Here is a 129984-nt window from a genome sequence, read left to right as displayed (position 1 = left end):
AGCTCATTTCAAACACTACCATCTATAAGAGGTGGAAGAAGTACCCAGTGTAGGATTTGGCTGTAACAAAAATACACAAATCCCAGTCAGTAGCTGCTGCTGGAGGACGTTTTTTAAATTCACTTAGTGAGTACTTTTTTTGTGTTTAGGTTTGTAAAATCTCTCTGGTTTCTGTATGTGGCCAGAGTCACTCTGCTCAGGGCACTTCCCACAGCCCTTGCTGGGCTGGACCACGGCAGAACCAGGGTTTGTCTCAGAGCCTTCTGCTCTTGCCCTCAAAAATTAGAGCCCTGCAAAAATTTCATCTGATGTCAAATGCGGGGACAGGAGAAGGCTCTAAGAATTCTCTGGGACAAAAGGGTGCAAAAACCAGAGATGTGTTGAAAGCCCAGTGTTCAGAGCACTCAGTGTGGGAAAGACCTGCATTTTTTCAAGATTGTCTCCACTTCACAGCTAATATAGTTCAATGCCAAGTTACAGAATCAAATCAGGAAGCTAGCACTAAAGCTGGACTGTGTGCCAAAGCCACTGCCCCATGGCATCCCTGCCTCATTCAGGTGCATCCCACAGAGACTGGGATGTCCAGGTTAGGGTTAGGGTGTGCAGAAGCTGGCAAATAGGGCACAGTAAGTGCATGTATGGCGAAAAAGGGATTTAGATTTGAATTGTTCTAGACCTCCAGCTGCTTGGATGGGTACTTTAACCATGAGTCTCTTGGGGATGTGGCTGAATCATGGCTCTGTGAGACGAGCTGCTTCACTGGGCTGATGTTTGTTGGCATTGCTGCAGAGCTGCAGTTTAGTTCATCCCCCGAGTAAGGTGTCTGCTCAGGAGTGAGAATGTAAAGTTAAAAATACACAGTGTAAACCTAAAGGCTGTTCAAAGCATTATGTAACTGTGGAAGATATCAACTGTGAAAGTGAAAAAGTTATATTATAGCCAGGCAAGTAAAGCAGGTACTTTCTATCACAAATGTTTAAAGACTTCAGGAGTGGTGATTATTTCTGCTTCTGATACTCTCTCTTGCTGAAGTTCTGAGCTGTCATCAGCCTCCTACTAGATGTTGCTGGAAAAAGGAAGGAAACCTTTAATTCCCAGCCTAAGCTTGCATGTCAAATATTTCAGTAGTTACATAAAGCTTTCAATAGTTGTTAGATCTACAACTTTTATTTTTAACTCTACACTCTCACTGCTCATTTTGCTTTTTCACCTTCTTCTGGCTCACCCTTCATCTGTTCCCAGAAGCCTTCTGCCTCAGTCCTTACCAGTCAAGCCACTTGCACAAGTACTGTCATTAACAATAGATAAAGATCTTTTAAATAAATTATGATCTTTACTTCGAAATATCCAGATGACCAGATGTGCTAATGCAAGAGATCTGTTTGCCTGGGGGAGCCTGTGTTCTTGTTAAAGCCAAGTTTGGACTAGATTAGCGTCACACCAATTGCAGTTGACACACACACAAATGCCATTTACCTCTTGTTTCATCCGCTGTAGCACTGTGTTCTGAAGGTGCACCTACAGAAATGTGTTAGATTGGCTGCAGGTGGAGAGTTTGTGTAACATCAGTCACTGAGCCCTGGCAGTGAACTGAACCAAGGTGAGCCCTGGTGGGCAGGCTTGTCAAGAAAGCTTGTGAAGTTTAAGAAATGCCACTCAAATATTTATCCAAAAGCCTCCTCTTCAAACCAAACTCTTTATCTTGAAGTATTCAAAGAGAGAAAAATCATGTAGCATGCCAAGCTCCATGTAGATACAGAAGAGCGACACGGCATGTGGAGAATTCTGCCCAAATTTGGACCCATTGAAGTGCAGCTGGAGTATGGAAAAATCATTGCAAATATCTGTTCTTGCATGTGCTTGCACTAGTTTAGTTGTAGACTTACCTGTCAAGGAGTTATCAGTAAAACTGAGATGTGGGGCTGAATTCCACCACAAATTCCGTATTTCTGATCTGAACGGTTGAACTCAATAATCTTAAAGGTCTCTTCCAACCTAAATATTCCAATGGTTGTATGAATCGTGGTCATCAATACAAAGAGGACTCCAACCCTGTAAACAGGTTCCCCATGTGATTAACTATCTCCATCATGATCACTGTTCTTATATTCTGCTTCAGACACAAAGTTTTGCAGAGAGCCACAGATAGCAAGGATGCAGTTATATTTAATTCAAAGGTATAAAAATAGGAAGTGAGCATTCACTTCATGATGTTTCTAATGAATTATAAAATGTATATCATCAAAATAAATATTCTTGAAATTGCTTCCTAATGAATCACTTACACAATGTGCCTACTCAGTTGTGTCAATGATTAATTACATTCTTGCCTCCTTCCTGGAATACAAATGCTTTTATTAAAGCAACCCAGCGTCAGTAAGACAACAGACTCATTCTTTATGGTCGTTCATTTGGTTGTGGATTGATAGAGTATTCCTTTCAGCATCTTTAGAGTGCATCTGAACAGCTGCAAGTGGCTGTGACATAAATGAAAGTTCATGTCACCTTAAGCAGAATGAGATGAAAGACAGTCTATTCATCCAGTTTCAGCTTATCAGTGCACAGTCATTAAATACTAATATTATCTGGAGCACTGTGATAAATACAGAGCGTACCGTGCCAGCTGCGAGCGTCATCAGATGAGAGCCTTTTTACAACATTCTGATGCACAGAGGTGAATTATTCCAGATTATTAAACATTTCATTAGCTCTCAGCTTCAAGATACAGCTTTAGAAGTGGCCAATCTCACAGGAAAAATCATTATCACGGAATGCAATACTTACAAATTGGTATTTGTGAAGTTCAGCAACTGCCACTATGAAAGAGCCTCAGAAACCTTTGTGTAGGTGAGTGACATCGTTCTGCAAGGCTGAAAAGCAGTTGCTTATTTGCATAATGGCATTCACATCATTGTTGAAAGATTAGGATTCATTTAATGAAAGTGGTCATGGGCAGAGAAAAATGCTTTTGTACTGAATTTAAATAAGCCACTCCTGAGCTTAGGTATTCCTCTTTGGCTTCCTAGCACAAGTCACATGGAAAACCTTGACTGCCAGCTGTCCTTGACACTGATGGGCTTCATGTCAGTGAAGACAGTTAATAATGTTGTTTCTTATGCCCAACTTAGATGTCAGTAAGCAGGTTACTTTTATCTAGCAAGTCAACATCTGCAGTTACATGGAAAGAAAGGAGCACTGGAGAATTCATTTAGTACAGTCTGTCTTGCACAGTGCAAAGCGACCAATTTACAATGACAGGAAATGAGCAAGGGTGGTATTAACAGGAATATACCATGTGGCTGTGGGGTGCAATACTTTCAAGGTATATGCTTTAGCTAAAATTGATGAAAGTTAAAAGAGAAACCAAAATACAATTAGGCCAATTTGAAGAATACCCAGACATAAAGAATCCATCTTTTATGTACTCTCTGTATTAAAAACATTTGATTCAAGTGAAATTTTAGTAAAAAATTGCTCAGAGTTACCTTGTACATAGGCTGCAGCAAAACAAAATTGGTAACTTACAGAAGAAGTAAGCAAAGGTTTTTAAAATGTGAGGATTTTGTAAATGCTTTGGATGATAAAGAAAAGGCAGAGTGCCTCAACCACAGCTGCCTGCATTTGATAGTGCTCTTTTTCTTCAAAGTGCAACAATTACATGTAGGGAAAATGACATTTAAGAGAAAAAATCCACAGCAAAGAAGAACACAATTTCTTTCACCTATTAACATTCCTCTTTCTTGGTTCAGTCCCGCCCTTGCTTTTGCACATGAATCTCACCGAATTTAGTTAGCAGCCCTCTGGATGACCCCTCTCCAAATCCATTATGGAGAAGGAGACTCTTGCTGAGCTCAGGGGAGTTTAGGGGTAGCTGTGGATGAGGAAGGATTAGGGGTAGGTCCTACTGCTGAAAATCACAGGTGGCAGAACCATGTCCTGTTTGCTCTGACATGTCCCTTTCAGCAGGGAGGTCCCGTAGCCTGGCCAGCCTGGACAAGGCAGGCTCTCACCATGGGGGTGGCAGGACAGTGGTGCCTCCCAGGACTGTGCATGGTGAGGAGCAAGTCCTGCAGCATGTGTGGCAGGAGGAAAGGAAAAGCCAGGTAAAGGCTCTGTCCTTGCAGTCTGCTGGGGGTGTCCTGTCTGGGCAGAGCTGCAGCCAGTGCCTCCGTACTGTGTATGGAGCCACGAGAGGGAGGAGAGAGGTGCTGAATGCAGGGGAGCAGCCTTCTCCTGGTGTCACGCCCTGACTTGGTACCATTTCCCCAGTTTGCTGGGGCAGAGAAACCCTTGCAAGAGCTACTCAGCTATTTCTGGCAAAATCTATTTTTCCCTGATACTGCCAGGAAGCGCCTGGCTAGCCAGGCTCATTGGCCTGAAGTAGCATCTGTGACCATCTTCCTGACACATGAATTCACTCATAGCTTCCTCATTAATTCAGGTACAGATGAAGAAAGATAGAAGCGCTGGGGAGCCAGCCCATTGTCTGTGTGGTGTGGCATCAGGACAGCTGCTGTTTCCTCAGGAAAACTCACCCGGGGCTTCCGTGGCACCAGAGAGCATCTGGCTCTGGACCATTCCCACAGATCACTGCCTCCTCCTCACCTCCAGATGCTCGCCCAGACTCTGCCCAAGTGCAGGACCAGACTGGCCACAGGAAGCAGCCAGAGGCAATTACTGGGTTAATGATCTCTGTTGTGACTACAGAAGCAGATTTCTGTGCCCTGGAAATCAGCAGGAAGGTACAAGTGCAACAGGACATGAAAATTAGTGAGTACTGGTATGCCAAGGCTTGGGGACTTCTTTTCCTCAAACAGGAAGGTGCTGCTGTTCTCACTGAGCAGCATGTCTGTGAAGCAGCTCTGCTGGCTGTGTATTAGCTGTACAAATATATTACTGAGACAGCCCAGTGGGGGAGAAAATGGAGGCATTAAGGGAGGATGACGCTCAGAATATATATACTCATACCAGGCACACATACACAGACTTAGATAAGAAAATGGATAACAATTGAAATTCAATTAGGGACTTCATGGCTTATTTTTTCTGGAAAGTGTCATCCACTTCAACATATTCCTTTATCTTGTTCTCCCTTAATAAGGATATTGTCTTTCAATTGAGGTAACTCTCCTTGTTGCTTAATTGCTTTAAAAGAGGATCTCAATTACTCTTTTCATGATCTGTTGTCAGACATGTTTGCCTGCACTTATTTATAGCAACTGAGAAATTTTTTTCTTTAGTCTTTGCTGGTGTTATCTTTACAATTTGTTGTGTATGCTTTGGCTAAACACATTCGGCCAAAAGAGTAACACAGATAGATCTGATTGCAGACATATAGGCTAAAATGTAGATTCATTGGGATTGCTCTCAGAAAATGAAGCTGTTCAGAACTATTTATGAAAGTGGCAACTGACTTGTGTTCTTGAAGGCTGGAAATTTGGGAAGGTCATTCTGCTTACTAATGTGGATTGTCTTCCATAATGCCAACAAGCTGTGTATCACTGCACACATAAAATTAATAAATGCTACTAAAACCTGTACTGTGCTTTTCTGCTACGTGCACAGAAAACTATATCTGTAAGAGTATCTGGCCATGGATTACATGCTCAAATGCTATAGTGATTGGCTGGATATGAAAATCAAAGGGGAATAAAGAAAAATTACTGTACTATACTTTTTTGTTTTCCTGCTTCAGAGCTTTACTTTCTGAAGTAAACATGTGTGGACAGATACGTATCAGAGATTTATCCAAGTTAATTTTCAAATCACAGCCCTCTGAGCATGCTAATTTACTGTGCTACACTATTTCTGTGCAACAGCTGTAAAGCAGATGTACCTGGTTTAGTGCAAAGCCAGCTCAGAGCTGTCTGTGCTTGCTTAGTCCTGCAGGCACATAGATGCACTACAAATCGTGTCCAGCAGTTTTCCAGAAGCAAGATGAAATCTAGGGGGTTAATATTTTACTTTTGTTTTTGTTATTATTTGCACTGGTTACAAAGTGTTACATGGGAAAAAATAAGAATTGGAAACACAATTTACTATACTGCATTTTACCAAATGGGCTATGGAGTAAAGCAACAACAAACTAAAAAACAACCTCGAGAGACTGATATGGCTGCAGAACTCCAAAATATTTCCCAGTGTGCTGATCAGCTCATGTTTATCATTGAACAATACTGTGGCACTAACTGTAATACAATGAATAACACAAGATTCAGCTTGAACACTGTGAGAATCTCATCCTGCTGCAAATTGCTAGGAAGGGAAGAGAAAGGAAGGGAAGAGCAAACTAATGTGAAAAACATGCAAAGCACAAACATTAGGCTGGATTTAGAGAGCTGCAAGTTATTTTATGAGCACTATAAACTGGGTATTTTGTCATTTAAATGAAGATTGTGAGATCTCAGCTAGCTTACGTTATAACCCAAGCATCGGCATTAAAACGAAGATCAATAAGCAGCTGAAAACATTTGCAGATAATCTAGTCTCAGTCTTTACCCTCCTGTGTGGGCCAAGTGCTGCAGCAGTGATCAGCAGCAGGAAGGAATTCCTCTGCTTGGCTCCATAGCCTGCAGCTCCGTGCCCGGGGAGTGGCCAGCGCTCCTGCTAACGCACCCTGGAAGCTTTGAACTCCTCTTTGTCACATGAGGCTCCAATGGAGGAGCATCCAGAAATAACAGGATCCCATACTACGTTAGATTTCATCCTGATCTTTTATACAGAGATAATAATTTAATGTCTCATTCATGAGTTTTGATATCCCTTCCTATATGAGTGGAAAACAAGCAGAAGAACTTCAGTTGTGGTTGCCAAACCTTCTTTGGAATCTTGCTGACTTCTTGATGCGGGTGATTTGCTCTGGAAATGAGTTCTGGACAATAAGTCATGTGGAAAATCTTCCATTTCCTCAGTGATAATTCCCTGCATTGTCATTTCACCAAGGAAATTTTCTTGGCTGGAATAGCATCGCAATCCCTTTTGCTAGAGAATAATTGTTATAGCTTTTATAGATGAACATCACCTTCTCAGACCTTCCGTTCTTTGAAAATGTCAACAACAATTGAATAAGAAAAGGCTGGCTGTGCTGTCTACTGTAATTTCCAAAAGGCTTTCAGCAAGGACTTTCACCAGAAGCTTTTAAGGAAGCAACGCAGCTGTGGGGCAAAAGGGAAAGTTCATGTGTGAATAAATAATTTATTAGAAGAAAGAAACCAAATAGTGGGAGGAAATGGTCATTCTTCATGGTGAAGTGAGATTGTAAGGGGAGTTCTGCAAGAAATTCTTACTGGCACTTGTGCTTTTCAACACCGTCATACAGGACATGGAAGCAGAGCGAGAAGCAGGATTTGCTGAGAATATGAAGTTAATAATTTATTCTGAACAGCAAAGATAATTATGCAGACTTGCAGAAGGAGCCTGCTAGATTGAGTGGGCAATAAAATGACAGATGAAATTTGATGTAGACAAATATGAAGGTGGGGGAAAACCAATCCTGTTTTCAAATATAAAAAGATGGGTTGACTGCTTCCCTAGATAGCAAAAGCTCTGGGCTATGGCACATAATGCCACTAAAACTATTCATGCTTGTTATCAGTATGCAATCTAAGGAAAAGCAAATATTAACAACTGACAGAAAAGAAAGAAAGAGAAAACTGGACATCATCATGCCATTTCATATGTCCATGATTTCTCATTCCTTCTGTTCTGCTTGCAGTCCTGGTGTTTCTTCCTCAAAAGGGTGTAGAGATGCTGAAAAATCTTCAGAAAAGAGCAACAAGGATGATCAAAAGTATGAAGCTGCTTCTGCATGAGGAACAACAAGAGGAAGGGAGCAAAACAATCCAAAAAAGAGTCAATGAAATAGCATGGAAGGGAGCCAACTCAGAAGTTAATGAAGTCATGAAAAGCATTGAAAGAGAGGATCAACAGAGCGCTCCTGGTAGAGGAATGGGGCACTGGCAGATGGAAGTATTGGGAAACAGGTTTAGCTGACAGCACCAGAGGTTGTTCCATGCAGGGTGTCCCTGGGCTGTGAGCTCCTGCTCACAGACAGGGATGTCCAAAGTTTGCATGTACTCAAGGGGCACAGGACAAACTCATAGAAAAGAGCTTTTCTGAAGATTACAGTGTGTTGTGGCTCACTTGCAGTCACTGCTGGAGACAAGGCACCACCTTAAGAACCTTTCTGGTCTTATGTTGCAATCAGCAGCTTTAAATGTTGAAAGAACAAAAAAGAAAAACAGAACTTTTTTTTTTTTTTTTTTTTTTTTTTTTTTTTTGCCTAGGAGAAGTGATTCCTGATCTGAAATTTGGAAACAGAAACCTACAGTGAAAGGACAAATGCTGTTTGACCCTTAACATCTGAGCCTGCTGTTGCACCCTTCCAACTTATTTTCCTTCCTTGTCTGCACCGATGTGAGCACTCATGGGGAATCCCTTATTTGAGTAAAAGCCATTTTTGTGGCCACTGTGGTCCCTGAACTTGTTTCTACCACTTGACTGTAGTACAATGCAATGTTACTAAAAGCATTCAGTTTTTCAATAAAGGTGGTATTCTTTTGGCCAAAACCACATTAAACATGACACTGAATCAGCTTGGGAGCTATCAAAATATCCCTATAAATTCAGCACCCCTGCCCAGCTCAGCGCACAGTGCTACCTATCCTTAAGAAATTAGCCAAGAAAATACAATTGTGTAAAAACTACTGAGCATGATTTCAAGCTGCACGGGAAAACAGATAACACTATGAATCAGAGTAAAGCCATGAATTGGAGTAAAGCCATGCTTTTACTTAGAGCTAAAGGCAACCTAAGGCTAACCATGAGTTGGTTAGACTAAGTGCTAGGCTGTGTTTAACATCGTGTTTTAGCTGCCATTTGTTAGCCCACTACATTTCCTCTGCAAAGGAGAAACTTCGGTCTGATCAATTCCTTTGCTGCTGACAATGGGCGAGGGATTTTAGAAAGCATCCCCAGGGTACAGAGAGCCCTGCTGGGCTGTTTGCCTTCCTCCCAGAGGTTTCCTGTGGAAGGGTACAGTATAATTCTTTGGTTTTAGCAGTTAATTTACATCTGTTGCTGTCTCTCATTTGTTATTCCTACTCCCCAGCCTGAGACTGTCTTACTTTTTCCTTGGCATAATGGGTTTCAGTGAGTATGAAGTGTATGAAGTCATGAAGGGGATTATTAGCTTCTAAATTATGACAAGTGGGAGCAAATGAAGACTTAAAGCAAAGTTATCAGTTCTCTGAAAAAAATACTAGAATGAAATTAAATCAGATAAGAAATTACAGAAATTTGGAATAGGAGATAGAGACAAAATTGTTTATAATTAGCTCGTTGGGTTTTTTCTGCATAGACAACATGTGCTTTGCACTATTTATTAAATAGACTAATGACTCTCCTGTGAAACAATCTCTTTGAAAACAGAAAGCCTTCTTTGGGATCACTGTTGTATACACCAGGCTGGGAATCCTGGCATGCTGCCTGGGAAGCTGCCTTCATCCATTTTACACCTGGGATGGGGCAGGTGTCCTCTCTGGTAGCACATCCCAGGTGTGTTTTCATGCAAGGGTTTGTGTGTCAGGCTTGTAAGACACAGCTGTTTAGGTATGGGCTAAACTCAGAACCTGCATTTGGATGTCCAAAAAATGACATTTAAGAAATGTGTGCATTTAAATCTAGATGCTTGCATGATAGAATTGGAAATAATCCAAGTGAAGATTTCCAGTCTATCTAAGCATTGCACCTGGGGGGTCTGCAGAGACAAAGCTTGGTGCCCAAATCCCTTTTGTGTATCGCTGGGGCACATCAAAGTAGGTGTGGAGTACACAAGGCTTTTAACCAGGTGTAGGATGATATCTCTAGTTCTGACCTAGTGAAATATATTTTCTTTATTCAACAGATGAATGCAGAAAAGACGAGTTCAAAAACTTGAGCCACTTACCACTTGGAAGCCAATGTATAGCAACTTCAGTTTTCAGGTCTTCAAAGCATTTGTGGATGGTTTGTACTGAAAAATGAGCATATGAAACAAACTCTGACAGCAGGGGCAGCATCTGAATGGTTGAACTAAGCTGCCAATCTTTGAAGTAACTCCTAAACCACCATGAAGTCCATACCCACACCAGAAAGCAGAAAGCTTTGCCCCATGCAAAGCTTCAGATGCTGAGTACCTTGCCCTTAAAAAGAGTTAAGTCAGTATCCCACTTTAATTCATTGTCATCCCAGGAGAAAAAACATTTGAAAATAACAAAATGCCACCTGATAAAGATTGTATTCATATTTGTAGTTGCTGGACAGTTTATATTTTTGAAGCCAAAGGAGTGAGTAGAGTGTAAATTGTGTATTTGTGGCAGCACAGTAGTACCAAAACCTATTTAAACTCTTGGACTGTAAAGTTGTGAGTAATCTCCTGAGAACAGGGATATTGGTGTCAGAGATGTGACTGGGCATTCTCTTTCTGCCTTGCTGTGGCAGAGAAGGTAAAAATAACCAAGCTTTTTTTTGGAGGGTAGCTAATTCGTGGGTGACTCAAGACTTTCCTTGAGAAGTGTATCAGCCTTACTGTCCGTGTAGTGGACATGTAGTGCTCTTAGATGAGCTTAGATGAGGCTCCCATTACGGTCCCAATGGAAGAAGGTTGTTCAGTTTGGGATGCCCAAGGGCTGTCTGTGGTGTCTCAGCAGGGCTGGCACCCATTTCCCAAGTCCTGGGAAATCTGTCCCCTTTGGGAGAGCCCCTGGAGGCTGAGGGAATGCTCAGGAGAATCTGAAGTGTCACCAGACATGTGTGGGCAAGTGAATGGCTCTGCTGGTGACACACCATTGATCAGGCACTTGTTAGCAATCCCACATGAGCTCATCTGACACAAGGGCTATGCCAGACTTCATAGGTTACTTTTCTAACGATCTTTTAAAGATGTGCATTTGTGGAGTTTTTTGTTGTTTTCTCTTTTTCTTTCTTTGTGCATCACAGAACTATAAAGCACACACACTTGCTAGCTGAATTACATTTAACAGGGTTCCCTAGCAGACTTCATGAAGTCTCCATTCCCTGATTTGTTTATCCATAATCCTACCTTTTACTATTCCCATTCCCCCTGTTCTATTTATGAAAGAAAGTGTGCTGAAAACACTCTGGAGAAGTGTAAATCATTGTAGCTTGCTTGAATTTAATGAAGTTGGAAGAATTTTTATTAGGGAAGGATTTTGCCTTTTCATCTTCAGTTGTCATGGGTTTCTCCAGCTATCTCTGCTGTTAAACCCAAGTGGTGCAAACTTATATGATGAAACAGTATTGTGTAGTTCATTCAGATGGTTATGATTTATCTGTTCATTATAAATCACAGCTTTCTGTTCAGAATTGATTATGTTTAAAGATTTTGAGAAAAAGAAATTCTTTGTGATATTTTGATTAATTCTGCTGTGATATGAAAGTCATCACCTGTCTTCCATAGAACACACTCCCATATTAGATGAAATAAAGACTTGGAGGGCAGTAATGGATGTGTGGTCCAAGAGTAACTGTACTGAAGTGGAAAAATATCCTTTGTGTAACAGAGGCATCACAGCCTTTAAGACATCATTTATTTGGGTACGTAAAATTGAAAAAACTTTTTCCTTTCAGCCTAATGGAATCTTGTCAGGAATTATGAAGCACAATTTTTCTTTTTCAGGTTTTAACACATTGCTAAAGAAATGGAATTTTTTGCTTTTGACAGAGACAATGGGTAATAATTCACTGTGCATGAAAATAATACCAAGACTGGACAAATCTGCAAAATACATTGTTGACAGAGCTGACAATAGCCGTTAATCTTCTTTTTTTTTTTTTCTTCTCTCTCTCTTTTTTTTTTTTTTTTTTTTTTTTTTTTTAAGCTGGCAAACTAAAAGATATTTTCCATTTCCCTCTGAAGATGAGTCTATGAGATTCGTTGTAGCACTATGATAAGTGGGCAAGAAGAAACTGAAAATGGGATGGTATAACCTGAATCGTCTGAAGGGCTTAAGATAAACCTTCCAGTAAGCTCCTCATAACTTTCTCTTGAGCATCTTTAAACTGAGCTCAGTGCATGTATGGCTCCCAGTAAAGTTACTGGGAAGCACAGCATGCCAGTAAGAGCATCCCGTAGTCCATTTTACTGCTGGAATCATTCCTGCCTTTCATGGCACCTGCAGCATCCCCAGAGCTCCTGGCAGGAAAGGCAGCCCCTGCTTGATGAGGTCGGGTGGCCGCTGTCGGGAAGCGAAGGGAGGCACCCGGGCCCGGACGGTGCCTGGGCAGGCGGGGCTCATCTGCCGCGGGTACCACGGAGCCCAGGGGAGGCTGGTGGCTCCTGCCTCTCTGCTGCTGTGTCGCAGTGAGCCAGGCTTCGTTTCCTGAAAAATGGAAGCTATGAAGGAGGCTGAAACTCACAACTTCTCACTAGTGTTGCAGACTTGTCCTCGAGGATCAGATTTTTCCCCGCTGCCTCTGTCTAAGACTGTAAGAGAAAGAGAAACCAAAGCACGCAGAAAGGGGAAAAGAAGAAAGCCCTTTCACTGGGCAGAAGCATTTAAAGATGAGACTTAAAACAGGGCATAATCTTGCACCCAAATATGAATTTAGGAATACTAGAATGTAACTGCTACAAATCCAACGGAGCACACGTGGGGAAGTCTCTCCATCCAGCAGAACTGTCACTGCAGTTAAAATAATAAGCAAGAGGTCATTGATTTTGAATCAAGGCTGAGAAATAATCCCCCAAGTGCTGTTTTGAACTGGCAAGAATTTGGCAGGAGGCACTGATTAATGCTATTGTACTCTAGCTCCTGTTGAGAGCTTATATGTTTTCAGCAACAATCTGGCAGAAAAGAACAGAGGAGCAGCAGCAAGCCTGTTCTTTGAAGAAACCTTATAAAAGTAAAGGTGGAACCACACCAAACATCTCTCCCAGGCATATAACTGCTTTGGGAACAGCATGGGGGTCTTATGGTAATGTAGGATTATTCAGAGCCTGAAGGACAGTGAACAACAATATGCTCAAACAGGACTCCATATTTTAGGACCACACAGTGATGTGTTCATGACATTCAGTGAAGTGTTGGAAAAGAGTCTCACAAAATGTTGGCAAAATCAAGTAATTTCATTTTCAAATTTCCTCCCTTTTGTGATAGATGTGCGTAATTTTTTTTTTTTCCTGGAAAAATGACAATTTTTCTGGAAGTAAATAAGAATTTTAGGACATGCATTTCAGTGAGGAAAAAAACCAAACAGCAAGACATCGAACCCATTATTTGTGAGTTTGACCAGAAAACTGAAAACCCCATTTTGCACAAACAGCAGTGGTGGAAAATGGAAGTGAAAAGGCAGAGACTGCTGGCATCAATGTCAGTATCTACAGCACAGTCAGTTAAGTTAGAAGAGAGAAGAAAAAAGAATGAAAGGATCTCAGCTTAATTGTCAGTTGTCAAGCCAGTTTAAAATTAAGTGTGAGTAGAGCAAAGGATGTGTAGGTATTTAAAGGCATTTCTAGTAACGAGCTGGCGCCAGAAGCTTGGTTTTGTTTGAATCAGAAAGCAAAGAGCTCAGGAAACTCCTTGATCACCCTTGCATGAATGCAAGTATTAAGGGAGTAGTAGTAATGAACAGGTACATAGATATTCCTTTGCATAAAACCATCTCTGAGCATTTTACCTGTGTCTCTCTTTAAAAACACTCTGCTGCTCAACCTTCCTATGGGCCAGCAAAGTCACCTCAGACCATCACAGGGGATGAAGACACTCAAGGACTAAGTACAGAAGTGCATTCCCTTGGCTGAAAAATCCCAGCAGTGGTAGGGTGTCACATTCAGAGAACGTGATCTTAGTCTTTATAATCTTATTCCTTTTTAAATCTTAAATGGCTTCAGACTGCAAGAGCTGGAAAGGGCTTAAGAATGAAGGGAAACATTTCCTTTTTACAACCATTTCCTCACTTGTCTCCCACCATCTTTCTAGTGTGAACAATCTTCAGGATGTGTCATGGAGACTTGATAACCATGATGTTTGGAGGTGTTTCTCCCTTTGATTTCAACAGTAAATTGTACATAAAAATGATTTGCTCCAGTTCAGAGGGGATTGTCCACTTTTGTGGTAAGGTTCAGACTTTCCAGGGCTTGAAGTGAGCAGGTGCAGCAGGGTCTCAGGCTGCCACCTCTCTGCTGCTCTCAGCAGGGCTGAGAGGAGATGCTGTTAGGAATGCCTGCAGGGCTCCCCAGAGTGAGCTGCTGGCTTGGAGCCAGGTGAGGAGCTTCCTGGGGATAGGGCACAGCTCCCTGGCCTCATCCCTTTGCCTCGTCCCTAACATGTGTTCTCACCCGCCCTGTCACTGAGGGTGGCTGTGATAATTAATGACCTGCAGCTCCCAGATTGTTCAAGGACTCAGTTAAATATAGGCACAAAATTAGCAGTGGCAGAACTACCCTAGTAAGGTATGCTGAAATATCTCAACAGGTATTTGAGGGCTCTTTCGTACCATCTATGCTGCAACTTCACAATTACACGACTGTGAAAATCTCCCTGCTGTTTTTGGATCTGATCTGAAAGTTCATTGCCAAAATGGGAAAGATTCACACGGATTGTTGTGCTTTGAATGAGGACTGCCTTCTGCTGCCAGTCATTTTTCAGCTTCCAGTACTGAAAACCTTGTGTTGGGGGGGATGGTGTTTCACTTTGAGGAATCTCCAAACTCCTCCGTTTGATTTAGACCTTGCTGGCTGTGTTTTCCTGAAACGAGAGTAGGGAAATGCCAGACATACTATTTGTGTGTGAGATGCACAGAGAGATGCTGGAGGAGATGCTGTAATGAAAACAGCACGGAATTTGCAGGAGGAGAAGCCCACATTGTCTTGGGGGCCCTGTGTCTCTGAGAGACAATTACTGGCACAAGTGGCTGCTGTAGAGTGAAATCACCATCAGGGCTGAAATCTCTGCAAACTGTCCATCTTCCAATGTGGAAAGCATGCATAGGCAACATCTTCTCATTAGCAATTTCAAGGAATGAGATGGAGGAGATGCACAAGAGGTGGCAGCAGTCTGTGGGGACAGCTTGCCCTGGTGATATAATGAGGGAAAGGAAAAAACAACAGAAGCTAAACCACAGCTAGTTCCAGCTAGAGGAGCTGATTAAACAGACCAGGAAGAAGTTCAGAGCAGCAGTATGTCTTGGGCATTACTTGTCTGTTAAGTAAGGACATCCAATTATCACAGAAGCAACCGGAGAGAAGATTTTTCAGAGCCACAACTTATGTTCCAAAAGTGTTTCTTTAAAAATCAACAGCTGGAGTTTGCAACAGATGGTGAAAGCACAGTGAAAGCAGGGATTACGACCAGAGGGCAAAATGGGAATTTTAATGCTAGTACCAAACATTCCTGACGGGAGAGATTCAGTTGTCTGTGGATAATAAGCATGCTGTCACAGTCCCTGCTGCATCCCAGAACTACCATTTGAGTGAAACAGTCCTCAGGAGGGCCACGTTTGTGGCAACCATATGTCACCCAAGGAGAACAGCTAGTCTTCAGAAACTGGCTCAAGGGATTTCTGAATTTCCAAAAAGTGATCTGGAACAGAAAGAAGAGAGAAAATGAAGAAAAACCCCAAGGAAAGGTCTCTCTCTGCACATGTGTGTGTGTTAGCCTGCAGTTGTTTGTTTTGCCATAAGCTTTGTAGACATTCTCACATGCTGAGGCTCTGGGTAATTCAAAGAATAGACAAAGTTAAAAAGCAAGAAGGTAGAAGAATGAAAAATTATCAGGTGTGACGTGATTAGGAAAGATGAGAACACCTTTTGGAGCTCAAAGAAAATTAGGTATTCCTGTAACATGCAAAACAGTGTAGAGCGAATGGGATGAGAGAAAGAGAAGGACAAAGCTGTTGCTGTAAGATATGGGCTCAGAGTCAATAGGAGCATCTGTGTCAGACAGACTTTAGGTTTTTAAGTCTAAAGCTGTCATTCAGAAAACCCTGTCAGTTCATTGCTTCCCTCCAAAAATATCTCTCCTGCAGGCCAGAAATCTCTCTTGGTAGCTGGAGGTCTCTACTGTGCCAAAGGCCTGACCTGAGCAGGACTTCTCCTCTGCCCCGAATGACAGGCCAGGCTTAGTTTCCTGCCAGCTTCATGCTTTACAGGACAGCAGGACAGCTGAAACAAATGAGCCAGTGGTAGAATTTTGGTAAGCCCTGTAGAAACTGGGGCTCCCCAACTTTCCATGCCTTGGCTGCTCTTGCTGGTCCAAGGGGTCTCCTTGCTTGTGGCCTCTCCCTTATCTACAGGTCTCTGTGGGTCCTGGGTTGGCAAGCAAGGAGATCAGCTCCATGCTTCTGTTGCAGGGAGAAAAATCCCTGGGAAGCTGGCTTCTAAGCTAAACTGGTATTTGCATCAAAATCTGTGCTGGAGATAAAGATGACATGTTCTCCCAAAAGGCTTGTGCAGCCTTCGAGGGCTTGACAGAAGAGTAATTAGCTTCCCTAGATGTCTGCTGTCATCCTGAACAGTGGAGAAAACCCACAAATGAGATGAGCAGGCTAAAAAATTTGGAAAAAAATAGCTTTGAGTGCAGATGTTTAAAGGAAGAGAAAGGTAGCCTCTGTAATTTGGCAGCATTCAGGCCCTCTGCTGAGGCAGGGCAGGTGGTCCTGGAGACCTCAAATTCCAAATTTATTTCCCGAGTTCCTGTGTAAGCCAATTTTTCTCCACAGACAAGACCCAGGTCACAGAATCAAGCATCCAGAAGAATTTAGGTTGGAAATGACCTCTAACCTTTGACCGTTCACTACCTTGACAACTACACCATAGCACTGGGTCCAGCTGTTTCTTGAACACCTCCAGGGATGGTGATTCCAACACTCCCCTGGGCAGTCCATTCCAATGCTTAACAACCCTTTTTGTTAAGAAATTATTTCCCATGTCCAATTTGAACCTCCCCTGGCACAGACTGAGGTAACAACCTCTGAACTTTACCATGGCAGGCAGGCAAAAATGATTAACACCAGACTTCTTTCTTGAACCTTAATTCAGGAGAGGCATCTCCCACTAATCAGATTCTAACAGGGAACAAGTAACAAAAATAATGAAAGCAATCCAAAATCTCCAGTGAAATGTTCTCAATAACTGTCTAACTCATTAGCTGGGAGCAATTTTGTAAATTTGGTACCCCTCCCCCTCATTTGACTTCCTCTGGCAATCACAGTGCCTGGAAGGCTCCACCAGGCAGGAAGAATGGGCAGCAGGCCCATGGCAGCCAACTATTTAATGACTGGGTTGTTGTGTGAGTGACTGTCATCTGTGAGAGGAGGATGTTTTCCAGTTTGTCCTTGGCAGCCGAAGCTTTGCTGAAGGATTACCGCATTGCAAAGACAGGGAATTTCAAGAACTGCTTTTGCTTTTAGGCATTTTGAGTGATGTGTGCTCTTATGAAGTTCAGATTTGGAGCCATATTTCCTTGAAGCTCAAGGTTAGCTGAGCATCTCTAATTAGGAAAAGTAATCCCTTTAATTTCAAGTAACAGCTGGAGGCTTGTTTACATACAGTCAATCATAGAGGTTTCTCAAGATCTTCAATTTCCAGGCAGTGATCATATACTTTCACTCATTTCACTGTTTTACTGTTATGTGAAGTTTTTCTAGTTCAGTCTGGAAAAGAGCAGCTTTGGGCTGACCTAATTGTGGCCTTTCAGTTCCCTACAGGTAGGAAGCCTACAAGAAAGATGGAGAGGCACTTTTTACAAGGGCATGTAGTGAGAGGACAAAGGGGAATGGTTTCAAACCAAAAGAGGGTAGGTTTAGATTAGGTATTAGGAATAAACTCTTCACTATGAGGGTGGTGAGGCACTGGAACAGGTCATCCAGAGAAGCTGTGAATGCCTCATTCTTTAAGTGTTCAAGATCATGTTGGATGGGATCCTGAGCACCCTGGTCTAGAGTAGAAAGTGTCCCTGCCCAGAGCAGGGTAGCTGGAACTGGATGATCCGTAAGGTCCCTTCCAAACAAAACCATTTTATGATTCTGCCTGTGTCTACTCAGTGAAACACAAAATGAAACGTAACCCATTCAGGAGCTGAAGCTTGGGTCCCCTGTCAATGCTCTTATGTCTTCAGCTTTACACCACTTATGCTGAAAACATGGTTTTAATGCTGAGAAGCTTTGAACTAAACCAAAAAGCAGTTTCAGCAGCAGAATGTTAATTATGGACACTAAATATATAAAGTATTTAACAGCTTGGCTTAGCTACTGAAAGAAATATCTGCACATACCTAGATCACAAAGCTTGTTCTACTACAGCTGAGCTTCCTCTGAAACAGCAGTACTACCAGAAAACAACATATTTTGTTGTTTTGAAATGACCCTGTTTCATTTGAAACAATCAGAAGACAATAAGTATTGTTTATCTGCTTCTGTTACTGTTCCAAAGGATTCTGAAGAGTGAAATGCCCAAGCTCTTTATTCAGTTTCTTCCTCAGGAAGGAAACAACAGTCCAAGTCACAGCATTTTGTCACTTGCTGCCACAATGACATGCTCTTATTGCACACTAGAAATGCCCTAAAATAATAAATCAGCATGGGTAACAGTTTTTCACCAGCTAAGCACTCCCCAAACTTCTAAAAATTTGCCTTAACTGGTGTAAAACTAACTAATTAATAAACTCCTCTGTTATTTAGGATGTTCATGGTAGTTAGCACTACCACATACCTACCTAGGACACATCTTGCTTAAAACAGCATGTGTTCCCCCACCTTAGGGGCTTCAAGAATAGTAGCTTCTTCCTTTTTGCACACAGAAGGCCTGGGAGGCATTGAAAGCAGTGCACAAGCACTAATAACAGTTTTCTGAGCAGCATGTGACCAGCTGGAAATGTTTAGTGAAGTCACCACACACTGACTCTTGCTATTCAGACTTTCACCATTAAACTTGCACTGCAGTGGGTAAGGGCATGAGCACCAAGTTTGTTCCTTGCCTCTCTTACTCCTGGTAACAAGGCAGAGGGATGTCGACAGAAAAGAGATTCTCACTAACACATTATTGCTTAGCTTTGGCTTTAAATGTTGAGTTTTCAATTATTCTTATGGAAAATTAGGAGGAACATTCAAACCACAGTCCTCCTAGTCCAGAATTTCAGTAAATTTCTGTGCCAGTAGCTAGTCCAGCTTCCACTGAGGGACTCTGTCACTAGGATTGCTCTCCTATGAATAAACTGAAGACATGGGCATATTCAGAATTTTCTATTCATGGATAATGTTATCTTGAGGACACACTATAGTTATCTTCAGGGACATGAGAACTGGAAGGCCACCCCACATCACTCTTCTGCAAGAGCAAGCTAAAAAAAGCCCAAGCAATGCTTTTTTTTTTTTTTCCCTCTCCTGGCATGCCATATCTGAAGGCAGTAGTAATTAACACAAGGAAAAATGAACAAAGTTGCCAAACCTGGCTGTTCAAACCAGTAGGACCTATCCACATTCTGAGAGGTCTGGACAAAGAGACAATTACACAAAAGTGGTCTACTAAAGATTTTCAAAGTAGAAAAGCTTGGCAGAAAATTGTGTGGTTGTTTATTAGCCTGGCTTCCAACTCCCTCCCTTGGCCTTCCCCCTAAGTCCTACTCAGCTTGGAAAACCCCTTTCACAGGAGAGACCGTCAGGAAGTCTATAAGCAGATCTTTAGGCAATCCTGAGGGGCAACCTCAGGCTAAAAATAAATAAATGACCTGGCAACATTGATCTTTGAAAGCTGCTCTTGCCGTACTGAATCCAGAAGTACTGCTGCTCATGTTTCTGCCTTCCTACAGGCAGATGGCAAAGCAGAGCCAAGTCAAGAAAATCCTGGTCCAGAAGCTCTAGGTGCCAGGGACAGATATCTGTCTCCAAACTCTCTCTTGAGCACCCTTTATTCTTACATACCCATAGGTCAGCTGCCCTCTTCCATCCCTAGACTATAGAGTGCAGCTCCCAGCTGAAATCAGTACATACATACACACACATAAATATATCTATACATACACATCTATCTTTTTTGCAGCTCCCAAAATGTAAGTCAACTCCAATGCAAAGGAATTCAAATCTCTCTGTAAAGAATATGAAGACTCTCAGCTTTTAAAAATACTTCTGATTTTTTTTTCACATAAATCAACACTAATGCAAATGTACATTCATGGGAGGAAAGACAACTAAGATATCTTTACACCAGTTGTGAAGACCATTAGGAGAATTATGTAAAAAGTTCATTTATTTCCACAAAAAACCAGATTTTTCTTCTGTAACATAAGCCTCATTCAGGGCTTTTTTGGGGAGGGCTGGATCTTGGTGCAAAACATCAGTATTTTTTTTTTCTAAGGTGGTTTTGAAAAAGCAGATATTTGGAAGGTTACCTTGCCCAGCTTGTGAATTTTGCTTCACAAACTGGAAACGGACACCATAAAACAAGATACAAGAGTATCTTCATAAAATAGCTTTTCCACTATAGAGAAAATAACCTTGAAACTAGAATAACAGAAATTTCATTATGTTTTATATAGCAGGAATGGTTTGACTCCAGGTCTATTTAATCAAAACCCCGAAGATTTAAATCCCACTATATTACAAGAGCATTACTCGCTCAGACTTAATTACAGATTCCAGTTGGAGTATGACCCTGTCTGCCTCAAAAGCAGCAACTCAGATAACAGGACAGCTTTGCAACATCTTTTTTTTGGCACCTGAATCCTGAATGTGGCACAGCTGATTAAGATCAAATAAATGTTGACATGATGACCCTGTTACAGAAACACAATGCCTTTCCAATACTCTGGAACATTTCCTTTGTGAGTGGTGTCTCCAGCAAGTAGCTCCACTTTCAGTACCACTGATTGCCAGTCAGAGAAATGTTTGTTTCCAAAGTCCTCAGATTATGGGTCATCTGTCATGACACTGAATCATTCACGGAACTCAGCTTCAACAGAAAGCTTCAGAAGGAAAAGGAGTTACTTTTAACCTGTGCCAGAAGTTCTGTGCTTGAGCAACTAGAGAACAAGGAAAAGCCTTTTCAGGAACAGACCTAGAGATGACTGAGCTGGCTGTACTCAGGCATCTGCAATTCAACGCACCGACACAGTTCAGCTCTATTTCTCAAACGTCTGAGGACCATGTTTCCACACACCCTATCCTGCAAAGCTCTGTATCAGAGGTGAACTGGGTACTGCCCCCTTGACAGAAACTATACTTTCAATAGAAAGCTACATGCCACAGCTATGAATATTTCAAATGGAGATGGCACAGCTTTATGTGCTTTGTTTATGCCACATGGGAAAGCTGTTGAAAATTTCTAGATGATCAAAGAAGGCAATTAATACACCTTTGGGAAGAGTGGGTGCTGAATCTGTACCCTGTTTTCACAGCCTGGAAGGAAAAAAAATTAACCCTCCCTCAACTCTCTACTCTGATCTCTGATTGTTTAATTCAATGCTGTGATCAGAATGCAAAAGCTCACAGAGTATTTTGTAAACAACTCTAATGCCCGTGGATCCCAAATAAATCCCAGATCACATACGTGTTTTAGGTGTGGTATTTCATATGAAAGCAAAAATAATTTTTTATTTTCTCCTAAAATCAAATTAGCCATACTTAATAAGGGCTTGGAGAGGATGATCTTCCATGGACTCCAGAGAGAATGAAAAGAAGTCCAGATCATGAGGGAAACACAGAGTGACTCTGGTACAAATTTATTTTAATTTTGCTTCTCTTTAGAGCATCACCCTCTCTTTTAAATACTTCTTCCTCTTCCTGCACCAAGACATTGTTTGTTTAGAGATAAAACTCCTGAGCCCAGAGTAAAAATACTGTCCATAGGGTCTAAGTATGAACACAATGACAAGCATGATTCTGGAAGATTACATCAGTTCATCCAAAAATGAGAAACACTTGTGTTTTGTGGAGGGGCAGCAAGACTAATAATAGTGGATCGAATACTTTTTTTCTCTGCAAAATCAAACTGTAATTCCTGCAGTGCATCCGAGATTAAACAGTAGGCAAATACTCACATCTGCTTTTACAGCTCTACAGCCTAGATGGGAAAATGGCAGTTCAAATAAAGTGCCTTTGTCAAATCACAGGGGAGTCTGACTATGAGCTCTTGCTGTTTTGCACCCAAAACTAGGTTATATATGCATGTTCAGATTTTGCCTGGTTAGAAAATGTCCTGTGAGAAGCATCAGGAAAAAACTGAATCTGAATATTCTGGACAAAGCTATGGCTTTGGGTTGGAGTGGGATTTTTTATTTTGTTTTGTGTTAGTTTATATTTTGTTCATTTATTTAAACCTGTGCCTGGTCTACTCTTCAGAAACAGTTAAAGAAATAATTTCACATGGGTTGTTGGTGAGTATCTGTATAGCTTGACTGAGATTACAGTAAGAATGTAAGATTTCATCAAGTTTTTCAGCCTCCAGTCTTCTCTTCTGTCGGAAATAAATGGCAGAAGAGAAGACTGGTGACATTTTGAAGTCTCTTTGGAAAGAAAGAAAGATTTAGCAAAATCATTATTATAGACTGTAACACGTTTATGAACAGAATGTAATATAAGCTTTTTAATAATATTTGATGCAACTGGATTACTGTCTCTTCAGTTTTTCATGGTTATCACTGAACACCTTCAATTTACATTCTTAAATAAATTACTGTGTAAATAAAATATGCTCAGAGATCTTGTATGTGAACAGTACTTACATTTAATTACAAATGATCTGGATATGTTTATAGGTGAAATACATTAAAACTGTTTACAGGAAGTAAGTTCAAATAGCACTAATTTTGAAATCTAAATTTTCACAACAGTACTGAGAGTAGCTCAGCTATTTTTTTGAACATGCTTTTCAAAATGGAATTTGGAATGCAGTAGAAAAAAAAAAATCAAAGAAATGCCAAAAAGAGGGAAGCACAGAAGATGAAAACTCCATAGCAGGTTGGATCAATAAAATATTAAACTGTAGTTCTTAAATGTAAGTACTACACCATGTTGTAGTGTGGCTGTTCTTAAATGTTAAAGCCCTTGTTTTCTAAAGGAGACAGTAATAAGCATTTTTCCTACTCAATCCACTCAAGATTTAGACACCGTGCTACAAAAGCGAACATATCTGACACTTCTTCTATAACTTTAGCAGTTGGCTTTCCTGCTCCATGCCCAGCCTTGGTGTCAACATGGATGAGAAGTGGATTGGTTTGTTTACTGCTTCGGCCCACAATGTACTGCAGGGTAGCGATGAACTTCAGAGAATGCAGAGGGACCACACGGTCATCGTGGTCTGCTGTGAGAAGCAGCGTGGAGGGATACTGGATGCCATCTTCTTCTGGTAGTTTGACATTGTGAAGTGGAGAGTACCTGAGAAAAACACACAAATGTTTCCATATCTTTTTCCTCAAGACGCAACAAGAAGGTCCTTTCCTACTGAAACCATCACAGTGGCATTTGTTAGCACTCAGAATAGAACAGTTCTCAGTTACATTAACCAGAATTGTGCTAATGGCAACTGACATGCAATAGTGGCCACAGATCTCTGGCTCTGAAATGTGAAGAAGCAAGTACATTTCTTTATTTTCAAGAGAGACACATGTGTACATCTCGCAGGAATGTCCAAAATATCAGGAGAAGCCAGCAGGGGAACTGCAGCAAAACCTGTCAAGTCCATAGCAGGATCCATCCTGCTGGAAACAGGGAAATTGAGACTCTCAACAGAAGCTGGGAAATTAATTAAGATCCCATTATGGTCTAGTGCCATTCAATTCTTACAAGTAAATCCAACCCACATATAATATAATTCACAAGGGTGACTGTCTCTCCCTCATGGTAAAAAAACCAATTTATGTAGTGGTCCACTTGAGAATATTCTGTTGTAATAGCCTAAAAGAGTCATTATTCAGAAAGAAAACCTTAGGAACTGTTAAAAGCTGCTAGGAGAACAAGGTCTTTGAAAACAGGACCACTTAATTCAACAGGACTTTGAAGATAGTCTTTGATGCAAAACTGACTTGTAAGGAAATGCTGAGCTCCCCAAATTCCATGTGGGAAATGAAGTAATCACTAGAATAGATATTGATCATGACAACTGGAAACTGTTGAGCAGACTGTGTGTTTTAACAACCACAGAAAGGATTTAAAGGCACTTACTTGCGCAGCCATTCGAACTGCTCCTTACAGTCAGAGCAACCATAGTCAGTGGTCCAAGCATGGCCGATGGTGTACTTGTGGAATTTGAGCATGTCCATCACTCCCACTTGGGCAATAGCACAACCAAACAGGTCAGGGCGCTGATTAGCACAGGCAGCTTCAGCAGGAGAACAATTCCATTAGTATTCAGGTCTTAAAGAATTAAGTTCAATAGTAAAAGGTTCACTACCAAGTCGTACTGGGAGTAGGCTGTCAGTGAATATGAAGTCAAATAGAGTTTCAAGCAAAACTAAGCAAACACACAAATGGATAAAAAATGTAACTCTGAAAAATGGCACGTTCAAAAGAACTTAAGAGCCATTTCTGTGCTCTTCGGACACCACAAATGCTCTATGAAAACTGCCTTTCAAACCACCAAATTAGGACTGAAGGAGAAATAAACTTTTAAAGCACGTGAGATTTTGAACTACTAAACTGAAGGTACCTAAACCATTTGCTGTTTAAACTTTTAATATTAGTTTCAAGAAAGAAAAGGGCATTAAGGATCAAAAGCCCTCCATTTACTGATAAAAGTTGTCTTCCATAATTACTATGTAAACCCATAAGAAAAGAGTTTTGATAAAAGCAGACGGTTACAAAACCAGTGGAATTACTTCAAATTAATGAAGTGAATTGCTGCTGTATTTTCTTGTTTTACGATTTTTATCTTCTTACAACTGGAAGGGACAATTTCTTTAAGAATAATGCTTGCCTCACATATTTTAAAAACAACTGCAATAGGCCCATCAAGCTGAGTGGTCAAGGTATAAGACTGGCAAGTGGGAGACCCCTCCTGTAAATTATTATCTGATGAACTAGTTATTTCAGTTTTCTCTGAGCTGGAGTTATCTTCAGCCATACTATAAAAAAGCCATCAAAACACACATCCCCTGTAAATACAACTGTTTTCTCTCTTACTGTTTATTCATTCAGTGTTTATCAGAGCCTGTAAGTAAGTTCTTTAATTTTGATTCCTGTTTCTTGATTTAAACCTTTTCCCTGGTGATTTTACAAATTCCCCTGCCTTTTTGAATTTTAAGAAACAAGAGCACTGAAATTTTCACTACTACAATGGATCCCAGAATCCCTTAATTAATTCAGAACTATTCACTGTGCATCCACGTGTAGGTATAATCTTTCCCAAATTATTCTTATCTCCTTGTTTCTGTCCATTGTTAAAATGGATTGATTATCACCACTCTTTGCCTCCTGCCAACCATGACATTGCTATGACATGACTTTGCTTCCAGCTCAGCAAGGACTTTCTTTCACAGCTTTTGAAAATCCAAGAATAGCTCCTCACCTAGATCACTGTTACAAGCCCCATATGCAGCCCAACTCCTTCAGATACCTCGAATACATTCGAAAGCTGCAACTTCAGCCTGCAGAATTCTTTCTTTTGTGTCAGCTATTATTTATTGGTTTCAACCAGCTTACCCATTAGAGAAGTCAGATTTACTCATCTGCAGCTTGTGGATCACTATGAACCACTTAAAACTTGGCATTACACTTGCCCCCTTCTGTTCCTCAGATATTCAGGCTTAGTAGTCTACAATTTCATATCAGAGTTCACTTAGGATCCTGCATGTGCACCATCTGGTCCTGGCAACACCCTACTTTTCATTGGATTGATTCATTCCAAAACCTTTCCTGCTGATGCTTCAACTGGAGTCAGCTCCCCAGAATATTCCCCATGAAGACAGACCCCTGCAGGGAACCCCCCACCCTCTCCTCAGGAGGGAACATCAAAACAAACAGACCATTTAGTTGTTCTGCTTTGCAATTAATGTCCTTTAATGCTCCTTTTACATCTCACTAACCTGCAAGTCCCACAGATCGTCTGGCCAGCTTCCTGCCCCTGATGAGCATAGAAAAATGTCATTGCTAATTTTAATATTGGAAGCAATTTGCTCATCAGTCTCCTGTGGTCTGTCTGTCCCTGCCAAGAGTTTACACTACACCCTATTTTCTTCATTTAAACATGATTTTTACTTTCTGAAAAATGAAATTTTACCTCTGGTCATCTCTGATATGTAACTATGCGAGGTCTTCCTTATTTATGAGTAATTTCCATAAGGTACATACAGTGCCTTAAAGAGATGCTATGTATGCTATGCCTTTTAACCTAAAGAGCAGATCTCTTCTCTTCAAGTTATCTTCTTTTATGAACATAAATTGTATTGTGGTAGGAACAAAAGCCAAAACAACTAGCATAACATTTTATTTTAATACTCTTTATTTCAGAGTGTCTCTTGAAGCACTGTGTCTTGCTCAGGATTTTGGAAGAAACTGCTCCTTGCTAGTTCTTTAAGTAGTTACTTCAGTGAAAAATCACTTATGGAGACACTCATGCATGCACATTACATCTTTTCAATTAGTCGTAATAATTATATGCATTAATAAAGTGTAATCTGGAACAACAATTTATTTGTGAATTTTATGCCCCTGTACATAGCTCTGAGCTTTGAAATTCAGTATGAAAATAAGCCCTCAAAATGTCGGAACTGGTTTTGTCTAGGCAAACATGAGAGGTCAAACACTGCATTTGCAGGGAGGTTTTCAGCTCACAGCTGTGCTGCTCTGCTCAGCTTGGGGATCACACTGCAGGACAAGGAAGTCTTGTTTTGCAGTTGAATGGGGCAAGACGAGCTCAGGGCTCTGCAGTCCTCAGGGTCACCTCCTGTTAGTCGGACTGAAAGGAAACAGTATTTTGGAAGAGTGACAATACTCTTCCTTGTCAGCTTTTTCTTCAATAAATAAGAATGAAGAGAATCTGGCAGTGGGTCTTTGAACCTACAGGATGAATTATGATCTCTAATGCTGCATAAATAACTATTGCAAAATTTATTTAGCTTTGATAAAAAACATCTTATAAGAACTTCCTGAATTCACCTATTCTACTCAGTCAAGAAAAATCCCTATCTGGCTCATCAAGAGCATGGAAATCCTGCTTGACTGTAATCTACCAGTAAATTCAAGGGAAGGATTCTAACAAGATTTTTTAGAGCAGGGGGGGTCTAGATTCCTAACACCTGTCTCCTACCAGAATGATGCATTTACTGTAGTTGTCACTTGCTTCCCCTGATTGACACAAGGAGCCCAGCTGAATAGTTCACCCAGTAACCTAGGGAGTTTTATGACTGAAGCTGGGTAGGATGTATCTCATCCTGACTGAAGCTGAAGTCCACATAACGACAAAGAAGTATTTTCAGATGTTATGCAATATATTCAAAGTTTAACTGCACTTCCAACTGTATATTTAGGCCCAACATAAAACTGACTTGTGCAATGCCTGCATTCCCAAATGGAGTACAAAGCCTTTAATCCTTTACCATATTCATCCATTTCTATTTTAAATGCACAAACACCTTCTGCCACTTGTTATTAAGAAGCATATAAGCAAAAACCAAAATATAGCTTTACAAGTACTTGTTAATCGATCTTTAAAACAATTGTTTTTAAAAATAATAATGCAGGTCTAGCCAAGATGGCTTAGACCAAAGATCCGTATAATTCCAAATTCTGTTTCTCATGCTGGATGCTAATTCAATGAAAAATAGAATAAAATCAATAGAGTCAGTATACAGGAGCTAATAAATACAAAAAGAAGAGCAAGCAGAGTGGGCCTAGGAAAACTGCTCATTTTCTATAATTCAGTGGTTTATGAACCTTTTTTACCTCTTTCTCACATAAGTAGCTCAAATCTGTCATATGGTCACCTTTCATACTGCTAAGAAAAAGGCAAACAGACCCTGATACTATTACTTTGAGTCTCATTTTCCTTTCAAAATTGCACAAAAAATCACCTTCTTCTTTCTCCTGTTACTTTCAGATAAGGATCTTATCAGAAATAGATTTTGTAGCTCTTAGACTGCTCAGAATATGAGATCTTTCTGTGACAAGACTTCTGTTTAAGAGGAGACTATTAATTTTCTTGAATTTAAGAACACAGCAGTGAATTTTAAGTGAACCAGATGCATTTGTAACAGACCACACACAGTTTCCCAATGCTACATAAATTAATAGTTCAGCGGCTATTTTGTAATGGTTAACCTGAAGAAGGAAAAATAAAAGAACCCCATGTTTTTTAAACCATTCTTACTTTCTGTGTGATTCTACCACAGGGTTAGCTCTTAACACACAAAACTGTGGGGCTTTTAACAGTCAGCCTTTGCCAGAGACTGCAGAATTCCAATGTCCTATGCAAACAGCAAATGAAGTACTACTGTACATATTTAACACCTGATATACACTAATGCATTGACACTCTGACAACTTTTGAGAAGAAGATCTCATCAATTTTTGTCTGATTACTTTAATAAGGCCAGCACCAAATCTGGGAAATAGACAAGCAGTTCTTACCAACTAAGAGGCCCCCATTTGAGCCTCCATTAATAGTCAGCTTCTTTGGGGATGTGTAGCCTTCCTTGATGAGGTATTTGGCAGCACACTGAAAGTCATCAAAGCAATTTTGTTTGTTGGCCAAGATACCACCTAGCACGGAAACAAAACAAATCAGTTGATACCATAAAATCCTTTTGATACCATCTCTTCAGAAAAACATGTGTCCAAAAATACCTGGGAACAATTCCAGTTTCATGAACATTTTAATAATTGATGCTGCTTAGAAAAACAGCAAAAATGAAAGATTCTGTCAACACAGAGAGGCTGTAAGATGGTTCTGTCAATACCTCTGATGCTTTCAGAAACTCTGAATAATAAATAGCCATACTGTGGAGTGAGTGCCAGGTAATGTTCCTAACCAGTGAAAGGAAAGCTAAAAGCTTTGCACAGCAAAATATACACAAAATGACCACATACACTTGAGGTTTAAGCTAATGGGACTTTAACATCATTAAACTCAGTGACAGTTTCTTAAGGCAATAAAGATTCAGCTTATAAAATTGGCTATATAAAATAAGCACTTCTAATTTCCTGGATATATAATATGTGGCTGGTAATTTACTTTTTTTTCCTATTAGTTGTTTTCAAACCAGATGATATAAAGCTATGGTCAAAAAGGGACTTCAGAGTTCCATCTTGCTTTGAAATCTTATAAATTATCTTTCAATATGGAAATGCTTAAGATACTGCCATCATGTTGAATGAAATTCCAAATGTCATCAGATGTATAAGGGAACAAATAATGACAGAAAATGTTGGTTCTGATGACATCATTGATAAGACTTCCAAGTCTGAAAAAAAATTTTTTTTAGAGCAGGGTGGGATAAGGAAGGAAAAGGATGCTTTAATAGAAGAGTATCAACTTAGAGAATTCACAGTTGTCCAAATCTTGCTTGTTTGGCAAGAGACTAAAACTAGATCCTCCTCAAACGTTATCATACCTAAAGACCATGGTAATCTCAGTCAATTAAATGCTAGTAAGAAATGGGAACTAGGGAGAAAATCCTTGCATTCCTGTAGCAAAGGCAGTGGCCCAGCCAGGCAAGCAGGGCTTATAGGATACAGAAATGGAAGACCAGTTCCTTCTACTTTCTTTAAAAGATGGATGTTTATTCCGAGCTGATTGGCTACGGTTCCCCCTATGGTCCAGGAACCTCCAGGACAATTAATTTTACCCTAAATTAAGTTAGATGAGCAACAGTCTCGAGGTGTCTCTTTATCTCCATTCTCCATCAAGTGATCCTTAGACAACCAGTTTACAATGGTTTTGTAAAACCTTTTTTTCTGTCACAGAAGTTTAGCAAGATAAGTCCGACATTTAGTCATAAAGATCTTGTAGAATTGGAACCAGTACATTTGTAAGTTTTTGTGTTTTTTTTTTTTTTTGAACAAATACACATCATTCTTGTATTAACAAGACCGTTGAAGACAAACATACTGGGACAACCAAAAAGTCTTTAAGTATGTGGCAATAAAGGAGAAATAAATCTTACTCCTTTCTCAAAACACCAGGCTGGTGTAAGGTCAGAATCCTATTTATAAAATTAAACCTAAGCGAAAAAACATTCTGTAAATGCTTCTGGAATTAAAAAAGAACAGATACATATTTTATTTCAAACTGCAATAAAAGACTTGGGTCAAAATCAAGCAGGAAATAGGTGGATCAAAGAAGCATTATCATATTAAGATAAATTTTATTAAAATCTACTACAAATCAATCTGCAAATGAAAATTAATGAAGGATACTTCATCTTTAGCAACAATATCCTGTATCTGCAAGCACATACAGCTTCTATTTATGAAACTATTACATAATTAACTCAATTGTGAGGAAATGACCCAGACAAATAGTTACCACAGATGAAATAGTAAAATCAAGATGCAATGATATGGAAATACCATTTTGTCTGATAAAAAGATATTATGGATTACTGCCATGGCAAATTGCTAGATCATAAGCACCACTGTTTTAGTACATTTGCCTTGCTGACAACATTCCCAGCAACTTATGCACCAGATTCTTGGAATACGAGTGAAGTGTCACCATTAAATAAGGATAGGTATGTTCCTGAGATAAGAAGGACTTTTTCATGCTTTTTCCCCTGGTGCAGGAATGTGGACAGTTGTCAACAATAAGGCAAATGGACAAAGACAATTAAATGATTAAGGCAAGATGGGAAAAACATGGACAGAAATACATCAAAAGTGTTCAGAAAACAGGAAAAGAGATTGACAGCTTTTCAGTGTTTGACTGAGTTTCCCTGTGGCATGACAGCTTAAAAAAAACCCTAAAAGGTCAAATGGTCGCCTACAAGTTGGATCCCCCAAGAATGTGGAGGGGATGATGTGAATGCACTTCTGGAGCTGACGGTTTTCATATGAACTTCAATCACAGAATCACAGAACCATTTAGGTTGGAAAAGACCTTTAGGATGGATCATCAAGTTCAACTGTTAACTCAGCACTGCCATGTCCCTAAGACACTTCTATGTGTCTTTTCAATGCCTCCAGGGATGGTGACTCAACCACTTCCATGGCCAGCCTGTTCTACTGCTTGAAAATCCTTCTGGTGAAGACATATTTCCAGTCACATTCATCAAATATTTAGAAAAAAAAGGTCTATTCATAAATGATGCAAAAACAATATAGAAGAGTTTATACTCTGAACTCAAGAGTTCACACCTTCCATAAAGTTCTGCAATTTTTTTTTTTTTTGGTGTGTGTGTGTGTGTGTTTGATACCAAGAGAGTCTAAATAGCCAGTGTTGTTGTCTTGGGGATTTAGAATTGGGAACCTGCAAAAATGAAAGAGGTATGTGAAAGCAAGCCAGGTCTTTTGCAATAGGCAGATATTTTTTGTAAGATCAGTTCAATATAAATAGCCACATTTTCCTGTGTTTAACTCCAGGGAACTTGATATTACTTAAAAAACCCGAATGATTTTGTTGGAAAATATTGTCTTTGTACAAAATTGTTTTTAAGTAGGCTGCAAAAATGAAAATAATCTAATGAAAACCATCAAATTAACACTGGACAATGTACAAATCTAACATTTAAGTATGGAAAAAATGTTACTTTTTTACAGAATAAGTAAAATGCAAAAGGAGATGTGAATATGGAAGAAGGAATGAAAAGAAAATGTTGCAATTTGCATTGCTAAGCCTGCAGTTTTTTTCCTGTGCTGTGACTGACTTACCTTTGTGCCAGGTCTCTCCATATTCCCCCCCGCCCCTGATGTTCGCCACTGCTAGAACACCTCCCAGGTGTCGCACAAAAATAAGTCTTGACACGCTGAAAAAGCAAACAGATAAGAGGATTATTTTTATTTTCCAATTTTTATACACCTACCACTTCTGCAAAAATACTTTGAGGGAAAGATCTCTCCCAAAGTCGATGAAATTGCAAATTAAGTCCCTCTTGATGGTGAACCTGAGTAGTCAGGCTTTTTTTGACGGTTATCCATGGAAATGAAACTCCCAGCAGCTTTAGGAGAGGAAGGAACCATGCTGGTCTGTTTTCCTCCCTCAGTTCTGCCCTTCAGAGGAGAGTGGCCAGTGGGAGTTTCATTTCCTAGCAGTTTGTCCTAGCAGATGATCACTGAGAATGTGTCACCATTTACAAAAATTATCTTCAAAGCCTGAAGTCTAGTCTAGTCTAGTCTGCAGACTAGAGTTATACAGTACCACTGGACCTCCATAGCTTTCTGAATTGTTCCTCCGTCATGGGACCTCCACTTCCTCAGAGAAGAAAGGAAGATTTAGCCCAAAGGAAGAAATCAAAGAATTAAGACTTAGGATCAGCACTTGATTTTTGTTTATGAGCAGCTATTTTCAACCTAACTTCTGCTTAATATACTTCTTTTGGACCTTTGCAAGAATGTGTTTGCAAAGAAAAACTCTGTATCTACCATTCTTCTGTGCCATGGTCAGCAGTCAAGTCATCAGGGGGCCAATCCCATTCTTATTCATTTTCCCTTAACATTGTTAAACACAAAACAAATAATATAACATAAGATTACAGGCTCTGCCTTCCCTACTATCTCGTGAAACTACCTGAAAGCTAAAATAGCGTATTTTCTAAATGCCAAATTGCAAAAGTATCAAAGATTGAGGCAGTAGCTTAACATAGTCAAAGCTGCAGAAGGCCAACCACACATATGCAAAGGAGACAAGTAAAATATTAACATTTAACCTCAACAAGTCTTTTTTTCCCCTCTAGTAGGTTTAAATTTCTTATTTACTTGAATTCTTTGTTCACCCCGAAACCACTGTCTGCAGAAAATAAATTTGTTCAACCACAAGGGCAAGGACTGTGTCTTTTTACCTTTAAGTCCCACTGCAGCTTATCAGAAATGGCTTGAAAAATGGCAGTCTTACAGTATGTCTCCTGTGGATGTAGTGTATCACAACAGGTAAAGTTTTCATACCTCCCAAAGCAATTACCTATGTAATGGCACATGTTCTTGAGAGTATATATCAAGGAGTAAGGAAATGAAAAGGAAAGCACAAGGATAACTGGTAAGAGATTTCTGCATTTTCGTAACCATCAAAGGAAAAGCTTCCACCTAGGCTGCTTATCCGGCCCATCAGATGTCTCAGGAGCCAGGAATTCTCTCAGCCTCTCTAAAATGAATTCTTAAGACCATCACTGTGAATTACATTTTCCTTAGACTGCTGTGAAATGCTAATCAGATGCAAGATTGATATTCTAGAAGCACATAGTGCAAAGGTCAGAGAATATTATTACTCTGTCAAACTCCAGGACTCTTAACTTCAACAGGCTGCTACACAGCTAATGTGGAGTAACCTGACAGTAGGTTGCTTCATGAGACTGTGGCTTCTTAATTTTTGTTATGTAGAGTCACAAAACCTCCCAATATATTCTGCACTTCCTTTCCCTGTCTACCTCAAACTTTGGACCTCTTGATCCAAAGTTACTTGATTCCCTAATCACCAGAAGTAGCAAGTAAGAATTACAGGTAAGGTAAGGTAAGAGCTTGCTTCCCAAACATACTCCCTGAAAATACTTAAAAAAAAAAATAAATTATTCCACAACAGAGTCTATCCTCTTCCATCTGCTGAAAGAAACTGTGCCCATCTGAAGGATCATGGTGAGTCAGGACCCTAACTTGACCAATATTTTGAATATTTGTAACAAACTTTCTCAAAGTTTTTCTCTTAAACTTTACTTAAGTTCAAGGAACCAGGTTTTATAAGTACAAATTCCAATCTTATTATTTTTTAAAAAGTGAAAATTCCAAGTAATCAGACAGCACAAAGCTCAAGTTTCACACAACACCCTATTTCTGCCTCCTGTGTTTTTCCAGGTGGATTCTTGCTTCCAGATTTGATTTGAAGTCAGCTTGGTGTCTGAGTCACAGCAAACTGCCCAGTCAACCTCCATGGCTATGAAATGTCTCATTCTGCAAAACAAAGTCTGGCTCCCTGCTCTTCCCAACAGTTTCTGTAGCCTTTTGCTGATTAGCCCTGCTCTTCCTTCTCTCCTGGAAGCAGGGTAAAGGAAAGGGCAACAGAGTCAAGATGGAGTCAGTGGAGGGATCAGAAGATAGTTCCCACCATGGAGAGCTCCTTCCAGACCCTCTAATCACTCTTAAGGAGCATAAAACAAGAAATAATAAATCAGATATTGTTTTTTACAGTAGAGAACAATGTGAGGAGCTGTGCTTCACAGACCAAGAACACCTCTCCAGAATTACTGATCTGCTGTGAGGTATTAGAGTTGACAGAAAAATGCAGGCTAGTGCACAGGTGATGGGGAAACAGTCCTGAGCCACTGGACTTGGTTGCTTTTTAAGCTTTTGTGGAGCTGAAGAGAGCAGTGACAGAATAAGCAAAAGGAGTAATCCTCCACTCTGCACTGAGGGCTGACCTTTCTCCAGGCTCACAGACTCTCTTCCCTGCACTACCTCTTTGCTTAAAGGCTGGGAACAACATGGCAGTGATATGCAATTTCACAGGCTGCTGCACAATCAGCTGTATTCCAGGGTGACTTAGAAATTGCTTCTCCTGTACCCACGCAGGCACACACAGAACAGTGAAGGAAAACATGTTGGTTCCTACAGTGTAGTTAGCCAAATCTGAGGCATTAGTGGTGGGTTTGTGATGGCATTTCCTCAGCAGCTCTGCCAAGCCACTGGTATCAGCTCCATCAGCCTTCACTTGCACTTGCTATGTGGGCTGTATAATTAATGACAGTGCTCTAGCAAGCACCATCTCAAAATGCCACCAAACGAAGCTCCCCAGTCCAGAAAAGCATATGAAAAATGCATGCTTGCATTCAAAAATAAACCACTACAGTAACTGACTTAATGACTTTGGCCTATCATTCTTGCAGTTATTTCTGAATCCTGAAACCTGTTGGTTTGTTTCTATTGCTTTCAGTGAAAAGGATTTTTTTTTCATTTTTGATGTGAAAAGGAACATCAGTTTGTGAATTAAGCAGAAATAAGCTCGCCAGACCAGAGAGCTTGTTTACACTAATGGGTGTGAAATACCAGTAAGAAAATACTGTACAGGCTGGAAGACATACAGGACAGAATTGAACCATTGGAAAGGAGAAGATGGAATGCTTTGTGGAAAGTTTTAAGAGTCTTAAGTTTAAGTAAAAAATCCTAGGAGTATTTAGCCAGGAATTTTTGTTTGCTTTTTTTTTTAAAGGTAAGCTGGCTCCTACTGGTTACATTTCCATGGCCACATCTCAGCTCAGAATCAGGTGAGTGATGTAGCAAGCCTCAGCCTTGGCCATCCTGTAGCTGCTTTCTAGCACTCTTGCCTGTAGTCAAAAAATAAAACAAAAACCAACCAACCAATCAACCAACCCGAAAAAAAAAACAAACCAAAAACTTCACCACCAAATCGTGGTGTTGGGCTGTGGATGGAACAGCACTTGGATTTGGGAACTCCTTGTGGAATACTGCAGAATGCAGTAACAGAGATGGAGCATAACATTAGTGGAATCTGCCAGGTAAAGGGTGAACTGGACATCCTGCCTTTCTGACATAAATTCCCTCTTGCAATTTCCTTTCCCTGATTTTGCCTGCCTACTTTTGGAACACATTCCCTTACCAAGTACTCAATTCTCAGGTTATTAGTCATAAACATGTATTTGAAGGCTTTGGCTTTTCTTTTTTTTTTTTTCTTTTAGAAAGAGAAAGCTGAGAAATCATATCTTGATATTACAGGGAGAGAGTAAGGAGGGAGGTGTGGCCAATCATGTTTTATTTACATTGTCAGTGGGATAATATATTTTGATCTGGAGGTCACTAATAGTTCTCTGTGCATTTACTTTTAAGGGATTGTTACAGATTCATATTCCTAATTTATGAACTGTACAATGAAGGTATCACAGGGTTCAGGAAAATATAGGTCACTGCTCCTACCTCCCATCTTCCTCTCTTCTAAATGTCAGCTGCACCCTTTTGCTGCTGCTTGCTGGACTCCTACGAGAATCAATTTTTAGCTAGCCAAAATGGCAGAAAACCACCCACTCCGTTTTGCTGGATAGTTTTCTGTCATTCTTGTGAGGTAAATCAGCTTAGCAAAGGCTCCAGCAAGCACCAGGGCCAATGGATGGGAGGTGGAAGTAGGGACTGTGAAATACCTTCTCCTTCTGACAGCAACCAGCTCTGCAGTATGTGAAATTTTACCTTAAATCAACAGATATGTAATATTCATTTTACAATCTTTAAAAATGAAAACATGGTAAGTTTTATAGCATCTACAATACATCTACAGTTTTCAGCATCTACAATAAACTGTAATAAATCACTGGTTGAACCTAAGTAAAAAAGAATTTTAAAACTATGCTAGTTATATAATTGTGTCTCTCAAGAACCACAGGAATTTAGAAGTGTAGCTTTATGAGGCAGACAAAAAGCTTACAAATAATCACAGAGTACAAGATGGGAGGTCCATTGTTAGACAAGGTATTTGCTAAAAAGGAAAAGAAACTGTAAATGCTATTCAGAAATACAATCACTGCAAATAAAAAAGGCAAGCACTATAAAGAATTTCTTGAAATGTGCTAACTCTAAAGCAAGACTGGTAGCACCTAAACTTAATAGGATTGTTTTATAATAGATTATTTTTCTGCAGTGAGCTGCTCTTCTGCTTCCTGAAAATTATTCTCTATTCAGCCCTTTCCATTTCTGCTTTCCTCTGCCTCACCTAGGAGCATTTCTTAGGTATTCAAGCACTGCCTCTTGGCAAGTCTATTCAAATTGCCTTGCTTAAGAAATAAGCCTTTTCTTTAAAGAGATCATCTATGCAACAAAGCTTATGGCCTTTGAGTGTTACAATGCCTGTTCTGAACACAGCATTTTTGGTTTTCAATGTGTTGCTTAGCATTTGTGAGGACAGTATCATTTGGGTGTCAAGACACAACCCTCTTTGCTGATCATAATGGACACAGAAGGATTTTGTTTCTGATGTAATCTCAAAAGTATAATATGAAAATGCAGCCAAATTTTAATTCTTTACATTAAGTTAGTCAAACATTTGATTTTCTATAATTTTTAGACATAGAAAATTGTTTAACTTGGAAAAAAGAAAAATTCCTATGCTATTAGTTCAGCAATGGGCTCAAATATTTCCTTAAAATATTTGGCCATGTTTTTCTGTTGAACTCAGTGACAGAGCAAGAAGAGGTTGAGGTGTAATCCTAAGGGGCAGGGTGACTGTTGTAAACCTCAGCAGAGCACAGCACTTCTCTGCTCTGACATAATTTCTTCTGTGAGCCTGGATAAAACCTTTGAATTCAGAACTAACAAAGCAGACAAATGCCTGGACAGCCCTTATGGCCCTCATCTTGCTTCTTAGGAACCCAAAATGCATCCTGTCAGATTCATGGTGACAGCTGCAAATACCAGATACTTCAGAAGAAGGTGTGAATCACCCTGCTTACCTGTAGCTCGGTGTAATTGATATGTTGAAGCCTCCATATCCATACAAGAAGGCAGGATGAGAACCATCTAATTTAATTCCTTTCTTGTGAATAATAAACATTGGGATCTTAGTACCATCTTTGCTAGGGTAGAAAACCTAAGACAAGAGAAAAAGAAATACAAAATGCTCTTACTGCTGTAACTTTCCACAAGTACTGTTAAACAAGAATCAGAGGTGACCATTTCTATGGGGTCTGATGGGTAAAACCTTCCGAGCAACTTGCACCAATTGCCTAGGTCAGGTTCAGTACTGGGCACCACCTGCTTGGTTGCATAGCAGCTTTAGAAAATGTATCAAAAAGAGACAATACAAAGGGTATGATGGTGTCACCTTTAGATATCTTATTCTTCAATTCTACACACAAGAGGGTTTAAGAAAATGTTACAAAAAGAATACAGTTCTCTTCAAGGGAAGACTGTCAAAACACAAGGGCTGCATGGTCCATCACATGTGAAAGGAGCTGGCACAGAACAAACAGAACTAAAATCAGATTTCCTGTACAGATGAATTCACCAAAGCAAGTCTGTATCCAGCAAAAGTGGACTAAGCATTGCCCAGTCTTTCAGGTTTTCTCAGGGACACTTCAACCTCAGCAGGGTGGTAACACAAGCCACGACAGGAACTTTTGTAGCACTTTGGTGCATTTTCAGACATTACTGAATGTAGAACTAGAACCTTGCAGAATCCCCAGTCCATCAAGTAAGACAATTGTACTGCTCACTGGCTTTCTTCCTGAAAGGACATTAGCTCCCAAAACACAAAGTATCCACATAGCACATGCTTTCATACATCTTTCTATTGTTGCCATAGCACTGTGTGAAGTTGAAAGCTGAACTTCATGTACACAAACATAGACTGTAATTGTTTAACACAGTTCCCACATCTTGTTTTGATGCATGTCTCTGCCTGCATATTCTAATTTGGGATCCACTGTGTTATATTTTGCAAATCAAGAAAAACACATGGATGTGAATGCAGTTTATCGCTGGTCCTAAAATTCTGGCTGATTCCTTTTCACTGCCTTCCTTTAACATCATTGCAGATTCGACTCTAATTAGAACAAAAATGTAGTAAATGAAGAATGACACATTCTTATAATTTAGTTGCATGTTTACAATCTCTGCTTTTAAAGGAAATAGTCCTACAGTGATTTGTAAAGCACAAGATCAACAGGTTCTATTTTTACAACACATGAACCTCATCAGTAATATGAACCTATGCAACACATTTATTCCGAGCATTGCCTGTAATGTGAAACATGTAAATCCATATGGCTGAAAACAAAGTAATCACATTTAATTTCAGTTTAATCATTGCTAAGGAAATGTGAGAAATTTCAAATGAAATCACATCTTTCTCCAAAGGCTTTACCAAAACCTCTAGACATATTACAGATAAAAATTCAGTATTTCACAGCACCCACAGTGGATGAAAAAAAACCAACCCAAACCCAAAAGCCTAAAGGTGTTTCTACACTGATAAAATCACTGTTTCCAACTGCCATAACTGTATCTTAACTGACAAAGTGCTTGCCAGAACAGTAGAGTATAATGGATTTTCACTTTAAATAGTTCCTTGAGCACTATAAACAAATAAAATAACTGACGAACAGAAGAACTGCTAAGGCTGATGATGAAGATTTCCAGAGACTCTTCCCTAAAACGTCATCTGTCAACTCCAGCTGTTGCTGGAAATTCTCAGGAAGCAAGCACCTGGTCTTTCTACAAAACTTCCTGCCTTGGACAGTCCTTTCTTGATGATTAAAGTATGCTACTAATCTTACTGCTGGTTTCTGAATGAGGACTTTATCTTTTATATAACAACTCCCTGAAAACTGACTTCTGTAGGGCCTTAATTGTCATCAATTAAGATAAAATAACATACCATTAAATGAAATCTCAACAGAAAAAAAAGACGCATGCCAAGCTGCATGTCATTGCTAAAATTTGCAATTTAAGGGTTTTCAGTCCTATCTTTGCTAAAATAATTATTACCTCTCCTTCCAAGAACACAAGAGAGAGGGGGTAGAAATTAATTCAGTGAGACACTAAGATATGTGAAGCCATTTAAGCTTCTCCAAACAGACTATATTCAACAACTGATTCAATCTCACCTTTAAATTAGCTGTTATCTCTGAAGCAAGACCAATGGTTTATTCATGTAACCAATAAAGGGATGTGCTTCTATCTCAAAGATTAAGGTAAACTGCAAAGGGCAAGCCCTAAAAAGGATTTCCCAAGATGGTGTTTCATGCCTAACTTTAGATGCTGTCAGCTTTTACAATGCTAAATGCTCATAACAGGGTACTACCTTTTCCTGTGTAATCACAGATAGGAGAGATCCACTTGTGCCTATCACATTATATTACTCATTGTTCATATAATTTCCAATAAGGTCTTAAGTCACTAAGGTCAGCATATATAAGAAGAGGACAAGTTAGAAAAATTAATTTCAAGGGAAAAGGATGGAGAAAACACTTCAGAAATATTATTATGAATGCTGAAACTCACCATTTAAATAGGGACATGCTAAAAATAAGTATCTTCAGCCTTTAGGAATGCAAGAGCAATGCTGTGTGGTTGACAGGGCACTCCTGCTGCGTGCAGGCCTTGGTGCTATTCTAGGACCACAGTGCTGGAGCTGTAGAGCAGCCCTGGAATAGTTGTAACTATCAGTCTCACACTAATGTCCCTGTGTCACATGGCAGTGGGGTCTCAGTGCCAGAAACACCTTCAAATTCAGATGGCAGAGCCTGAAGTATACATTTATAGCTTCTAATCTATGTATTGTGAGGGAAGGAGAAAGCAACACTGTTTGCACAGTTACTCATTGCTACAAATTACATTAAAATTAAGCTATATAAGTGAAATAGAGCCCAATCTTAATCACTCTTCTTTAGTGCATACATATGGATTTATAGAGTGGTGTGTTACTTTCTTTTGATTTTTAAACTTAGCATTTGAAATCAATTTAGACTTCATTTTCAATAGAAAAAGTCAATGGATGTTTAGTCAAAGACAGTTTACAGAGTAAGTTTTACAAGCAAATGCAGTTAATAGCTCTGGCCTCTGGCTTGTAAATTTACTTAGGGGTTAAGCAGGATAAAAAAGTTCAAAACATTCATTCCTGGGGAGGTCTTTGTCCTCCTAATTATCATCTGCTTTAAATGTGCAGTATTTATATTAGGTGAATCTTCACTTAGGGAAGAGGGGAACTATCAGCAGGCATTGTAGACACAGACCTAAATTCAGAAAGGCTCTATATTTATCCACTCTGCCTCTGCAATGACAAGAAGCATCCCCTCCATCTCAAGTCACCAGGAGGCAAAACTAAGTATTTTAGAAAACCAAAAGGTCTGAAAAACAAAGGCTGCAGATAAAGCTTTTCTTTCATTTATCTACAGAGATAACATAGCCAGACATCGACACTTACACACAGAAGTAAAAATTTTGGCAATCATCCAAAATGCACTTCTATTGTAAATATGATTAGTATATAAATATATCAGTACCTTAGAATATTAAAGAAAGTGACACAATCATCCCAATAAATAAATAAAACTAATCTGTCTGCATACTCACATTCTGCCACATAACTAAAAATACCTAAAAATACTGACATTGAATAGAAACTTCAATTTTTAAAAATTAAAACCCCCAGCAACTTTTGGTATTTAGTTTTACTTTTTCTCCCTTTCAGAACTATTTTATCCATTTATATAATGGAGAGATTAAAAGATGTATGTAATTATAATTGTTTGGATAAGAAAAGTGCACCTGAAATCATCTTGCTTTTACAAAACCTAAAACCCTTCTACACAAAAACCAACCCCAAACCTTCACACATTTAAAATTAACCTTCTAAGGTAAGATTCAATACGGGTTTTGAAATGCAGCTGTAAAACACAAATCCAGAATACTCTTGTACATTTCGGTCTAATGTTTTGAACTGTGAACAGTATCTGAATGTTCACAAATCCTTTATCATTTGCCTGCATTGCTCATTAATGGCAAAGCACTAAAATCCAGTTAAAATGTGATTAATTTGTCTTGTCAAGAAAGAGCGATGTCCTGTAGATAAAACATGAATTTTATACACGAGTAGAAACTTTAATTTTTGAGACCTGAAAAGACCCCCTAAGTCACAGCAGGCTAATTATTCATAGGAAGCCATTAGTTATTCTAATAATATCTCTCCCAAATTCTCTTTCAAGATTAGTTATTACATACCAGAAAGAGCAATTGTTTCCATGTCTGTGTGTGCTTGATCAAAGCCAGGTAAGAATCACACTTGTCATTAACTGACATCCATTGTGTGAAATGCCAAAAAATTTTACAAAGAGCAACTAAAATGGCATATAAATCAAGCTGGAATGCTCCTTATTAAAAATTCATGTTCAATAATTTAGGTTTATTAACACCACAACAATGCCTTTAAAATAATTTTTTTCCAATATGTCCTTTCCAGTTTTTCTGAAATAATTCCTTTTCATTTTAAACCAACACAGGATTTAGCAGTTTTGTGGGATTTAGCGATTTTTTTCTACTTCTATGTAAGAGCAGCTGCCCTCACACACTGCTGCAGCCCCCACAAAGTTACATACAGCACTGGGGAGGCAAAACACACTGTTCAGTCCCAGCAACCCCTGGCACAGGGGCTACAGGAAACGACTACTTGGAACTGAGTTTCAAACATCCAGTTTCACAGAAAGTATTCCCCTTGTTAAGTGAAGATTTCTCATCAGACACCAACATTTACGTTTTGAGATTTGGGGAAGAAAAGTATAAGGAATTCATAGTAAATCCTATAACGTTGCTCACATTTTGCCAAATGTCACAAATGCTTTGTTAAATGTTCACTGCTTTAAAAATCCCACACCAGTATCTTTGAAAGGTGACTGAAACAGTAAACTTAAAGGAATAGTCCCTAGAGAAAGTCTTGCTTCACAGATGGTGGCATCAAAGTTTTCAAACCTATGTTTAGGTACAGAGATAACAGTGCCAGAACAATGCCACATAGCAACATCTCCTACTGACAAGTCCTAACACTCGGTGCTTCAGGAAGGCAGGTCACAAAGACCCTGCCCTCACACAAGCAAGTCTGAACATGCAGTGCTGGCAGGCACCTCTCTTGAGATGCCAGGGCAGAAAACTCACTGATTCAAACAGAATCATGTGCTGCCTTCCACACCATCTGTCCATAGCCCATTCCATCCCTCATCACCTCTGATCTTACAAAACAGACACAAGTCTGGGGTTAAAGACCATAGTACTTCACAAGCAAAACTCCCCATTTATTGCAGCAGTGGCATGGACCCAAGTGCAAGATCTGCAGTGGCCCCATAGGCAGCTCTGGCAGCCAGCCAATGGCCACACGTAAGAGCAGCTCTTACTAAACACCAGCTTTTGCATTCTTATATAGAACATGAATCAGAAGTCAGGAAAAATAACAGAGAACTGTTACCACTACAGAGCAAATCCACAGGATCTGAGGTTTCCTTTCTTCAGAGGGGAATCCTCATCAATCCTCTTTAAGCCTCTTAAATTAGCTTCAAAGCAATTCTGTGTGGGTTGCAATGCTTGCTTAACACTGAGCTGGAGAGGGGCCAAAGTAACTCAGTACAGTAAAAATTCATGCAGGTAAAACCCAAAAAGAAGGACACCCACCACAGACATTTGCAAAAGCACTATGAAAATAATCAAGAAACCACTCAGAAGAATTGTTTCACCACCCACCCACCCACCGGCACAAAAAGCAGACTCATGCTGACAGAGGCAAAGTGCCAGGGGATGGTCTTTTAGAGGAAATGTCTCCTTGCTACTAGGTTCAGCTGCCTAACTGCAGGGAGGTATCTCACAGCGTGGTGGGAGGATGCAGGGGAAGACAAGAGAAAAATACAGGTGAAAGATGAGAAATCGTGCAAGACTAGCATGGCAGAAACTGCTTTTAAATCACTCTTTTCTATATAAGTTAAAAGGTATCATCCCCTTATATAAAGCAGTAGTGGTAAATGGGATTCAATGAGATCCCCACACACCATCTAGTTCCGGAGGGAGGCTTCTTGCCTCTTCTGTTTATCCTCTTCCCCTTTCAGTGCAATCTCAGAGCTTCCTGCAGCAGAATAATTAGAATCTGCCAAGTACAGTTATTCCTCTTCTTTCATCAATTTGCCTTGAAGATGACTTAGTGTACAGTGTAGAGATAGACAGATATGAGACAGATAAATTTACCTTTTCATATAAATATCCACTGTAGTCATGTTAAACAGAAAAATGTCCCAGGGGCCTTTTTAAGTTCAGTCTCTTTTCTGAATTACCTCTATGTTTATGCATTCAGGAAATGTACTACTGTGAAGCAGTATAGCATGAGACAAACAAAGGGGTGTCTTGATGGAAGTAGCACACCATTATGAATAAAATCATAAATAACAGCTGCTGGCTAGTCCATTTTCTTTCATTAAATCAAGCTTTGCTTCACCAAGTAAACTGCTCTGACAAGAGACAACTCACTGCAGTAGTGCGTAGGCATTAGAAAATAAACACTATTCATTTTTACCATGCTGGAAATCAGTTCAAATTGTAATGAGAAACACTCTAAGAACAAAAACATAGATGTAACTTACCATGGGGTAAGCAAGAGAAAGAACTTACTTTTTGCAAGCTACCTCACAATAACTACTCTTATTTATGGTTTTATGATGAGGTAGATGCACACACCTAATCCGACATGCTGAGAGATGAGAGAGATGCATTCACTCAAACTAGCTAGTTACTAGCTAACTAACATTCACTAGTAACTAGCTAATTCACCTTCCCTGGTTTTGACTCCATCTTGCTTCAAACTTTCTTGGTCATCTCAAAATAGCCTTGCTGCTGAGTGTTTACAAGCTTAAGGAAAATGACACAACTACTGTTGGATTTTCTCCCTAATGTAAGGGCATCTACACAGTTCAGGGTGCTCAAATTTCACCTGTAAGCTCATACCCAAAAATTCTTGCACAGAGAAAATTCAATTTTGACAATGGGGATGTCAAGTGTCAGCCTGTGTGAAAGCCTCAAGAGGACCCATGCATTTGCTTACGTGGCCAAGAAGCTTTGTTCATGACTTTCAAAGGCCAGGCAACTTCAGAGGGCTCTGCTCTCTCTTCCTTAAAGAATCATACCATGTTTACAGATGTCAAGTTGGGTACCCAAAATAATTTTTCAGAGGTTTTCATCTTCCATATGTCTATGTAAGATCTCACCAACATCTGAAATTGTTGTTTTGCACTCTCAATTCTGTTAATCTACTTTCCACCATGATGATGAATGTTAACTAACAACAAGAAAAACCCTAATCTACCAAGCAGTTTTGACCCTGGGTGAAGACAGCAAGTATAATTTTATTGGGCTGCAGTGATTACATGTGTATATATATATATCAAGAGTTTATCTGCATTTTTTAGCAGTTCTAATTTGGTTTTGTCTCCTCTAGGTAGTTAATGCATAGCTATCATTATCAATCTTCCAAATGTAATTTATTTCTCTGTTCTGCTTCAAGCTGTGGTTGGTAAGGGCACTGTGATGGTCTGCATTTCCACACTGTCCAGCACACGGTTGAATGTGGCCCATGATTAAGATTCTGAAGTCCTGCAGTAACCAAGCAAGTAAAGGACAACAACCTTCTGATTTGTTCTCTGCCAGCTGCCCTACCTCCTTAAACCTCTTTGTAACAGTTACATGCCAAACCTAATAAATAACTACATAAACTAGTTATGAACTTGTGTGTGCCTGGGGGCCTGCAACTCTGAAATACAAACTTCCCAGCTCTGCCAGAGCCATGGCTATTCTGAAAACACTCCAGTTCCCCAGCTGCCTACAGAGACACTATTCAGAATGAGAGATGCATCCACTGTAAAGTATTTAAATGGGAGTATGGAGTTGTGGTGAAGCTTAATTGCTACCAGGAAACACAGAGACACTGCAGAAAAGAGGGGACAAGGGAGTCTTTTTGGAAGGAGTAACAAAGAGAAGCCAAAACTACCTGAAATAGTAAAAGGCAATCCAGCAAGGATATACTATAAACATAGCATATATAAACATACTATATAACCTGACAGATGCAATCACATAAAGAACAGTGAACAACTCACTAAAAAGCAATTTAGAAAAGTATCTTGGAGATGTACACATGCCAAACTGAACTTGAACTATGAATTGTTAGGGAAAAGGCAAACCCTACATGAGGACATATAAACCAAATTCTCACCCACAATGTGTTATGAAGTAACCCCTCCTGTTGCATTCACATTTGCAAAGCCTGAGCTGGAGTGCTGTGTTCAGCTGAAACCATGGCATACCATATGCTGAGCATCTAAACAGATGTCAGGAAGAGGATGCAGGGTGATAGGAGGCCAGGAAATACAATAGAGAAACTGAACAGAGTGCAGATTTTTCTTTTGTTTTGATTGTTTTTAGTCAAAAGGAAAATAAAATTGAGAGACACACAGTGTCAGTCTTTAAATCTGCAGAAGTTGGCTGTAACCTGAAGAGAAGCAATTGCATGAGCCTTTCATGGCAGTGAGGGACACAAAGCAATGCATTTCAAACTCAAGAAGGGAATTCAGGCGAGACCTTTAGGTCCCTATACCCTGCAAAAGCTTTTTAACAGGAAACTCAGTGAGAACCCGGGACAGATTGCCTAGGGAGTGTGAAGGCTTTTAAACACAAGGCAGACAGAAACCAGGCAGGAATGGGTACAGGCAGAAGCGATCTGCCACAGTGCCCACAACCGCTCAGTCATGCCCATGTCACCACCACATCCAAACACACCACCACATCCAAACACATTCTGCCATGATAGTTTCTTCTTTTTCCCAGTCTTTTTGTCCCTTGTTTATTACAGCAGCTCTGCTACAGGTTTTTCTGTTCACAGCTGCAGGCACCTGCTGGGCGGCAGAAGCTGGTTCCTCTGTGCTTGAAGGAAAAGCCAGTATCCTACCTCCTGGGACTCCATTTAGATAAGATGAGATTGTTCTTATACAGATTTTATATGACTTCAAGAAGAGAAACTTTAAAAGCAAAAGTGAAGAAGACAGACTTTAAAACAGAACAAGCGCCTCCCTTCTCACGGCCTTTTGCCTTTCATAAAACCATGAAACTGAGAAATGTGAAGGCCATCTAGGGAGTTTATACACTTAACAAAATCGACAGGAACAGCTGGTGAGAACAGAGGTATATTCAAAAATCCACCACTTGCAGATCTGTATTAGTTAAACTTGCGAAAATGGTTAAAAAATTTAAGTATTAAACATTTACATGATAAAACCAAAGAAAACATTTATAAAACTTGCCCATATGCATAACACAGATGTGAAAACACCTATTAACAGAGTGCACAACATTTTTTTTTCAAGTAAGATGAGCCTCACTAACAAAAAAACTACTATAATTGCTACTGTTCTGGAAATTTGTTTGAATTTAAACACTGTCCTATGGCACAGACAGATAACATACCTGGGTATATAACTCTACCTAAGAGTAAATCCCCTTCCAGGAAACCTAATGACTATTAAATGCACTTAGATGACACTGCTAGTACTGAAAAATACAACCAGAAAAGTCTGGTTTTCTTGGAGGCCTATAAAGGCAGTCAACATGTCTCCCTGCTAGGTCAGTGGCTTGAATGCTGGCCTACACCAGTGATGACTGACAACTGCAATCATCTAATGATCTTTTGCCAGCTGAAAAAAACTTACAATTGTGGCCCCAGAGCAATCTGTCCTCAATACATCATTATCATCACAATTAAACCCCACCCCACCAGCCAGGCTCCATGAGGCAAAATGATGGGTGGGCAGATGGACAGAAATATTCCCATTCTGCAGAGGAGCATTCTCATTCTGAACAATGCTGGCATGCCAGTTTGACATTTATCCTCTTAGTGAGAAAAGGGGCAACTATCACTTTTTTCTTTCAGTAGAGGACTATGCTGAAATTTCCCATTTTTACGACTACTTTGTTTAAGCAAGAATTAAACAGCTATAAAGAGGCTTTAGAGCATTTTTTTCTGTGGAACCATTCTGTGTTTGACCCTCTACCATGTATAGTATTGGCCATTCAATCTGCACTACACAAGACACACAAACACTATAATGATCAAAAGACTATGTGCTGTCAGCCTTTATTACTATTAGACGTATCAAGAGGGGGGCTTTTTATTGATGCTGAAGTTCTCTAAACTATTTGGGTGAGATTTAAATAACCATTCTGATTAGGTTTTCAATCCACATCTGAAAACTCAACTCTGAGGATCAGCAAACCACTGCCATTAGAACAGCAAACCACAACCCCAGAGCAACACCTCATCAATGTGAAGCCATGGACAAATTTCATCCTGAATGTTTCTGTTCCTGTAGAATGAAGTTAATAATATTCACTACCTTTGAGAAATAACACTGATAAGCCTATACAAATGGGAGAAGAAAAGTTGGAAGTAGATTCCCACTGAGGAACGTTAAACAGGATTCTTACTTACCCTGTGAGTAAGAGAGTTAATTAAAATGTGTTCATGCTTAATTAGTGGAGGTGAGTTCAATCAGAGGAGTGAATATGAAAATATGAAAGTTCCAGGAAAAACAGAAGGGAAGAAATTCTTCGGTGACTTCTTAGAAAGAAGACAAACCTCAAGTATTTTTACTACAACATTATCATTTTAATATCTCTATATCGGCAAAGAATCGACCTATTGAGGTTCCTGAAGACTTCAACATGGGTGTTTGTTTAAGGTGCCTGAGTGAATGATTTTTTAAATCTTTTTGATAGCAAAAGGCATTTTCCCATTTACTGTAAAAATCAAAACTATTTTTTATTTACAATCAACAATGCAATCATTTAAGACATGTGAGGCAATCCTTTAAGCTCCACTACAATTCCTTAAGCTCTTGTTTAAAACTCCTGGGTGCAAAGAGGAATTCAATTCACTACAAACACTATGTTTAACGCTTACAGGTCTGTTTCAGTCCGTGCTATTTCACCTTGTGTTTTAAGAAATTCTGAGAGAGTGTGGAATGCAGCTTGGGATTAAGTAAGCCAACAAACATCTCCCTTCACTAGAAAATAAACCTAAAAACTAGAAACTAGAAAACTAGTGGAAAACAAACCGCTGCAAGTTCAAACAAAAGTTCTATTGAGTAAGGTGCAGGAATAGTATTTCATAATGAGCTTTAGTTTAACTAAAGCAATCACTTCTCTTGCATGCTTGAAACAAGTGAATGTTTTTATAAAGCCTAGAGCATGAAGGTTCTACAGACGCTTCCATTTCAAGAAGCTCTCCAGCTCCCTACACACTCAACAGAAAAATAAACAATTTACTATTAAAACCATGGAACTATTGAATCTCAATACCTATATGACAATACAAATGAACTCAGAGAATATTTTTAAAAGATATTTTAGTATTATTTCCCACATTGTGTGGTCAGTAGTGTGCTAACTCTTCCTAAGAGAAGTTTTTCATTCCCTTGCATCCCAAACCACATTTCCATTGTTCTGCATGAACAAAAGCTCCCAACTTCCTAAACTATGCATCAATCCCCAGGGTATATAATAAGGGGATAGAACAAATCCAGACACTTAGACCTTAAAACAGGATTTGAACTGGATTGGTTAAGAAAGCAATGCAAAGTCTATCACTTCATCCTCTTATACGTAATAGATTGGTTCCTACTCTAGATACCTAAGGAATATCTGAATTGCATTGGATGGGGCTACTTAAATTATAATGGATGTAGAGCCGACTGCTATTCTGCTACTTGGGCATATGGATTTCAAAGTTCAAGAGCATTTAAGATCATCATAGGAAATCCATCTCTTGATACTCTATCTAGATGTAAAGTCTTTAATTCTGACAATTTCCTCCCTTAAAAAGGAGGGTAATGTGGCTGCAAATATTTAACATATTTAATATACAATCTCTTGGCTTTCAAGAACTAGAAGGGCCTTTAAACTAGAGCACTACTTTTTCAGTGTTTCAGTGTTTCTTCACTGACCTCCAGTTAGAAGAGGTAATGGCAGACTGAAGTGGTGTTTGTAACAATCACATGCCAAGGGTGTAAGATACTATATTCCACAGGCAACCTGCCAATGCTGTCACAGTTGTCACTGTGATTTTGTTGATGTCCTCCAGAGTGAGACTGGTGCCTTGGTGCCAAAGCACTAGGTGAGATCAGAGCCAAAGCTTTCAAACGCCTTCCTGGGAGCTCTGAAAGAAGTGGCTCAAAGCTTATTTCACCTCTGCAAGAGAGCAGGTGTCTGCCATACTGTGGCAAGCACTAAAACTGTGGTGTTTGTCACATTTCTTCTTCCCACCAATATTTTACAGAATCACAGAATATGTTTAGTTGGAAGGGACCCACAAGCATCACTGAGTCCAACTCCTAGCCCTGCAGAGGACCATCCCCAAGAGTCACACCACGTGCCTGAAAGTATTGTCCAAAGCTTTTTGAACTCATTTTCTTCCTTACTGCAATACAAAACCTCAAAGAAATAAAAGGGATAAAATAGAAACAAACAACAATAAGCAACTTGTTTTCCCCAAGCATTAATTCTATCCTCCCATCCCATGAGATCAAGGCAGGATTCAAACCCCAAATACTGTGAGAAGAAAGAAAGTCATTGAGCTCTTCCAAATCAATCCCTTTTTGGATGTGATGGATTCTTAGGAGAGGGATGAAAATTATGCCAAAATTACTTACTCCTCTGTAGAAAAGGGGAAAATTATTTGTCTCTGCTCAGAATCAGTTGCAAGTACATGCCTTCAGCTCTCTGGTATGAGAATGCTTTGTCTCAGCAGATAGATTTAAATGATCTTACAACTTACAATGATCTATTAATATAGAAAGTCACACTCGAGTTCTGGTCAATGGGGTTAGCATTTGGGCTGGTGCTGTGTAACACCTTTGTCAGCAAAATGGACAGTGGATTGAAAATATCCTCAGCAAGTTTGTTGGCAGTAAGCTGTGCAGTGCAGTGGACATGCTGGAGGGAAGGGATGTTAACTAGAGGGACCATGGCAGGCTTGAGAGGTGGCACTGTGTGAACCTCATGAAGTTCAACAAGGCCAAGTGCAAATTCCTGCACTTGGATCGACACAATCCCAAGCACAAATACAGGCTGGGTGGAAGCGGACTGAGAGCAGCCCTGCAGAGAAACTTGGGGTGTTGGCAGACCAGACACTCAATGTGTCATAGCCAATGTGCACTCACAGCTCAGAAAGCCAACTGTGTCCAGGGCTGCATCCAAAGAAGCATGGCCAGCAGGTCACCACTCTGGTGAGGCCCCACCTGGAGCACTGCCTCCAGCTCTGGGGTGCCCAACACATGCAGGACACTGACATGTCAGAGCAGGCCCAGAGGGGACACACGATGATCAGAGGGCTGGAGCACCCCTCCTATGAAGAGAGGCTGAGAAAGTTGGGGTTGCTCAGGAGAAGGCTCTGGGGTAGCCTAATTTTGGCTTTCCAGTACCTAAGAGGGTCCTATAAAAGAACTGGAGAGGAACTTTTTACAAGGGCATTTTGAAAGAGAAAAAAGGAAATGGGCTTAAACTGCAGGACAGAAAGTCTAGATAAGAAATTATGAATAAATTCTTTACTGTGAGGGTAGTGAGACACTGGAACAGGTTGCCCAGAGAAGATGTGGATGCATGATCCTTGCAGGTGTTCAATGCCAGGATGGATAGAACTTTGAGCAACCTGGTCTAGCAGAAGATGTCTTTGCCCATGGCAGTGGGGTTGGAACTAGATCATCTTTGAAATCCTTCCAACTCAAACCATTCTTTGATTCCATGATATATATGTGGGTAAGGGGAAAAAAAACTATGTTAAGACCTTCTCTATAACCACACTAAAAAAAGAGAGATTAATTATAGCATCAGCTCTTGCATTGCTTGGCAGGTTGAGCTTACTACAGTTTTCAGAGGACACTGCTTTCCTCTGTTATTTTTATATTAATGAGGGAATCTAATGCTCATGGAATGATACCACAAGCAACAGCAAGATCCAGGAATAGCAGGGGCAGGTGCTAAGCACAAGTTTCTCTGCCAGTCAATCTCAAGCCTGACTCATCTTCTCTCAGTGTTGTATTTTCCTGAAGCAGAGATTAATCACTATGCCAAACTGTATGGTGTAAAGTTCCACTTGGAATGAGTATGACTGTAGACAAATTTTCCCTATCAATGCCTCATAACTTGAAATCAGTACTGCAACAGTTTGGTGATGAAGTGAAAGTGAGCAAGAAAAGAATAAAATTCTCATGAAAATTACTTCTCCTGCAAAAGTAATTTCTGCAAAAGAAAGGTGGAAGTTCATTCCAGCACAAAGAAAAGTATCTTTTTTAAGACCTGTGCTGCAATACCTAAACAGCAGCTGCTTTTTAAATCAAACTAAGTTGTAAAACCAAGTTGTGTTATGAATTTCACCTTTTGCAAGAGCTAATCCAAAGTGCATCTGTCAATAGCAACATCTATTTTTGGTTCATCTCAAAGTATTTTAAGTAACGGAGGGTATTCAAAGAATGATAAAAGGAGCCAATCAACATTTTTATTGTTGCAATTTTAATACTTAAAAGCCTACACATCAGCCTAAAGGTAGGTGTGCTGTGAGCCACACCAGAACACTGTTTATCCATGATTAAGTGTCACTGTGAGGTGCTAACATGGAGAGGCATATAAGAACATAGTTGGCAACTTTACAGAGATAAAATACTTTTATTTAAATAAAATGCTTTTATTTAAAGCAACAGTTGAGTTACTAACACAGCAAACATCTTAGGGCATGTGCTGTCTTTAAGTTCCTGTAAAAGTGATTTTTCCTTCTGTAAAGCCCATCCCAGGCTATTTCCTGAAAAAGTCTGTCATTGTGATAGATGAAAGTACGCAGGGAAGAAAAAACAAATTTCAAGAAGTGCTTGGCAGAGGAAGAGTAATTAATACAACTTAATGTGTCATTTAACAAAAGCAGCCAGGATAAATTTTTTTATGTGTAGGAAGCATTTTAAACAGTTTTTAACTTTTTCATGAAGGTCACAGAGTCTTTCAAGGTAAGGACATAACTACCAGCTGCAACACAATAAACTACACTGTATTTGCAGGGTGTCACATGGACCCAATAACTTACAAACATGCTCCCACCCTGGTGAAAAATACAGATGTGTTGACACAGCTCTCCCTTCAGTGCAAGTAGGCTAATTTGCTCTTAGTTTGGGCTGTAAAAGGATAAGATCTTAACCCTAGGTACAAAAAAAGCAGCAGCTCTACCACAAATTTTCTTAGTGTAGTAAACTTTATTACTAGTCTACCCTTGCACTTTGCAACATATACCAAATACTGTAGATTGGATCTGAAAGACCAAAACAGGCACTGTGGCAATTTTCCAAATGCCATCAATTCAGGTTTCATATACAGGCGACACCTTACATTTCAGTTCAAATCTTGACCCTGTTATATTCAAAGACTTTTAAAGAACAACTCATTACAGTTTCATATATGCTACACAGCAAAGCTGGGAAGATTGCTAGTATTAGTAGGTATTTCTTCAGGTATGTGACAATAAAGAAAGAACCTTGGCAGGAGACCTACCTTTCATTAAGGACATGGATTAGGACAGTCATCAACATTATCCTTTACTACTTAGTAATTCTGATGGAAATTAAAATTATTAAATAGATTCTGCAGCATTGTTCATTCTCCTATAATAATCAGGGTTTGCCTATTTTCAGTATATTTCTTGCATTCTTATTTTAATTTTTTTTCACAGCTCCCTGCAGTGCCGGCTGTGTTTTGAAATGGCTATGTATTCATTTAGGTTGACAGCCTTTTATACCCTGCTTTGATACCGTTCCATCCCCTTTCCCTCCTCCAAGCAGAAGCATCATCAAAGCTCTAAGTGGGACCACACAAATGGAAACAAAGACTGGAGTCCATATGACCTATGCAGCACTGACAGGCTCAGTTACTACAAACTTTAGCAGGCAGTCCCAGCCCTGGTCGTGACAAACAGCCTTTTTCACAGCTCAGCTGAGATTTCTCCATGGATCTGAATGGAAGATATCATTCCAAGAGGTTGCCATACTGAGATAATTTGTTGGTATAAGGCAAAACTGGATGACTGGTGAGCCAAGAGTGCTCTTTATAAGCACTGATCCCAATGTAAGTACACAGGTCACATTTCCCTAGAGCTGGAATTGAGCAGAAGCTGAGAAAGGAGAAAACCAGAAACAGTGATACTGACTTCCACCACATTACAGCATAGCAGTGAATCTCTGCCACTGCTTTACAAAGTGAAGGTTTCCAAGGGCATAGCAACAGCATGCTTCCGCCTCGAAATTATTTCTACTACTGTTCTACTTTACCTTAATTTAGCATGCAATTGATTTAAGTGTAAAACGAGATTTCATTTTTCCAGACATTTATTTTATAAAATTTGATTTACTAGAAAAATACATTATCTCTAATTTACAGCAACCTCTTCTATACCCTTTTTAATTACACGGGTATTTGTGTTTCATTATTATCCTTCTGGGTTTGATGGCAGCATTACAATTGTACCAAGTTCTTTCCTAAAGAGAATGCAGTTTTCTTTTTTTGATCCAGCTCACTCTGCCCTAAAGTTATCCTGAGGAAGACATTTAATGAATTCGAGTGAAGCAGCAAAAATGCATTCTCTGTGAGAACATTTCCAGCAAATTGTTCTCTACCACTGTCTGGAGATGCAGAGACAAACAGATGGGACTGTTTACAACCACCTCATGTACACATAGTACAGCCTTTACGCTTTTAGAGAATGTGCCTTGGCATGTGGCAAAATTAAAAATAAGATATTAAAAGAAGTATCTAATCTCTTTTCGAAGACTCCAAGCCGTGCTGTCACATGGCTTTATGTTGCTTACCTTCTACATAATTTCACATTTTTGCAGGCTAAGCTTATTTAAGTTCCACTTTTGGCACTAGATTTTGTTATGCCTTTGTCTAAAGAAAAAGCCTCTATTCTATTCTTACTCTTAGTCAGAAGATGGAAACAACCTACACATAAAAAAATGAATCCACCCTCAATATTTGTTCTATAAATTGCAGGTCTTAAATATGCTAAGCATCCCAATATACTGACTGTTTTTCTAGACTCCTAATGATTTCAGTTGAGTCACTAATCCTCAATGTTTTTCAAAGACAAATACATGGGCACTTAGTGACACATTTTGTGATGACTTGGCAATATTAGGTTTATGGTCGGATTTGCTCTTAAAAGGTCTTTTTAAATGATTCTGATTTCAACAAATTTCCATGAACTCTCCCTACAAGTTCCAGACCTGTCTTAGAAGTCCTGACCAGGGCCTAGTACTTTATCAGGGTCTTACCAAAGCTGTAAGCTGTAGTAGAAAGATAATTTACTACTTAAAATGTGTATTTTGTATAGTCTTTTTAGTAACAACACTTGTTATGAGGTCAAAGCAGTTGTCTATGAAGAACCCTGTTAAACTGTAGCTTACCCTGTTTTCCACTGAAGTAATTTATCTTAACTTTATAAACCTTAAATTTAGCTAATTCTAATATACCTTCACTATGTGTAATAGGCACCTCCAAAGGAGTCTCCATGCTACCACACTAAGATACTGGTCTGAGCCTCTAGAGCACCTACAGCAGCAGCCAGTTCAAAACCAAAGCACAGTTCTAAAGCAAGCCTCCTCACCAATAGCTAAGTCCAGTTGTCTTGAGCTCTTGTATGGGTGATTAGAGCAAGACAGCAGGGTTCATGTTTATTACCTGAATTGTCTGGTAAACCGAAGGATCAAATCCTTTAACAGTCACTTCTCGGAAAACTCTTGGCTCCAGTTCCTCTTTGGTCAGATCACAGTGATATATAATACCTAAAATACAGAATACAAATGCAAGCTTGTTAGCTTAGTATACAGCCACCATTAAAAAGATGCCAGTTTAGGCACTGTGATGGAGTCATGAATGGGAAAGGTAACTCAGCAGGGTTTATCAGTAGTTTTGGACACATTTTTTCATTTGTCATACAAATTAACATTTACATGTATGCATTTCATCTAAGGAGGGTGCAAAGGCTTTCTGTGCAGAAAGAATAATTCTCACCACTCACACAAAGCCAGGGGGGCTAAGCAAAATAGGGGAAAAAACCCATTCACATCAAGTTAGGAAGGACTTATTAAAAACAATAATGCTAGAAGAAAGAAATGTAAAGTCAAATTTAAAACATCTCTTTTACACCAGACTGAGAGTAAATACATCAAGAATTTCACTCAGGTCAACAGTTTTCTCCTTATGATAAAATATTTGAAATTAAAATTCAAATGGCCCAGACAACAGAAAAACCTAAACATCCACTTGAACTTGTGGCAGACTAGCACAGGTTACTTATGGAACTAAACAAAATCTGGTCTTGAGTAGCTTTTCTTACATCTTGATCCTGCAAGTTTGAAGACAGCTTCACTTGAGTTGTATGTATTATTTCCAAAGGATTGTGCCCATGAGAAAACTTATGTCTATAAATAGTATAGAACTTCTAGGTTGCAGCAGAAGCTGAATCACAGGGAATGCAGCTATCTAGACACTACACAAATGTGTAATTAACCAAGAATAATTTTGCATTTAAACTGTAAAACCTATTTCCTGTCATTCAACCCTAAAAACATTTGAATATGTGTCATACAACATGACTATGTTTGCACACTGGTTAACATACTATAAAATCCTAATATTCATGCCTGTACTACAGATACATGTGATACATAAACTAACTTGAGTGTTAATTATTCTTTGTTTTTCTCCTTTACAACAAGCTGGTCCCAGCAAAATTTGGAACATATATGAGGGAAAAGAACAGCAAAAGGTATGGCAATAAGCACTCTACGGGGATCCTCAATGTAATAAAGTTAACCAAGGTAGACAGGTCTTGATTGAAGTCCTGATGTATTGAGTGCATTATAGATACATTCAGAAAATAGAAGTAATTACTACAGAGATTATAACTATAAAATTCAGACTGACTAAAACATGAAATAATGAGGAAACTTATCTGATACCAGGGAATTGCCTCTTTAAGTTAGTTTTACAGACTGGAAAATCAGGAAGATAGAGATTGGTAAACAAATGCAGATGTAAACAAACATTTCTAGCAATTGATAAAGCCTTTTTCCATAACAGTGAATTAACAGGGGACTAAAAATAGGACTACCCTAGTTTGCTGGGATTATTTTTTATTTATCACAAATGACACAGCAAACCTAATCAGGTTGATAGGTCCAAACCAGCATTAAGGCAGCATTTCCCTTAAAGATCAGGATCCAGAAAATGATGTGGAAGTTCAGTGTAAAGCCCTCCAGGCAGCAACAGCAGAGCAGCTGTTTGACACACAGGCAGCTGCCCAAGCTGGGCAATGTACTGGCAAACACTGCACACAGAGCAGAATTCCCACATCTTAGCAAACCACAGGATGAAGAACAAGCAGAGTCACAGACTGCATTTCCAGAGCAAATCAACCTAATGTTACACTAAAATGCAATTCAACCCCTGCTACTGCTTCTCTTGTTCTGTTGTATTTTTAGGGTCACAGCAGTTAATATGAAAAAAATTGTAGCATTTTTAACTGTTTTGCTGGGTACTAAATAAATGCAAAATGCCAGTGGTCACCTAGGCATCAGACCAGAGTGGACAGCAGGGATAACCATATTTTTCAGGGAATAACAGAAATTATTTTATGGTGTCAGCATATATGGGTTTAGAACTCCTTTACTCATTATTTCATATACATGGTTATTATTACTTTTGTTGTAGATATTAAACAGGAGTATGTTAATTTGTTTCTCAATAGAAAAAAAAAGAATAGTCCAACCTAATACAGGTGCAAATTATATTGATAGTAAAGTAGGAAATATTTAGGTTAACCAAGGATCAGCCCCATACCTTTTGTATGATTATTCCACTGATGAGGTGAACAGAGGTTGCACACAAACTAAAATAAACCAACCTAAAAATTACCTCTCTGGTCTGCTCTTCTCATTCCTTCCTTATCCTCATACAATCTACCCATATTTCCTACCTCCCCTTTTTCTTCCAGATTCCAGGTCACTCTGCCCCAGTTAACAGAGCTATGCCATAGTGAATTCTTTGTAGATGCTACAGAAATCAATGAAAAGGAGAAAAATAATCTGCCTAAGCAACCACCAGGAAGTGAGAGCAGCTATTGCTGGCCAGCTGGAAAGCCACAGGCTAAAACAGATGTGGGCTCTTCCCCTATACATTTTTAGCAGCTGCAGAGACTCTCTTGGATCAGCTGAGATGAATTGTGCAGGCCTGTAAAACTGGCAACTTCTGGCTCACAGTGTGGGCAAGTCAACTATGAAACATCAAGCTGGACAAAATAAGAGATAAATTCATGAGTGTGCTCAAGCTCTCCTCCAGCTCCAATGGCTGCAACAATCTGAATGTTGTTTAAAAGAACTGAAAATAGATCATATCAAATAGATCATATTTCTGCTTATGTAAACAGTAAGACAATAGGCAATTCATCACACTTCTTATCTGCTAAGATTGAAACCTAATTTTGAGAATTTGATATACTCCTTTCTAGCAAAACCAGCAAACTTATCCAAAGTATTTTACAGTGATTTCGCAATGTAATGTTGCTGTGCTCTAACTGAAACAAGCAAAAACATAGGTCAGATGCTATAAGCCCATTTTTTATCCCCTTATGATGCAAAACCATGGAATGAGATAAAGATGCTGAAACCTATCTGCCCCTTCATATTTGAATCCTGTCTTGTATGAGGTATTGATTGTCTGGGCCATACAGAAAGAAAAAAAAAAAAGAGTGAACAGTATTTTCTTGTCATATACTAGATTGACAACTGTGTACTGTGAAACTCCCTTCCTATACAAAATCCTAGAATATTTACTGTTTTGCCACACCAGTATTATGTAATGCTTTGGACAGCTCCAGCTTTGCAGGACTGTACAAAGATTATTCCTACAGCAATCCAACAACATCAAATACTGTAAGGACAGACAGTAAGGATGCTCAAATAAGGCTATGCATAAATGAATCCTAAAACTATCAGAGAACAATTTCTGTGACTTGTATTAATGTTCTTTAGAACTGTGATTAAAAATCACATTAAACACATTAACAATTATCTTTTACTGAATTTTTCACCTTCTGTCCTGCTATATGAAGGAAGAACTGTGAGAATGCTACAATTTTATCTCCAGGACAAGTCACTCTAAGGTCTTAATGCAGGCGTCTCAAATACTTGAGACAGGCACATAATTTAGGCTTGATGGATCACAGACTGATGCAGTTTTATGTGCACAGTCACTGCTAACATGGGTGGAAGCAGTTTCATACCAATATGCCAAATAACTACTAAACTACAGAAATGAGAAAGACACAGTTCTCGGGAAAAGGAACAATAACATGAGACAAAAAAAAAATCTTACCTGGAGATAAAAAGGAAGTAAACTGGTAGAATATTTCAGTGTCCTTCTTTTGGCCACTATATCCCACAATACTACCAACTTCTAGGGGAAAAGTCTTGAGATGTGCACCGGTGGCTAGGTCATGAAGCTGCAGGATATTCTTCACATCATGCAGGTAGCACAAAACCAGGAAATTGGACCTCACACAAGCAACCCATTCTGCACAGCATGGAAAAGAAAAACAAAGCCACAGAAAATATGATTTAAAAAAGTAAGAAAGAAAACAATCAGACATACTCTGATCCTATGCATTTAGCATACCTAAATGCATGCAGCAAAATTTCTGACACACACTGTCTTTAACTCTTAAATCTTTGTAAATGAACCCAAAATAAAGTCCGACATTCTCTGGAAATGCATTAACCATGCTGCTAAAGTTAATTTATGCAGACACAGGAATAAAGAATTGCTTAATCAATATGCTTATGCATTTAGGATATTTATAGATCAATACTGCTCTTAAATATCACAGATTTCAATGCATAACCCAAGCAAAACATTTATCTCTGCCAGCAATACTTATGGAAAGTCATGAAAATCAAAACAATCATTATAATTTATACTCAAACTAAACTCGTAAGGAAAAAAGACATGATCCTGTAATGCACATTGAGGTATAGAACCTAGATGTTACTATTTCTCTTGGTTCTATTGCTGAAGTAAACAGGAGAGTATTTTTGCAAGCAAGCCCTACTGGGTAAGAAAAGGGTCATTCTGAGGTGATATTCTCATCATGCCATTAAAAAAAGCCCATGTGCTTACTCAAGATGCTAATGTTGCTAAACAGCATTCTTGAGACTGTAAGGTAATAGGAGCAGGATGCAGCACAGTGAACTCAATCCAGCAGAAGGATCCAGGAACAAATCCCTCTGCAGAAGTTCACTGCCTTTATGTCTCTCCTGGCAGTCCTAGTTCTAGTCCCCCTGTGTCTGTGCAGCTGTGCAGGAATGAGAGCCTCTGCTCTACAGAACTTCTCCCATCCTGAGTTTGTTCTTTGGAATAACTACTAGACATATGTGAACCTTTATTTCATGGCATGCTAATTTTTCAATTTGACTTAAAAAAATTAAAACCAATTAAAATAAAAGATCTGGGTGGTCATTTCTAAAAATCTCTGTGGTTCTACTGACTATCTCACTTCAATCTCCATCTCTATAGCCTATGAAGTGTAGAAACTCTTTGGAGCTCCAGTTCACCCATGATATATAATGTATCATATTATCTCCTGTCTCCTGTGTCATTGGCTTTAGATCTCTAGTGACAAGTCTATTTATTTACTCATACAGACAGGAGAAAGTTTAAAACATCCTACTCTTGCTCAATATTTCTGTCATTTAAGAAATTATTTTGCAACAAAAGTATTTTAACTTCTCATTAATTCACAAATTGAATACAAGGAAGACAAACTACAAGCAAAGTTAAAAATCAAAGTATCCTGAAGGAGGTAATGTGGGACATTTTTATTTGTTTGTAAGACTAGATGAGGAGGTGATTACAATTCTCTTCCAACTACATATACACAACTTCTTCTCTGACAGTGCAGACTGGAAATCTAAATCATGGGCAAAATACCAGTGTTGGAAAACGGCTTTTTTTTTCTGCTGGAAGCAAAGAATTAGGAGATTAACCAAATGAGCAAGAAATTTTAGGTAGGACAGACAGGGGTACACTGTAATGCCAAAGTAGCACTGTGAGATGGAGAGTTCAATGTTACAACATTGGAGGAAAAAATATCACAGTATAAGCATATAAAAATTGATGGAATTTCAGTTTTATGCCATTTTATGTTATTCACATCTTAACAGCTCTTTCTAGTTTCCTTCAAGTCCTATAAAACCAAGTAATTTGAATTCACAGAGCTGTAAAGAAGACTGTCTTATAAATGCATCTTTGCATATTCAAATTCCAGAATAAAAGTCCCGAGCTGTTTGTTGCGCCCCTTTCATTAGGGGAACAAATTTTTGGAACTGATGGTCAAAACTTGTTATTCTGAAAGCAGTTCAGGTCTGTCATGATCCCCTAGAGCTCAAAGAGCTTCAAATCCTTTTAGCTTGTTTCTGAAGGACCAGTGAAATGTAATTCTTGTCTTTCTAGTTATGTGAAATCATGTTTCATAAATACCTAAATAAAGCTTTACTACTCCTCTCTTCTCAAACACCACCATTCATACTTTTTTTAACCCTCAAACTTTCCAACACCCTCATGAGCTTCTGGTCTAAATCTGGGAATTTTCTAACTAGAGCCCCAGAGAACACTAACTGAAATTTTAGCCATGACCTGAATTAGCAAGGTACAGCATAAAATAACACTGTTTATAAATTAGTGTAATAATAGATGTGTAATTTTAGCTCTAGGGTGGCTAAAATTTCTTAAGTGATGCTGGAGAACATAATAAACGTAAGTTAGTAGTTCTATTCAATTACATATTTTGAAATAGAGAATCGCTCTTGGCTGTATACACAAGGAGAATATGTAGTAATTTAAAATATTTTTTACATTGTCACTCCACAAATTTTCCAACATTTTTATGTGGTTTATGAAATTCATACAAAATACAAATTTAAAAGTTAGCATCGCAACAGCAACGCACCTTTTTTAATTGCAGAATTACTGCCTCTGCAGTGAGGAGGAGATCCCATGAACTCCTCTGGTATTCTTAACCACATCTATAATTAAAACGTCCAGTTTTACTCTCAAAATTTCTTGAAAAAAATTTCACAAAATGGATTATAAACACTCCCAGACCAACTTCAAATGTATATAATATATAAATTTGCCCCAACAAAAAAAAAAAAAAATTAAGGGATTTTTACTTTAAAATTGCATTGTGGTGATACTTTAATTCCAAACAAATTATTTGATTAAACAATTCAGTTCAATGGATTTTTTTTTTAAGAGCTGATGTTCATTATTACTTTGACTTATATATTTATGAAGAGGTATTACTCTTTTTATTAGAAAGATTCAATTGCTCAGGAAAAAGGCTGCTGGCTTATGTGGGGATTTGTGCTACTAAGGAACTTGCCTAGGAAGCAGCAATATCAACTCTCCATCACTTCTTTGGTTTACAAATTAGATGCTCTCAGGTGGAGATAACAGATGAGAAGCCAATGCAAGACGTTTTTAAAACATTCCATGAAATTTAGGAACACAGCTTCTGTGTACAGTACCTGTATTATAACTGGGTTGGGTGCATTGCTAACTGCCTCCAAAACTTACAGTAATGGCAGCTACAAAGAAATGCAAAAATCAAAATAGAGCAAAACACTGAAGCAGTCTTGAAAAACCAGAAGTAAAAGAAGACACTAAGAGCCAACACATATACACAGCAAGCTAAAACAATGCTGAATTTTTAACAAGAGCTATTTTTGACTGCAAGCTTTGAGTCTCTGTTATTCCCATGCTCAGCACTGAGAACCACAGATACTGTTGGGTGTGTTGCATTAGCAGACAACCTTTTGGTTTTACTCGTGCAGTAAAGGACGCATCCTGCATGCCTCCGTATTTCCTACAGAGGAACTTGTAAGACTGTGATTTCAAATCTCTTGTCTAAGCCTGACACCATTGCTGTAGGCACCCTTTATAGACAAATGGGGAGAAGAAATAAGCACCTTTAGAGTGCAAATGAACCATTTATTTTGGACACCCTATTCTGGGATACTGTGAATTGCTTGCTGAGCGTGTGCATATACACAAGTGATTGTTTTAAAAAATCTAACTATCCAAAATCTGTCCAATATATAGGTCAATTTATTTTCAGTTAGTACCAATAAACAGAGCAGCTACTCTCTGGGATACATCTAATTTATCAACCTATCTACTTCCAACATCCATCAGGCACAGGATTTATATTAATACACAATAAACACTAAGAGGTTGCCTTCTCCAACCTGAGCTTCTTGCTTCAGGCATCAGAGAGAGATGAACACACTTGGAGGCAGTCCTAAGTAGTGAAAGCAGGAGTGAAATTATCCTTGGTACTGGCCAATTCTCTCTGAAGAGTACAGTGACCACTTTGGTGACGACAGTAGGTTACACACAATTCTTCAATAGCTAAATTTGGGCTAGAGGAGATACAATTCTTAACAAGGCCTAGAAAACTGAGCTCAACTGTGTCGAGAACTTCTAGTTCAACCTTCAATTCAGATACTGCTACTTTACAAAACCCATTTTTTCTTCTTTTGACAGTTGTCATTAGTCACAAAGTTGCTAACTTGGCACCCGCAATGTTGCTATGAACAACTTTTTGAAACAGTTTCAGTGACAAAGAGGGTTGAATCCTCACACTAAATATTAAGGTTAGTGCCGCTAACCTTAATGACTTAAAACAGTTTTGACCTTTCCTTTCTGCAGCACTAACTACAGCATGTTAAGTGTCTGAAAGTACAAACATGCCTTGACAGAGGCAGGCTGAAATGCTGATGGAGAACACACCACGCTAGAGGAGCCAAGCAGGCACAGAGCTTCAGCAGGAACTGCTGAGTTACTTGATGCGCGCTGTGCTTCTGTGTCCACTCAACGCACGTACTGTTGAGTGAGAATAATTAATGGATTTCAATGGACGCCAAAGCTGTAGCTGCAAGACAGACTTGGAAGGTCATGGCAGTTTTTTTGGTCATCACAGACACTGACCATGAACTTCAGTGTCTCTGCAGATTAACAGGTACCAATGCTGATCTCAACTAGAATGACCTGTAACCATCACTCAAGGATACTTATGACTAGACTTGCAGTTAAGCATGGGCAATTTACAGAATAAAACATGAATAATTCTGAAATGTGTGAGTAAATGTTGACAAGGCCTCACCATATAAAGCACGTATCTTCTCACTGAGACCCCATCCTCTGTGGCAGCCTGCCATTTTAAAGTTAATGGGAAAGCTTCAACCAATTTCAACAAGTCAAGGATTTGGTGCTGCTTCCGAACTTTCCCTCCTGGCTTCACTGTGGTGCCAAACCACAAATTTCAGCTGCAGTAACTCACCTCCCCATCTCCCACACATTTATGAATTAGTTACCAGGTTAAAGGTATAAAGAAAAATACTATTTTCCAGTTGGGAATTGTAGCTGAGGGAGGGAAAGCATTTTACATGCACTGAGTTTAGGTGTGCAGATGTGTACAAGGTACAGGAAGCACTGCTAGCTTTGCCTCTAGTTATTAAATGGCCAACTGAGATTCAAGGAACTGTTCAGGATCCCCTCCTCATCTACAATGCATTCAGGAATTTGTCTTACTCCTCAGTTCCCCTTACGCAGGAGATCTGCTTTTCATTGCCACAAGGAAAGGGCTGGATACTAACTGCTGCTCTCCAGATGCCCTGCTCTACCAGTACTGAGCACTCAGGGTGCAGTGGGGGGTGCCACAGTTCTCAAAATAAATCATTTAACCTTCTAAACCCAGCAGGTTTATCCTGTGCCTTAGAACTAGGGTTGCAGGTCTGTTATGGTCAGTCTGCAGTTACAGTCTCATAGCTGCCTTTCAATTCAGCAGGCTTCTTGAAGCTGTGTGGTCATTTAAAGTACAAGTTCAATGTCAGATGTGAATCTCTCCTGTGGTTTTATTGTAGACTCCCTGAAAATTAACACTTGATAAACAAACTCCAAAGGGAAGGAAATTAGCTTCATCACACTACAATATGCTCTGAGGCACCCTCTTCAATTTCCTTTTAAAACAGCCGTCATTTATTTCTTCCCTAAATTTACCTCATCCCTGTGTAAAATCCCCACTGACAGTTGTAAATTGAAGTGCGTGTACAGCTTCACTGCAGGAATATGCTTGATTTCCCCTCTTATTTCCCAAATTATCTCACTTATAAACAGTTATTGAAAAAGAAAGGGTCAAAGCCAATAGAAAAGTCTATCTTAAAGAATATGTTGAGGAAACCAAATGACATTCACATCATCATGTAAGCATGTGTGTTCATTCCTTGGTTAGATTGTATTAGCTGTAGCATCTTTCTAAGACTACAATGATACTTTGTGGAACATCTCTTTATGCCAGTGATGGACACTGGTAGAGATTCTTAATTCTCAATCATGAATTTATTAGTTGTAAATAAATCTATTTCTGTAACTGCAGCTTTTATGAAATTGAATCTAAGTTAAGACACAGAAATGAACAGGCTATGTCTTCTTGGTAGGTCATACCAGAGTAGGATCCACATATCCCAATAAAACACATTTGTGACCTAGGGTACCACTAACTATAATGCTTGTGAAGGAATACTAATACAGCTAAATTACATCTTGTTAAAGTCACTCCCACACGTAAGTAAAAAGCAGTAATACCCATTTACCCTCTGAATCACTGCTGTCTTAGCTTTTGCAGAAGGAGCTTCATTACACTGTCATCTCTTTATCACCCAAAGCAAATTCACTTGACTCCAAGGTTTTCAAGAACAAATTATTAACTGTCATCGCTATAATTATGTCTTCCTTAACAAAACTTGTAATGATTAAAAGAGCCTGACATGGAGACTGGTTTGCTTGCTGGCTACATCAAGTGAAGGAGTGAGGTTTCTTATTTATTCAGGACTACAACTTCCTGAACATGATAGATACAACATTAATCTCCAGTCTTTGTCCGTAACAAAGAAGCAACTGAAGAATTTAAATTTACTTTTCCGTAAGATTTACTATAGATTTAAGATCTACTTAAAACTCATCTTCTTACGGAGACTTTTTCATTTGTTAGGTCAATCCAATTTCTTTACATATGACTCTAAAAAGCTATAGAGAGAAGTAGACATATGATTGCCTGTTCTGGCTTCACATTCAAGTACAGTAAAAGATTAATGACACACAACATATTCCTGAAAGTCACCCTGATGGTTTTATAAGACAGATTATGTTTGCTTTCAAGTGTTTAAGAGCTGAACACTTTTAAACTCTTATGCCTGTTGGGTTTACAGTCTAAAGGCCAGTGTCCTCAGCAAACCCATTTATCTGAGCTTTCAGGTTTTTAGTGCAGTTCTTGTTAAGTCTGTGCTGTCAAGGCTGTCATGTCTAAGCCATTAAATGAATGCTGCATGCATTAATTTTTTTTTTTTGTTTGTGCACGAACATGAACTCATCACGACTTTGTCTTTAGAACGAAACCAAAACGGAGCTGAGCTAAATACCACAGCCTAGGGAAGAGCAGACCTGGCATTTATCTTACTCGGAAGTAATAGATAATTAGGGCTTATAGAGCCACTGGTCAAAGCTCCTTTGGCTGCCTAGACCACTCTCCATGTAAATCCACACATGGCAACCACATTTCATGTCAGTCACAGGTTTCTGTCCCATTCTGTTTATACACTCACCACGTCCAAGTTTGGTCCTGCCTTATAAACTGTTGGCCCTCATAACTTAAGCACAGCTTAACACACTGGTCATGTGTGAATTTGCACATGACCAAAATTAAGGCTTGGAAGCAATTTTTCACTTATATCTATTACTAATTCTCTGCTTAGGACTTGAAACATACTTCATTTAAGATGCAGGTTGCTCCTGATTAAAATAGTTTCCAATCTTAAGAAAAGATTTGTGCCTCATCAAACTCTAATTTGCTATATTTCCATTCACTAAAATTCTCTCAATGTTCTAGACCCCAGTCATTTGCAACATCACTACAATTCTGGATATGTTTAGAATCAACATTTATGTCACACTGGGGACATCTAGGCTGGGGCAGAAATCACACAGGACACATTGTGAACTGCAGACAGAAATAAAGATTTTTTTTAAAGAGACAAAAGCCTTAAGATGACTTTGAAATGTAGTAAAATAGGTTTGTCTCAGTGAGGAAAGACAGAAGGTACACTATATGTACATATGAAATCAGATACACAAAGAGAATTCTACTCATTCTACAAAGCAGCTCTTCACTGGAGAAGTAGCAAACATGAAGGAATTTGTATAAAAATCGATTAATCAAAAATTCAGAGATTTTTGAATAACTAATTATGCTAGTCAGATAAATCATAATTATACCTTGTACTGTATGGAGAGCAAACTACATAAATGCACATGAGGCATCTGTCAAAAAACAGCTCAAAGGTGGTTCTTCTGTATTATCTGAAATGAATTCTAAGCTTTCACAGAACTTTCTGCAAAATGATAGGATTAAAAAAGACACCTTTATTTTAATTATATCAAAACCAAACATTTATGTTTTGAACTTGCTTCTATACTTTAAGAATTCCATGCCCTTAAACCTTCCTAAGGCTTTTTTTTTTCAAGTATTGTTTACTCCTCTTATTCCAGGAACAAAAGAAATCCTGTCTCAAATTCTGACCAATACTGTTCAAAGCATGTTGCAGTACTGCCAGATTTGCTCTTTCCCTTCCTTCTGCTTACAAAGTCCCTCTTGTTGTAATCACTGACTGTCTAGTAAACATTTATTTCACTGACATGAAGCAGGAAAACACTTTCCCCTCATTTCCTACAAGCACCGAATTAAAACAAGGACAGATGAAGCAACTTCACCAGGACCACACAGGATGCTGGAGAGAGAGAGAAAGAGATGTTCTGTTCTGAATCGCTTGTATCTCAGCAAGTCTTTTAAATTACAAACCCTAACCAAAGTTTAAACACAGGAAAAAAGCAAGAAGGTCTGTAAAAGATCATTCAACAGACTAATTACTGAATTAATTTGGAAAAAGCAGAACCTAATGTCTTTAACTTGACATGAACTCTTACCTAGAACATCTTTTTCATGTTCAGGGACGAGAACTTTCCACTTGGATTCCTCTGGATCACTGAAGTCAATGTTGATTAACCGATAATTTGGAGAATGGCGGTTTGTCTTGAAAGTGAACACTGTTCCCTCATTGGTGACATACTCGTACTCAGCCTCAAAGTTATCAATCAGCTTCACCCACTGAAGAATTCCTGTAAGATCAAACACAGAAAGTCAATTCCTCGAATAAAACCTTCCAACAACTGAGGGCAAGGCCTTCCTGACAACTGCTGCAGGCTCTTTCTTGAGCAATGGTGGTGAGCAGAAGCAGCACAGTCAGGGAAAGGCCAGAATGTGCACCAGGTATTAAGAACTTCCAAAGACTGCCGCAGATCAATAGGCTGCAGTGTAAAAATGCCAGTTCACAGATGTGTTAAGATGACTGGTTTGGAGGAATTTCTAGCAAAATACTGATAGAATTATGGCTTGTGTTTCACCAGCTTTCCTAAGGGGCTTCTGGAGAGTTCAAATGCTTGCCACAGCAATGCTCCTACCACAGTGGCTGCTGTGAAGCCAACGCCACCGAGCACGTCAGGTTCTCGTCAAGGGAGCTCACAAGTGCCCCCTTCTACAGACTTAAAATGAAGGGCTGCAGCTAAGTTGATAGACTGCACTAAGCTTTCAAGTGCAATTTTATTTTTAACGACTTTTCTAAAATTACTATTTAATTATAAAGAAATGTTTGGGGATTTTAGTACCTGCAAAAATTTTACTTTGAATGGAAAGTTTTCCATTCTCCTTAAAAGCCCAGAACTTCCCAAAGAATAGAAATGATGCTATTGGAATGAGTACAATAAACTTCAAGATGAGGAATTTTTCTTTCAACTCAGAAACAACATTCCTGAAATGCTGTTCTGCAGAAATTTGTCACCATCAAAGAACAACTACAGTTAGCAAAAACATCTGGGTTTCTGAAGAAAGAAACTGCATTTTGCCTATCAATCTCTTAGAATATCACTCAGTAAAAGAAGCAGACTTCTCTCAAAAATGAATTGCCTCAGTTTCAGACTGTGGTACTGAGAGTGGGTAGTACTGACTCAACCTGAAGATGGGATTTTAAGACTCCACTGCTTTTTATTCACATTTTCCTGTTTTGCAATAGGTTGAGATGTTAGTACAAAGAAAAAGCAGCAAGGCTAGATAAGATATGTGATATACTTGTGATATGTACAACCCAACCTATCACCCAAACTTACTATTGCAAGCATCATACATTAGCTATGCTCAAAAATCAGAATCCTTATTGACATCTGAAACTTATATCTTAAAATAACATTTAGTGCATTGTCTGCCCCTTTTCTAAAGCTACACGTTGGGTTTTTGCTTTTAAGTTCAAACAAATAAACTGTTCACAAATCTGTCTGTGAAACTTTAAAATGCAATGTTTGTATCAATAAAAAAGCATTTCAGCTTATTCTATAATATTAAAAACTGAGAAGAATAATGCAAGTAGATCATAGCCAAGCTGTAATTACTGTAAATTTAAAAAAAGAAAAGAATAATTGAGGAAGCAGTGAGATGACTAAGGTCATTTTAAACCCATTAGATGTAATAACAGAGTATAGTCAGGCCTGGTACATTCATAAAGTTTGTATCTCTTAATTGCCATTTTGGTTTAAAGAAAACTTCCCTGTCTCTTCATGCAAAGCGATTGAATTCCACTTTGTGTCCTACTGTAGTATGAACTTTCCACACAATCCAGTCAATTTAGTATCCTCAGTGAATACACTGCCCCTTAAATTTTATTTTTCCTGAGATCCAAAGTTGTGCCCTTCTCGAGGGGTTTCATGCTGAAGAAAAATCCTGCTAAGTCATTCCAGTTGCTGTGAGTTACACAGAAAAAACCTGCTTTTATGCCCAGTAAAAACAAAGCAAATCCATCCTACAGCAAACACAGCAAACACCATGAAACCATTTCAAGATCCCAAGTCACACGGCGTTTTATTTTAGCAAATAAAGACTTTAACTGCAGAGTAACACCATAACAATACTGGTATCTGACAGAATGAACCATCATACTGAAGTACAAGACTTCATAAAAAGAAATTGCTGGACTGTTGAAAAAAACCACTTTTTTAATGGCAAATGTGCACAATAGTTGTAGTCTCCATGAGTGCAACAGAACTTGGATTCCATGAAGAAAAAGGACAATAATGTGACACTAGGGATTTACATTGCTTCCTTGCAACTCATTCATCCACTCCCAAATGAGAAGCTAGTAAATAAGTGAGAGGGTTGATGTTCTGCAGAGGTACACTTTGCTGTGATTATACAAAACCAAGAGCATCCATCTTATTAAAGTGGCTTTTATGTAGTTCTTAGAAGACAAATATTGCAGTTGAATTACCTCTAAACCAGTGTCTTACTGAAGTGGTAAAATACACCAACATCTAATCCAGGATCAGAGGCAACTACAGGCAGCCCCTACATCAGACACATCATTGCTGCACAGGGTATGTGCTGCAGTTCTCCAGTGAGAGGAACAAATCCTTTGCAATGACACAGGTATCAGCCGTAAGAGGATGATTCTTTATGCTTGGTTGCAGGTGACCTAGTTGTGGCTGTGACTGAAAGGGATATTCTTGCATTGCTTCAGATGCTCCTGCTTAGCCTTCTCCTTTGGGCTAGAAATAACAACTTGATGACAAACACAGGCACCAATATGGCTGAAAAGTGATGGAGACAGACATCATTTCTCCCCAGATCATGCCAGTGGCAACACAAGGAAGGGACAGGCCTATCGAGCTTACTAGCATGGCACTGCCCCCATGTCAAGCACTCTGGCATAGTCCCTCCGTAACAAAAGAAGAGTATGTTCAAAAAGTACTTGACAAACAAGGTGAAGGACAGACATTCAGTACATTCTTCATAAAAAGGAGAGAAAAGAGTTGAAGAACTCGATCTTGATAAGGCATTCACAGGTTTAACCAGCACCCCTCTGAGAACGTGTGTCTTTGAGAAGAATCACTGAGAAGTGGCATTAGTCTAAGGCTACTCTTAACACCTGAAATGCTGAAGACTTCAGTTTAATCCACATAAGGACACAATGAAATAGATTTATTATATACAGGAAAAGCATGACAGTTTCCTGTATACCACAGCTATACCCTAATCTTTTCCCCTGCCAGTCCTTCTATTAAAATACATTTGTTAAAAGATAGAGATGGTTTTGCCTGTATGTTTTATACCAATCAGTTATTCATCACCACATAACTGCATTACAATAGAAACTGCAGGGAGAATTCAGTGGACAATAAAGCCACATCACACAACAGAAAATCATAATTCTACAGAGCTAGGCTTCTGCAAATAACAAAAGCAACATTCAGTGTTACAGACAGAATTTTTAAACAAAGTTTTTAGATGCATAGAAGATCAGAAGAGGAACTGTTTCAGTAAGCATCACAGAATAAGCCCTCAATCTTGTACTGGCCTCTGAACATAGTAAAATATTCCACGGTCTGCTGAGAGGTCTGGGTGATGAAGCAGGTCTGTGAATGACGACTACAGGAGAAGGAAAAGTTAATTTGAACAAATTGGTAAGAGCATGAAATATCACAAGGTCTTGTTACCAACCCTCTTTATACAGAAAGAATAGAGTGGCCGAGAGTCATGTTAATCACTTCACGAAATGTTCTTGATACTTCCGTATTTCATGTTTCATGGAAAGGCCAAACAATCAATTAATGGCAAATAACCTCTTGTCTGTGTACTGGAGAGACAGGGTTTAACAGTAGGCTTATCAGACACTGGGAAAAAAAGTTTTCAAAAGGCAAACACTTGCATTTGGCTTTTTTCAAGTGCTCTAACAGTCAAAATGATCAGGTGAAGATATAAATGCTCACCTCCATAAATTTCATTCTGTCTCGTCATTTTTTGCAAGACAGCTTTTCTACAAATGGGGCAGAAAGCTCAGGAAATGAACCAGGAGGCTTGGCTCATAACAACAGGACAGGTTTTCTAACCCAAAGAATGATGCCACATTTTATTTCAGTACACACATTAAGTAAATAAACTTCTACCTAAGAAAAGATCATGATTTTTTAACTCCCAGATTTTCACAGAATCCAGAATGATTTGGGTTGGAAGGGAGCTTAAAAGCCATCTAGTTCCAACCACCCTGCCATGGGGATAGGGTCAAGTTCCACTAGACCACGTGCTTAATGCACTGTCCAACCCAGATTTGAATACCTGTATCCACCTCTCTCGGCAGCCTTTTACAGTGTTTCACAGTACTAATCCACAGTAGGTTTTACATTCAATAGAAGACAGAACCTCATACAGCATACATCAGATTAGGAGAGACTATTTCAGGGCCCTAGTGGCATGTTCATTACATATTCTGGAAACTGAATGGCAGAGTCCTTCACTCAGACATCTACTTCCACATCAGAATCTAATTTCTTCTTGAATCATGCAATACTCAGCTTGCTCCCAAGCCCCTGCTCTGAGCAAGGCAGCAAGGGAAAAGAACTCAGGGTTTTTTCCCTCTTTTTCTTCAAAGAAACAAATATTTAATTTTCTCACTCTGATCTCCAAAGGCAAGAGATGTTTTCAAACAATTTGGACTTTCTTTAAAAGTAAGATCTCTCTATGTCTTGGGACCTGACTTCATTTATAAACATCGGAGGGAGGAAATACTGTAAAGGAGATATTAGGATGTCCTAAAAAGGAATGTAACTTCTGCATTTGTATTGAGAGGGTACAACTCATCTTGCAGACAATGGTTGGCAGCTACTCGATGATCATGGAAAGTTAATGTATTTGCCATCTAAAGTATAAATAAATGGAAGGAAGCAATCTTCATTCCTTTGAGTTAAAAAGTTCAGACATGCCAAGATATATTCAAAGATTAATCCAGGAGAAAGAAATCAAGCACTTTTATGAACAGACATTTCTCAATCAGTTTCAAGGCTCCAATTTTACTTCCACTGGGATAATCACTCAAAAGACAGGAGAAGAGAATATATATGATTCATTTTGAGAGAGTAATAGCTCATGCCCTCAGACAGCAGAACACAGCAACTGAAAAGCAGGCATCCAAGCTAATCTCTCTCCCTCACACCACACTTTCTCTAATACAAACAGATTAAAGCACAAATACCTCATCTAAAAAATAACTTCATTATGAATACTATTTACCTGGTGGTGTTCAAAGCCAGCTTGAATAAGGCTTTGAGTAACCTGGTCTAAAGGGAGGTGTCCCTGCCCATGGCAGGCAGGGGTGGGACTGGATGATCTTTCATGTCCATTCCAACCCCTCAACATTCTATGGTTCTGTGATTTATGAATGTAATGTCCAGTCAGAGAGTAGGAGCATGAAGACGTCCTTGCTCAAATTAACAGCAAGCTATTTAATTTCATAGAATAGTTTGCATTTGAAAGTACCTTTAAAGGTCATATATGCCAATCCCTGTGCAATGAACAGAGACATCTTCAACTAGACCCAGTTGCTCAAAGCCCCGTCCCACCTGAATTTAAATGTTTTCAGGAATGGGGCATCCATCACCTCTTTGTGATGTGGCAACCTGTTCAAATGTTTTAACACATTTCTTTTAAAAATCTTCTTCCTTCTGTCTAACCTAAACCTACCCTTTTTGAGGTTTAAAACCATTACTGTTTTTTGTACGGGAACAAGCCCTGCTAAAAAATTTTTCCCCACCCTTCTTATAGACTCCCTCAAAGTTGCGAGGCAGCAGCAAGGTCTCCCTGAAGCCTTCTCTCCTGCAGGCTGAACAACCAAAGCTCTTTCAGCCTTTCCTCATAGGAGAGGGGCTCCAGTCTTCTGATCTTCATCATGGTCCTCTCTGGCCCACTCCAACAGGTCAATGTCCTCTCTGTGCTGGGGTCCCCAGAGCTGTGTGCAGTGTTCCAGATGGGGTCTCATGAGAGAATGGCAGAGGCACAGAATCCCCTCCCTCATCCTGCTGCCCATGCTGCTTTGGATGCAGCCTAGTATACAACTGGTTATCTGGGCTGTGAGTGCACATTGCTGGGTCATGTCCAGCCTCTCATCCACCAATACCAAGTCCTTTTCAGACACAGCAGGGCTGCTCTCAATTCCTTCATCCTGCAGCTTGCATTGATAAAGGGGGTTACGCCAACACAGGCGCAGCACCTTGCACTTGACCCTATGGAACTTCATGAGGTTCCCATGGGTCCATTCCTTCAGCTTGTCCATGTCCATCTATATGGTATCCTGTCCTTCAGGTATGAAGCACAACTCAGCTCAGTGATGTCTGCAGTCTTGCTGAAGGTGCACTCGATCCCACTGCCTATCCAGCACTGCTCCCAGTACGGGACCCCTGAGTACCTATGGTCCCATTGGACCACAGACACTCATCACCTGTGTCTATTGGGACACTGAATTGGTTGACCACTACCCTCTGGATGTGATCATCCACCAATACCTCATCCACACAAAAATCTGCCCATCAAATTCCCAAATCTACAATTTAGAGAAATAGATATTGTAGGGGATCACATCAAATGTCTTACAGAAATTCAAATAGGTGACACCCCATAGTGCTTTTTTGTCACTAATTTTATTTATTTTTACTGCTAATAATTTCCCTCCAAAAATAAATACATATAAAGTATGTATTTATACTTATATTTATGCATAATAAATAAAAAATACAGTGAAAGCAAAACTCTGAAACTGACATTTAAGGGATATGAAACATTTTTCTTAAACACTCTATTGTTGATCCTTCCACATATTTTTCAAGAAAACTAATTTTTTTCTCCCCATTTGTTATGATAAAAGAGCATTGTTCTGATATTTATTTTTGAAACTTTTTTTAAAAGTTACTTCAATCAAAGAAAAGTTTTTCAAAACATGGAAGAGTATTCTCCCTCTCACTACATTCCACTTTACAGCTGATGCCTACTGTCACCTCACTGTCTCTTGTTCATTTTCATTAAAAAGGTTTTGATCCACTATTTCAGGCTACACAGCACATGCTGACTCATCCCTTTGATGTTACTGTATATAGCACTGTTCATTGCTTATTTATTTATTAAGAGAGCCTGATAAATTGCAGGGCTAAACTAAAACACAAAAGGCCAAACAATCCTATTTTCAACACTGAAGTGGACAAACATTAACTTTTTCCACCTGCCCTTAAGTCATATACATGCTTTTTTAGTGTAAGGAAAAAACCCCAACATTCTAAACATAGAAACAGAATTTTAAAAAACTCTGACTGATAGCCTTGATCTTAAATTCTTCCTTGCAACCTTTCCCTGCCAGTCTAATACAAAGCAATTCCAGCTGAAAATGACTAAGCTGTGAACTTCTGTGTTTGCTCCATTTTTATCACATCTTTTCAAGCCAGTGGTTCTCAAGTATTTTTCACTAGCTCCTATTCCCCTGCATGTGTCCTCCCACCAGCTCACATTGTTCCCACCAGACATAAACCTTCAAGCAGCCCAGCGCCCAAGCATAAGAGCCCCTATCACTGTTCATTCTCCAGAAAGTCCCTGTACCTCCTATTTAAAACAAATCTGTGTTTAGCTTCCTTTCCAATCCAACAACTCAGGTGTGCTTTCCAATCAGCCAACCCTCTCAGCTTACTGCACTCCAGAAATCACTGCAGCTTTTCATTAAGGCTATGTTTCTACACACCCAAAGGTTATAAGAAGAGCCACCTCTTCTGCTCCCCAGGTTGGTTTATATCCCTTCTTTTTTCCCCTCTGCTCTCATGCTTCAGGTCCCCCAGGAAGATCGAAGTGGGGCTTGACTCAAAGCTCTGAGTCAGTAACTCATAAAACAGTTCTATAGTGTTCACAAGAGGATCCTGATTTTTTCATTAGGTTTCCCAGCTGCTACCACAATACAAAATAAAGAAAAAGGTCAATACTAAGGACAACTTCAACAAGACCAATAGGCCATGTCATGCTGGTCTACGTTCATAGCCGAGGGTAATTAAACAGCTTTCATTTATTTCTTGTTGCACACCAACAGATTGATGCTAAATTCCTTCTTCAGAGCACCAAATCACATATTCAAAAGAGTAAACAGTCAAGGCTAACAATCTAATAAAAAAGAAACAATCTCATTTCTCAAGAAAAGGGAAAAACAGAATTATTACCAGGCACAGAAGCATGAAGAGACATGCTACATAAAAAAAAAAAACACCACTGTTTTTGTGGTTTGTTTGGTGTTTGTTTTTTTTTTTTTTTTGGTTGGTTGGGTTCTTTTGGTTTTTGGAGTTTCTTTCTGGTAAGGTGTACAACAAGGTTTGCTAATAAACAATTGCTTGATTACTGTGTATCCAGCTGTTTGGCTACTATGAGGCATTTCCTGGTATACCATGAACAGTTAAGCAAAGCGATTAATGAAAGAAGTTTTCTTGTTTGCCTGGTTCAACAAACAAGCAAACCTGAGTGCTGTCCGTCTTGTGAAAGCCAAGTTTGATAAAATAGCTACCAAAAACTGTGCCTTACAGTGCTCAGCTACTGGGTAAATATGTGGGGTTTTAAAGAAATACTTAGCATTAGATCACTTTTAAATGTTTGTTACAGGAGCCAAGAGTTGAAAAGCCTACAAGCAGCTTAGCAAGATAAGTAGGGAAATCTGGAGTACTGAATGAGGGAATAACCTTCTGGTCATGAACCCACAGTGCTGCCCTTCCTGACCCAACAGGCACTGCACTCCTGCTACTGATTCATAAGGCAAAATTAACCCTTATCAGTTGGCTGACAGAGTGGTCAAATCTGGACAAGAATCCCATAATTTTGTCCCTGATCTTTCTAAACCTCACCCCACAAGGAACTAAAGAGGAAGAACAACGCACAAAGGGAAGAGGTCCCATATCCCAAGTTATTTGAAACAGAGTACAGCAAGGGAGTTACCCCAAAAGCTTAAAGAACAGCCATCTGTCTTCTCCCAGAGGGTCTTCTCACAGCATTGCTTTGCCACAATACTGTGAATTACGACCTAAGGTCTTGAGAAATGGAGTATTTGTAAAATACTGATATGATATAAAAATCTTTTTAAAGGTGTGTTTGGTTAAGTAAGTTGTAAACATAAAATTCCACTTGGTAAACCTGGTTATTCCTAACACAAAGAGTTTTGTCACAAAAACTATGCCTCAAACTGGGTTAATCTGGGGGGAATTCACAAAACTCCTATGGTAGTAGGGGAGGAAGGGAAACAATATCTCCCCAAATCTCTTACCTTTTCAGACTAATTTAAAATCCCCATTAAAATGAAACAATTACATTTTTGTCATAGGTTACTTAGCACAGTGATTTTCTATTCTAAAAAGGAGCACTCTTGGCACAAGTAGCTTACAATGGCCTGCTTAAAAACCTAGCAAGCAACCTGAACATTTCAAGAGGAAAATGACTCAGTCTGTATACAGCAGAAACCCTGTGAAGGGGGGAAGGAAAGCATGAAGAACATTTTAGCTAATCTGGAAGGCAGAAAAGATGCTCAGATGCTCCCTGTACCATTCATGGAAAGAAACAGAAACACTGCTGTGTAGATTATCTTCTGAGGAAAACAATCTGACAAGGAATATCACAGGAGACTGCACGGCCAATTCGATTAATCTACAGCTGTTGACAAAAATATCATGACACAGTAAAGGGGGAAGATTATTGACACACCTAAATTTTCAGATGCAGAAATAGACAAGTTAAATCCTTTTAAGTCTCCTGAACATTTAGAAATAGTCTACTCCCATTTATTAGATGTGATCTCCATTCATAGACTAAAATGATTTCCCACTCAACAAAGGACAAGTTAACATCCATTGATTCAAGCCTGAGAAATACATGAACAATCTATGAATGCACAGGACACAACTTCCTTCAGTACAACAGAACTAATACAATGTTCTCTCTTCCAGAGAGTCTTTGATGACATCATTATCACCTCACTTATTATTTAAAGGCAGTATATACAAAAAGAAGCAACAACTCATGCTGTGAAGGAAGCTAATGAAATGTATTAATTCAAGATTACTAAAGCAACAATTAAGTGGCAAATACTGGAAAAAACATATTTCATAAAAAGATAACTTGTGAGAAAGCTAAACCAGAGGTTTCCTCTTCCTCAAAGCAATTTACTTTACACTGTTAGCAAAATCATTCTGTTCCATTTCTTGATTATTCTTGTGGAACAATCTGGACCTTTGCTTTCAGTGTCTCGGATTGAAAAGGTACAAATTTACTTTTTTACTTGTATTGTCTAGACAGCAAAAATGGGACAGGCACGTAATTGAGCATAAATATAGAAGTTCACAATTTAAGAAAGCAAAAAAGGGTTTTACAGCTTTGTTTTTTCAACTGAATGAGCTTATCTAGTTGGATTAATATTTTCAAAACAGCCACAAACTGTTCAGTTTAATTTGAAATTTAAAAAGGAAATATTTTCTTGCTAAAAAAACATGCCATATATAAGTAAGAGTAAAATGGAAAATTACATGTTTCCTTTCACCTACTGGGGAAAGAAATATCTGAGCTCCTGTAAGCTTATTATGGGCTATATTGTGTTGTTTGATGATTCCCACAATAGCTGACTCATCCCTGAATTCACAGCCATCTTCCAAGTTCTACCAGGCAGATATTTATTAAGCATTTTTTATTTCCACACATGAAACACACTGTTTAATTCTGCACTCCTGTTTCTTCTTTCTTTTCCCAAGATGAATACCCCCTCTTTTCACTCTGCTTCCCCACTCCACCCTGCAAATTTAAGCAAAATAATTCAACCAGTTACTGTGCCCTTAGAGGGAAAAGGCCTTTTTTGTCTCTCAGACAGACAAAATTAACTTTATTTTGAACAAGAAGGTCTCCTAACATATAAGTAGAAATATTTTTTAAAGATTGTGCACATTTCTAACCTACAGTAAGTTAGAAACAAAGACCATAAATCAGCTAGCCAACCTAATTCTAACAACCTTTAAGTAGAGCGTATTTACTCTTTCCAAACTATCACCTTACAATATAAATAAATTCAGAAGTATGAGAAAGTTGTTGACACCAGATTTGAAACATTTAATGAGCATAATTTCATATGTCCAGCTGTGTGCAGAAATAGACTAGTTCAGCAAAATCAAACAAGTCCCCAAAAATGAAAATAATGAAAAACTATATCAATAAAGCCTATACATGAAAGAGAAGACTTAAATTTTTATTTGATCATATGAAATCTGCCACATACCAACCTCTACATATCCAGTGCAATATTGCCAGATTGCATGAAGTTTTCAAAATCTTTTTCTTCACTATTGGTGAAATGAGAAAATTATAAAAACAATCACTCTTTCTAAATAAGCTGTACATCAAACTATCAAAAGGATCCAAACTATGAATCACTTAATGGAAACACAAATTGCTTTCACTGAACCCAAGAGCCTCAACCTAGAAACCACAATACTGCTATCCAGTACAAGAAGAGCTAACAACAGGAAACTAGCCTATAAAATACCTACACAGGAATAGTTTATTATTGTGATTCCTTCAAAGTTGAGGAAAGTCCTAACCTTTGTTTTGCTCCATCCAGACAAGGGAAGTCAGGTCTGCCTATTCATCCTTGCTGCTACATCCAGGATGCTGCTGCAGAGTGACACAGTCAGTACATTGAGCACAGGAGCTTCTATGACCATAGTGTGGCTTTAGTCCATAAATACACACATGTGCATTTATCTTGACCTGCTGCTCAAACAGGACTTAAATTCTGATGTATCTCATAGAAATTAAACAGTACAAAGGACACTTCTATAACCAGCCTCTGTGCGATTTTCAAGGACAGGTCCAAACACTGGAAGTGATATAAGGAACATGGATATAAGAGGTCTATTACAGAAGGAAGGATAAAAAAGAAGAGGGGGACAGAACAACCTAAGCACAAAATTACTACAAGATTGTAATACCAGTTGTGTCCCTTCAGTTCTGAGGTACATTCCATATATTAGGTCATTTCCCTTGATTTCTAGCTCTGTTACTTTTTGCTCTTCATTACAAAACCATAGTCCTGTCTCTTAAAAGAACTTTTCCATGGTCAATTAATTTCAACAATCCAGGAAGCAGTTTAGTCAATATCACTTTAATAAGGTGTTAAAAACAAAGGTAACTAAGAATTCAATGGTAATTTCCAGCTTTCAGTTGCAAAATCAGACTTATTTGCACCTCTGTCTTCAGCAAGCATCTCTAGGATGCAAAAGCGTTTTTGACTGAATTAAGCAGAGCCTCTCCAATATTATTTCACCTCTTCTTTATGGTTACTAAATTGAAGCTTCACTGTAAAATCACTCTGTCCTTAAAACAGCATCTATATCAGATGTGTTATCTGCTAGATCCTAGACTACCTATAATATCATCCATTTTCTTTCATTTTTCAGCTTCCCCCATTTCCCCTTTGCCAGTCAGTACAATTTCTGAAATAACTAATATTCACTCAGATAGTCCTGAAACTAGTTCTCTTTTTTTCTGACAGCTTCTTCACAAACATCTGTGTCTTAATCAGTTAATTTTCTCTCTCCCCTCAACTTTGTACTTTTTTCAGATTTCCTGCTTTAATTTTTTCAAGTTGCTTTCAGTTTTGAGGTATTTCTCTTTTCTTTTTCTCCCTTTAATCTTAGAAGCATGTGAGCTACAAGCCACTTTTTGCAATCAGCACAGGAGTCCAAGTCTGTCCAGAGAGATACTTGTATTTCACATGGACTGAATCATCCTGAGAGAGCACAGGAAAGCAGAAGCCTCAGCTAATGGTCTAAATAGTTACATTCAGTCCATCATCTTATCACACCTACAAGTCTGGAGGTGATTCTCACTTTACCTCCAACACAGAATTTGGCAGCAAGCAGAGAGTCCTTCATTACAGCACAAGGTAAGAAAATTCATTAATCATTTCATCCACTTTGGATCTCAAAGCAGCCAATGATGCAACAGCTATTGGATGAACATGTGGCTTAGACTAACTTAGTCTTGTTATTACATACCCAACTCAGCTCATTCAAGGAGATGGGCTTGCAAATTTAAAACCAAACAGAATTACTCCACTTGTCCACCCTATGGGTCCTTTAAATGGTACACCTCCATATCAGCCACTATTACTTGCTTACAATATTACAAGGCATTTCCCCATTTATTTAACAGTCTTCCCTATTAGAATTTATTTCAATGCTGAAAGCACACTCATCTAACACACTATGAATTGATCTATGACTTACAGATGGCACTTCTGAGAAAAATCAGAATAAAAACCAGGTTGTTTAAGGAACTCTACAGAAATGTAGCAAGGCTTAACTGTTCCTTCTAATCCACAGATGGGTTCTGAAACTTCATCATCTCAGGTCACCACAACCTCTCAGTGATGACAAATGAACACCACAATGATCCAAATAAACAGATGTACAGGAAGGGTGCATCTTAAAAGTCCTATTAAGTGAGTACAATACGCAGACAGAGTCTTGTATGCAATGAAGAGACCCAAGTCTCTGAACACTGGAAACAGCAGGGCCTAGTGGTGCATGGGTTTGTATAAAGTCATTTGACATTCTAACTTAATTATATTAAGATTCAGCATAAACAGAGTGTCATCCAAGAATTCACACAGGAGAGAGCAGTTGTGAATATCAAAGTTGGAAGACAAATTTTCATTGACTTTCATATCTCTGAGAATCCACAAGGGAGAGAACTTTGACTGAAAGTGGATCAAGTCTAAGATGATAAAAATTTCTTCCAAAGCATTCTCCACATCTCAGGAATCCATAAGGGTGTCCATTTGAGTGATCTTCAAGGAATAACAAGATTAAATTTATGTCACAAGATTATGGTCTCATGTCTGCCTGGCCAGCTGACCTTCCCCACATTCTTGTGAGGGCTGGACCACTGGGACTCCTGCTTTTCCATTACCACTGATTGCATTTGGGAGCCAATGCTTCCAAAAGCAAAGTGGGATTAAGCATCTCTTATTTCCACAGAAAGCAGGCTGCAAATAAGGAATAGGAGACATTAATCCATACACATCCAAGAGAAAAATCAATGATTTGGCAGCAATTCTAGGTTACCCCATTCTGTACTATTGCTGCACTGTTGTCCACTGAAATAAGCAAGGCAAAAGGATCCTTGCAGGTTAGACAACCCAGTAAGCAGAGCTTTAAACCAGGAAAAACAGAGAAAGTGATTCCTTGACAAGTAACGAAGATGTGGATGGGGTAGGCAAGCCAAGAGCCTGGGTGGTAAGAATGAAAGAGACACAGCAATCCACAAAACAGAGCTGAAGTGGAGTCTCTCCAAGCATAGGCATATGAAGAAGGAAGTGCCTGCAGAACAGCCTCACGGAGAAGCTCTCAAACCTGTACTGAGGAATCAGAACACTTGCGTGCCTGCCTGAACTGTCTCTACACTGATGCACACAACATGGAAACAAACAGGAGGAGTTAGAAGTCCGCGTGCAGTTTCTGGACTATGACCTCAATGGGATTATGGAGACAGGGTGGGATAGCTCACAGGAATGTTGTGCTACCATGGATAGGTAAAGGTTGTTTAGTAAGGATAGGGTGTCAAGGTGAGGAGGCGAGTTGTCTTTTATGTGAAAGAACAGCTGGAGTTTGTGGAGTTCTGCCTTGGGACAGTTCAGGAGATAGTAAAATAGCCCATAGGTTAAGATTAACAGGCAGACCAGCATGGGTACTACTGTAGTGGTATATACTACTATGTGCTATAGAGCACATAGTAGTAGTCTACTGTATGTAGTAGTACATGCTATGGACTTCCTAAGTAGGAAGAAGTAGATGATGCCTTCTTCAGACAACTGAAAGATGACTCATGTTCACAGGCCATACTCCTTAGAGTGGAAATTCTAGCCACTGTGACACCTTCTGGCTGGAAGGACAATGCAATCTAGGGCTCAAGCTATCTAGAATTCTACAGGGCCTTGATGTTAAGTTCCCAAAGTGATCATGATGCCAAAGAAAGAAAAGTGCCCTGCCTGACCTGGTATGTACAAATAACGAAGAACTGGCTGTGCATGTGGAAGTTGCTGGCAGCCTTGGCTGAAGTTTGGTTGTAGACAAGTCAGTTGTAGTGTCCCCTTCTTAGCCTGAAATATGCTGTTCATAAACAAGAGAACAAGTTTCTTGAGATCCAATATTCACCAAAGAGCTACTGCAGTATTTATTCTGTTTCTGAAGTTTCTGAAGAGGGAAGCTGCAAGAATCAAAAAAGCTAAGTTGTGTTCTATGCAAAACACATATTGAGGAATACCTTTCAACAATCCAATACCCTAGAAATCAAAACTACCAATCAGTAAACCAGGTAACTATGCCAACAATTAACAACAGCCATATGGTGTGAAGTCCCATGCTTTCAGTTCATACCATTGTGGCTACAAAGCCTAATACACAAAAGCCAAAGGCTACTCCAACAAGAAGGCAAGAAAGGAGCACTTCAGGAGAGCGCACTTGAAATATGAGTTGATACTTCTACTGTAACAACAATGGTGCTACCAAATAACACTGGAGGATTTTTATTTCCTAGCACTATACATAGAAAAAAAATGTTATTTATAGGCTAGTCACTTTTTGTAAAAAAGTATTACCAGTGCTTGAAGGGAGATACATTAAATTTTTAAAATAGGAAAAAAGTTTTAACATGGAAAAGTATTAGTGGTTTAGAATTAAATTGAACATACACTGGTACAACTGCTTATACTATACCAACTTTTCCTTGTGACCTTTTAAACAAACTACAGAATGAAGAATGGAGTTTTTTGTCTACTGATACATAATAGAAAATGGAATGCTAGTAGTGCTTATTTTACCTAATTTCTGCATGAAGGTGGTTAAGCAATACATGTATTTGAATATACATATGTATTTCAATATATATATCTATATTTTCATTCAAACATTAGGCATTTCAAATTTTATATTGTTTTAAAAGGAAGCAAGCTTACAAAGCAACACATACCTGATATACCCTGAGACTCCTTCTGTAGATCACAGTACCAGAGTCTGTTCACTGGATCACAGCCTTCTCTGATAGACAGCAAGACGTATCGACCATCATCCGACACCTGTAAGAGGTAACAGAAAAATCAAAGACAACTCACCCTCTGAAAAAGAGAACTCCAACTTGAAAAGTGAATTCACATACGCAGAAAAATCTAGTGCTGCTGTTTAAAGAACATTACAATATACAACCACATTATAAATTATCTGATGGAAGTTTCTCGGTTTGTTTTTGCACATGTATGTACACATATAACAGAATTTCTGAAAAAAATTGCTGCATCATCTTCAAGAGCTTTCTGCTACTACAGAAAGTCATCAATTAATCCTTCTTGCTACTCAGGCTTTGCAAACACACTACATTTCTTGACAAAGCTTTTGAAAGTGCAAATCCAACAAGAAAAGGCAGAAAGTAACAAGAAGTCTTAAAGTCTCCTTCTCCTGACTGAGCTGTTTTGAGCATATTCCAAAATTACCAAATTTTGATGTTTTATTAACAGAGCTGATCGAGAAGGCTGTTTACTGTTCACATTCTTATCTGGCCATATCTAATGGAAATTTAAAGTCACAAAATACCCAGCCACAATCTGGGTTCTGGAAATTTTCCACTTGGCACTGTACACAGCTTCAAAACAATTCTTATATTGTAATTACTTCTTAGATATATTTCAGTTTATATTTGTAACATTTGTTATGCAAAATATCTGTATAATGAGTTGTGCAAAATAAATTTCAGAAGAATTAAGTTCTAATTATCCTGCTATTCCAACAGATCCACAATTTTAAGGACACAAGAAAGCGACCGAGTAGAACAGAAACAAATCTCAGTGTATGAAAGTTAATTAAAAAAAACCAAAAACCAAACACTCCTTGAAACAAAAACAATCCCCAATTCATATTTTTACGGGCATTTTGTTATGATCTAATTAAACCACAAAAGAAGTCCATACAGCCAAAAGCTCACAAGACAAATAGAACAGAACACCTAAGATTCCTACTGTAGCCAAAAAACACAACTCCATTATATGAAACAGCAAAGACATCTTTAACAGGGTACTCTGCACCTAGAAACAAATATATCCAGAAATGGAAACCAAGATTAGGTGATCTTTCTTGAAAGATACATCTTCAGTGGTTTTAGGTAAGCAATAACTGCAGGTGCAAATTTTAATTAAGAAAATGCAATATGCTCCTTAAACATCTGTTCATAATTGTGAAAGCACCAAGTTCCCTTCACTTCCTCACCAACTGGAAAAACATAGCAAATAGTTTTAAGTTATATATAAAAATACAGATTTCAGTTATACTCAAAAATATGACACACGAAACTCTTTTAGTCACAGTCAGAACCCACATACATTTATTCTTTGATTCTGTGAGTAAAACAGTTAAGAGAAGATTGATAACTTTACCCAAGAAAGAACAGAGATGTGCAAATTTCTGTTGTTGCAAGGGCAATTCAGGATCTCTGATGACAGCAAATCTGAGTACATCTAATTTTTCCTTCCATATTCCCAGCTGGACTAGTTAAGATTTGATAGCAGTTTATGTTTAATTTGAAGTAAGAAATCCCAAAGCATCTTGCTGGTGGGATACCAATTAAGTGTGTCTCTATCACTAAAGCTATTCTTATACCAGTGAGTTCTACAACCCAAAGGATTTTGACAGAAACAGGACAAGATGGTTGACTGCAGCATGCTAAAATGTTCAGTACCATACTGCAGATTTAGACATCTACATTGCAAAGTTACAGTTTGATGAGCAATCCTGGCAGCAGCATCATCTTATGCAGTCTCAACCTCTCGCTCTTCCTACTGCTATCATTGCTTGTGTCCATGTAAGTTCATTCCACATGTCATACCACTACAAGCATCCACCATTTGTGAAGTACACCAGTTCAGGGAACTGATCCAACTGAAAAAATGGCATGTTCAACAACAACAAAAAAATTTAAACCTCCAAGAACCAAAAAAGAAGAAAGAATCCAGAAGAACAAAACACCCAAACAAACAAAACAAAGAATCCAGGAGGGGAAGGAGAAAGAAAAAGGAAAAATACTTAAACAATCTACAATAAAAAACCAAAGAAGAATAAAAGAAGCCCTTCTGCCAGATCAGTATCTCAATCAGTTAACTGTTCAGTTGCACAAATGGCCAAGCTAACACACAGCACCAAACAGCAGGAAACAAGAATAACAGGGGTAGAGATTGCTTAAGGCAGCTCAGATTGCAGCACTGATGCATGTGTAATCACAGCTCAAATGCCACTGACCCTACACTATAAACAGACAAGAGTCTGGGTTTTGGGATGGCAAAAGGAAATAGGATTTACCAACTATCATTTGAATTATTCTTACACTGCTACATCATCTTCATGAGCTGAGCTGCAATCCCTGCTCTTGGCTCACAAATTTATGAACTGAAATTTCAGTCTAGTACCTCACACAAATCTCAGAATTCATTCATGGCTGGTTCAGCATAAGGGGGACAGCTGCAAAGTCAGACCTGATTTCCCACATTTAAGATGAAAAGGAAACACATCTCAAAAATTTCTGAGATCTGGAATGCCAGTCAGTGCACATTTCTCTCATTAAAATAATTACTGTCATTTCAAAGAACACCCACTGGTAAAAGGTAAGCAGGCTACAAAGCAATTGCACCTCTTAAAACAACATTTAGTATCTGTCAAAACAGGACAGAAGAAATTCTGTAACCTTTTAACTGGAGCTTTTGAAAACCTTCAGCACAACGATGATTTTACTGGCATAACACAGCACTAATCCCTAACTCAGCACCAGTAAAGGAAGGATTATTACAAAGAATTGATACTGGTATGTAGCTTTTAGTTTCACTACTACTGTCATTCAGTTGGTTGGCAATTTTGAGTTTGTTAGACCATTTCTTAAATATTTGTTGTGACCATCATTACACCATACAAACATAAACAACAGTATCACTAAGATAGCTGTACTCCTAAGTACTATTTTATCTAGTCTTTCAAGAATCAAAACCTTTAAATCCTCCTTTATAGCAGAGTTCTGGTTTGTAGTGGAGTGTTTTCTCTGGGCTGTTTTTCTGCCTAGCAATTTCAATGCTACCTGTTCTCTCCATTTTGATGAGCAGTTACTACTGCTAAGGCAAACACTAAGAGAAGAACCTGTAACTTCAATATATCCATGAACACCAAAATAAGAAAAATTATATGAAGTCTAATCAGTAAAAATAATCTTCTAACCACTCAAATCGTCTTTGTTACAAAATACAACTAATTCATTACACAAGCCATATAAGGAACTGCAAAGGGTTATGAGGATCCACAGCAAAAACAAAGTGAAATATTTTGTCTAGCAGCAGCAGCCTTTCAGACCAAAAACTCATACAAAATTGAACAAACAACAACAAAAAAGAATGAACATGAGAAAGATGTTGGGTTTTTAAGACTTCCTGGTTTTATATATTACTGAATTAAAATGTCAATATGAGAGATATTAGAGTGCTCTACTTTCAAGTCATATGCATACCAACAGTGAATATTAATGCAAGCTCTGTGAACACCACCTGGACAGTCACAATTACCAGGTTCAGGATAAGGAAGAGCTCTCTATATTCAGTTCACAAATAGGGGCTCTTAGAGTATGTCGTATTCTATTAAGGCAACTATATATACACATCATTCCTTAATAGATATTAAATTAAAAGTTTTACTACCTTTGCCCTATTTTATTATCAAGGTGGAAAAATTACCTAAACACTGCGTAATTTGTTTCTGTGTAAAAGGTACAAAAAATAAAATAAATAAAATTCAGTTATTAGATCCTATGCCTGTGTTGAGAAAAAAATAAACTCTCTTCTTAACTGCAGGCATTAACACTATGGTAATCTACAACCTGATCTGCATCTGCAGTTATTTCACAAGCTACCACTCCTCATGCACTGGTGCCCTTTGCATATGAAACTGAGCAATTGTCACTGCTATCTAATGCATTTCCAGTGAAGCACAGCAAATGAATCACATACAAAAAAAATAAAGCGAAGTTCAAAAATATCACAGAGAGAATCAAAGCTTTCCAGCACAGCTAAAAGGTCAAATTACTAACTGTAATGTATCCAGCCATGAAAGATCAGATCATCCAGAAAAAGAAAGATGTGTGGCAATAAAGATGCAACCGTGCAACACATGGAACTAAAAACTCACTGCATCAATAAGCTGGATTTCAACACTGCTACAATTTTCATACATGCTGCAGATGTAACAGCTTAAAACCACCCAGAGAAACTGAATAGATTTTTAAAAAAATACTCATTTAGGAATGTACCCAGTCACCACAATAAAACAGATTAATGACAGCAGTTACTTCCTTAACTTTAGATATATGCTGCACAAAGACTTTTGCATAACACTACTGACCCTGGATATGCCTCCACTAAGAAGAATTTACATGCAAGAAACCTTTCACTTGCTGCAGAAATGACCTCTTTTGTTATTTATGAGTATTTTTAAGCTTTTTATCAGATGAACAACTGAAAATATTAAGCACAAAAATCCACAAAGCACGTCGGTTCTACAGAGAGAAAAAAATTACTGTAAAATTTGCTGAAAGATTTGGCAAGTAAAGAGCAATTACACTGTTTGAACAGCCTCAAGTGTTCTACCATCACAGATGTGCACATGCGCCTGTGCTGCAAAGATCTGCCTGCATGATGACAACGAACTCCCACAGTAGTCTCCTAGCCTTTCAAATTCCACTTTTATTATCTCACATTTATTAGAAAACTCAAAGGTATTTTCTTTCCTAGAATAGGAAACTCCTTTGTAAAGGATTGTGGGTTTTTGTGGGGTTTTTATGGGGGTTGTGGGGTATTGTACTGGTTTGTTGTTTTTTTAATGAAGGGAACATACAGCTATGTTCTGATATTATCTTTGCAGTGGTGCCAGAAAGTCACTGAAGCTTGCAAATAGCTCCTATCACATTTTATGTTCTCGCAGTCTTTTAAGATGTTGAGGATTGGGGCACAAACTCCCTCTCACAAAGCAACCTCTTGGGACTTTCTGCACAATCCAAGCCACCTGAAGCTGCTACTCTCAGGGTGTAAAGTCACTGCTTTGTTTTCTGTTTGCACAGTACCAGTTTCAGAATCAACCAGATTTCAGAAGCCCTAATGATGGGTGATCACAGGAATGCAAAATTTCAGGATGAGGTCCAACAGAATCTTCTTCCTACATTCTGAGGCACAGGACTGACAATTTTTGAAGGATGCGGACATGGTTATATGCAAACAACATTCTGATGTCGTCTATCCACCCACTCCCCAGGTTAGAAAATTTGCTCTGGGCCTTAATTCAAATCTCTTATTCCAGCTGGGTTTTTATTCTTGGATTTTAGATACAATGTGCTGGTATACAGAGCACTTCTATTCTGACCGTATTTTGAGCCTCTGCTAACTTTGGGGTTAAAGGAGCCACACCAACGTCAGAGAACAGGGATTTTGACCCTAGGTCATGGCACTTATGACTATTACAATTCCAACAGAATACCAGGCAGCCTTGTTCTGAAGAGGAACACAGCAATATACACACACATATTTACATGCATTCTCTTTCCTAAGCCTAGCACAGAACAAAATCAGTAGCCTTTTGGGGTGACAAACATCACACACAGTTTTTACTGCAGCTTTCAGCTTGCTTTTGAGCAATGAAAGAAATTATCAGCTCCCATAGTCCCACGTGCAGCCACGATTACCTGCCTGTTTCCTACGAGTAAAATTCTCTGAGCCTACTGCCAGGGCTGTAGGAAGATATTCATACTAGTCTTCTATTCAAGATTCATCCTTTACTAAGACAGTGTAAGGCTTTAGAAAAATTCCCACAGCCCTGTTTTACCCAGCAGTGTGTCTCACTTGAGTGAACTGGCAATGTTTTCAGCCCTCCATGCTGCTCACTCTTCCCCAGTGGATGCTTCTATGCTGCTGAAGTGAAACCACTATAGGCAGCACACATCTGGCACAGCCTGCTCCTTGCTACTCTGAATTCAATGTGCAAGATCGCCTCCCTAGTTTAGAACCACTGATGTTAACTGACAGCTCTAAATATAAAATGAAGAATTAAAAAAAATAATTGTCAATTCAGAGACAGTAGACAGTGTTTGTTAGAAAACATGAAAAATTGCACTTATTTTACTGCTGGCAGAATTGGGATAGGAGGGCTCCTCTCACCCACTCCTTTCTGTTCTGTTTACTTTCCTGCTGGTACCACAGGGACTTCTCGCACTACCAACTGTGAAAGACTGTTATATAACTTATTGTTTAACTTTGAGAATAACAGCCTGTCTGTGAAAGAGAGATATGTTCAGTCAGTCTGGAGAAGAAGCAAGAAAATGCCACTTAAACAGAAAAGCATGGGAAGCTCCTGTTTTCCCAGAGTACCTATGACATTGCCAAGGTTTTAAAAATCTTCATACCAGACTGCCCTCTGCTGGGCTGTTATTCAATTAAATTCTATTCCTGCTCTTCACAACTCTCCCACCATTCTAGTTTCTGTACCAGAAATGCTTAAGCTTTTTCTAGACTAATGAAAAGATTTAAAGATTTTCTTTTTCAAAACTTACATATCTGGCTAAAAAACCCCAGATTTTTTCCCTCAGAAACAATCCATTCAAGTGAAGAGCTGGAAATGCATCTGTATTTCTCTGCCAACACCATTTTCAGCACCACAGATTTTTGTTTAAATCAAACATACTTGGGGTTGGTGTTGAATGTGTAATAAGGAAAAGCACCCTGAAGCTGTTTGCTTGCATATTGTCTTGAAAATATATTAAGCTGACAAAATTTTATACACCCCTCTTTTGTCCTTATGAATGACCTAGTTTCCTATCTCCATTGAGGATACACACCACTCTGACTCCCTAGAGTGCACCTGAGATTATTTTTTCTGATGTATCATGGCAACATTATTAGTTTTGCAATCTCTGAAGGATCTCCTTGTCAGGTGCTTTTAACTTGCAAGTGAGGTATTTCTCTTCCTTGACCTTGGTTGCAAGACCAAGGTCAAGGAAATTCTGTTCAAATCTAGGTATGAAAGTTCAACACCCCCCCCCCCCACCATAAAGAAAGATTTGGTACTACAAAACAACTGTTTTCAAGGAAACTTATGTAAAAACATAATGTCTCTAGTAATCAGGACTAGCAAAGCTGGTAAAATAATAATATTTTTTATTTATCTGACAGAATCATATGAAAGCCTGCATTTTATAATATGCTACGCTGTGAAAAGCTGTATTTTGAAACCTATAGCAGCATCTTAGAAACAACAAAGTATAGTCAGGACAGCACCTGACTGTCATATCATTTGCTTTTGACTAATGATATTTTAATTTTTTCCCTACTACTTTGTGGTCGTCCACTTTCTTAGAAGAACTGACTGGAAAACTTGTTGGAATGGCCTGAAAAGAAGATTTTTGACCCATTGCACAAGGATGAAACCACGTTTTGCAACTGCACTGTTTTGGTTTGGGTTTTGTTGTTTGGTTTTTTTTTCACTGCAGAATATTTTTCTCCTGACCATTAAAAGTACCTTTGTTTTCTGTCAGCCTACAGTAAAGACAGTCCTAACATTTCCATGGGTTAATGTGTTGAAAAGTGACACAAAATTTTTTAAAAGAGATTCTTGCAGAGAAAAGTATTTGCAGGAACTGAGTACTCCAAACTAGGCTAAAACCACTTCATATTCATCAAAAGCATCAGACAAAAAAGAGACCAATATAGAAACAAAATGTACTCATCAAACATAGTAGGCAGGAGAGTACAGATTATTACAAGTATTCATCCACAGGGAAAATGCCAGTTCCCTGATAAATAGAATGACTATCACTGCATTCCAGCAGCACTTCAAAAAAGTGCACTCAACTACACATTGCTAAATCTAATATGGGGAATAAAACACATTATAATTGCAAAAGGTTTGCTGGGATTTTGCACTATATAGCAGTAGTTCAACAAAAGAAGCTTAGGAAATCAATTCCACTTCCAATAACACAGTCTCTAACATATGTGTGCTGATAAAACTTGTAGGGAAACTTAAGAGTTCTCAATTATACTCATAGAGTATGAACAGATTTTGACCTGTATATCTCCATTCCTCAATTAAGCAGAACAGATATATTTATTTTTCAGGGAAGACATTGCAAAATTACTTATAACCAAATAAATATATGGCAAGGAATATCCAGACACTGGATATTAGAATAAGCTTTTTGTGCAGGAAGTACAAGCTGAGGATAAACACTGACCAACAAGAAACAAGAACAGTGACACATTGTCCATCAAATGATCTTCTCTGTCTTGGAATGTGTATCAGGCAGAATGACCTCAGTGAAGAAAAAGGGTATATGATTGTGTCATTGCAGGCTGGAGTAGTGATTTAAAGCAAATTAGGCAGTCTTATTTTCAGGATTTTTTAATCAATGATTCTTAGTTCAATTGTCAACTCTACAACACTAATAAAGTGTTCTTTTAACAAACTGTTTTTAAATAAATATCCACTATCAGTTGTTAGAATCTGAAAAACAGAACATGATAATGGTAAGGTGCAGGACATTTACCATACCTCAGCTCCACCCATCCATTTTGGTTCATCAGGAAATTCAGCACATAGGATATCTTCTGACTGGTTAGTTCCTAATATGTGATAATACAGCTTTTGATGCAGATTAGTGGAGGTCTCAGTGCCTAGTGAAAAGCAGATATTTAAACCAGTAAGTTCTCAAAGAAATGCAACAATCTCATGAAACCCTTAGAAACTTGTGTGTCCCTTTGTATATGAAAGAGAAATTCAGAAGAGAGAACTAGGAATGGTTCCAAGCTACAACCATTCCCCTTCAAACAAACACTGCCCTACTAAACAAGATAAAACTTCATGCTGAAAACATGTTTCAAAAGTAACCCTTTCATTTTATTGTTGATAATAAATGTTCACATGTGAAGTAGGTATCATTTCAAGCTCTGCTTTCTAGAAATAAAAGCAAGCAAAGCGAAGAAAACCAAGAATCCCTGCCACTCTCTAATGACATTTTCATTTCCATTTCACCCAGTGCAATTAAGGGGAGATTTTCTGCTAATTACATTCCCAGAAACCTTCATACTTCCATTTGCTTAAAATATAAAAGTGATGTATTTTAAAGCACTGTATGAGGTGCCACTTGATTTAATTTTTTTTAAATTTCATTCTTGCAACATTTTCCAACACTTCAGCTTTTGAACTACAAACAGAAGGTAAAAAAAAACCCTCAACAAAACAAGGTTGGTATCTGTCTTGCCAGTCTGGCAAAATTATAGCCTTCAACAGCAAATACAGAGGCAAAATTCTCTCCAGTTTAATGAAGAACACATCTCCAGAAGAAACTTTTCAGCAGCCCTGCCTTATAATAAAAGCTGCTATATTCCTTCCCCATTGATGCTCCTCCGCAATTTATTCCGCTTTGTGCGGTGCCCCTTGAATTTTGCTAGCTTAAACATTTTGTTTTGCTTTGCTGTGAACCACACATGAATTTGGTTGAACAACAAAAACCTTATGCCTCACATTGCTATTAAGCAGGTCAATCTCCCAAAGCAGTTTATTTATGCCCATACAAATGCATTAGGGGAAAGATCTAAGGAAGTTTCCACCAGGCATCAAATTCTAGTCAACACCACCAACAATATGGAACCTAAGTACATCATCCCAGAGAAAAAGAAAGGGAGCAGCACACTTTGAGAAAAAGAGGGGCAGGCAGACAACAAATGACTCGCACTAACTGAACATAGGCTTTGGCAATACAAGACATAATTTGATTTCTAATTGCACAACCAATACAGCCACTTATTTAAATATAGATTTGTAGAGCTAATTGTTGCACCAATTTTAACTGCAAAAGTGATTTTGCTTCCACATAGCATGCAATCAGAATAGTTATACCTACCATCACTTTTCCCATCTTGTTTTGGGTAGCAGTTATAGAACATGCCTTTTCCATCATGGGTCCATGCCATGCAACTGAATTTAACTCTCTCCAGTGTATCTGGGAGATCCTCAGGACCTTCTACTTTCATAAACTTGATAGTAATCCAATCAGAGCCACTAGAACTCAGGCCATATGCAAAGTATTCACCGTCTTCACTGAATGCATAACCTAGGAAATCAGAAGCAAACAACATGAAGAGAGATGAAACTGGGATACTACTTAAAGAAACTGTTCCCCAAACACTAAGAGAAGGTTTATTTTCTAAAACCACTGCAAGATACTACATCTGCTATCACTTAGGAGTCACACCACTTTTCCAGTCTCTGTGGACTTCTCAACTAATTCACAGATCCAAGTTTAGGCACAGATACTCAGAAAGTGTATCCATATTCAGTAACACAACTTATGCCAAACCAATTATGGTTTGAATCATATTTCTTCTACTGTCTGCCCTGAGCTTGGCAGGAAGAGCTAGAAAATGAAAACAGGTAGAGAACTTGAGTGAAATTTTAAGAGAGAAACAGTACCAAAGAAGCTAACAAAGATGCAAGCTGGGTATCTAAAATAGTGTAAATACCACTTAAAAAATGGAGTCATTGAAAACTAGATCCTTTAAAACCCTGAAAACTGAAGTAACCGGGAAACTTTGCCACTAGCATGCAAATGGTTAATTACCAGTATTCTCAGCTAAGACCTGTGATATATATTTCACTTTATCCAAACAGTGATAAGACAATAAGACAATAAGAGCTTCCATTTTAGTTGATGAAGATCAAATTCATGCTTGCAAATCAAGTCAAGCAAAGAGACTGAATTACTACAGGGCTGTACAGACCTGAAAGTATCTACCAAAAAACAACCTAAGAAAAAATTGCATTTCCCAGACAAGACAGTTTTGAGAGGCACCACTGTGCCACACCTATATATTCTCTCCCATAAGAATGTAAGAGTGGCAATTCTGATTCAGAACACAATTCCATCTAGTTGTCCTCAGGAGTAACCACAATGTGATACCTACACAAGTAAGAACAACCACATAATCATGGAATGGCTTGGTTGGAAGGGATCTTAAAAATCATCTAGCTCCTACCCTCCTGCTGTAGACAGAGACACCTCCTACAAAACAAAGCTCTGTCTAACCTGGCCTTGAACACTTTCAGGTATGGGACATCCACAACTTCTCTGGGCAACCTGTTTCAGCGCCTCACCACCTTCACAGTAAATATTTTTTTCATAATATCTCATCTAAACCTATTCTCTTTCAGTTTAAAACCATTCTCCCTTGTCCTATCACTACATGCCCTTGTAAGAAGTCCCTCTCCAGCTTTCTTGTAGGCCCCCTTGAGGTACAGGAAAGTGACTACAGGGTCATCCCACAGCTTTCTCTTTTCCAGGCTGAATAATCTCAACTCTCTCAGCCCTTCATCATAGGTGAGGTGTTTCAGCCCTCTAATCTTTTCATGGCCCTCTTCTGGACTCTCTCCAACAGGTCCATGTCTTTCCTAGAATGGGGGCCTAGATTTAGACACAGTGCTCCAGGCAGAGTCTCACAGGAGCCCAGTGGAGGGGCAGAATCCTATCCCTTGCCCTGCTGACCACGCTGCTTTGGATGCAACCCAGGATTAAATGGGTTGCATCCAAAGCAACCCATTTAATCTGGGCTGCAAGCTCATATTGCTTGCTCATGTCCAGCCTCTCATCCACCAGAACCCCCAACTCCTTTTTAGCAAGGATGCTCTCAATCTCTTCATTCCCCAGCCTGTGCTGATACTGCGCAATGCAAGCACAAGAACAAAACACAGGAATAAATGCAAGAACAATGCAAACACACATAATATTTCCCTCAAATATTCTTATTGCCTCCAACCATATTTACTTTAGCAGGCTCCTTTTCCATGCAGTTGTTGGCTAATACTCCTGAATGTTTCCCTTCTCCTTGATTATGTCCAGCTCGCTTTTTTCCACTACCACCATCCATTGGTAAGGGGTTCTACAGATCTACTTCTTGCAGTACAAACCATCCCCTTCTTCTGTTTGCTTGGTACCTGACTCCCACTGCTTTCATTTGATATTCCCTCATTCTTGTAATAGAAAAATGACTAATCAACCCTTATTCTGTCTCTCCATCCTATTGCATGCCACAAATTATTCTGCAGACCTCTAACATCCTTGCTAAACTGTCCCTTTTCCAAGCTGATTAATCCAGGCACACTCAGGTTTTCCTCTGATTGCTCCTATTGCCCTCCTCCAACCTGTATTTCAGAGCCCCTTTTGAGCTGAGGAGACTGGGACTTGGTTTAGTGTTCAATGGTACAGTATAAACTCCTGGGTTGCTAATGTAATGGTGTGTCCTTGTTTTGTTCTTCATTTCGTAGAATCACAGAATCATGAAGGTTGGAAAAGACCTCCAAGAATTCAATTTCACTGATCATCACCTTGTCAACTAAATCTCAGCACTAAGTGCCACACTGAGTTTTTCTTTAATGCTTCCAGGGAGAAATTTCTTCCAGATGAATAAATTGGTATTTGATGTACTTGTTTGGCTTCTACCAAGAACCAAGTTGACATTTTCATGGAATTATGTGTTACACTTCAAGCATTGTTCCCAAGAGGTCATCATGAACTCAAGAGTTCACTCCATCCATTCCTCCATAAATGAGGTTAGAATTGCTTGTCCCCTGTGCATCACTTAATTTATATGCACAAAGACTTTTGTCTGCTAATTTACTGCCCACTTAAATTATTATTAAGGTCTTCCTGCAACTCTTCAGTCATTCTTCAACCAGGAGTAACTTTGTACTGTCACCAAACTCTGCTACCTCACTGCTCACTCCTTTTTCTAGTATGTTCAGCATATGAACACTGCAAATCCTAGCACAGTCCCTGACAGGGCTTTACTTGACAGCCCATCTGTTCTTCCTTTCCCTGCCCTTAAATCAATTATTAATCAGCACCGGGAGTTTTCCCTTTTGTTACACAGCTGTTGATTTTCTAAGTGCATTTGGAAGAAAACTACACCATAAGAACTTCTAGAAATACTAGAAGAATCTCTAGAAAATTCTAGAGATTATATGAATGCAATATACACAGATTAAGGCAGGAGTTCACCACAAAAAAGCCATATTGATTCTTTTCAGCTAGGTCACTTTTGGAGAAACATTCACTAATTCCGATGGCTGATTTTATTAACTGTCCTTGAACAGACTTAGAAGACTTTTAGGTCCAAGAGTCTGCTTCTAAAAATGAGCAAGTAGGGAGTGTGAAAATTGACAGCAAAGAGAAGTTACAGCCCTAGTGAACACAAACAGTTTTGTGATCATAGAAGTTAAAGTAAGAGACTGTGAAGGAGCATAGCATAGCATTAACTTGTTGGCTTGTGTTAAAGCTGCAAAATACAATTTCAAGAGAACTAATCAATATAAAAACAAACTTTTTTTTCTTGCTATGGACAGCCTAAAAAGCTGCTCATATTTCATTGGAAACCTGTTACAGAGTTGTGAAAAAAAGCATTGAGAAACTGAACCAAGTTAATTGTGGATACAATGTAGGTTTAGAAATGTTCTTCTGAAACACCTTATAAATCCACATAGGGCTATTGTAATCACTTAAATTAAATTTTCAGCTTCTTCTAAAGACTAAGACTTACTCAGCAGGAATTGCTGTCTCACTAACCTCGTAAGGCCACAGTGCCATCATCAGAAAGCTTATTTGGATCAAGAAAAACTTTGGCATCAGCATCCAAGGAATCTTGTACATATAAAACTCGCTGATTCTGGAGCCCAGTATTGTAGAAGTGAAAATACCTAAAAAGCACGAAAGACAGAAAAATTAAGTAGGAAGAACTCTGATTTTCAGTTAGGCAAGCACAAAAAAACTTGTATGAAGTTGTCATGAAGTGAATAAAAGACAGATGAACAGGTTAGGGAAACACAGGTTTCACAGCAGAGTAGGAGTCAGGGCTAGGATGGATCCAAAATATCCTTTAAAAATAAAAGTTGCATGTGCCACAGTGCCTTCCAAAGAATTCTAAGTATACTATAAACGCCACATAACTGTCTATGTTAAATAACTCTGGCAGCTGCAGCATTTCTCCATTACAAGCACTGGCACAGGTTCCCATCACTTATGTTCTCAGCTTTGTCATTCACACAGCTGCTTTCAATCCATGCTAGGTGACAGACTTATGTTCAAATCAAATAGAACCAAAACTGTTTCAATGTCCTTACAAATGTGTGTTTGAAAAAGCTGTAGGAACAGACAATTACAGAGCTGTCTTTAGTGAGTGATACTCTTCACATCCTAAGAGCTCAGAGAAATTAACACCCATTTTCATAGTACTTTACTATACAACACGACTTAAAAAACCAGCTTCGCCTGGGGGAACAGGGGAATTCACAGAGCAACATTCAAATCTGAGTTCCTATATTCCCTAAGACTGACAAGTACTTGGGTACAAACACTGGAACTTGGTAAAGCCAGAAGGGGAAAATATACTCACAAGGGCTTGGTTAACAATATCAGCTAGTAATACGTTCAAGTAATAACAGTAATTTTCAGCAAGTGAAAAACTGAAAGATTAAAAGAAACAGAAGAAAAAGAGAAGTAATTTTCTATTTGATCAGCCATTTTTTTGCCAATTTCATTTCTGCAATGCTAGGCAACAAGGTGGGAAGCAAAGGTCAAGCAATGAGACAGACACAGCACCTCCCTGGGCACCCTTCCTTTCTGCAGACTCTACAGGACAACTCCTCAGACACTGTGCTTCAGAAGCTATTCTTCATCAGAAAACGAGAGTAGTTAAATTTAAAGATTTCTAAGTGTCATAAAAAGTTCAGAAAATTCTTCAAATAGAATAGTTCCTTACCCCACACCTTACTGACTGTTATTTAACTTGGTAGAGGCCTCTTGATCACCTCAAACACCACAACATAAGGCTTTTCTATTATATTTGTATTGTATTCAAACTGCTCCAATTTAAATCGAGCACATGCCAAGAAATAGAGTATCACTCAGAAAGACTAAAAAGACATCTATTAAAGTCAAAGTAAAGTGTCATGAATTACGAGCACATCAAGCTCCTGGCACAAATGTTCTTCCTAGAGGACAGTCAGCTGCATTAAATTAAGAATTTTTATCTGTTAGCAGAGACTGTATTTATCACTGCCAGCCCTTCTGCAACATTAAGCCTTAATAGCACTGAAGGTAACAACATCCAGACATGTTTGCACTGCACAAGGAGAATGGATCAGAGAATCCAGAGCAGTCACTGACCAGACCTGGTCACCTGCTACATCTGCATGAGCATCACATACAAACTAACAAGCTTTGCCTGACTCACTCAATAAGGCATACTTCCCCAGATGCAGCACTGTCCTTAACAGCTTCACTGCTTCTGGGCTTAAACCTCACACTTCTATGCACTGACGTGTTGTGCCACATCCATGACAATTAAAATTCACATTAAATCCACCAACAGCTTGGGTTCACTCCCCACCATATACCTTCAACAAACCCCACGCAGTACAGAGTTTCCTTCCCTTAGTAGTAAGTATCAGTGCCTTCCTCACAGCACAGATCACTAAAACAAATCCCTCTCAATATCTGGGTAGAAATCTTAAGGCAACAAGATATCCTCTCTTTCTCATTATCTGTGGATTATGGTGAACACATATATGACATACCTGGGTGCCCACTCAACAAGGATAAAACAAATTGAAAATATCGAAAAAGATTATCTGTGTTTCCCATGGTTAAGAGTGGCTGGTTGTTTGCACTACCTCTTTTTCAACTGCTAAAACAATCTTTAGATGTAGTTAAGTCCCTTTACTCCCTTTCTCTAGAAGCTTGATAATGTTTCTAAAAGAAGTCACATTAAATTCAGTAGCAGCTGCAGTCTCCAGATCTTGGGTAAGACACAGAAACACCATTTCTTCACCTAGCCACAGAATTAAAACAGGGATATGAGTAGGTTAGGCACTGGAATATACCAGGATTTCTTTTTTTCTAAGAAAACAGATTTTTTCCCATCAGTTGCTTTAAGTCCTCCAAATGATTTTTCCCATATACCCTGCAGCTACAGGAACAGTTTCCAACAAGGGAATTCCTACTGCTTTTCACTGGCTATGACTAAACAAAAAAAGCCTACCAGCTGCTCAAAGAATGACCAGTGTAAGAGCAGGGGTTCTAGCAAATATGTGGAACAGAACACACATGATGGGCTTATGCTGTTTTCAGACAACATGCCTTTAACTATACCGACAGTGACCAAGCCCTTCTGAAAGGAACTCCTCAAAGCTTTACTTTTACAATAATCATTCTACAAAATCATCTGAGCTCTGATAAACTGACAAATTCTTCTTATAAAAGACAATAAAAGAAGGTAATATGACTGGGAACTGGAGAGAGTGAAGCACCTTGTGCTCTGCATCATCCAACCACACATGTTAACATTGGCTTAGTTTCCTTACTTTGCAACTATAAAAAAATAAATACAAATATAATTTGTTTTCCTAATTGATAGTTGCTTCTAACTTGCTTCTCATTCATCACCACCTCCAAAGACATTCCTCACATACCTTTTTCCTTTCTTGAAGTGGCAGCTGTACTTAGGATAATCATAGAGTTCAGTCATTCGTTCCTTGAACAGCCCTCTAACAGGACACTGCTCAAGAAAGGGTACTGTGAGCTTGTTCTGAGCCTCCACAAAGGCCTGAAAGAAAACAATCAAAAAAATATAAACTCAGCCTATTTTCTACAGTAAACATTTTCAGAAGCAATGCATCACAGACATCTTTCCCCCATACAGATTATGCACTGTCACACATGAAGAATCCTGCATGCTTATTTGCATTATGCCACAATTCTTTAATAGGACTCAATTTACATCTTGAATAATGACTCTCCAGGGCATACACTGGGGTAACCAGCCAAACTACAAGACGGTCCTGCCTTTCCCCTTAAAAAACACCAAAACAAAACCCCAACAACCAAAGAAACTCTAAACAAACAAAAACCCAAACAAACACACAAAAAATCTCCAAAACCTAAGGTAACAACCTCCAAAGGCACACCATTCTTTTAAAAACTCTCATATTTGCCTAAATGACAAATATTGCCCACAGACTGCACTATTATTTCAGGATCTGGGAAGAGCTTTAAGATGACACAAAATGTCATGTGCATTATCTGTTCATATTACATAACACACAGAATTAGTCCCAGCCAGTATTTCATGATAAGCCCAAAGTACTGCTCACAGATCAGTTCTTAGGAAAAAAATACTAATTTCTGAAAACTTTGGGAAGTCTGGTTTCTTTAGAACACTCCAGCTCCCATCAGAAACACTTAGGGACAGTGATCAAAACCATTACCACTCCAGCTGTTTGTTGCATGCAGGGAAAACCCGGTGCTCTGTTGGTATTTCATCATTCCTACTAATAGCATGGTACATTAACCTAAAATTAATACCTAAGCATCTTAAGGTGAATCACAGCTGGCAACAAACAGACATGCAGGATTTCTGTCTCTAACATGAAGGCTTTTCTGTCTCTAACACGAAGCAGATAGGACAGGACACCATGTGTAGCTGTAACTCACAGCCAAATGTTGCAGTGACAGCTTCAGTGTCACCCTCAACCTCCAGCTTCTCACCTCCAGCACAAAATCCCATCCAGTCATCCCTTGCTTACACGGGGCTCTTTTCCAGGAAAAGGTTTGAAAGAGCCTATTGTTTCTGCCTGTCCTAAATCTGTTACAGGGCAATCAGATCAATGCATTGTAACATCTGAGTTACATCTTCATTGCAGGGCATGACCCACAGGAACAGCAGGGCTACAATCCACATTGCACAGCTTGTCCTTCATAGATCTTCAGAAAAGCCAGTGGCTGTTCAGGCAGACTACCTGGCACATACTTACCAGCTGCTATCAGTGTTTAGTCGTGTAGTAATTCTACAGGTGAAGAATTAATATGTGCACAGCACATCCCAGTGGTAAGCCATGCAGCCTCCACACTGTACCGCTATAACCGTCCCCCCATCAGATGGTGAAAGAACTTCATCAAACCTACTCAAGAATTATGTGTTATCTGAATTGGTTTCTCTAAATGGAAACATATGAATTTCAAAGACCACATACACAAAAATATGGACTGTGGATCCTATACAAATAAACTAACTTCTCCCAGTCCTGTGACATTTTCAGAAAAATGGTGGCTTATAAAAATATGTATAAGACCATCCAGTGTACTGGACAGCCAAAAGCATTTTCCAGTTATATGCAGGGAACAGAAACTGGCACACATCTTTGTCTCATCCATCAATGACATGACCAAAATGACAACATTGCTGCAAGAGTATACTGGAACTGTGCATTAACCACTTTTAACTGCATAAATACATCTTACCACATCTGCTTTCATTAGTGATATTCAGAGAAACACAGACTTTTTCTTACAAGCATTTGTTGCCCAAGAGCATGCTTACAGAATAATTATTACACTCACAACTGTATCACTCATAATTTTGCTTTTACAGGAACTTAATATATTTTTCTCATTTCCAATTAGTATGCACCAAAGATTCCAAGATTATTTGTAAATGAAATGCCACGGCTTTATGAAAAAGGAGCAAGGAATTACAGATTTTTCAGAGAGTTTTGTGGAGAAGAATACAGTCCAGTTTGGAAACTTTCTGATTCCACACTTTTGAGCATGAAGTTGCACTCATGTTTAAAAAGCAATACATAACTGAACTATTACTGTAGATAAAGTACAAGAACATATGTCAGCAGAAACTTTCACAGTAAACAACTCCACCCACCATGCTGAGCTAAACAGATGCCACACAAGCTACAGGTCTAACAGTAACTGTATGCCTTCATGAACCTAGAAAGAAAGATTTTAATTGTACCTGTAGGTATCTGCATCTGACAATGTATCATAAGCCTTGAACCAGGGCAGACTTTGCTAGCAGCAGAAAGTACAGAATAAGGGTCCAAGTAAAGCAACTTCTTAAGGCTGCTTTGGAAGATAAGGTAATTTGAAAAGCAAAAGAATTTTTAAAGCATTAGACATGGTCTACTTGAGGCTGAAGTGACTGGCCATTAAGTAGGTCAACTGTCATTCTGAAACAATAGTCAAACTAAATTTCATCTAAGAAACACATGCCACAAGTTCTTTTTAATCATGCTTTTCTACAACCTATCACCTTTCTACATTCTACTAAGCTACTCTATCAACATAATTATTCCACTGATAGTATATACTTTCCATGAAAAAGCCTCAGAATAGAAATTGTTTTAACATGACCAGTCTTTGTTCTTACTCTGCAAAGCATTTACAGTTCATATATATATTCAGCCAAGGGTAGCTCAGTGTAACGCCTACAAGACAGCACATACCTTTCCTAAGTATTACAAAGAAAAATTTATTAGAGTTCTTGTGACTTCCAAGGGCAATTGGAAAATTTATCAAAACGTGAACAAAACACTGGTCTATAATCAAATCCATTTAACTGTAGATTTGAGAGTTTCAGTTCTAGTCCTAATTCAAATACATACATGTTCAGAATAGTACAACCCAACCCCACATGATCCCTGCTTTTTCATCACTGTCCAACCCTCATGTCTGGAACAAGCTCAGCATTACTGCCTACACTGTCAGTGAGTTAAGGTACTGTACATGACTACAATAGCAGCAAAAGGCTTTGCTGTAGTCTAAAAATGACCTTATTTCCCACAAAGTGTTAAAACAAACCAAGAAGTTGAAAGTCTAACTAAGCCAAAGCCAATACAACAGTGAAAAGTGTGGTGTTGCAGTTGTGGCCTATGTCACTACCAGAAGTGTTTAACCAGTGCAGCACATCTCAGCTACGCCAGGGATGTTTCCTCAATCTGTCTTAGAAGTCAACGGCCAAACAGCAGCAGACCATGAACTCACATTCTGCACTTCCATTCCCCAAACAGAGATAAAAACTTCCCCACCTGACCACGGATTCATTTCTGTTACATTATATACCTTACATATCTGGAGTAGGGAGTTTGGTTACCTTACATATCTGGAGGAGTTGGTTTGTGTGCGTGGTTGCCCTTGACTAGTCCAATCAAGCACACAAAGGGAAAAAAAAAGTTAACGGTTCTCTTCAGTATGACACCACCACCTTGAACATTTGAACTCACTAAGAAAAATGGGGGCAAGATAAGCATGGGTTTAGTTTTAAAAATTCTGTGATCCAAGTTATACCACGTATTCCAGACTTTCACAGAACCATAGAATGGTTTGGGTAGGAAAGGACCTTGAAGATAATTTAGTTCAATTTCTATTCAATGCAAATGCTGGGACATTTGCCAGTAAACCAGGTTGCTTAAAGCCCCATTCAACCTTTCCTCAAAAGGACAAAATAATGGCATTCCTGTTGGTGCCATGAGATACAACATGAACTACACTTTCTGTCACTATGTAAGTTTTCTAAACGTATCCGCAGGTTCTTCAAAAGCAGAGTACCAGTGCATCTATAAAAGAGAAGCATGTGAAAGCAGTCATTCCTATACAAAGAAGGGTTACCTTCGTCTCCTCACTATCGGGATCTTCTAGCCAGCAGTACGGATCGCTGATTTTACATCCATGGTAATCCAACACCTGAATTTATAAAAGACATTAATTTTAAAAGAGACATGCACACAAGCAAACACTATCCATCAAGGAATGATAGTCAACATGAGGAAAGGCATTTGGAATTTCACAGAAGCTTACAGTACTAAGGAGCAAAGAGAACCAACACATTGCTCCCAGGTGAGTTACAAGTATTACCATTCTTTGGTGATGGCACCACAGCAGCAGAATAGTTCTCAGAACAAAATACAGAGCACCAGAAAAATGGTGAAATGCACATAAATTCCTTCCACAAGATAGATTAGTAAGCAAAAAAGGAAGCCCACCAACCAAACCAAGACCCTTAAGGTTTTCAAGCCAAATTATAAAACCTGATTACTGGATGTACCCAAGGTATGGTTCCTGGTTACACAAACGGTCTCTGTTTTAGGCCTCCCTACTACTGCTGCCCACAAATATGAGCATAATGTATATATATATATATATATATACACAAATCGTAATTTAAAAAATCAAAAGCCCAGCCCCAAAACAACAAACAAAACAAATAAACCACAAAAGATTAATCCACGTGGTTGAATTTACCTGCTTCCTTCCTCCAGTACATAAAAAAAGACTAGATACCTGCTACTAGGGCTTGCACAGATCAGCCTTACAGTCAACTAGGAAAGTGTTATGAAGAAAAAAGTTGCCGTTTTTTTTAAGAGAAGGGGCTGCAGAGGAGTTTTCAGTTGAGCTAGGAATTGATCGCTGGCCAAGAGTTCTTTGTTAGTGAAATGTTGGAATCACCCCTTGAGTATCCTTAAGTACCGCCATTTAACTCTCTATTGTGGAGAATTCTAGTTTTTCAGAACCACCCTAGCCTGTTGCCAGGAGGATGACAACCTCCCCTCGGACGGTGGGGAGAGGGAGAAATTTGCATCTCAGGAGACATGCAAATTTATCTCAAACCCAAACTGCACTAGGACGGGACCTTCACCAAATCCTGGAAAATACCCCAAAAAAGACGAGCCAAAGCGGAATTGAGAGGTCAGGGTGGTGTCTGGACATCAAGGCCGAGGTCCGAAGCCGGCAGAGATGCTTGAAAACCTCGGTCACTCCTCGCCCCAACTAAAAATGATGCCAGTCGGACCCAGGACCCCCTGGACTGATAACCCAAAATGAGAAACCTGGGTATACCCTCATGCGAGGATAGGACTCCCGCCTCTGGCGCTTACGGGGCAGAGCTGCAAATCTTCCTCTTCTGAGTCACTGCTGGGAGCGGCGGCAGAACTCCCCAAATTTGCCAACACCCCATTTTGAGCTGATCACTTTAATAAAGACATTAATAGGAGAAAAATCTCCTGCCCTGTTTATTTCAGAAAGTAAATACTTCAGGATTTTTTCCAGCTTTCGCTCATACGGGCAAACAGTTTGGTTTAAATGCTATGCAAATCCTTCCTGGCCGGTGCACAATGCACAGCGCTTTGAGGAAGGGAAAGAAAATCGAACCCATTTTAGCCAAATTTACACTGTAATCCCTTGTGTATCCAGACACGGTGGAAACACAGGGAGATGAGACTATGTTACAGATGTGCCATTCTATATAAATAGACTATTTGTTCCTCTGCTGACGCTGCTGCAGCCCGGGCGGAGGCCTGGGTTTCCCCGACACACGCACCGGTACCGAAGTTCCGGGATGCACCGTGCGGCCGCTGCTCCCGCATCCCCGCTCCCGCCGTCCGCCCCGCACCAGCTACCGACCCCGCCGGCCCCGCACACGCGGGACGTGCCCGGAGGCACCGGCGCAAGGGCCCGAATCCCGCCCTAACAAGCCCCCGGCAGCCGCCGCGGCCCGCGGGCGCGACAAACCCGAGGCTCGCTGCACGGAGCACGCCGGGCGTTCCGCGGCCGCAGCCGAACAAAGCCCGGGGAGCCGAGGAGGCACCCCCGCCCCGAGGCGGCCCCGCCGGCAATGGCGAGCCGGGTGCCCCGCGCCCGGGCCCGGCGGCCGCCGCACGCCGGGTGCTGTCCCAGCCAGCGCCCTACTCACGGCGGTCTCGTCGCGGTACACTTCGGGGTACTGGAAGGCCGGCATGGCGTGCAGCGGCGGAGAGGGCCGGGAAGCAGAGGAGGCGGAGAAGGAAGAGGAGGAGAAGGAGGCGAGGCGCGGAGGCGGCCGCGGGGCTGGGGCCGTGTTTTGGGTCGTGGCGGCAGCAGGCGGCAGCAGGCGCGCAGCGCGGCACAGGCGCAGCGCCGCTGCCGCCATACGGCCGCCCCCTGCCAGCGCCGTGCGCCGCGCAGCGCCCCCTGCCGGCTCCCGCCGCGCGGGCGGCAGCGGGGCCGGGCGCCATGGCGGCCGCTGAGGCGCCGGCCCTGCCCGTGCGGCCCCCCCGCCCTTGGTCTCTGCTCCCCGCTCCCGGTCACCGTGCTCGGGCAGGGTTGGGTCCCCGGCTGCACCCGGGTTTCATCCTTCTTATAGAAAACGTTTGCATTTTTTTTTTCCCGCTCGGATCCCTAGTCTTGGCACACGGTGGGGGAAGAGGCCCGGGTCTGGCTTGCAGAGCTCCCCACTGTGCTGACCCGAAATCTAAGCTGATTCCTAGGTGGGGTTGATTCTTTGATTCTGGTTCTGTGAGTCAAGCAGCTCAAAGCCGGGTCACAGAATCACAGAATCGATTAGGTTTGAAAAGACTTCTGAGATCATCAACCTGTGACAGAACTCTACCTTGTCAAGTAAACCATGTCAGTAAGTGCCATATCCAGTCTTTCCTTAAACGCTTTAGGAATGGTGACTCCACCACCTCTCTAGGCACCCCATACCAATGTCTAATCACCCCTTCTGTGAAGAAATTACTCCTGATGTCCAACCTAAACCTACTCTAGTGCAGCTTAAGGCTGTGTCCTCTTGTTCTGTCAATGGTTGCCTGGGAGAAGAGACCAACCCTCACCTGGATGGAGCCTCCTTTTGGGGATTAGTAGAGAGCGATAAGGTCACCCCTGAGCCTTCTCTTCTCCAGGCTAAACCTGGCTTGGTCCACTCAAACCTCTAGTGCATTTCCATCAAACATACCTCTACAAGTTTCCAGTGACTCCCCTTCACCCCAAAAGCAAAGGACAGGTTGGCCACCTGATCCCAGTGAAGATGGTCACTCCAGAACACCAGCCTGGCTGGCTGGTGCTTGTCACCCTCACCCCCAGAGTGAAGGTGTGTAGTCCCATGCCAGCCCCCACTCTGGCCTATGCAGCCAGTCTGGGTGAAAGGGCACCCAGTAAAGTGGTTTCAAATGGATGACTTCAGGCTCATCCATGGGTGTTTATTTTACAATAGGATTTCCCGGGTCAGAAAACTGCAAACATTTTTCTTCCAGGGAGAGACCAGGTGTACTCCTCCTGCACAATGGAGGAGACAGGAGGCAGTTCAGCAGCATGGCTGAACTGCTTTTCTTCCAAATGAAGCTGCTGCCCACTGCCTTTGCCAAGCTGTTCTGTCAGCCTGGGGAGGACTTCACTGCAGCTCTTCATCCAGGATAAACTCATGTGTATGTGTGGTTAATGGCACCAGCTGGAGACACGGCGGTTTGTGTGTGGCCTTTAAAGGTCTGGTAACCCCAAAGAGCGCTCATAGTTGTTAATAAAGTAAACATCCAGAATGACAATGACCGAAAACATTTTGGAAATGGCATCAAACCTTTATAGTTACCAGCTCAGACCTGTGTCTTGATTGCCTTTTCTTAATGGAAAGAGTTACCATCTAATTAGACATCCTGTGTCGAGGCTGAGGGTTGTATACATATGAAATACGCCAGCCCCGCAATGGCCACTAAGTGACATAACCGTGCTCTTCATCTTTGCTTACATCCTAAACAACAGCTATGTGGCTTCTTTTCTCTTATCCCTTCTCTTTTGGTCATTTTTCCTTCTTACCTTGTTTCTTTGTTAGTCTTCTCCCTTTGCGAGGCAGCAGGACAGCTGCTGACTACAACTGCACCTTTTTTCTGGAGCTCAAGAACATGCCACCAGCAAGGAAGTTGATGGCAATGCCTTGACATGCCCGATGCTGATAAAAGCTTGCTAATTGTCTCAGCAACTTGCTTAGGTAAATACTGGCAAGCCAAGGCTGTTTCTGTCTAAAGTTTCCCAGACAGAATTATATATGCACACAAATTTGCATCATGGGGAGAATTATTAGCTCAATACCTCTATCAAGCATTCTGCTTGCCAGTGTGCTACACAAACAAGCTGTATGTGCAGTTTGTCTGGGAGTTTTGGGCAGCTTAGTGTAAATTTATTTTGTAGGCAGTAGAGGCCATGCATTTGATTCAGAGCTGCAGTTTGCCTCGTGAAAATGTCTTTTTCAGTCTGAAGGTATTGTCCAGGATGAATGTGTTTAGGTTTATCCAGAATGCCTGACTGCTCAGCAGCTTGGGCACGGTTATCTGTCGTATATCTGACTGAACAGCCCTACATCTCAATATCCTGGATATTTCCACAACGCCTCCGAAGATCAGCTTCATGCGGTAAAAGCAGTCAGTCTGAGTTGTAGTGGAAGTTTTGGACAGCTGTGCTTCTTCCACACAGCTGGAGCTCCCTGAGCTGGCGGGAGAGGGCAGCCTGGCCACACGGGTGCTGCTCCGCGGCTCCACACGGCAGCGCCCGGAGTTCCTCAGGCTCCAGCAGCGCTCTCAGAGCAGAACAGGGTAATTCCTGAATAGGCTGACAAGCGTCCAGTAAGCACAGCAATTATCCATCACAATACCTTTCAATTCATCCTGGATACAGGATGAAGGTGGGAATATGCAAAAAAACCCCAGGTACATAGCGGTCCAGGGTAAGATCTTTGAACCTGTAATTTTACAGGCAGTAATTTTCTTTCAAAGATGAGCAGCACCAGGGACTGAAAGTGAATTTTCTCTGTACTGTAAGTTTCTCCCTTTTGTTTTGGGGGGCAGTGGGGGGAGGAGAAAGTGAACAACAGCAGAAGGAGCAAATTTACACTGTTGGATCTTTTCTTATCAGGAAAGCAGTTAATGCAGGTTCACATAGTGTCTAAAACACTGCACAAATCATATCTTTTTTTTACTGGACACCATGCACGCCCTGCATGAGTGCAGTGTAGAGTCTGATAGCAGAAATCCTTACAATGAAAGGTGTAGCACTCTTCTGCCTTTTTTGATATGTTTGGCTAACACAAAATTAAAAGTTATTCACATTAGGACTGTGCTATGACTGAAAATTTGAAGGCTATCTTAATTGTTTGTATTGTAGCAGAAAATAAATTTCTACTAATATTTTATCTTTTCTTGGGCTTAATGAACACTTACAGAGTCCATCTTTGATATTTTGCTGTGTTTTGAAGATAAATTGCTGAGTAAGCAAAATTTTGTCTTCCCATATATAAAATAAAAAGTTTTAAAATCTCTCAGTAGTGTTTGTCATGTTATCACACTCCCATGTTAGCATGATTCTGATCATTTGCAAAGCAGATATTGGTCTCTGCTGATATTAATTATAATTCTGCTGATCATCCACTCATTAGCAAATCTCTTTCAGCTTAGTCAGCATCTCCACAATGACTCACTGCAAGTAGCATATTGACTCAGTAGGAAGTGAACTCATCTTGGTCAGGGAAGATCTGACAAAAAAATCTAGCAGCAAATTTTGTTTTTACCTTTCCTTGTCGCCCTTTCCCCAATCTCACTCGCATTATGACTTACCAATAACTGGAAACTTTTCTGTTATAGAATGAAGACACGTCTGTACCTTTACTTCTGTTTTCTATACGTGTTTTTAATTTCATTTACTTGATTGTGTGACATCAGTTGTGCTGTTCAGACGTTTACCAACAGGTGTCAGCAGAACCTCAGTCTTGTGCTACGATGAGCGTGTGCTGAGATGTAAGAGTAACTCCAGTTTCGGAGGAACGTGACTCTCAAATTGTCTGCCCTGATGGCTTTCTATTTTGGTAGCACTGACTCAAAAGCCTAAGTCCTGTTGATTTTCAGTGATCCTTTGATTCCTAAATTATGTTCATCTAGCCTACACATTAATTATGATAATTTTGTATTGTTTATAGGTAATTAAAGGATTGCTCGTTTTTGAGCTGGATTATGAAGTGACTTACATAATAAAATATGGTTTTACTATCTCAGTCACAGAAACGTCTACATGTCATAGGTCAACATTAGAATGTACTATCAAGCAAAACAATATTTCAATGTGGCAAACTTCTCTGTACACCATGGGAGAGAGGATGGGTTCATTGAAGTCAGTGTCACACTGCCAAATCATCCTCTGGCTTGTCCTGGGTATGTGCATTGGTGTGCTTACATGTGCTAACACTGCTGTGAAGTCAGTTCAGTGATGTAATGATGTCCACAAAGCATTAGCATGGCATTGCAATTACAAAGAAGTATTAAAAGGTATTTCATCAGGTAGGCAATCTAAACCAACATATCTAAACTGTTGTAGGAGGATGAACACAGGAATCATAGTATAAATATACCCAATCCAAAATCACTTTTTTGTGAAGGAACTTTTTCAGACAGATGAAAGTGAAGGTGGTTTAGGTTCACCTTTTCCTTGTGCAGTGACCTGAGGTGAAGAACAAACAAAATTCTAATCATAGACAAGACTGATGACTCTTTATTATTATTATTATTAAATTTTAACATGAAAAGAAGGATTTTCCAAAAACCTGGGATCATGTAGTAAAATCTGTGCCCTTGCGTCCTTGGGTAGACAGTCAATATTCAGGTCTCACTGCATGTGGTGTGCTTGGGTTGTTTAATGAGTTTTCACAGAGACCTTCAGTGTTTACAAGGTTTGTAGGTCTGGTACCTACTTACATACCAAATCACTGTGTTCCTGATACCTAGATTGTACTTACTTCAGCATTTCTGGAAATGAATCCTAATCTTATACAATTCAGCTGGGACTCATGGCTCAAGTATTTTGCCAAATTCTTCTTAAGAAGGCTCTTGCAGAAGAAAATTTAGAAGGAGTTGAACTTTTCTTGCTACACAGTATTTTATTGCCACACAGGGGACTAGGGTATGACATAAAGTCTAACAAAGTCAATAGAAGTTTTTGTGTCTACTTTTTTCCCTCACCTATTTCACTGAAACATCTTGAATCAGCCCTTCCTCCACCTCCTCCCACAAAACATCACTCTGAAAACAAAATTATCTTTACAAACATAATTTTCTTTCTAAAGAAATTGTGTTCATTCTTTTGTGTGGAAAGGTAGCAAATCCATATTAGTAAAATGGAAATATAAGTGTTAATTTTCAGTGTTTGCTTTTGCCTTTCTGAAGTATCTTTTGTTATTGCTGTTATTGTATACTGCAAAACCACCTTATATGCTAACTCCTGCCTTCAGTGTCAAAAGCAGCTAAGATAATCTTTATATAGAAAAGGATAACAGTATAAATAATTCTTACATGGCAGTATCTGAAAATGGAGATGAATATGAATTGGAAGAAGGCTTTTCATTCTTTTCCATTCTGAAAATGTAAGGATAAAAATTTTCTTGCTTTGAATGAAATCTTCTGCCTAGTAAAGTCAAAGGAAGTTTTGTCACTGATTTCAAGAGTGTAGGAATGTCACCCCTAATCTTGGCAGTGAGCAAACCAGTAGGCAGCTTCCGGTTAACAGATTATGACATGATAACAGAATTTGAAATACACTAAACATAGGGAATTGGATATATTTTTCTTGGAAAGGAAAACAGTTTTAGCTCTTTTTAAAAGACTGCACATCTAAAAATATCTTCTTCTGCAGTCATTATCTACCCATGTTTAATATGTTTTGAATGTATGTGTTCAAATGGCTTAGAAATAAAACTTTCTGTTATGCCTCAGAAAACATTTGGTTTGGGTTATAAAAATATAGAAACTATAGATCCCTGCAGAAAAAAATAAACTTTGGAGTCAAAACACCAGAAATGTGCTTCCAAGTAGGACTTGCACATGCCTTTGAGAAGAACTTCTCAATACTTGAGAAAGAAAGAAACCTATATGTAATTCAGTGATCCCCAAATCTGAAATTCAAAGTAAACTGAACAGTGTGCAAGGTTATCCCACAAAGTAGTGCTTTAGCCACCCTGTAAAGCAACTCATTTAAAATATTACCTCTACAATTCCACAATGAAGGTAAAAATAAGAAGAATGAAAAAAATCCAATTCCAGAATTGCTTTTTTAAGAAAGGCACATGATTTCAGTAGATGCTAAATAATCATAATAATTGTAACTCAGTTTTTAAACATTTAGGGATAACTTTAGCCTCCTCTCTGAGGCAGTGTGAGTCAAACCTAGACCTGAAACTGAATAACAAATTCCAAAGATTCTGAATATCAAATCTCTGTATTTCTAGTACTGCAGACTCTGTGCAATTCAGATGTGAACCAGGGCATCACTGTGCCATTTTTCACACAGGGCCAGGTGGCACAGATGCTCCATGAATTTATGATCTACTACTTTCAATCAAAGTGAAGAATACAAGACAACAGTAGCTTGCATTCAGAGACATGGAGGAAAATACTGTTGTGTTACAGGTCATTGTGCATGTAACACTTGCAGCATGCCCACAATCTGGTGTTTTGTAGACTATGAAAAAGGAAAGCTCCTGGGGAAATGTTGAAGGTGCATAATGGCAAAGTTCTCTATGTTTTTACAGAGAGCTTCACCTGGACTGGTAGAGCAATGTGGCAAGAGGGCATTACTGATGTGAAAGGTTCCTGAGTGTGTGATGACAGATGGTGCCACGGATGGGCTGTCCAAGATGGCAGCGTGGCTGCAGTCTGTACATAGGAGAATTGTGTTGTGCTTGATGTCGATGGGATGGGAACATGGGAGGAGAGGGGAAGCCTGCTTACAGCTGTGGGCATGGAGGAATGAGCAGGAAATGGGCTCCATCCAAATCAGGGAGAAGCATCTTGTGGTGAAAGGATGAAAGCTGGACTGGTAATTTTAGCTGCGTGGAAGTATGAGGAAGGTCAAAGCTTTGAAGTTTTGTGTATCAAAAGTTACAGAGAGCCTTGAGAGTCCTAGACTGAAGGTGCTGGACAAGCTCAAGGGCCAAGCAACAGAACAGCCAGTGATGTGAAGCACAGTGACTGAAAAAAGCGGTAGCAAGGAGAGCTTAGAAGACAGATTAAGCGCTCTGGTGAGCCACACTGAGGCTGAGCCGATGGCGAGACATTCAGAGAGAAGCAGACTGAGCTTTGGGCTTGGACAGACTGGAGCAGACAGGTGGATTTGAGTCATCAGTGTGAGCAGTTGGGCCTGTGTGTACAGATGACCTTCCCCAGAAAGGAGGTGCCCTTTCCAGTGGGAGGAGGGAAGCCGACTAAGGACAGAGCCCTCTGGCGTGCACAGAAAGCTGGACAAAAATGAGGGCATGTTATTCTCCTGTTCCAATATCTGATTTGTTGATAAGAAAAGCTTTTAATAACTAATTTCAAACCATACAACCAAAACTTTTCAAGAGATACATTCTGATGTAGTGTGGAGCTGGTACAGAAGCCCTATGTGATTTATTTATAAATAGTAAATAGTCACTTTAGAATTAGAAGTTTGTCAAGTTACAATATTACTGAAAATGAACGTCTTTAATGAATTCTGTTGTTTCCTTCTCCAAGAGAATTGTGCAGGAATTTCAATGATCCAATGTGTATTAGAATAAGTGAAAAAAATAAGTGAAACATTTTCTTCACCTGGAAATTTTAATTCAATTTTTGCAAACTTTTTTTTTTCTTTTAGGTTTTTTATCCCTATGGTTTCAAATTCTAACAAAATGTGAAGGAGGAGAAATTCAGAGAGATTTCATGGAAATAAATTCCTCTTCTGAATATTTTTATTAGATGTTGTCCCTTTGCATTCAGTCTAGACAGAGAAGATATTTTTCAGTGCCTGGAACAGGTTCCTGAGTACAGCCAGAAAACATGGAGAAAATCAGAGAAATTGCAAAAATAAGTATGACACATTTGAGTAGAAAAAAATTCCACAAAAAATTCCTCACAAACTTCTCTCTAATTCATTGTATCTAATTAATCTAACTTATTTTTGCCTCTTGGCAGGTCTCCTGTTCTAAACTCTGCACATGCCTGAGAGTCATCAAAATGCGCAGGACAGGGCCAAGGTAAAACAAGGCCTCTGCCCTATAATTTCATAGACCAACTATTCCAGAGCACTGCTGAAATTACCCAGGTTAGAAGAGCCCTTTATGAATCTTGAGAAAAATATTTAAACATGCATTTGTACAAAATAACAGTGGTGTTATTTAGCTCCCCCTTCTCCCCTGTCCTCTCATATGTAGTGGGATTGTGATGTCAATATTCTTCACCCATTTCTGATGTTTAGCTTCTGTAGAACCAACAGACAACTGCTGCAGGTTATTTGATCCTTTACAAAAATTATTTAATTACCTACAGTTAAATACTCTAGAGGAAATAAAAGTACTTGGGAAAGAAACCTAAATGAGAGAAAAGCAAGGATTAAAGACTAGGACACATCTTCTGCAAGAAGGGTCTTGCTTGCCTGGTAGACTCTTTGATCTCTAATTATGCTAGATGTTATGTTGTTGATGTTAGTGCTGTAAATAATCCCTCTGAATTCACTAATTAAATCTTTTAATATTATTCATTCTCTCCTACCAAAACTTACTTTAGTAATTAAAAACATCATGATAATTTATTCTGACCGTATGACTATTTTGTCAGTTATTTATTTAAATAATTTTATTTTATTACAACCTCACAAAAATTCATCCTCATCATTTAATTAAATTATGTATGTGAAAAGCCAAGAGGTATTTGGAGTTAGGCTGTGTTTATTCACTTTATTTATGCGCTTACTCTTGCGAACTTCAGGGTATTTGCAAAGGTATAAAGGGTAACAGTTGTTACCACACCAAGTAAAACTTGCAAAATATCTCCGTTTGCTTCATGATAAGCATGTTATCTAAATCTTGTAAGCACTAAAGAGATCAGAGAAAGAAATGTACCTTTCTCTTGTGTAATGCTACCTGGATTTTCTTTTTGTCTGGCATGTTGTTGTAAACCAGCCTTCTTAATCACTTGTGCACTCGCTGCCCTTTTACTGATACCACTCACGTGGAGAAAGACACATTTCTGCATAGCTCTTAGGATTTCTCTTTTACCAGAGCTAACTGAAGGTGGCTGCCTACGTAAGATCTTTGCCCACACTGGCAGCTCTGAGCTGGGGGGTTTCAGCCAAAGACACATTGGAGGATCAGACAGACTTGCTCCATGACTCAAACCTTTGGAAAAAGCACAGTAAATTTAGTAACCATGCCCCTACATCTACTAAAGAAACTGAATTTGTCTTCTAGTTTCAGGTTAATAAACATAACAGCCTCATTTCCTGGAGGGTGCTGAAAATAAATTCAGCCAGACCCCTTGTTCCAGGGTGTGGAAAAGTTGGCAAGCAGTGTTCTCCAAGGAAAATCAAACAGAACAAGTCTCTTGGTTGGAAATACCAGGGCAGTCTTCCTTTTTCTTTTTGCAGAGCACAGAGCTGAAATCATGGTTGTCTGAGTTAACCCTTTTTTATTCAGTGGAGGCAGCCTGATATACAAAATAGACACTGTGCCAAACACTGGCCTGGAGCAGGTGGCTTGCCTGCTGAGCCTTCCACTTCCTACAGCCCACCATAGCCAGAGGAGGTCAGCTCCCCCTGATCTGCTCCTCTTCTCCTTTTTAGGATGATTTGCTCACCAGTGCGGAGAGGAACTCAGCGATCAGACAGAGCATTACATCTGAGCCTGACACTCCACAAATCACATTAAAAAAAGATTTATCTGTGTCTTCCCTGCTGCCATTCAACCCTCCAATCCCACTCATAATCTGTCCCCAAATGGGCAAGATCACGTTTGGAATGAAAGCAAGGAAATGAGGAGAGCCTTGATTGCTCAGCTCCCTGGGAGTTTGCCTTAGAAACACTCTACCAGCCCATGGCTCATAGCTGCCTTAGTCAAATTGTTGGGGTCATGGTTATAGGCAGGTCTTCCATGGAACCTCATGCTTCTGTCATTCCACCAGGTCCTCGCTTTTCCTTCAGTACATCGAAGGACACCTTCACCTTATGTGAGCAGAAATCTGATGTTACCTTATGCTGTGTTGATTAAACTACTTGAAGACTCTTCTGGAGTGACACAGGTGGGACCCCACCTAGTCTAGGAAGATGTAATTTTGGAATGGCACCACTGGAGGACCATCAGCAGGTCTGTGGTCCAGCTTGTACCTACAAAGCAGGTGATGAGTAACTAGCAGGACTGAACACATAACCATGTTTCCAGCCCATATAACTAAACCTTTCTGCTAACATCCAACTTAACTGTGAAGTGGAGACATCTTGCATTGTTTTGCTACAAATCTTGCAGAATCCAATGCTGTCCAAAAAGCATGCTCTGAAATCTCATTTACTATGCTGTCTGGTGCGGTAAAAAAATGCCCAGTCCAATGAAGTCAGGTCCCCTCCTCCTTTCCCCTGCCCTTGCATACCTGCACACTCAGCACTTCCCTCACATAAAGCATGATCTGCCTCTAGGTCTGCTTATCACAGTCTCAAGAGTAAGTACTATGCAAAGTTAAAATCTGTTGAGCACAAGGGCATTTGACCCTGACCACAACCTGCTGTTCCTTTAACAAACAATTAAGACATTCCATGTGTGACTAAATTTGAAAGCAAACCCAAGAATTAACCAGCTTGTTTTAAATAGGGATATAAATAAGAACCAGCCCAGCCATTGCCTAAGAGATAAGCCAAAACTTTGGGGTTCAATAAAAGTTCAGTCACTTCTGAAGGCTGAATATTTATTTAGGGAACAGGGCCATAATTTAGGGAAAGGGTCTTTATTTAGGGATTCTAGGGAACACAATGTCCCCCTGAATCTCATTTCTATTTGAGTACATTTCCGCTGAGTATGTATGATGCTAAAGGAAAATAACAAAGCCAAATCCATTCTCACCTAGCACAAGTATTTCTGTAGGACTTCTAATTCTAGTGTGAAGTAGTAACAAACAAAATAGTCACAAAGGTATCTGCATAACTCTGCATTATGTGTCTATCTCCAGTCTTGTGAGAAGAGAATGCAGTAAAAAAAAAAATCTGCATTTAAATCAGCTTTGTCATAGAAGCTTTGCTGGCATAATACAGATTAGATTTTGAAAAGCTGCTAATAAAAATTACTCAGTTCTTAAAATTAGTGGCACCTTGCTTGATCAATTTCATTAGAATGGCAAACACCATTTCTTATATGAAATGGTGTATCAAAACCTTGAATAAGGTAATTGAAATACATCTAATTTTTAATATAGTTATGTGTTACATATGTGTTATATGGATCATATAACGTACAAAAACCTAAAATAGTTGTAATTCTCTATCTAGGTAAAAAATGCTAGAATAAAACTGCATGTATCAGGAGAATTTGAAAGTAGCTTTTTAGCATGAAAATTTTCTCTGTGGCAGAAAAATAGATGTAAGGAAACTTTAGTTCTACTTAATAGTGTGAAGTTAAGAAAGTCAGTAATTAAGTTATGAGATCATGGAAAGTGACTATACCCACACATTTTTCGAGGTGATATGGAGTGCAGAGAGTTCGTTTTTCAGGGTTTGTAGATTGAAGATTACACATTAACCACTAACCTAACTGATAACTCTATGGACAGAGTCCGTTCTTCTATGTAACATGGCCTCACTTGTCCCATGCATGATGTTTTATGAGAGCTCTAAAACTTATGCTTGCACTGTTTTCTTGCAAATTATTTTCCATCAGGCCAAAAGAGCCTTTCCTAAAGAGTTCAGCAAAATATCTGAGGATTTTCATGTAGATAAAATGAAACCTTACATGAAAACTATTACAAGGAGAAGTTTTACTTCAGAATATGAAAGTGATCAATTATTCCTATTACTGTTGAATTTGAAAGAGCACTGCTGTTTGTCTAAGAATTGCACACTACAGCCTATCACTACAACGTAAAGCTTAAATGCTTGAAAGTGTTTAAGTAACTAACAAGTATTTCAAAGATTTCAAAGAGACTGGGTACATGAGCATCTTTGAAATCTTAGTACCTTCTACATAAAATCAAGGGCAGTAGCAAGGTCAAGGAGTTTTCATGAGGCTTCTGACACTTCTTTTTGTGAGAGATTTTCTCTGAGTAGCAGAGAAATTGTTAATATGTCTGAAGTTGCTGGTTTAATATTCTGTTTTAACAGCAGAGAAACGTAAGAACGTTGTTACAGCGATTAGTACAATGTTAAGATTTTTCTATGCAATGCTTTAAAGAGATGCTTCATGGCAGTATCAGGGGTCAGATGAAAGTCAGAAGATCCATTTGTTCTGTTAAACACAAGAAAATATATAAGCACATAATGGTGTTATTATCTTCCCAATTAAAATCCTTAGTGTCTCATGCTACAAGTGAACTAAAATTATGCAGCCATTATGGTAAGTTTACACTCAGATACAGCACAGTGGTATCAATATTGAATTTTATCACCCTGTAGATCCTTTGTAAGAGTTTTTTCTTTCAACCTTATGTAAATGAAATGAACACATGCCATTTGTTAACTAGTCCATATTTTTCTGTATGCATTTATAGCATTAGCAAAACATTAATTTTCAACCACATAATTTTTAATGTCTCTTTTTTCACAGACATGCTACAAAAGTGTTTCACCATGATGTTGAGGTTTTCTATTATTGGTAAAAAGAAATTATAAGTATTTTTGTTGAAATCAAAAGCATTCAGAGCATTTCAATGTCCATATTGCCAAGATGAAAGTTGTACTGAATATTTTGACTCACCTATTTGCTCCCATTTCACCATCCTAATCCATTTTCATTACATGGAAAATGTGATTTTAAAACGTGATTTTATTAACCATACATTTAATATGTGCCTTCTATTTCAAATCTACTAACTAATACTATGATATTTCAGCAGGATTTTCAAAACAAATCAACCCGAATAATTTGATTGCTTTCCCCCAAATTTCCGCTTTTCCAAGAAATTTCAAATTAACAGCTTTTCCACCATAAAAAATTGTATATCAAAATGTAAAGAAAAACTTGTCTTTAAAAAAAAGGTTTTTTTTTAAATTAGCAATGGTAATTTTCATTTAGAGTAATTTAAAAATGCATTTTTTCTCTGTAACATACAAGAAATAGATTAAGTTTTCACTCAGCTGTGGCAATAATTGCCTTTTTAAAAGGCTTCAAACCCAAAAATTTTTAGAATGTTTTAATTAACTCCAGAGAAATCATAGATTTTTGATTTCCTGAAAACTCACGTTAAAAGGCAGATAGTACTTTCTTGTTTGATTTATGCCTCTTTTGAGGAGCTTCTTAGAGATCAGAAAGTTTAGAGGTCAACGAGATGATCTGACCCTTAGTAAGTGAACCCCTAATTATTCCAAAAGGCTGAGGCACTGGGGATCTGGGATCTTCATTATTCTCCGAAATGCGGTGTTTCCACTGAGCTCTGTTGAGAGATCCCTTTCCTCAATCAGCTCTTTGCCTCCCCAGCAATTCTATACTTTACATTCTTGTTTTGCAGATAACACAAAATCTGTCAAATGAGATATATACTTGATCTTTCTTATCATATTGTTTTACCACAAATGATGCAGTGCATGGGATACAATTCTAAAATAGCACCAGAAACTATTATATTCTGCTTCCAAAACTGAGGCTGCCTGAAGTCCACAGATGCTGGCAGTGTCTTTTGAAAACCTTCAGGAGCTTGATCCAAAGCCAACTCCAGCTAATGAGACATTTCCACTGACTTAAAAATGCCAGAGTGCAATACATGTTATGAGTTATAAAGAAGTAGGTGCATTTTACTTTCAGGCTTTTTAGGGTGTTGTGGTGTGGAATATTTTTAAACAATCCGTTTAAAGGCTAGTTCCAAAGTCCACTGGACTCAGAAGGCTGAATCAAGCTGAAAATTCTGTTCTGTGAGTATTAATATTTCACTAAGGCAAAATGCAGCTCATAAACACCCCCATCACTTACCCAGCTGACTAGATCCTTCCTCATCCTGCTTTGCCCTTCTATTGAATATAAGCTGACTGGTGCCCATGCTTGCAAAGAAAGACCCTTGTACTGGGGCAATTGATTCATAGTTAGATTTAGTGACCTGTGCTCCTAAGCTGTAGTGATAAATTATCGATAATGCAAATGTTTCAGGCTCTAGACTCTCTTTTCTTTGGGTCTTTTATGAACAAAATGACTAAGTATTTTCTGAACCATATTCTGAGAGATGCCCATTTTTTAAAGGAATTTTATATAACACACGTGAACCCAGTTAAAAGGAATGAGAACTGGGGAATTCATTCAGTAAAAATAATGACTGGCCAGGAGTGAGCCCCTGTTAGGAGTTCTGCATGACTTAAATATGATATTTTACTTCTTCACTGCTATACACCTCAGTGAAATGGGTTAGGCTTATTATAAAGAAACAGCCAGATTTTTGTCTTTCACCTGTTTTTTACTGCAGGTTCCTGTCTTTTAACTTTGATTTGTATAGCTTCACTGTCTGCTGTGTGCTGGTGTCCCCACAGGACCCTTTGTTTCCTACTTTTAAAAACATTCAAAACAAACAAGACCCTTTCTCTTCCCATAGACAGTACACATAATATTAATGGTTATCTACCTGTGATAAGCAGAGCAGTATCATTTTACATGACTTGAAAGGGTCATCCATATCGTCAAGCACAATTAACTTGTCTTACTCTCACAAAATGGGCTGGGGGAAGTAACTAAGGGCCCATATTTCTTCACATACCTGGATAACAGTTCCAGGACAAGGAGACACCCAAAAGATGCAAAAAGATCCTAAACACCAAGCACAGCAGGCTTTCTATTGAGAAAAGAAGCTGTATTGCCCTTTTTTGATGTGATATTCTCTATTTGTGGTGCCTGTGTGTGTATGTATTGAGGTGAATAGTTGCATACCATTTTGAACAAGCTGTGCTGCAGAATTTAACTTCCTGCTTATCCCACTTTTAAAGAAAGCAAACTCTTTGAAATATTTCTGGAAAATGGAGTGAAAGTTGTTTTGAGGCTATATCCAGACTTCAATAAAAAGTGTTCTGAAATGTCACAGAACTTGCACTGTTTCCCTATTCAGGTTTTGGTTTGTAGCCTACCTAGATCAGAAGAGCAAACTAAGAATGAGTGGTAACTCTGGCTCTCTGAAGGAGGCTTTCACACCTACAGTACCTTTAATTCTCAAAACTAATGTGAAACAAAGATTTTGCTTAGAGGAGAAAATGTCCAAGTAACCACTGTGTGGAGAACAATGTTTGTAATTCAGCATGAGAGCATATCCCCTCTGAGTCAGCACTGAATCAGTGTCCCAGCTGATGTTTAGGGTAGTGCCATACTGTTTAATTCAGATGTAATGATGTTGACCACTTGGGCTGTGGAGAATGGCATAGCAGTTGTCACAATAACACAGCTATTAAATGTGTGACGTGACCAAATGCCATATCAAAGTACTGTTCTAGCCACATACATTATTCCTGCAATTAAATTAAATGTATTTCACTTCCTGTCTTAAATAACTGGGTAGTAGTGCTGCCAACAAGGTGCTGACTTTCAGCAGAAGAATGATTGACTGTCAATAGCACATCCTTTATCCTTTAGCATTTTTCCTACAATGCTTTAGGATCCTTTAGGAGAAAGTGACCTGGTTAATCCAAATTTTTCTCTTTATTAATAAAATCACAAGTTTGAATCTGCCATTTTCTTTTTACTACTAATGAAAAAATCTTTACAATGCCAATCATGTTGTGTCTTTTCCCTCTTTAATATGCCTGTATAGGGAGAGATGGTCAGACTAAAGCTAGCCTTCCTTGCTCAGATGAAATTTAAAATAGAGAAATAGTTGAACAATGCCTATTTCCCTTGTTTTTATTTAAAAAAAAATCTGTAGATTTTTTTTTTCAGCAGAAAAAAAAAGTCTTGAAAAGAAAGCAACAATATTCCCAAATAATTCTTGTCAATTTAAAATTATTCTGTGAATCATTTCTACGTGTGTTTTCACCTTGATAAGAAAAGGAAGGTTGAAAATGCTTCAGACACCCATTTTTATTTCTTTGACAATGATTAAAGCTAAACTGGTATGTTTTGGTAAAGAAATCAAAGCGTCCTTTCCTCCTCTTACCCTGTAGTCTCAAATTTTTTTGCCAGCCCTGTGCTGAGCGAGCGCAGCCTGCATGAAAGCCGGGAGGTGCGCAGGGGTTTTGGACAGGCTGGATGGGGAGGGCGGGCTTGGCGCTGCAGGGCGAGCGCGGTCCCCGCCGGGCAGCGAGGGGCTGGGCACGGAGCAGCGCCGTCGGCGCTCGCCGCCCGCGGCTGCTGTAACATGAAGCTCGGGAAAGGTCAGCGGCCGCGCTCTGCCGTCGGCTCTCTGCCTATCTGTGCCATCTCTTGAAATAACAGCGACTTCCAGGACTCCTTCACCTTCTTCCCTCTCGGGCCCCGGCATCCCTTCCCTCCCCAGGCCTTCTGTGGCACACATCCTTCAGCGCCACTCTCTTTTCTTCCTTGAGCTTTTCCTGTTGTCATCACCAAGACCTCTATGTCCTTTATTGTACTGTGTCCTCAAAGGCTATCTCTGGCTCTGGAGATAAAGTCTCCACTAAGAAGGATGGACATTTAATTTGGAAAAAAACACCATAAAGAGTTAAGAAAAAGAAACATTCTGGTGCCCTGTTTCGGGAAAGAATCCACTCTCTCTGTTATTTACTCACATAAGTAAAATCAAAAATTGCTCTTAATTATCTACTCTCTCCTTATCAAAACCAAACTTTCTGAATTTCCTGAGAAATCTATTTATGATCTGTACCCTTGAAAACTTGGAAGCAGTTCATTGGAGAGAAGCTTCCATATTACTCTGCCAAGTGGATTACCAAAATAGACCTGCATTGTTATTTTTGAGTATTCGTGACCCTTCATTCATTTCTTTGTTTTAAGTGGGTTTTTTTGATTGAAGCTGTTTTGCCTTGGCGACAATGAAAGTTGAAAAGGATGTTTTAAGCAATAAAAAAGTAATTGTTTAAGTTTGCAAATTATTTCAGAGGGATCTGTGTATTTGAAAGAAGGAGACTGCTTCTGTAACATGCTATGTTTTGTGGTAGATCAGGTAGTAGGAAACTTCACTAACCTGAAACTGAAACTTTGGGTAGAAAAGTAATTTCTTATGTACTTTTAGGTCATAAAGTCTTGATGAAATTTTCTTCTGAAATGAAGAAACCATCCTTGCTGCAATAGCTGTGCTTGGGGCTACGGAGCCACCCATGTCTCCTTTTCCCACGTGCTTCTCACAGAGGTGCCAGCAGTGGGTCTTTTGCTGCTGGGAGTGTTTGTCACTAGCAGGGCCTCCTAAACACCTGCTCAGGTGGGGCATCAGCCTGGTGACTGGCAGGGAAGAGGGAGACAGGCTTTGCTGTTCACAGACACCAGTCCTGTGCAAATTAAATGGCTGTCTGCAGAGATACATTGGTGAGTAGCTGAGGCCCTTCTGCTTGTTGGTGCTTTCTCTGCTATGGCGCACACAGCAGAGAAAGCACCCTGTCACACCACAGCACTGATGGCACTGAGGAGTAATTGCAACCTCTTCTCTTCCTTGCATTGCTAAACTGTTTTGCTGCAATACAGCATAAACACAAGGAAAAATCTGTGGCATCCAAATCATGTTCCTTCCTGAATAATGTTTCACATTAGGAAAAAAGCAAAAAAACAAAGTGAAAATTCTTAACCTAATAGAAATATGATGAGCAGTGCACAGAATTTAACAGACTTTGTAATTAACTGTTCCCCAGTGCCTGCTGAAATATTTGACCAGACTCTCCCAGGAAATTCAGTTATGATTAAGTAAAAAAGAGAGTAGGGCCTATTTAGAAGGAAGGTATTTGTAGTAAAATATTTAAGCCATCAGGCTTTGTTAGTTTCATGTCTGGAGCTTCTGATCAGCACTAAAATAAATGTGATCGCTCTTCATGAAATGAATTGTGTCACATTAAGGAAAGGCTTTATTTTCTTCTGGCCTCTAGAAGAGACCAAAGATTTTTTTTTCTCTTGATATCAAACTTGACTCCTAATTTATTTTGTGCTTGAAGATAGTTTCTTCCTGCTCCTTTCTGCAGCAATAAACTACTTACAGTAAGAAGAAATAGCATATAAGATGTGCTGGGGGTCCTATCTACTCTCTTGGGTGCATAAAGTAACCACCAGATTTGGGGTCAGGAACACATTTTCCCTCATGCCCAGTTGGTGAGGACCATAGGTGTCTGGAAGGAGTGAGGGCTTCTCTACAGAGGCACACATAAATAAATTCCTTCAGCCCTGTGAGCAAACCAAACAGCAAATATAAAGAGGACATTGCCAGTGATCTTGATTTCCCCTGCTCCCTTCTTCTGGCGCTACATGGTCCTGCAAGAATCTTCACAAATGCTTTTTCTGTGGTATGCTGGGAATTATATGGCTCGTGGTAGATGGAGACATGTGGAATATGAATGCTTAGCATCCTTTAAGGCCTTTTGTCTGGGCCCCAGTCTGTGTGATAGTCTTAGATTCCACAGTATATTAAAAAGAAAAAAGTCCCAGATTCTGTAAACAGAAAATCCAAACAATACAGTGTGCCTCTCCTCTTTGAGGAGAAGAGAACAAGAAAACATTTTGTGCATATATGATGAACACTACCTGTGCTACTTAATGCATTAATGACAATTACTTGCAAACTTCTGGTGATGGAGCTGTAGGACTCTAAGGCACAGACTATAATAAAGTACGGGAAAGTAGCACAGAGAAACAGATTTCACTGTATAACACCATAAGTATTTTTAGCATGCTGAGCATAAATTTCCTTCAATTACATAGATAGACGGACTCAAAGGTAAATGTAATTGCTAATATTCCTAGCATGTGTATCTAAATTATATTATTTATTGACCATTTGTACTATGAATAAGTGTACTTAAAGACACTTTAGTGTAAAGTGTTACTGTCTGCTAAAGATCTCTTCACTAAATGTTTGTAGAGTTCTGAGTGGTTTGCAAGTCAATTAAACCACTGATGGAACAGAGATAAACACTTCCTATTGAGAAATGCCACATCAGTCTTTCTGCTTCATTTCATTGTGTCATTTAATGCACTGAATGGCATTCAAGTGACACAGCACCAGCTATGATACCATGGCATGGGCTGTATAACGTGCTGAGCCACGTGCAGGTGGATAAACAGTATTGTCATTGTACCAACTGGCACAGAGACTAGAGACATGATATCATGTAATTTTTTCTTAGGGCACACTAACCTGCAACTGGAGTCTTGAAAAATGGATTTTTTTCCCATGCATTACTCTCTAAGGAGCAGCATGCAGGCATGTGCAATTTAACACCTGCTAGCTCTCCCTTCCTTGAAAATTAAGAAGTGTGGCAGCCGGTGTTGTCAGGATCTTTTTAGGATTAGGTTTCCTCTTGCTTTCTACAAATGGGAATGTCAGCAAACACTGTCACTCTGTTCTACCTGATACATCACTCACATTGCTCAGGTTAATAGATAAGGCACTGGAGTTTCAGGAGTGCTAACAAGTTGCAGTTCAGTTAGTGCTTACAATTTTTCAAACAGATGAAGTATCTACCTATTATAAACTATCTTTATGAAGAGCTTAAGAGGTCCTGATTTCTTCAGAGCTATGTAGTTACAAGGAAGGTAAAAGCATTCTTGGTGAGCAGAGAAACCATATGTCCCTATTTTAATATAAGGCCTCATGAATTCAGTTTTAAAACACTTGAAAGCTTCCAGATTTTTATTTTGTTGTTTAGATGTCTGATATGGTGGATAGCATGTTGTTTAATAACAGCAAAATATGTGTCAGAGTTGACTTAGAATTCATTGTTGTATTGAGTACTGTGTTTCATTCAAATCTAAATTGTGGAGGAAGTATACAGTAGTAGATAGCATTATTTGGTGAGATAAACACAGAAAACAGAGAAGATAGCTCAATGCACTTGGGAGCTATTAGATTTGTTTTTGTACTTCAAATTAATGTTGGTGTCATATGATTCATAGTTTATGATAAACTAATGTAGCACCCTGAAATAGAAATAAACTAGGCTCCATTTCTCAGAAATGTGCTTGCATTGCTGTTGAATCAGAGCTTGGCATCAATACCAGTGAAACACATGAAAGAAGTGTCCTTTTTTTCTTCTACAGGAATATTTTTGGAACTGTGTTTTGAAAATACTGAAGTTCTTGTAGCTGCAGCAAACCAAAGTGCACTAGGTAGCCAAGATAGCCAGGAATGAAACTTGCTGCATTTCCTAATCAGAGCAGTGACACAATATTTTCTCTGCTCCTCTTGCCAGCTAACGGTGCTCAGCCTCCTTTCCACTGCTCCTGAACCAGGCTTCCAGCACTGGGTGTGTCAGACAGAAAAGAGACATGTTCCTCTTTTCCATCCGTGCCTTTGCTCACAGAGTGCACCTCAATTTGACCTTGATTATTTTTATACATTCATGGCCCTTTTTTTTGCGATGCATTTTAAAAACAAAATTAGAAATTAAATTGGAATCAGGAAAATGGGATGGAAAAGATCTGGAGACTTCACTTTCTGTTTTTGGGAAAGCAAAAAGACATGAAATTATAAAAGTAAAAATATGCATAGAAAACCAAAGTCAGGGGTTTGTGTATATGTCTTGTCACCCTGTTATATGCAAAAGGAAAGTCATTAAGGTTACGAGTCATGAGAGTTCTTCTTGATGGTAAAATTGCTTTGTCAACAAAAGGGCTAAGTATATTAATGTATCATATTTCATCTCCTGCTCTTTCTGTCTATATATTATATGCTTGCTCGTTTGAGTGTAATAAACCCCTAAAATTTACAGCTTCTTCTAGGATTTTTATGTGAAGTTAACTGAAAACAGATTTTACTCAGGGAAAGAAAACCAAACCCACTACAATTTTTGCAACTGAAATGCTTCTGCTTTGGAATCAGTCCTCTGAACAGAGAAGGTTCTCAGTGAACCACTGCTTCTAGGTCTCTGTGCTGTGGGACCCTGTACACAAGGCTCTTTGGCAGATGGGAACACCCCCCTCTCACCTGTGCATGTCCTCCTCAGGGGGAGCACAGCATCAGGTGCTTGCTTATTTGCTCTCCTTTTGGACTTTTGGCTTGACCTGTCATTGCTCATCTCCAGTGGGAAGGGCGGAGGTTTATCTGTCCCAGAAAAATTGATCTGGTGGTTACAGGGTTCTTCTGAGATGTGGGAATTTTGGAGTCAAACTCTCTGAGGCTGAAGATACTAGCCAGATCTCCTGCTTCCTGCATGAAGGGACTATGGCATCATGCACAATGTCAGCACAGGTACTTTCTTCTTCATCCAAGCTTAAGGAAATAGAAGGTATAACATTTTTCCCCTGAACACAGAAAATCATTTGAAGCTCTGAAGCTGTTTCAAAAGGGCGCCATACACAAGCAAGAGAAAAACATTATTGACACCTCTTTTTTCAGTGCTCATTGTAGTTTGTTTAGAAAGTCCTGTCATGCTGAGTAGAGCACTCAGCCAGGAATTCTAGGGTGCTTACCTCTCTCCAGTTAGCCTGCTTGATACCTCACCCAGAAATCCCGCTCCACAGCCAGGTGTTCTGGCCTGTAGTGTGGATTATTAAAAGGCTGAAATTCCTTCTGGTGCCTTGGCCTTAACAAGGTTCCTCTTATGTAATAGACACTCAGCATTGGTGTGAGCCTGTTGCTTCAGTACATTCTCATTCTGTCAGGGACAACATGTGCCATCAAGTGCTGAAGGTCACCACAAGAAAGGTATGGATGATTCCAGGTATGGATGCAGCTGGACACAGAGCTCTTGCAAGAAAAAAATCTCAGATCTGCAGTAACCAGAATCCAACCCAAAGCCTGTAGGAGTCAAAACAGATATTGCTGTCTTCAGTGTGAAGGAGCCACTCCATTAGCTGCAGAAAAAAACTCTTCAGCACAGGCTTGTTATGCAAAAGCAACATTAAGCCACTTCACAGTTAAAACTTTAGAACAGACTAACATGGAGATTATTGGGAAATCAAAAGAAAATATTTTGACTACACTGCATTAGACATAAGAATACATCTTAAAGGAAATTTTCAGAGAGCTTGGAAAAAATATTAAATATTATAGCATTTTAAAATAGGCAGCATCTTCCAAGAATTTCACCAGGTGCCTGGATTTTTTTTTTGGGGGGGGGGGGGGCGGGAAGGGAGTTTGATATAAAACCAGAGCAGATTGATAAATCTGTAGTATAATGCTGCATCAAGCCAGTCTTTGGGCACCATCTCAAACTGCAGCTACCAAGACCAGATGGACTGCCCCACAGAATGTGTGACAGAAATCAACAACACATGGGGTGAGCTGCCCTTTCATACCTTAAATCCTGCCCATCTTAACCTTCTAAATTGCCACAGTGGTCATGTCACAGCTTAAAATATATCTTTCCTGGTTCCTTATGTTTGCTACCCTGAGAGTTACTCTTGAGGCTAGTGGAAGGCAGGAAGTTAGGTGCTGTTATTTTTTTCCATGTGTATGTAGAGCTTAATAGACTAAACTAGGAGGGTCAACAATAGGCGAAATTAAAACAGTTCTAAAAATGAACTAGACAAGAGGAAACAATTATAGGGCTGCTGTTTGGAGGAAACAAGCACTGGGTGGTTCAGTTGCTAACACAATGAAGGAGACAGCCTATGATGGTGCTTCTAAACCCTTCCTGGTCTGATATTCCCAAACTGTCCAGTGTTGTTTAGTTGCCTGGAACACTGCCACAGACACATCCTGATAGGTCAGGAGCAGTCCTCGGCAATTGCTATGAGAAATAGGAAGCAGGCAAAAAGGGCAGCAGTAAGTGACATCTGCTCCTTTGAGAAGCAGCGAGCACTTTCCTCTCTCTGGGTTGTCTGAGGCAACACCTTTGGTCAAAAAATAACTCCAGGAGGTATCGTGGATTTCAGAAAACATTGTCAGATAACATTTACTGTTGCCCAGGTCTGCTTTTAGGATGTCAAAGTGCTTGGTAGTGTTCTTGCTGCCATAACCCCAAGTCACTAAAACAATATTAATCAGTGGGGATCAGAAGAGACATGACCTTAAGGCAAATGCACCGACTGGGAACTTAGAAGCCTTGTCCTGTTTTTTGCGTTGATACAGAATTACACTGACTGCATCCTTGGAATTCTCAGCTTTCCACCTGTGACTAGAATTCTTGCTTTCTCCTTGTCCTTTAAATGATACATTCAGCTGCAAGAGGTTTGTGGCGGGCACTGTCTCACATTGGGTGTTAATACTCCACGTGGCACAGCAATGCTGGGTTTCACACTGCTGTAACAGTAACAGAGAGAGACTCTTACATCCATCTGCCTTACTGCTAATTAATGACCTTACCTATCAAATCCTAGATCTGTAAAATAATCAGTTTCATTTTTAGCGGCAGACTTTTGCCAAGCTCTCTGATGTCTAATTGAAAGTTAATGATTAAAAACCAAAGGTCTTTGTTGAATGCACAGGAATGTCAGAAAGGGAAAGTGCTAAGAGCCCAATGCATAT

General features: G+C 39.3%; 1 protein-coding gene across 2 annotated transcripts; it reads right to left on the bottom strand.

The window, feature by feature from the left end:
• Positions 1-20107: 20107 nt before the first annotated feature.
• Positions 20108-106614, bottom strand: PREP (prolyl endopeptidase). 2 transcript variants are annotated; one of them, XM_059842374.1, is made up of 15 exons: positions 106416-106614; positions 104336-104410; positions 100351-100484; positions 97448-97578; positions 93734-93943; positions 92383-92504; positions 83741-83846; positions 67771-67962; positions 59050-59247; positions 55354-55457; positions 37518-37654; positions 31792-31886; positions 28555-28686; positions 24154-24310; positions 20108-23367 (listed from the first exon to the last, which is right to left on the bottom strand). In XM_059842374.1, the coding sequence occupies exons 1-15, from the start codon at positions 106458-106460 to the stop codon at positions 23073-23075; spliced, it is 2133 nt and encodes a 710-aa protein (XP_059698357.1). In that variant the 5' UTR covers positions 106461-106614; the 3' UTR covers positions 20108-23072. The 2 variants fall into 2 exon arrangements, with proteins under 2 accessions (XP_059698357.1, XP_059698358.1); XM_059842375.1 differs by lacking the exons at positions 97448-97578; positions 106416-106614.
• Positions 106615-129984: the final 23370 nt, after the last annotated feature.

The sequence above is a fragment of the Haemorhous mexicanus genome, chromosome 3 (genome assembly GCF_027477595.1).
Source record: "Haemorhous mexicanus isolate bHaeMex1 chromosome 3, bHaeMex1.pri, whole genome shotgun sequence".
Taxonomy (NCBI): Eukaryota; Metazoa; Chordata; class Aves; order Passeriformes; family Fringillidae; genus Haemorhous; species Haemorhous mexicanus.
Note: the sequence above shows the minus strand (reverse complement) of the source record. Positions and strands in the feature narration are given on the sequence as shown.

Excerpts from the sequence above, each read along its gene's own strand:
- PREP (XM_059842374.1), bottom strand. The coding sequence starts at position 106,460 with ATGCCGGCCTTCCAGTACCCCGAAGTGTACCGCGACGAGACCGCC. Across the intron at positions 67,963-83,740 it reads GGAGTCTCAGGGTATATCAG|GAATTCTTCAGTGGGTGAAG; the intron begins GTATGTGTTGCT and ends TTGATCTTACAG. Across the intron at positions 24,311-28,554 it reads AAATGGGGGCCTCTTAGTTG|CTGCCTGTGCTAATCAGCGC; the intron begins GTAAGAACTGCT and ends CTCCTGCTGAAG.